This window comes from Sciurus vulgaris (assembly GCF_902686455.1).
Source record: "Sciurus vulgaris genome assembly, chromosome: 4".
In the NCBI taxonomy this organism is placed as follows: domain Eukaryota; kingdom Metazoa; phylum Chordata; class Mammalia; order Rodentia; family Sciuridae; genus Sciurus; species Sciurus vulgaris.
Genome location: NC_136464.1, coordinates 133901468 through 134045646, shown reverse-complemented (window position 1 = coordinate 134045646; position 144179 = coordinate 133901468). Strand labels below are relative to the sequence as shown.

The following is a 144179-nucleotide window of genomic DNA, read 5'->3' as shown; positions in this document are numbered from 1 at the left end:
CGAAGAAAGAGCCTACAGAGTGGGAGAATATCTTTGCCAATCATACTTCAGATAGAGTACTAATCTCCAGAGTCTATAAAGAACTCAAAAAACTCTACTCCATGAATTCAAATAATCCAGTCAACAAATGGGCTAAGGAAATGAATAGACACTTCACAGAAGAAGATCTATAAGCAATCAACAAACACATGGAAAAATGTTCAACATCTCCTGTAATAAGAGAAATGCAAATCAAAACCACCCTAAGATTCCATCTCATCCCAATTAGAATGGCGATTATCAAGAATACAAGCAACAACAGGTGTTGGCAAGGATGTGGGGAGAAAGGTATACTCATACGTTGCTGGTGGGGCTGCAAATTAGTGCAGCCACTCTGGAAAGCAGTGTGGAGATTCCTTAGAAAACTTGGAATGGACCCTCCATTTGACCCAGCTATCCCACTCCTTGGCCTATACCCAAGGGACTTAAAATCAGCATACTACAGAGATACAGCCACATCAATGTTCATAGCTGCTCAATTCACAATCGCCAGACTGTGGAACCAACCTAGATGCCCTTCAATTGATGAGTGGATAAAGAAACTGTGGTATATATATACTATGGAATATTACTCAGCCATAAAGAATGATAAAATTATGGCATTTGCAGGCAAATGGATGAAATTGGAGAATATCATGCTAAGTGAGATAAGCCAATCTCAAAAAGCCAAAGGACAAATGATATCGCTAATAAGTGGATGATGACACATAATGGGGGGAGGGAAGGGTTAGTGTTAGGGTTAGAGTTAGGGTTAGGGAGGGGGGCAAGTATGGAGGAAGGAAGCACTGTATAGAGGGAAAAGAGGGGTGGGAGGGGTGGGGGGGAATGGAAAAAATAACAGAATGAATCAAACAACATTACTCTATGTATATTTATGATTACACAAAAGGTATGCCTTTACGTCATGTACAAACAGAGGAACAACATGTATCCCATTTGTTTACAATAAAATAAAAAAAAATAAATAAAATGGCTCATAATGGCTCGTACACATAGTGGTTTTGTAAGATTTACTTACAAATATTTTAAGGTGCAGGTCATAAGATTTCCTTTCTTACTATCTACCTAAATGTCTTCATTATCATTACACAGTTAGAGTTGCTTCATACACCCTTAGGGTCACCATTGTATCATTTATATGAAACTTAATTATGTCTTATCTCTCCAATTAGAATGCACTTCTTTTGTGGGTAGAAGTTACAACTTATTCATCTTTGTTTCTCCAGTTCTTAATATGCCACTGAAGACTGCTAAGTAAAGTAGATAGTTTCATGAAATGTATGCAATAAGCTCTCCACCTTATACTACAGAACCTATTGCTTTTTGTGGAAAAGGTATCAGTAGTAGAAAACTGGGTCAAACCCCTATTTTACTACTTAAAGACTGTGAAACTTTGGCCTAACTAGTGCCCATAAAACAGGGTTAAAAATTTTGTATACCTCAGAGTGTTTGTGATCAAATTATTCATGATATGTAGACCACATTGCAAGTGCTGAATAATTGTAATCCATTATTTTTATCCAGGTATGCCAGTAAAATAGTACACAGCATTCCAAAGGGCAGCATTAACATTTGTAGAATAACTTTGTAGTGAGTTGTCATCAATGCAGAATTTAATATTTTGCTTGTTGGTGACCCAATTCTAGTAATTAACATTAAGTGGAGTTTATAAAAAGATCAGTGGTAGATTTATATGACACAGCCATAAGGAAGATTTGAAACTCCTAGTGCTTTGTAGTGCTAAAATGCAATAGCTCATTAAAGCATATTAACACGTCCACATGTTTCCAAAAGAACATCGTGATCTGGGTGTCTATTACTCTATCAATGTTTACAACTCTATTTAGTGCATCTCTCTAGGCTATCATTTTATCTTTAAATCTCCCATACTGGGTACAATGTTGTCAGATAGACACTCAATAACTTCATTTAGGGTAAACAAAACCAAAAAAACACTTCTGCAAAATAATGGTCTGCTAATCAGAAACTCAAATTATTAACGGGAAACTGTATTTATGCGTTAAAATATCTGGTTTTAATACTACTTGGTCTCCATCACATTTATTACAATAGACATAAATTTCTCAAATTGCAGTATTTTTTCCCTTAACTTGTCATTTCCTAATTGTTCCTTTGTATTTCATGAGGAATACTGTAGTGAGAACAAAAATGAGAAAGGATGTCTGACCAATGTAAGCTTCACATTTTACCAAAACTAATTTTTAATTATTTAAAAATCTATTGTTAAAATTTAGTGGAAATAGTTTTAATAAAAAGAACTAGGAGGTGAGTAAATGTTGAATTTCAGTATTATAAAAATATACAATCATCACTAAAGTCCCTTAAAATAGTTTCAAGAATATTAGTGTTCATGTGAAAATTACAGATTGTTTTAAATGTTAATGAATATAGTTATTAAAGAACAGAGTATGATTGGACAAAAGATAAATTATAATATTGTCTTTGTTCTTAATTGCTTATCTTCTCTCAGTAACAAAGTTTTATATTTTTTTATTTTTATTTTTTGGTACCAAGGATTGAACCCAGGGTCACTCAACCACTGAATCACATTCCCAGGGTCTTGCTGAGTTGCTTAGGGCCTCACTAAATTGCTAATGCTGGCTTTGAACTCCAGATACTCCTGCCTCAGCCTCCTGAGCCTCTGGGATTACAGGCGTGTTCCACCCCACCTGCCAGTAACATTTATTGAATTACAAATTAACCCCAGTAAAAAGATGATGATGTGCATGTATACTCTATTGTATTATATGCCTAGGACATATGAGAGGATCTATTTTAAGACTCATATGTAATTATGCATGAGTAAAATTAAATTTTTATGGAGAAAACAATTATTTAATAAATTTATCTTTTGCATTTATTTGAATCATAAACAGATCTAAATCATCGTAAATAAATTCTACTCTAGTTTGTTGAGGAGTGGAGAATTGGACATTAAATTCATTTCCAGAAAGGTAATTGACTTTGTGTTTGCAATAACATTTTTGATTAATGTATCTGAATTGGTCTGCTAGTGCTACCATAACAGAATACCACAGACTTGGTGACTTAAACAACAGAAAATAATTTTTCACAGTTCTGGAGGTTGGAACCCAAGATCAAGGTACTGATAGCATTGATTTCTGATGGGACCTCTCTCCTTGTCTTGAAGATAGGCACCTTCCCTTTGCACTCACTCTTACAACATCTTTTCTGTGTGAGTGCACATCCCTGGTATCCCTTCCTCTTCCAAAAAGAACACCAGTCATATTGCATCAGGGAACAATTTTTATGATCTTATCTAACCTTAGTTACCATTGTAAAGGCTCTGTCACTAAATATCATCACTTTGGGTATTTTACTTCAACAAATACATTTTAGGGAATAGAATACATTAGAAGACTTAACATCATATTTCACTTTCTGAACAATTCAGGAATATGGACAGGTAGATGAGATACAGATCATTCAGAAGATTCATAGGGAAAATCAACAGCAGAACAGATGAAAATTAAAATATTAAGGTATTTTATTTCAAATTAAATACTTGTGAATTATAATATTGACCATAATTGAATATAAGAATGATAGAAAAGATAAACTTTTGGCTAGGATATTCTTAGAATTTGCTTTCAAAATTCATATATATTTTGTGGATATTTAAATAGTAGACTGAATAGAACCTTGCAGTTGAAAGAATTTATTATAAGGGAAATTTCATAACACAAAATAATGTTATCAAAGCTTGTTAAGGGTAGGGCTTACATTTAAAAAATATATCAGTCTTCATTAGATCCCTACAATTTGGTATAATGTTTGACATTAAACAGACATTTTATACATATTTGCTAAATGAATTATTTATTAACACAGTGTTGAGAATATAAACCAAATTTGTTTTCATAAATAAATTCAACTATATAATGACAACTCTTATTATTAATTGATTATTTAAATTAATATAAGTTTATTCTGTGCTCCAAAGGCCAAGGTATACCAATAAATGAAAAGATTAATTAGACCAGGTCTAGTTTTCTAGGTGGTCTTAGTAGAGAGGGAGATACATTATTAATAAATGATAAAAGTGCTGTGATAAGTCATCAGTGATGTCCCTGAGGAAAATAAAAGCATAGAAGAATGAGCAACTAACTAAATCTGGAAGTTTCTAAGGAACTTTACAGAAGCCAGTGACAAATAGACTTCAAAGTATAAACAGATAAGAAATTGCTAGACAAAAAGAGTTCTCATTCTCATATCTAGTATCCATTATACTGCTAGTATTTGCAGTTTGTGAAACAGCTATCATAGTGATATACAAAAATATAGTGTGTTAGAAATGTTTTATGAAAAGTATTTTTAGTGATATGGAAAAAAGATGGTTGTAGGTTGACAGTATAGAGTTAGGCTACAAAAGACTGAATTTTAGCCTCTAGTACAAGATCAACAAAATTTTTGTTAAGGGCAGGACAGCAAACACCATAGGCCTTATGAGACATGTGATCTCCATCACACCTTGTTCAAATGCACGTTGCAGTGTGAAGCAATGTGTAATTTCACAATATGTAAATAAGTAGATGTGGCTGTATTCCCATAAAACTTTATAAAAACAGGAAATGAGCTACTTTCTTAACTCCTGTTCTAGTCTATGGGTTAAGAAAGACCATCAACTTTTATTGAGTATCATGGGAAAAACAATTTAAAAATATTAATCTTTTAATTTCTCCTTCAAATGATGTTTCTTTGCAAGCTTCCATTGCCAAGGCCAAGTCATGAAATTTATTATCTCAAAGAAGAGGAGGTCATTATCTTATGTAACAACAAACCTAATAAGCCAAATTTCATTATTCCTTTTATCAAATCAAGACTGGAACTGAAAAACTTGAAAACAGATGCTTAGATAAAGAAGAACCTGACCAGACAAGAAATAGAAAATAGAAAAGTTAGCCCTTCCAGTCCTAGAGGATTGTATTAAGAATAAGTGACAGAAGAGCTGAAGAACAAAGTGCTCAGAATGTGTCCACCACACTTCTTCAGGATCCAATATTATATTAAAAGGGGTGTGCTAAGGACAGGGGTTACTTTGTGCCAATTTTATTAGAGATCACACACACACACACACACACACACACACACACACACACATACGCACACACAAATCTGGAGGATAGGCCCAAAAGAGCACACAGTGCTGGTGTATTATAGTTAGGGGAGGCCAGATTGCATTTCTCTAGGGGCTTTGATTCCCAGGACTAGTGGATAGTCTGCAGAATCACCTGGTGCTCTATAGAGGAGACCAAGAAGATAGGTGACAAATAGGTAACAGCTTGCATGATACCTGCTATTTTGAAGGAAAGTCAAGGCTGCAGTACCTCAAGGTGGTGATTATAGTTAAACAATATGTTGAATACTTTAAAATTGCTAAGGCAATAGATCTTAAATATTCCTACCACACACACACACACACACAAAAATACTAATAACGAGTATGTAATGTAATACTTATATTAAATAGCTTGAGTTAGCTACTTCACAATGTATAAATATACCAAAATATCATGCCATTTGCCATAAATATATTCATTATTAGCTTACTAATTTAAAAGAAAGAAAGAAAAAAAAAGAGTCAAGAGTGTGTGACCAGAGAAGTCCAGAATTCAGATGGAAGACATGGTAGAAGTCTTGAGAAATCTGGGTCAACTCATATAATATTCAGTCAGCAAGAACCACTGTAGCTGGATGAGCTGTGTGGTACCAGATAAGAGGGAATTAGAGTCAACACAGCAGAAGCCACTAGCAAGGATAAATGACATCTGCCTCTATGTCCTGAAACACCTACATGTCCAGGTTAAACAGAGGTGGTAGAATACTACTAACTACAATTAAAAGACTGATCATTTCTCTCTATGATTAAGTAAATAAATCTGTGTATTAAATTACTATTTAAATTACTACAATGTGCTGGGCAAGGTGCTGCACGCCTGTAATCCTAGGAACTAAGTTCAAAGTCAGTCTCGGCAATTTATCTAGGCCCCCAGTGACTTAGCGACACCCTTTCTCAAAATAAAAAATAAAAAGTACTGAGGATGTGTCTCAGGGGTTAAGCATTCCCGAGTTCAATCTCTGGTACCAAAAAATAAGTACATACATACATACATACAAAATCTAAATTTTCAGAAGCAAATTAAAACCTAGTTTGTTCTTGAATTTTTGGTACCAAATATTGAATCAGGGGCAATTTACCACTAAGCCACAACCCTAGTCCATTTCAATTTTTGAGATAGGATCTCACTAATTTGCTTACACCTCACTAAGTTTCTGAGGCTGGCTTTGAACTTGCAATCCTCCTGCCTCAATCTCCTGAATCACTAGAATTGCAGGCGTGCATGTACCACCACTCCCAGAAGATATTTTGAAATAATTAGTTATTAATAAAGGAGCTTGAAAGATTGAATTAGTTATACACCAAATACAAAAACTCAAATTTCTTTATACTTCTGAGTAGTTTCAGTACACTAATTGATACGCAATTCTTCTTTAAAAGGTATCTAAAAATTGCCTTTTAGGAAGTCAAACAAATGAAGTAAAAATAAAAATCAGGAAAAAGAAAGCAGAGAGAAAAATTTTTATGATGGAAGATAGGTGCATTTTGATGAAAAACAACTGAAAAAAACAAAATAGTGTACATGGTTTTATGATTTAATAAATAAAGTGTGATCACTATTTAAATATTTTAATGTCATACTCATTTTTAAAAGGAAAATACATTATTACACTATTACCTTTTTTCTTATCTTTTGTTGACTTACATGATCTAAAATCTGAATTGAAGTCAATGTCCAAATAAAAATTTAAGCTATATTCCAGAATCTATTTAATTGAGAAAATATTAAGATACATTGATGAATTTGATTGTGGAACAGGTAGTACAGGGAAAGGGAGCAGCTGAGGTTGACACTGATATTTCGTTTGTAAAATTAAGTAAATGAAGACATCATTAAGCAAAACAGTTAAGTACAGAAAAAGCAAAATTTAGAAGTTGAATAAGATTTAGATTGAGCCATGTCAACTTAAATTTGTCTGGGAGCTACCAGACTGCAAAGGATCTCAGAATAAAGGAAGAATAGAGATTTGGCAATCATTCATAGGCCAGTAATCATTACAATGGATGAATCCCAGGATGAAATCACTCAGAGACAGTATCAAGAGTAAGAGATCGGCCAGCGAATGAACAGAAAGCAACCATAATTTTTCAATGTGAAGAACAAGAGTAAACTGTTAATCCTAAAAAGAGCAAAAGAGCACTTATAGTAATGATAGAAAAACATTTCACATGAACTGTGAAATGCAGAGAAAGAAGAATTTCACAAATAAAGTAGCTGGGTATCAATGTCAAATACTTAGATTAGGTCAAGTTAAATGAAAACTTACGTCTTTGCATAGGTTACTTCAGGAGCAATGGAATTTGGGAGTGGATGTCAATGGCAGTGACTGAGATATGAATTAGTTTGAGGAACTGGAAATATTTGGGGTTTTGTAGTTGTTAATACTTTTAGAGAGTCTGAATAGGAAGGGAAATCAAAGAAGAAAATCATAGAATAGGAATGAGGCCAACACAAGAGGATTCAGATATATATGTTTGATTTTAGTGCAGAAAATGTTCCACTAAAATTTTAGTGGAAATATTAAAAAAAAAAAAAGATGGACAAGATGCAAGTAAATATTGGAGAGAATTCAGAATGGCCTTGGAATTGTAAGTGATGTTTAGAAGTCACCAAGTTATCATTGTCATTAAATCCTATTATTGTATTACATTCAGTACACAGTACTTCCACAGGCTAACAGAAGGAAATTCCCTCTTCAGGAAAATATTCTTTGGAATTTCTCAATTTATCTCATTTGCTTGTGAGTGGAAAAGTTCAGCAAGCTATTTATTAGCAAACAGAAAAGAAACTAGGTTTTTTTTTTAAGGATATGTTAGATAGAGTAAGAAGTATGTCAAAGACCTGACAAGCTAGTAAACTAGTATAAAAACAGTTTTATTGTTAAGTAAACTTTTAGTTCAAAATTTCTTAGACTTAATAACCAGTTTATTTTTAACTTTTATAAAACTGCAAGTGGTGTATTCACCACCTGCAGAGGCAGATCTCTTACAATAGTAACCATAGTAAAGAATAGGACGACTTTAATTTAGAAATCTTACAGGGGAAACTAAAATTTAATGGTATGCAACAATAGCTACAATAGTGTACTTTATTTTTCTTTATGTTATAGAATATCTGCATGGTATAGTTCTTAAAGTCAGTTAGCCTGGGAATATTGCAAATCTTCAAATTTGTAAATTATGGTTCCTCAAAACATCTATTTTATTTGCAGTCACATCAACCATTAGAATTGACAGTTTGCTTGGTTCTGTCCTCTTTAGACCATAACTGAGAGAGTCCGGTTTTGTTTTGTGTTATTTTTGTATTCCTATCTGTATTTGAATGTGTTATAGTTTGAAGGAATAGGCAAAGTATTAGAAATATAAATGGTACTAATAATCACTTATTACCTTTTGTATTAATTTTTCTAGTGCACGTTTTACTATAAAGTCTGTATCTCTCATGCTTTAAACATAGAGAGAGCTTGGTTCCTACAAAGTTATCCATAGGTGTGTGAGTGTGTGTGTGTATGTGTGTGTGTGTACAAATTTCCCTTTACTACTCTAAATTGATTTATGCAATAGTTCATATATTGTGTTTTTAAGATCAACCAATATGAAAATATATGAATGTACTCTTGTGAAAACCAAGATATTTGGTTTTCAGCTAGGAGGAAAAGATAATTAAATGTTATAAAAACAAGAAAAATGTAAAATTGAAAATGCGTGTGATAACAGAAATTTCACATCTTTAGCAAATGCTTCAAATACTTTCCAAACTATTATACACAACTTTTATTTCCTCAGATTAAAAAATTAAGTGAAAAAGCAAATTCAAACAAACTTTTACTTTTCACATGGAGTTGGTATAACTAATAAGGAATTTATTATAATATTTGTGAAACTCTTTGACAAACTTTCTTCTTGAGGTGATAGTTTATGATGATTTTTAACTTGATTGTCTTACATGTAAGAACAATCAGATGCCTACACAATATCATTTCTGTGTTATTTTGAAAGGTAAAATAATGCACACGTGTACGCACACACAAACCACATTAGAGCTGCATTTATTAAATTTCATTTCTGGCACACAATATAGTTGAAAGCTCTGTTAAAGTAATATTACACTTTACAATCTGTGTTCAAACCACAACAGGGAATTATAATTCTCAAATAAGTGATTATATGGCTGATACTGCAGATTTTATCCTCTAGTTAGTGGTTCTCCCTAAAGCTAGAGGATATTCTCCCTCCATTAAAAAAAAAAAAAAAAAAAGAGCAAAAGCTTTATCAAAAACTGCATTAGAAAATCATGTTAATTTCATTTATTTGTAAATAAAATAGTTCCTTTTAGTAGATTGTTTATTGCTGAAATTTTAAGAAGCTCTGTTGCTACCTGTATTGTAAAATCAATGTATCAATTCAAAGCAAGTCTTTGCTGATTTTGCATTGTTGTATATGAAATGGCTAGTATAAACACCATGTAAGCCTAGCAATATTTTAGAAGACATAGTATTAATCAACCACCAGGGAGCTCACCCTATATTAGACCCCCTAAGGATTCTGAAAGTATTTTCTGTAGAACTATTCTAATGCCTCTGGCAGTCAAGGGTTTTTGGTATGTTAAACTCAACTGCAATTTTCACTGAGTGAGGGGAGGGATGCTTTGGAATACTTAATGTGGTACTATGTAGCTGTTAGAAAGGTGTAGATTCTGTTGTTCAGGCCTACATTTATTTTACTTGACAGAATCCTACTTATGTCTTAGAATTTTAAGTCATGAAATCCAAAAGGCATAGGTTTTTGACAGTTAAGGAGAGCACATATTTACAAATAGAAATGAAAAGACAAGACAACCAAAAGATGTCACAGTTTTCAAGTTGTGTGGTAAATTGGTCTTGAACTTGATGTAATGCAACTATTGTTATTTTTTTTTCTATCACCTAACCCTTTTGGATTTCTGGAAAAACCACCTCCCGTTTTAATAACATTAGCCATTTCCATTCCTACAAATGATCCCTTAACTAGCAATGCTTCTTTTTCAAAACACACTGGTAAACTGCTCTCAACTGAAGTAGAATGAGAACTGCATAAATGTCAATATCTGCACTGAATTTATAGCATTAAAAGTAATTAAGATAATTTACCTGAGATAATTTACCAAATAAATAAAACCAAATATTCCCTCCCAACTTTTCCTTATGTTTCACTTTCCTTTCTTCATTTTAACCTAATTTAGTGTATGGAGATAGGATGAATAGAAAGAAAGAGAGGTAAAGCAAAAACAAAGAGAAGTTGTTTCTCATTTATACAGATGGCAATTACAAGCAAATGAAAATACGCCACAGTGAAATTGCCTACCAATTTAGTTCTTTTCATTCCCTGCTCTTTAAAAATGCTTTATCATCAAGATGTTGAAAAATAAAGGAATGTTATGGTCACAGAATATGTAACAAAGAGAATATACATGATAAATATTTATTATGTGATATTGTGTCTGAATATACACAAAAGTAGAAGCAAAATTCATGGAATTTTATATGAACATTTAGAAAACAAAATACTTTCAAAGTTAACACCTGATTTAAATAAAATAATGGCAGAAATTTGTGTTTTATTGTAGGATATGAAATGATTTTGTTATGTTTATATTGTCTATCCATACTGACTTCAACTCTATAGCTATAGCTCAAGTAAATAATATTTTACAGATTATATAATTCTAAAATTATAAAGCAAATAAATAGATTTTGTGGCATTAGGTTTTTATGTGCTATTGTAGATCCAGGTGGTGTGATCGGTCCTAAAGAAGAAGTGATTAAACTGTCTTCATACTACAGAGAATATCTCAAATTATTCTTTTAACTTTTATCAATTTATCTATAATAAATTCTAATCTGAATTTATAATTTTAGACTTTGTTGGATACTCTGTTGCTTTTCATTTTAAATTGAGTGCTCATTATTTCCATACATATTGCTGTTTGTACCCTTAAAATAAATTTTACTCTTATAGTTATTGCTAAATTCCATTCAGTTGTTCTTAAAGATATTAGTAAATTTAAGTTTCTTCTTACTGAATGGTTATTTTAAGAGATTAATTTCTATAGGTTTAGATGCATTCTTCCCCCTTAGCAAGACAAGTACAAACATAGTTGCTTTTACACTCATTTTACTGACAAATGTCAAACATTTGTATTAGTCAGAGTTCTCTAGAGGATCAGAATCAACAGTAAGTAAGATTATTAAAAGGAGATTTATTAGGTGGGCTTACACGACCAACAGCTGGATAGTCCACAAGGGCCATCTGCAGATTGGAGAGCTGGAGGGACCAGTAGCTGCACAGTCCAAGAGGTTGAAGCCTCAGAACAGAGAGATCAATAGTGCTAACGAAGTCTTAAGAACAAAGGCTTCTGGAAACTCCTTGGAGAGTCACTGACAGAATTCACTTTGGCAGAGTGAAGGAGCAAGAGTCTCATATCCTCAAGATCACAGCAATCACAGCAGCAATCAAGAACCCATTCATGAAGAACCAACCTTGCATCTGCTACTACTTCCTTTTTCTTCCAACTTTTATTCCATCTGAGCCACCATCCTATTGGATGGTGCTGCCCAAGCTTAGTGAGGGTCTTCACTCCAGTCAGCTATGCCACATGCCAATCATTCCTAGACACACCTTCATTGACACACCCAGAAGCTGCTTAATCATTGGCATTTCTTAATCTAATCAAGCTGAAAATTCAAATTAACCATTACATGTCCACCCCTTGTCAACTTGGTATCAAAATATGACTCTTCACATCATACTTAATCTCCAAATAAACACAATAACAAGGTCATAATTCTGCCTAACATAACTATCCTTCATACAATAGAAAATAAACTATTTTCCCCCAAAAATAGAAAGAAAAAAAAAATATTAAGTACTGATGTTTTCGATCAATATTACATTACATGATGAATAACAGGAGAGTAACAAGCAATTCCTCTTACTGCATGTGTAAGTATGCACAAACATACTCTTAATAGAATAGGTCAGAAATATCAATGGCAATTACAATCCTAGTTTCTATAACTGGTCACATGGCCATAGTTTGTATTTATGACTATCCTCTTCTACTACCTATTCTGTATTCCCTCTACCTTCAGAAGCACCTCAGCAGGTCTTGGCTCTTTACCTGGAGGTGTGACCCACACCTTCATTTCTGAAGGATCTGAGACATTTGTCATTTTGCACAAACTGGGTTGTTGTGATTTCCCATTGGCCTTAATAACAGAACAGGGTAATATCAAGAGATGCCCTAAGGGATCTTATGCACCTCAGGAGTATGCTTCCTTATCTCCATTGTGGAGTAATAGTCCAATCTCCCTTGGCAATCTGGATCAATCACTCCAACCAGCACCATAACTCCCTTCTTAGTCCTGTTGACTCAAAGGCATGAGGAAACCAAAGTAGCCAGAGGAAACTCTTAAATTCCAGTTAATAAAAATCATTGTTTTATCTCCCATCAGAAGCATTCCTCTTTCTGGAACTAAGACTTCTAGGCCAGCAGAGCATAAGGTTGCAGGGACAGGAATCAAAAACTTTCCTAGTAAGTAACTAGGTATAACAGTGAGTGGTATCATTCTTGCCTCTACCCCTTGATTCTTAGATCCATGAATTCTAGCAATAGGAAGACAGTACTATAATAGGGGATAGAGTAAAGACAGTCTTCTGGAAAACCTGTCCCAGCCCTTCATGGTATTGCCACCTAGGTGGTGCTGTAACTGCATCTTCAAAAGTCCATTCCATTGTTCTATCAAACCAGCTGCTTCAGGATGTTGAGGAACATGATAAGACCAGTGAACTCCATGAGCATGAACTCATTACCTTACTTCTTTGACTGTAAAATGAGTTCCTTGGTCTGAAGCAATGCTGTGCTGAATACCATGATGATTGATAAGTCATTCTGCAAGTAAACAGCTGAAGCACTAGTTTCAGGGAAGGCAAATCTATACCCAAAATAAGTGTCTATTTCAGTAAGGACAAATCACTGTCCCTTCCATCATGGAAGTGGTCCAATATAATCAACGTGCCACCAAGTTGCTGGCTGATTTCCCCAGGGAATGATGCCATATCAGGGGCTTAGGGCCAGTCTCTGCTGCTGGAAAATTGAGCACTTAGCAGTGACTGTAGCCAGGTCAGCCTTGGTGAGTGGAAGCCCATGCTGCTGAGCCAATGCATAACTGCCATCCCTGCCACCACGACCACTTTGTTCTTGATCCCATTGGGCAATGACAGGGATAGATGGGGAAAGAGGTTGATTGCTATCCACAGAGTGGGTCATCCTATCTACTTGATTATTAAAGTCTTCCTCTCCTGTGCTCGCCTTTTGGTGGGCATTTACATGACACACAAATATCTTCACATCCCTTTGCCCATTCAGAGAGGCCTATGCACATATCTCTTCCCCAAATGTCCTTGTCAGTAATTTTCCATTTATGTCTTTCAAGTTCCCTGATTAGCCAACCAAACCATTGGCTATCACCCATGAATCAGTATACAATAGCACATCTGGCCTTTTTTCCTTCAAGGCAGAATGTACAACCAGATGCACTGACTGAAGTTCTGTTAAGATTTCCCTTCACCACTGTTCTTCAGGGTTGTTCCATAAAGGACTTCCTGGTGGTACCTGCATCATGTACCGAACTGTCCATAAACCAGGCCCTCGTCATCTCTTCCTCTGTTAAATGATCATAAGGTACACCCCATGAATCCATAGGTTCATGCTGAGGCACAGAAGGTACTGCAGCAGGAGTAGGAACCATGAGCATTTGGACCACTTCTTCATGCAACCTACTTGTGCCTTCAGGTCCTGACCATGCCTGATCACATATGTATCACTTCCACTTTATCATAGAGTGCTGTTGTGTATGTCCAACTTTATGGCTTGGTGGGTCAGATAACACCCACTTCATGGTGGGCAACTCAGGTCACTTAGTAACTTGATGGCACATGGTCATGTATTCAGTATCTAGTAAGGCCCAGTAGCAGGCCAAGAGCTATTTATCAAAGTGAGAAGAGTTTTCTGAAGATGATGGCAGTTTCTTGCTCCAGAATCCCAATGGCCTTCTCTATGATTCACCTATGAGGGCCTGCCAATGGCTCCAGACAGTGTCCCTATCTGCCATTAATACCTCATGTACCATTGGGTCTGTAAGGTCATATGATACAATTGGGATAGTAGCCTGCACAGCAGCCTGGACCTATTGTAGAGCCTTCTCCTGTTCTGGACCCTACTCAAATCAAGGAGCTGTTCTTGTCACTAGGTAAATGGGCCAAAGTGAAACACTCAAATGAGGAATGTGCTGCCTCCAAAATCCAAATAGGCCCACCAGGCATTGTGCTTCTTTCTTATTTGTAGACAGGGCCAGATGCAACAATTTATCCTTTACTGTAGAAAGGGTATCTTGGCAAGCCCCACAGCACTGGAGTCCTAGAAACTTTACTAAAGTTGAAAGCCCTTGAATTTTAGTGGGATTTTTTCTCATATTCTGATTGCAAATGAACCACTAGCAAGTTCAGAGTGCTTACTACCTCTTGCTAAGTTGGTCTAGTTAACATAATGTCATTGATATAATGGTTCAGTGCAATAACTTGTGGAAGAGAAAGATGATCAAGATCTCTGCAAACTAAGCTGTGATACAGTACTGGAGGTTGACATACCCCTGAGGAAGGACAGTGAAGGTATATTGCTGGCCTTGCCAGCTGAAAGCAAATTGCTTTTGGTGGTCTTTATGCACAGGGATGGAGAATTAATTTTTCTCCATTTGCCAGATCAATAGCTGCATATCAGGTACCAGGAGATGAATTAATCTGCTCAAGCAAAGAAGCCACATCTGGTACAGCAGGTGCAATTGGAGTCACCACCTGATTAAGCTTAGATAATCAACCATCATTCTCCAAGACCCATCCATCTTCTGCACAGGCCAAATAGGAGAGTTAAATGGGGATGTTGCAGAAATCACCATCCTTGCATTTTTCATGTCCTTAATGATGTCACTGATCTCTGTAATCCCTCCAGGGATGCAGCATTGCTTTTGACTCACTATTTTCCCAGGTATAGGCAACTCCAGAGGCTTCCATTTAGCCTTTTCCACCATAATAGCCCTCATTCCACAGGTTAGAGAACCAACGTGGAAGTTTTGCCAACTGTTAAGTATACCTATCCTGATTACATACTCCGAGACTGGGGAAATAACCACAGGATGACTTTGGGGCCCACTGGACCCACTGTGATTCGAACCTTGGCCAAAACTCCATTGATTACCTGAACTCCATAAGCCCCTTCTTTTACTGGAGTGCCACAAAGATATTTTGGGTTTCTTGGAATCAATGTGAATTCAGAGCCTATGTCTAATAATCTGCAGAAGATCTGATAATTGCCTTTTCCCCAATGCACAGTTACCCTGGTAAAAGACCTTAGGTCCCTTTGGGGAAGGATGGGTGAAAGATTAACAGTAAGTATGTTTGGTACTATACCAAAAATCCCTTTCTCAAGGAGACCTGGCCTTCCTTTCATCCAAGGAGTCCTGGATCAATATATTGACTCAAATCTGAAAAGTGGTTGAGGGGCCATGATTCTCTACTGTTATGATCTAAAGCAGACTTTTGTACATTTGTCCTGCAATTTTTCTGCTTATATAAGTCAGAATTGGGTGAGTTCCCCATCTATTTGGCTTCCAGAAATATCATGATTAATGAGCCAACACCAGAAATCTACACAAGTAGAATATTTTGTCCATATCTTCCCCTTTGCTGTCCATTATGGTAACTACAGCTACCCTGTCTTTGGCGATTGAAGGCTGCCACTTGGCCCTTTCCTCCCAGAGTTCCAATTATTCCTATTGCATTTAAGTCTCATAATTGATTGACCGAAGATCCCACAGTAAGGTCTGGCATGCAAAGAAGAGCAACGACAGAGTTCTTCAAGGATGTGAATGTTCCCCTCACATATTTGTTTCTAATAGTTTTGGTAAAGAGCACATCTTCAGGACCCTCCCAGTAGGAAGGTCATATATGACAGTTCCACTCCAGCATTCCAATCTTTCTGAGCCTCTGAATTTCTTCATCAACAGTAAACCAAAGGATGTCAGGCATTTCCATCTTATTCATAGTAGGCTATCTTTGATCCATACCTCAGTCAACCATCCAAACTATTAGTACCATTTTTAACAATGTGTGCTATTATATTAAATCTATAATCTCTGCTCATTGGGCCAATATCAGTAAATTCAACCTGATCTAATTTTAGATTCTTTTCACCATTATCCCACATCCTTAAAATCCATTCTTAAACACATTTCCCAGACCTCTGTTTGTATGAATTAGAAAAAACTCAAGAAGTTCCTTTAGAGTTTAGTGTACCTCCTCATGGGTCACACCCTGTGACCACTCAGGCTCTAGGGTCCTGATTAAATTTGGACCTAGTTATAGGCCTGGAGGCAAAAGTGGGTGGTGAGGGTGGGTCATCAGGAATATCAACATTTTCATGCTGAGCATGAATCTTGTAAGGTTATTACTGTTTCTGTAACCAAAGCAGGATTAGATCCCTTCCTGGGGGTAGAGAAGCCAATGCCATCAGAGGGTGGGGTTAGGGGTGCCTCAGTCATGGCTAAGGGTGGGGACTCAACAGCTTCTGACAAAAGAAACTCATCAGAATATGGGAGTTCAATGTCCCCAGCCCCTACAGTTTCCTTCCATACGTTGCTATAGCAATTTACAGGATTCCATTCTTTTCCAAGCAGCACCCTCACTTTAACCTCAGACACCTTTCAAGGCTGAGTTAAATTTGTGTCTTAATTCAGCCAATTGCAAGATGAGGTTTTGTGTTTGGTTTTCAGTAAACCCAACCCTACAACTATCGGAAATAAGATTTTCCTTCAGAGCACACTTAGCAGCTTCCAGATCAGCTATGCACTGTGCAACTGAGAAACTGAATTTATGAGCTCATCACTCTCCTTTCTTACTTTGTCAACTGAAGCCAGAAGCAACCAACCAACATCATCATACTTCTTAGTCTTCCAGAACTCTTCAAAGATATCATCTATAGAGTCACTAAACTCCTTTCTTTTTTTTTACAAGCAATGAATAAGGAGCATCAAATGCATTTACTTTATGAATCTCTCTAAAGAGCTCACACCACAGATTATCAGTGCTGTCCATACTACCAGTGGGAAAGACTTTAGCACATTTAGGCCTACCAAATTTAGACAGGCGACTCCAGAAACCACAAAAACAACTAAGGAAATTCATCCTTAAAATTCTGTTTCTTTAGAACCACTCCTGGTACCAACTTCTCTATTAGTCAGGGTTCTCTAGAGGAACAGAATCAACAGTAAGTATGATTATGAAAATGAGGTTTATTAGATGAGCTTACATGACCAGAAGCTGGATAGTCTACAAGGGCCATCTGCAGATTGGAGAGCTGGAGGGACCAGTAGCTGCACAGTTCAAGAGGTTGAAGCCTCAGAACAGAGAGATCAATAGTGCTAACCAAGTCCCAAGACCAAAGGCTTCTGGAAACTCCTTGGAGAGTCACTAACAGAATCCACTTTGGCAGAGTGAAGGAGCAAGGGTCTCATATCCTCTGGCAATCACAGCAGAAATCAAGAACCCATTCATGAAGAACCAACCTTGCATCTGCTACTGCTTCCTTATTCTTCCATCTTTTATTCCATCCAAACCACCATCCTATTGGACAGTGTTGCCCAAGCTTAGTGAGTGTCTTCACTCCAGTTAGCTATGCCACATGCCAATCATTCTTAGGCACACACTCATTGACACACCCAAAAGCCACTTAATCATCAGCATCTCTTAATCCAATCAAGTTGACAATTCAAATTAACCATTACACTATTCCAATCAACCAAAGTTCTTTTGCCTGATTTGGAGAGAAATCATGAATAAACAAAGTGCAGCTCCCTTACTGTTAGAAGCTCCAGCAATTCGGTTAATAGTCCTGAGATCTAGGTGCCAGAGGTTCTCCACTATTGGTCTTTGTAGTTCTCCCCATTGCTCTTCAAGCAGTTGGAGCTAGTAGCTCCTGCTGCACCTGTAGCTAGCAGCTCTCCCTGCAGCTTATCCTGAGGATATGGCAGCTCTCCACAGTTCTCTGGATCCAGCTGATCTCAGGGATAGGAGCCCTAAATGTTGTCAACTTTGGCTGCTACAACTCTCAGTGCCAGATGCTGTGAGTGTTACTATCTATTAATACAACCAACTTAGCCTGCTCTACTTGATATCATAAGTAGAAACATCACTCAAAAAATACTTTATTAGGACTTAGACTGCAGCATAGGGGGTGTGGTACATGGAATGGAGACTTACCCAGAAGACCCAATGAACACGAAAAGAATGCTGTTTACATAGACAAAAGGGGCAATCCTATATGTGTGCACAGTCTCCTACCTGTCCAATACAGATTGTCTGCATAATCATGTCAACCAGCACAGGTATTGGGTCATTCTGCCCTGGTTGTCAGTAGTGGGGAAGGGGGTCTTCAAAGATTAGAGGGGGAATATCTAAAAGTGGGTGCAGAGGGGTGGAGTCATCCAAAGAAGCTGTGTGACAGAGTTATTTGGAATAGTCACAGTATATCTGAAGCTGCCGTGGCTGAAGCAAACTCTGTTGGAGCCATCATGGAGTGTCTCATGTAGTGATGACAGGAATAGAGTCTCCTAGCGGCGGTACCTCAGAGCATTTCAGGTTGCTAGAGGAAAGAAAAAAAAAATTAATTTAAAAGTTAAAAAAATAAATTAGTAGTACCTCCTGGGGGTATTGTGCCTTTCTCTTCTGCATCAAAACATTGATATACATTTTTATCTTCCTTATGTATGCTTCAGAAACATACAAAATCCTATGCATTTGTCATTATTCACATTAGCACATCATATAAGTTTTTACATGTCCACAGAGATTTTATTTTATGCCAGCTGCAACTTTTGCTAATGTAAAATCTAATTGGTCACTGAATTTTGTAGTATTGAAGATGACCTAGCTTTGCTGCAGAGTGTATTTTATGGTTTGTATATGAGGTATTTTCCCAAAGATTCCTGTGTCTAATACAGATAGGCTCAGAGGTAAAATTATTAGATTACAAAAACTGTAAACTAATCAGTGGATTAATCCATTTGATGGATGAATAATTTGAAAAAAACTACTAAACTGGGTGATAACTGTAGGCAGGCAGGGTATGGGTAGAGGAGGTGAGTCACTGAAGGTGTGACCATAGGAATTATATCTTGTCCATTTGACTCTGCTTCCTGACTGTCATGTCCTAAATAGTGTCCCACAGTCATCACTTTCACCATGATGTTCTGCCTGACCTTGGGACCAGAGCAATGGAGTGACCTGACAATGGACTAAACATCTGAAAACATGAACTAAGTAAACTTTTCCTCCTCTAAGTTTTTCCTGTCAGGTGTTGTGGTCACACAAATGAAATGCTAACTAGAACAGTATTTAAAAAATATTTTCAACCTCTTTGACTTTTGAAGATTTGACTTTGCTATTGTTAAGAGTGTATTTTCACAGTTCTGCTGTTGCTTTCTTTCAGGAGAAATTTTCCATATAAATACCCACCTTTATTTTTTTCATTCAGGAAAATCTTCTTCCAGTGTAGTTGTAATCGAATCAATGATGCAACTGATCATTCTCCATGTTGTCTTTTTAAGCTCTCCACAGCTTTTACTCTAAATAGGAATGATAAGAGGATGAAACTCATGGATTTCTTGTGAGAACTGGATGAATTAATACCAAGTTTGCAGAACAATACCTTATATAGCCACTAAAGAACTATTCACTGTGTCATCAAGGAGTTGGGTTTTAGCTCTCCTAGTATGTTATTTGGTTTATTCATGGATTTTTTTTTTCCTATTTCAAAAATGAAGTGGTTTTACTTGTTGTTTGTGCTACTTACCTTGTTGTAATAAAATCTGTTTCCCAATGTATATTTTTGCCACCAAAACTCTGGGCAGAAATTCAACAGGACATGCTGTTATTTTTGCTGGTTCTTTTCATAAATAATACACTAAATTGTTTGAGATCAATGTAGTATCTTTTTTCATGTATTTGATATTACTTATTTTCCTGGGAAACATTGTTTTATATTCATTTTTACAAAAAGAAAAAGAAAGAAAGAAAACAGACCAACTTGTTTAATATAAGAAGTTGATAGAGGTTTATTTTCAATTCTGTGAGTCTGTTTGTCCAAGTGGTCTCAGTTTCTTGCATGGACATGATCGATTGTTTCCTTGAGGAATACCTGAGCATATAAATGTAATACCATTACCAAAGTAAGGACTTACCTGTTTGAATACATTACCCTAGAAAACTTCAGTACTTGGCAAAATAGTCTCCTTTCCTTTTTTTTTTTTTTTTTTTTTTTTTTTTTAAATAAAGTTACTTTTAGAACCTGTGGCTTCTTTCTTTCTTTTGGATCCTAACTTTGCACATTGGGAATTACTCATGGCAAATCTATCATTAATTTTTAAGAGTGAGCTTTAGGTTGAAATTCAGCTACTAGACTTATTGCCTATGCTTTGAATGTATGGCCAGAGACGGTAAGAAAAGACACTCAGGATGGCTCAGATGTTTTAATTAATGTTCTGTAATAAATTACCTAGGCAGTTTCTTCTCATCTTTTTTTTGGATTTTATTGACCCTGAACTTAGAGTTTTCTGAGGTCATTTGGGAAGGAAACTTATCTCAGTTGTTGGTTGCTTTCTTTTTCATCTGTAAGTCCAAATTCAATTTATTTTGCATATTAAAGGAAGTTCTGATCAACTGCTATATCCTTTAGTTTGTTTTTTAACTTGATCTGATTCCATCTTTTTTTATATATATAGGAATTCTTCATTATCTAAGAATAATAATTTCCAGTTCCAGGAAAGAAAACATCACTTAGAGTAAACCCACTTAAAGCGAAGACTAAATTTTTTTATGAAAAGAGGGTGCAAGAAGGTTTGTTTGGGAGATAATCTTTGAGAAATTAAAAATTCAAAAATCTCATCAAGATCCTTGGGAGACTTTTCATCAGTGATTAATTGTTTTAATACTGACATGTTTATACTAGCTTCACAGTTGATTCCAGCAGTACAGATCTTTAAAGTCACTTTCTTTGCTTTCATGAAATATAGTATATTTCTTTGGTATTTCAATTTTATTGTTGAAAATATGCATTATTTTTATATTGTATTATGGGTTGTTTGCAATACAGTATTGAAAAAAGGAAAAAAATAGATGACAAAATTTTATGATGTGATATACCAGAGAACAGCTAACATGAATGGGAAGCAGTATTATGGTCTATAAATTGACCCTTTGGTTAGATCTTTGGCTTCTCCATAAAGACTTAAAAGGGATTCAATGAAGTCTCTGAGAATAAGAATACCTATGTATTCATTCTATAAAGCCAATAAAAAGAAATGACTTTTTAAAAACTTACCTTATTTTTCTATTTTTATGCTTTTCAATTATTTTGTGAACATTTTCTTTCTGTATCACAAATTGTACTTTCTAAACAAAATAAAAATCAGTAATCTCAAATAGCTACTACTAGTTAAGTGGCTAATAATCATTAACTTGTTTTGAATATTTTTTAATGATTCTTTTGTAAAGCTGGGACACAGTCATGCAAAAATCTGTCAAAATCTTTTCAGCTCTTTGACCTGATTGAAGTTCATATTGCCCCTATTTACAGACATTCTCTGCTTATACATTGCAAAATTTCAGCAAGCATTTTAGTTAAGTTATGACACTTTAATAACCTGATTTTACATACACGGATCTATTCTATCCATAGTTTAGGGGATTTTTCATAGTATGAAACCATTTTCATGCAGTAACAGAAAATCTTGCATGATGTGAAAACCCATAAAATTTCCCTGATATTTCTAATATTTGCTAAAATGCAAAAGCTAACCTATAACTTAATGCTATTAGTCCTGAAAGAAAACTTTTCCTGTTAATAAAAAATATGCAAATAATATAAACTAAATGTGTTGCTTATGCTAATGATCAAATGATTATCACCAAAGACTAAGTAAAAGCTAAAATAAATTTTTAAGTTTGAATCTTCACTAATATATTTAATATTATTTCTAAATAATTATAGTGTATGCAAACCTATGTGAACATGAAATATAAATGGAAACTTGCTTCATTTTCTAGAAAATTCCAATTTGATTATGTTCCTTCTTTCAGTAAAAAGAAAAAAAATGCATAGTTTTATTCATTAACCAGGATAAGAGAATGATTGATTGATTGCTTAATATTTAAATTGTTCTTCCATGTGCATTGAATTAACTCCTCTGATGATAGGGTAACTGTCATGAATAATGCTTAGACAGTTTAAATAACAAATTATTTCATTAAAAGAACTGCAGTATCATCATTGTTATTTGTTATTCCTACAAATTATGTTAATGATTACCATGTCATATTTGAAGAAGCTTAAATGAAGTCTTGTAAAATTAAGCAATAGTTTTAGGACAGTATTGTAATATACTAGAATATATCATTTACAAAATAAAAGTTATAGTATATGATCTGTGATTTTAGAACATGATTTTTAATTCAAGGCTCCATCACTTATATTTTAGGTATGCAATATATATACGTATGTGTGTGTGCATATATATATTTTATGCCATTCACTTATGAAGTTTTATGAATGATCAAGTTGACATTTTTTCTCTTAATTTGTTGTACACAACTATTAAACCTTTCCTCACTAGCCCATTGTTGACCTGTTGTATCAGGAATGTCCTTACCTGATAGCAGGACTAGCTGAAGTCAGTTGAGAGGCCATAATCGTATAACTCTTCCCTTCCATTTATTGTAAGCTAAGGTAACTGAAGAGCCATATTCCCGAATTCTCAAATGTTCAACTAAGCATTCTGAGAGTGGCTATGTAAAAATGCTAAAGAAACTCACATGCAGAAAAGTATTCACTCTATTTTTAACAAGAGGATGCTATTTTCAAAATATTGTGCTAGACACTACAGGGTACCCAGAGATACAACAACCATCTTTTTTCTCTATGTCTTTAACTCTGGGAATGATAAAATGTGAAACAACAAAATGATAATGGAAAACAAAATAAAATGTGTGTCCTAAGAAATTATGAATAAATTGTCCTGGCTTTCTAGGAAAAGATAAATCACATTTAACAATATAAGGAATCAGAGTAGGATTTACAGAGCGAGAGATTTTTTGAGTGGACTTTAAAGATATCTTAAAGAATGACCCCAAGGAATGTTAATATAAATGGAGTAATGTGATTTCAACACACAGAGATGAGGTGCTAGAGATATGCTAATTAAAATGGAAAACATTCAGGAAAACATAAGGCATGCTTAAGAAATATTAGTGTGTAATTCAGAGTGAAAAAGCCATGTAAAGTTCAGTATGTTTTATCTGATCACTACTTTATCTCACCCTCTGATTCTTTATCACTGTTACCTCTAGAGAAAGAAAATTTCATTCCACTGTTAATCCTAGAAAAGCAAAATCTGGGCAAGACAGAGCAGGCATGTTTATTCTTCCCTCAATGCTGTGACAACAATCTTCTTGATTTTCTTCATACAAGGAAAATCCTTATTATAATACCAACACAAAATGCAAGGTCCATATACCTGAAGTAATTAAAAAGGCAATATTTTAGTAAAATTTCCAAGCTCAATAATAATATGATGCATCTATATACTTACTCTACTCACAAATTCTCTAAAAAGGTAAAAAATAAAATATATAAATGGAGAAGTAGCAACTATTTGACAACTACTTTCTAGAAACTTCCATGAGTATCTGCTTGAGAGTGAACAATTGCATTGACTCATTTCTCACTCCCTGGAGATTCCTGAATTTTTTCATTGATTGTGACTTGAGTAGCTTGCTCTAAAATATCTCAAATATTACATATTTTGTTAGGATCAAAATTTAATATCACTTGAATATGAGCTAATATACATATTTCTTGCAATGATATTATATATATATTTTATTAGGAACAATAATTTTTTTCATCATTACCACTAATAATATGTTTAATGCTTCTTAAGTGTCAATTACACAGTTAAAAATATAATTATTTCTATCCATGCTTACTGGTACAATGTAAAAGAGACAATAATATTATTTCTATTTTATAATTCTAGACCAAGAGAGTAAGTGCCTGGCCCACAGATCTGTTTTAAATAAAAGAATCAGAACCCAGGTACCTGAGAATCCTTCATCACTGTGTTCTATGGAAACAAAAAGAATAGAAGTCCTGCAATGTGTTTAGGACATTCCCTGTAATTACAATGCATAGCCCTGCTGCTCAGTGTGCAGAGAGGACACAGTCACCCTCCCCACAATTATGTACAGCGGTCCAGTAGGCCTACATGCTTTGAATACGCTATCCTTACATATTTTCCACCTCATGTGGCTAATTCATACCTGAAGATTAGAACATAGTGAATGAGAGTCAGCCTACATTTATTTGAGAAAGTACCACCCTGGGAAAGTATGACCACCTAGTTGGCATAGAGATAATATGTTGATGAACACACTTCTTGAACTGATACCCACACTCGTGTGCGCACTCACACACGTAATTTCATAACTGTCTATATCTTTGTGTTTCGTATGTTGTATCCTTATAATACTTTGGTGTTTATATACAATGTTATCACATGACATTTTAAACAGCAAAATTCTGGGAATTTCTGATTAAGTGATATTATTTCCCAATTTTGGAATGTAGTGGTAGAAGAATTCTTCAAAACTAAAGTAGCCAAAGATCATTTAGTTAAATGATAAATGAATTATTCATCTCAAAAAAAATGGTTATACTTATGGGATGAAGATTGCCCAAGTACGCTGGGGACATATACCTCTAGAACATATGGAACATACACATTTACGATGTAAGTAAAACTTTGACATCTACATTTTTAATATTACTCTGACATGACAAAGGAAATTATTTAAAAAATTGTAAGTATTCAGCATATTCGAGTCAAAGGATATACTGATCACAGCTTAAGAGGAAAAATGGAACAATCTGTCCAGGCAGAGATGTTGAATGTGTAGAATTTCTTGTTGGGTAACCACAGGTAAAAGTACAAAATAAAATATGAATTTTAAAACAGAGGAGTGAAAAACTGCCCATGACTTCCTGAAGCTAAACAACACTTTAGCTTCTGCTTAGATCCCCCTCTCTCTCCCATTGCTTTTTTTTTTTTTTTTTAATACACAAAATGTCCATCTGATTTATTTAGATATGTACTTTTTTTGATTAATGTAGCTTATTTTGATTAATTTTTTTATTTAGCTTTTAGTTTTTTACAGACTGCATTTTGATTCATTATACACAAATGGGGTACATAATTTCATTTCTATGGTTGTACATAATGCAGATTCATACCATTCATGTAATCATACATGTACAGAGGGCAATGATGTCTAGAATTTTATTGAAGATTTTATAATCATTTGTAAAATTAACAAACATAGTTCAGTAATAATGAAAAGAGTCTGTTTTCAAATCCTGATTTTGCCACTTGCTGGAAAATGACCATATCATTTTGAACTTGTGCTCTGATTTCACTATATCACCTATTTAAAATGTGGCATTCCCCCTTCATAAATTAGGTAATACTAATCATTATTTATAGTATTATTAATATTATCATATGTATTTGGAGATAGCAATTCAAATCATTAAAAATGATTTAATTTTAAAGCAAGAAGAAGACCTAGATTTTGATTTAGACAGTGTCTTCAGAGTCTATGCTTATATCACTGTCAATGGGAGAACAAGCAATTGAAAATAGGAAGAAATAGGAAGAAATATCATCAAAATAAAATTCTTAGTATTTTATATTTAAGTCAGAATATTGAAAATTTATAAACTACTATTGAAGTTTTAGAACTTATATCAGCACACTGTATTTATGGATCAATAGTCTTTAATTGCCATAGTGAGGTGAGGAAAATTGATAGTATTGGTAGTTTGGTTTTGTCTCAAAAAAATACCGTATTAGAAATAATCAAATCAAACATCACAAAAATTATAGGGCAAATATTTTGAAGGTTATATTTCTCCCTTTATTCCTAAGTGACAACCTACTTAGATTGGAAGCTACTGGAAAAAGTCATATGGATAAACTCCAACCACTAGGTTCTACTTATATCCTTTGTAGGAAACTAATCTGGTACTAAGAGTGGTACTTTCCCCTAGATGAGTCAACATTTTCCAAGCAATGTCTTTTAGTGCATGTCACTGTAAAGAGTGACAAGAACTTGTTCTTCTTAATTACAGCTCATTGTGCATATTTTTAGATCATTAATGTTCAGAACATTCTGATTTCACTAATTATTTCTGAAAATAACGCTGTTTAATATATAACATAATGCTGTACTTTCCTCAAGAGTCACACAACACTAAAAATTTTTTTCAAGTAAACTGACTTTGCTCAGTAGTTTTTCAAATCATCATTTTGAAAAGGACAAAATTGGAACTTAGAGCAAAAGAATATTTTATACAGGACATTTTTGATCCATTATTATTTCAATTCTTGACCCTACTATTCTTAGATATCATGACCTTATTTTCTATCCACAACATTCATTGAACTGAATATAATGTATTATGACTTAATTCAAATCCCTTTAACTACACAATTGGTTGAATATTTAAATGTTGTTTCCTTGATTTTTTTCCAAAATGATTCTCAGAAATTTACACATTAAAAGTAAATGAAATGTCCTTGAGGGAGGCTCAGTAACTGGGCCTTAGTAAATATTATAAAAACAATAATTTCTTCATCAGTATGGGGAACTAGTTTCAAAAAGCCTGAAGAATATGAATTAAATGTTCTCTGGGAGAAATGGAAAAGGTTAAAATTCATCATTTTAACTGATAGGCTTTCTCCAGGAAAATAAGCAATGCAAAGAATACTAAATACAGTTTTAATTTTAAAGTCTTCCAAATGCACTTTCAAAGGGAAAATATAGTTTAATTATTTTGTTGAAAATAAGCTTTTTATGATATTTATTGATTTTGCATTTAATTATCTTTAATGAGATACATTTCTGAGTTTAAAGAACATTGAATAAAACAAGTTAGCACCATTCTTAATTTAAATACAGGGCAACTTGTGAATACTAATTTTAACTCCTTCGTGTTTGATATGCTAAATCTCATGCTTAGATTAGATCTGAACCCTGCTTCATGGGTCCAAGGAAATAACATTAATTTTGTTCTCAAAAGTATATAATCGGATTTTTTAAAAGTCAAATTATTTCTATTTTTAGTTGTCTTAATTTTCAAGGGAACAAAACAAGAAAAAATGCAAGGTCATTAGTATTCTTCTGGTTTGAGTAGGAAAACAGGAAAAAAATATAATCATAAAGTTTGACACCAAGATGAGGAATTTTTCTTTGTTTCCATCCTTGGTCTGATTAATGCCATGCCAAGCATCATTGCCATCATGGAGAACTCTGAAATCATTCCCTTTTCTTAGAAGAAGAATGAGATAGGTCCTCAGCCCAGAACTAAATGTCAAACTACAGATTATATATAGACCAAAAGAGTCAGAGAATGTGTATACAGCATAGACATTTTTGTTGAGAATTTGCATTTATCTAATTTTTTAATATAGAGGAAAAGGGATCTTTGAGGAAACTTATAAACCATTTTCCTGGCACACAGTAGGAATACCATTCCTGAGAATATTTATAGAAAGGGATAAGGGCATATAACCTCAATGGACATTAATGGCAAGTTTTGATTTTGTTTTTAAAAAGAGACCTTGTATACATGGCTCCAGATAGAGCTTTTGAGAACTGGAAGAGAAGACTTAGACAGCAGGATGCATATGGGGACTCAAAGGCAGAGGATTTCTTTCTTATTGGGGGGTCTATACTGAACCAAATGAAATTGTGGAATTCCTTTGTAAAAAAGTGAAGACTCGGAGGTTTGATTTCTCCAAAAGCATTAACAGTTAGTTATGTCATTGAGAGAACACCAGAGATTGAGCACATCATTGATTCCAATACCAGATAAAAAGTCGAAGGGGAGTCCACAATTTAGAGGAAGAAAAGTTTACTTAAGGCTTACAATTTCAGAGGTTTCAGTCCATAGATGTCTGATTCAATTTCTCTGGGCTCAATTGAGGCAGTAGATCATAAGGGAAAGGTCCAGGGGAAGAAAGCTGCTCACCTCACAGTGGGGTCAGGAAGCAGAGAGAGAGCAGAGGGGGAAGGGGTCACAGGGAAGATGCACCCTCCTACAGCATGACTCCAATGATCCACCTCTTCCAGCTATGTCCCACCTGCTTCAAGTACTACCCAGTCGTTCAAACTAAGATGAACTAATTAGGTTACAGCTCTCATTATCATCAATTAACTTCTGAACATTCTTGCATAAACAAGATTTTGAGGGGGACATGTCATATAAAATTATGAAACCTTGCAGGATATGCCAACATTTAAAAGAAATGGAATCTACTTGTTAAAATACTAAATTGAGAAATTAATCTTCTTCTAATTTTATTTTTTAATATTAATATTGCTCTCCAAATATGACCTACATCTAAATATTAATAAGACTGTAGCTAATGGTACCATCTCAGAAAGTTTGTTAACCTCTTTTAATTTTCTTAAATGTAAACCGTATAATTATATTTCAGAGGGTTGTTGGAAGGATTAAATGACAAGATATGTGCAAATTGTCTAGTAAAAGTTAATTATAAATACATGACAATTACTGTCCTATATTATAATTTTCTGTCTAATCTCTTAATTTTACACTCCTTTCTGCAGCTTGCTGAATAGAAAGTCCATTTAGTGATATTTTGGGCATATTAATGTGGCACAGCCCATTCTCCTTGTTATTATCTTGGAAAATTTGGTATGTAGCTTTTCTTTGCTACCATTACAACTGTTTAATACAAAGGCTATAGAAAACAGGAACAAGGTCAAGGAAGTCTCCTCAAACCCTCAAGCTATTTGCCAACATAATGAGCAATTAATGTCCTCTTTTGGAAGTTTTCATTTAACATCTTCATTGGACATGAGAATACTGCAAAATATCAGCTTGAGATGTTTGCCAGTAAAAATATAAATACATATACGTCTAGAGGCACCATAGTTTACCTCATCTTATAAATTTGTATTTAGAATTTTTATTTTAGTAAAGATTGAAGTGGTCTCAGTTACTGATAAGTAGTTTTTGCTGTTATATTATTTTAAGATAGTTCAGTGCAATTATATCCAACACATTTTAGAAAACTAGATTTCATACATGGCATAATAAAGGCAAACTTGATGACAACATGTTCCATTCTTGATACTATATATTCATTGTTCATACAACCATGCATTTTTAAAGTTCTATTTTCTTACTATCATGTCTATGTATTTAACTCAGATGGTTAGTAGATGCTGCTAATGAAGCCAAGGGCATGGGTGACATCCTTTTCCAGGCCAATTAGTTCTACTCTGTCCACAGACCATAGCCCTAACCTAAGGCAAATTGTACTAAAATTGAGTGCCCTCTATTACAAGGCAGCCAAGCCTGAAAAAATATGTGATTCTTTTGTCACATCTGCAAAAAAATCTCAGTGACCACATCTGTACCGCTCAAGTCACTGTAATCTTATGCAAATACAGTGCATTATTATTAATTTTAATTTTATATTTATCTGTGTAAGTCCTTACCTTTTTATCTTGGATTCCTTTGAGAAAAATAAGTTCATTAATATTTAAATCTTTTTAGTTTGAATCGTTTTAATTTCTTCAATCCTTTTAATTTGAATAACCCTTACATATTTAATTCAAATCACAAAGTTTGAATGGTAGTTTTACTATGAATATTCTATCTAGATTTAGAACTCTTACAGTTTCCACTTTAATCTCCACAATTCCACAATGAAATATTATTTGAACTTACAGGTCAGTTTCTGTTGTAGCATTAAGTTTGATGGATGATCTCTAGTACAGCAGTGGTGTGAGTTAGGTTTATGATTCCCACAGGGGTGGTGAGCCTTTAGAACTGCACGTATACCTCTCACCATTAGTTAGCCCCTAAAAGTGTGACTGAACATTTCAAAACAGCTTATAAATCATTACAATTAACAACTTTCAAACTGCCCATCCAAAGCAACTGACTTGACACGCCATCTGTTATTTTTTTTCTTTAAAACCTTCCACTCTGTTTATCGAAGGCAACCATTTAAACATTTTAAATGATGTTCCTTTTTAAGGTGTGTGATGGGCTGATGAAGAAGCTTTTGTTTTAATTATCAACAAGTTCTGTGATGCAATATAATTTTTTCAGTGCTCAGGGCCCTTTACAAATCAAAAGGAATCCAACTAAAACAGTAATTAATGTCAAATGACTTGTCACAAAAGGCCCTATTTAATTAAAAAGTTCTAATCTTTGATTAAACCTCATCACACATTCTCCTGATTGCAAACTGTTGTCTGAAAAAAGGAATGTGATTGGATATATAGTCTATTGTCTCTCTAAAATGACACCTGCAGATTATGTAACATGAATATGGCTTGCTTAAAAGTTGAAAATCATTGTTAAGTTACATCTTTTTAAGAGTTTTCATTTTTACTCTATAATTGGAAACTTATTTTTTATTAAACAGTATATAAGCTATAAATGAAAAGATGCAATAAATTGCATTGAATTTAAAATATGTTAATAAAGATATTTTATATCAACAATATTTCTTAGAGTTGAATTTAAAGAATAATTTTACCTTATAAAATCAATAGAAAAGCTGTGAGAAGCATGCAACATTGAACCAATTAATTATGGTGTATTTATTTTATACTTATAATTTAAAATATTTCAAAATCTAAGTCATTTTTAAATTCATATATTTTCTTTAAATCTTATATTTTAATATATATTATTTCTATTGCATGTTTAAGTAAATGGTAATTCAGTTTGCTTCTGTACATTGCTCCCCATCAAATTTATTTTATGTTATGATCATAGTGTTAGATTTAATTATAGGAGTGCTAAGTTTGAACATCAATAAGGTTTCATTTTATTTAGATTTTTTAAAAAGATTTCATTCTAAATTGACATAGAAACAGAAGCTTGCTGGCATATTCCTGGAGTTTCGTACTGCTGTATGTTTTCTCCATTTTGAGGGCAAAGATCTAGACCACGTGTATCCCAATAACATGGTACTCATTGAAGTTTAAATACTATTGATTGACAAGTTGGTCTTCAATTCAGTGAGTGGTTAATTGTTATAGTCCAATCTATGCTGACATTATTTTTATTTATTGCTAACCAATTTTATAATGATCTTAGGTATCATTCTAGACCAACCTCTGTTATTCTAATCATTTCTATTGTATCCAAAGAAAAGAAGAGGGATGTAAGAAAAGCTGGAGAGGAAGATTAAAAGCACTCATTGAGTATTTCATGTATATTATTTCATTTAACCTATCAACCAAATCATTCACCATATATGCCTTAAATAGAAATGTATATTTATCACATGGAATGTCTATAATAGTAAAATACATAAATATTATTTTCATTATATTGACTAAAACCCTTATGAATTTTAACTAAACCTTTTTAACAGAAAATACTTTTTCTTATGATAATTGATATAAATTATTTTTAGTTTTAAGATCAAGCTAATGACTAAAGAAATAAAATTCTTTCTTGAGTCTTTCTATTAAAATAAAACTAATACTATATTAATTAATATAACACATCCTCAACGGTAGTATCAAGTCATTCATTTGTATGACTTATATGCATGAAGCAGTGTGCTAAAATTTGTGGAACTGACACTTCAGTAAAAAATGGAATTAACTTCATAAGAATAATTGAAACAATAAAACTAGTTAAAAGACATATCATAAAATGATTCCAGAGTTAATACTGTCAAGTATTTAACATATGATATCAAGATTGATAGCCATCGACCTAAAGTAAAAATACAAATATAAATTCTTATTGAAATTTGATGACTCTATTCCTTTAAAATTTTACAGACTGCTATAATATTTTTATACATAGTAATTTAATTAATTCTCTAATTCTGGAGACAATGTCTATGATAACTGTGTAAAAGAAAATCTCCAACAGACGAGTTAAACCAACAACGAAGACTATTCAATATTATTATGACAGAGAGGAGAGATTGAAGTGAGTTTAAGTGCTAGAGTGAGCAAGTGCAAAGGTGTGTGCTACACACACACACACACACACACACACACACACGCAGTTATTTATTTCTGCATCTATGCTGATATCTACGTCTATATGTTGTTAGCCATGGGTACATACCAGTACTTCCAACTCCACTACAAAACTACAGACTTCACCATACCTTCGCCACGTCCATATTTCTTCTTCCCTTTTTGGAGTGTGAAATATGACTCCCACCAGCTCACACTGATGCATGCAGTCAATCTTCAAATGCTGTCAGACAGCTAACCGTATACACAGGGCACTACATTGATTGGGCATGCCTAATTAGGGATTTGAGTTTGCCTAATGGATTGTTGACAGTTGAAGAGAGGATGAGGAGTAGAGAGAGAGAGAGAGGAAAGTTAGTCAATACTTGTATATATATGAAAAAAAGAGGTTTAAAAAATTAGTTGTATTCTCTGAGATCAATTTGGAAATATCTTCATTTTCATAACTTTGTACTTAAAAATCATTTCAACTTACAGAAAATTTGCAACAATAAGAGTAAGTCTACCTGTAGGAACACCTGTAAACTCTTCACTACATTTCTTTTTGTAAAACTTTTGCCACAGTTGCTTTTTCATTCTTTGTCTTCTCTGTAAGGCATATATGTTTAAACATGTATCTGTAGAAATCTACATGCAAATATATACGCAGCTGTGTATATACACATGCATTGTTTTTGGAATTATTTGAATATGTTTATATATCATGGTTATATATTGTGGTTATATTTATTCATAAATATGTCAATGTTTATTTCCTGAAAATATGGATATTGCCTTAAATAACACCAGTATAGTTATTGGTATCAAAACGTAACAATGAAAGTTATTTCGTTTAAGTATATGTATTCCAATTTTGCTAATTGGTCTAATGTCCTTTGTAGCATTTTTCTAAATTCAGCAAAGAGTTCTACTGAGAATCAGACATTACAGTTGATTGTCATAAATCTTTGGTCTCCACTTATCTGAAATATTTTCATGCTGTTTTCTTATCTTTATGTTACCAACATTATTTTTTTAAATGTAGCTCCTCCAACTTACTGTTAGATATATCTATTATAAATATGTATTTTTGACATAGCTAATTTCTTTCAAATTAATTTCATGTGAAAAATATTTCCACAAATATATAAAATGTGTGAATATTTATAACAGTTAAAAAACAGTATATATGTTATAGTTATTAAAAAGAATGAAATAATTATATAAATGATAATGCAACTACACAATGAAATCCTAAATACCTACTCAAAAGCACAAAGTTCTGGTATAGAAAAAAGTGCATGATATCTCATTATTGGGAGAAAAATAAACTATATGGAAATTTAATTGGTATGATCTATTTTATCTATTTGGTGGGGTATTGCTTCTTTTACACAAACTATGAGTGAAACACATTTTGAAAAATTTACAGTAATATTGTGTCAAAAATTTAAATTTAAAATATTAAAATTATATTTAAGACTAATCTAGTTAAACTTCTTATTCTAAAAACATTAGAAATTTTACTATTCAAGTTTTCTGACATTAAATATTTATAGCAATTCTAGTGACATCTAAAAATATTATAACCTCAAAAATTTTATTCAATGTGAGGCTCTAATAGCAGATTGTCTTTATAAATTCTGAAAAGTAATATCCATTAGTATTTTAGGATATGTAGAATTACTAGTAATTAATTTAACAGAAAATTTTTAGTAACATGTCAGTATATAGTCAAATAAATTAGGTGCCAAAGCTAACTATCAAAATAAAGTGTAGAAGTTATCTTTGAATCAACTTGGAAACATTCAACAGAGCAAGTCACATATAGAAATGTCCTCTCTATAATGAAAAAGCATGTCAATTTTTCCCTGCCAAAATCATGCAATGGGCAGCAGAATATTGCTACTAATTGGTATGTATTTTCTTTTAGAAGTGAAAATTCTAACCTTTTACTTGACAGATACTTGGGTAAAATGCCATGTAACATTTGAAAGGTATCTGTGCTCTTTACAGTTGTTTATGCTGCCACACATTTAGGAGCAAACAAATGAAAAAGTAAACAAAAGTAAAAATATTACCTAAATAGCTATTCACAGAGAAAAAAAAAAAAAAAACATAAACCAAAACAAAGTGGATTTCAAATAAGTAAAATATAAAATGAATTAATAGGACAAAATATCAACCCAGAAAGCACATTTCTAAATATTTACAATGTTTGATAACAAATGATGGTATCTGGGGTGGTTAAGAGAATAGTAATTATAAGTAAATATAATAACTCATTAATACAAATTTAAAATTCTTAAGTGTTGACTATATTCATTGTTGTTATAATATAGATAAGTATGACTAACATCATAGGAATGGTGACAATTATATTTTAAAGTTAGCAAAATTTGTCCCAAATAGCAGCTGTTCACCACAAATGTGGAAGGGAGCTCTCTTAGAGGTAGAATTAGTATTTTTGAGGTGTGAAAATTAAGTCTCTGTAAAGTTAACTGACTTGCTTTCTGAGCTACATTAAAGCCAAGGTTTTCTGATAGCTCTTTCAACATCACTGATGAAATAATACTATCCTAAACAGCCCACATACACACTCTACCTCAAGATTGTTAGAAAAATTTAGGCACAGTTCAGACTGTCAGTGCCCCCGTGAACTTCATGTTTCTTTCTGTGTGGGAGCTGAGGGGTACATGGAATTGAACCCAGGGGCACTTAACCATGGAGCCTCATCCTCAGTCCTTTTTTATATTTTATTTTGAGATAGGGTCTCTCTAAGTTACTTAGGGCCTTGGTAAGTTGCTGGGACTGGCTTTAAACTTGGTGATCCTTCTGCCTCAGCCTCCTGAACTGTTGAGATTACAGGCCTTCATGCCTGGCTCATGTCCTTTATTATGTAGTACAATTTTATTTACGAGGCATTGTAAAATGAATTTATTCATTAATACTTGGGTGAGAATGTTAAGTTTACATAAGTCAATTAAATTGTCTAGTTATCATGTCATAGATATCTTAAACCTATCAAAATAAATGTTAAACATATTCAATGGGACAAAATTGAAGACAAACTTGGGTTTCTAAGAAATAATCCACACTTTCATAAGAAAAATAGTATTGTGGTATTAATGTAATTTATTCACTATGAAATTCTTCAGATACTGGACCATATAAATATATTGAAACAACAATTTGTTATACCTAAAGACAATACAGAAATAAAAGTGGAAAGAACTAAAAATATTTTTACTTTTGGGCACCCAGGATTTAACTCAGCCACATCCCCTATTTTGTTTTTTATTTAGACACAGGGTCTCACTGAGTTGCTTAGTGCCTTACCATTGCTGAGACTGGCTTAGAAATTGGGATCCTCCTGCGTCAGCTTCCCCAGCCACTGGGATTACAGACATGAGTCACTGCACCGGCCTAAAAATAATATTTCATTTGACACAATAAATTACAGTACACCAAGTCAATGGTTTCTAATTTATTTATAAATCATTTCCTCCCTTATCCATTTCTGGATAATACACATACACACACACATACACACAGAGGAATGTTAGTTATGGGCCTATACCAAGGAATGCCTTTATTCTTAATTACTGGGGGATAAGTTATTTACTACAAATTTCTCAGTGGAAAACTAGAGAAAGTAGTAAAAGTAATTAGTTGCTTGTGGTGGAACTCTAGGATTTTGGAGACCTGAGAGATTTCTGTGGAAAAAAAGAAAAGACTTGGCTGGCAATAAGAAGAAAGAAAAACAAACCTGGAAATTAAGATCGCTTATAGGAAAAGTAGTGAAATGATAAAAGTATTAATGAAGGAAAACTACATTATTGGTTTATTTACATTTTCTTTAAAATTAATTATTATGTGTTCATAATACAAAATGTATAAAATATATTGAAATGTCATCATCACTTACCATTCATTCATGAATTTTTATTGTATATCTTATAAATTCTTGATGTTTATCTCTCCACTGTTTTTTCCACAAACAAACGTGTATACACGACTTTTTTTTAAAGTCCACATATTACATACTCTGTATTGTTTTAATGTGAATTTTAGTTTTTTTAATTTTATTAACTTTATATTCATATGTCAATAGAATTCTGTTATGCAACTCTTCTGTAAGTTATCAAATTCTTTTCTGATTAGACAAAATGCTTTCCCAGAAATAGCCAAATCCTAACTTCAGGAATCTGCTAATGGTCATTACTTTGAAAAAGAGTCTTTTAAAGTGTAACTAAGGTTATAGACTTTAATTTAGGAAGATAGCCCTGTATTTGAGTGGACCAAATCTAATAAAATGAGCCATTAAAACCACAGAAGTTACCCCTGTTGGAGTTCAAAGAGATATTTCAGAAGTCAGACTGATTTTCATCTTGAGGAAGAACAGGCTTCCATGACTTGAACATGAAGGGGCAAGAAGACATGAATGCAGACCTCTGGGAAATTCTCCTGGCTGACAGCCAGCAGGGAAATGGAGACCTGACTCCTACAATAACACAGAATGGATTAAGATGCAACCTTGGATCTTTCAAGAAGGACCTTCCTGTCTGACTTGTTCACTGGTATGATTCTAGGCCCTAAAATTCACACCCTCATTTGCTAAGTCAAAGAAAAAGCTAATTATATTTCTCTTTTGATAGTTTGCCTTTAATGTCACTTGTGATTTATTTTTTCTTTTCTGTGAGAGATAATCCAACATTTCTAGGTGATTTATAAGAGCTTAAAGTTTAATATTAATTACTTAGTATCGTTAGGATAAGAAATTTAGAAAAGGAACCTATTTAACAGGAGATAAAGTCATCAAAGTGAGGTTAATAAAAATAATTGTTCAGAAAATTTTATAGAAAGAGATAAAAAACCAGTAAATATATGGAAATGTCCATTATTTTGGTACATGAATGGAGAAAACCATGAATGCAAAAAGACTTAAGTGTGCGAATCAAAGTCTTTAAAAAGCCTTCATCACCACTGGTTCTGGGGGGAAAGGAAGGTATTAAATGAGTTTGTAGAATCAGTGATGGGGGTAAAAATATGTAATATCTATTTTAATGTTTAAATCAAGTCCAAATGCTAAAGAACTGCTAGAAGACTGTAAAGCTTTGGTTTCTTCTATGCTGTAGCCATAATGATTTGCCTACAAGTCCGTAAGCAGTGAGATTTTATGCCATCTTGCTCTTTTGCTCATCAACCTTGATGCCAGTAAATGTCACTTGTGCTGGGAGAACTAGAAGACTTTCTTGTGTTCATCAATCAGTTTTTACTTGAACAAGTATAGTAGACTCCTGCTTACCTTGCTCCCTGCCCACAGGGTGGAGACCATCTGTTATGGTTTAGATATAAAGTGTCTCCCAAAAACTCACCTATGAGGAAATGCAGAAATGTTCAGAGGTGATATGTTAGATTATATAACCCAGTCAGTGGATTGTTCCACTTGATGGAGTAATAATTTGAAAGAACTACTATACTGAGTTGTGACTACAGGGAGGTAGGGCGTGGCTGAGGAAGTAGATGACTGGGGTTGTGAGCTTTTGGGGTTTATATTTTGTCCCTGACAAGTAAGTGGTGTGTTTCTCTCTCTCTCTCTCTCTCTCTCTCTCTCTCTCTCTGTCTTTCTCACTCTCACTCTCTCTCTCTCCCCTCCCTCCGTTCCTCCCTTCCTCCAACCCTCTTTCATGAATGTCATGAATTGAGCAGCTTTCCTCTGCTGTATCCTTTGGCCATGATGTTCCATCTCTAATCAAAACTATGGAGTCAGTTGACAGGGAACTGAACCTTTGAAACTGTGAGCCCAAAATAAAATTCTCCTCTCAATTGTTCTCGTCAGGTGTTCTGGTCACAATGACACTAGTGCTGACTAAATTCCACTTAAAACAGCTCTAGAAAGCAAACCTAGGGCTGGGGTTGAGGCTCAGTGGTAGAGCATTTGTTTAACAAGTGTGAGGCACTGCCTTAGAGTCTCAGTATTGAATATGAATAAGTTTTAAAAAATAAATATCCACCTAGAGTTAGCACTTAATAATATTTTATTTTTTCATCTTCCTTGAAATTCAAAGATCAAATGAATATGTCTGTGTTGGGTTTTGCATTTTGCATGATAGCCAATGGGCTAATCTAATTTACAAACTTGAACCATTTTCATCTCCCCCCAAAACATTTTTCCTCATATTTTTGTGGTTATATATTTCTTCCTCACTCTACTTTTTCTTGTTTTAGAATTTCTGTCATTTATGTTTATGTTCTAGTAATGAATATCCTTCACCTGTCCTCATACTTATTTTTGTCTGATTTTATTTTTCCCTTCATCCACATGATTGCTCTGGGTTACAGAAAAATATCTAATCCTTTTCATGCATCTGTCTGTTTTCTCCAATATTCTTTCTACTCTTGATTGCCTCTGCTGTAGTTTTTCATTTTACAGTCAGGATGTTTTAAATTTTATATTAATTTAACTTTCTTTTCATGTGTGTACACATTTAAAACAAAGCAATTAGGTTTCCTTTTCTTTAAAGTTTTCATTCTAAACCTTAACTTACTTGGGGTAAAATACTCTTGTACCCAAGTGTTTTAAATTCTTCAAACTTGGAGTCCATGGATTACAAGGAATTCCATGGATTGCTTCTTCATGTATGACCCCTAAAACTAGGCAGCATTTTAAGTGTATGTTTTTAATATAGAAACATACTGGAAATATATTTGGAATTCTAATGCATTCAGCAGATTCCTCAAAGAGTCTATGACTCAGTCTCATAAATCAGGAGGCACTGGGTAGTGAAATCCATCAAAATATGGTGTATGCATGTATGGATATGATACCATGAAACCTACTATTCTGTATAATTAATATGCATAAATAAAAAGAATCTGGTTACTACTTTCAAAATATTGTTAATTTATATTTGTTGAAATGACTGAGACATAAAATAAACTGCTAAATCCTCAGCAATTTTTATACCTTTCTCTGACTGCTTTTGCCTGTTCACATCAGCAGTGTCTTTTAACTAGACAGAATTACACAGTTCATCTTCCACCAATCTGAGTGAGGAAGATCCCTGCATCTCAAAGGACATGTTAGAGCTAAACCTAAATAGAAAAGTGAAAAGCCTGCATACTGAACTGTCTTCTACTTCTCTGCTGGTTGCATGATCACTTGTATTATAATGGTTATGTTTATTAATTTTTCCACAGTAAATAAAGTTTCTGGTCATAAGTAGAGGAAAGGTTTTTTTTTTTCCTTTAAAAATTGAATTTTTCAATTATTAAAATATGCTTATATAATGTGCAAATTTGTCTCGCGTTTCTTAAAATTTCAATGTTGACAAAGCAAAGCTGCTTTTTGATAATTTTTCCAAACATTGGCACTTTAATGTTTGTACACAATGGGTATATGCTAATTATGTATAAATAATTCTTACACATGCTCATAAAAACATTAGTATAAACTAAAATTATAGAACAACATCAAATTTATTGAGAAGGGGTGTTTCAGGAGTCAGCAGATTCCTAAGTAGATCCATGTCACGAAGGGGCTTAATTACAATAGTTCCTTACTGACATACTTTCAGAATATTGCTAATTTATATTTGTATAAGTGGATGAGCACTGCAATAACTTTTAATGCCTTTATTTTTAATGCCTTTTTTTTAATTGCTGTACAGTGATCTCGTCCTTTAGAAAGAACAAAATAGAATACCTAGACTCATCTAATTATTATAGCCAATATGTTTCTAAATTTAATCTGTATTGTTCTCAGAAGAGTTGGCCAATATTTAAAAAGTATTCAAGCATCTAAATTGATGGTTGAGTACTATATTTGTGATTGTCACATATCAAAATTATACTATGAAAACTACTTTTGATGAAAATAAAGATGTTTTATTTACTATCAAAGTTAAACTTAAGTCCTTCAATGTTCAGTTAAAGTAAATCCAGAAGAATGTAATTAACCAAATTATGTGCATGTATGAATATTTCAGAATGAATCTCACTACTATGTATAAGTTAAATGCACTAGCAAAATTTAATTAAAAATAAAATACATAATTATATTTTTATTTCAATATTAGTAGTTTGTAAATAGCCAGGACCTTTTTTCTACATATTCTTCTCTCATCTTTTGTAGAAACAGTGGACATTGAGTCAGAAATCTGAACAATCTTCACATATCTGAATTCAGAAGCTCCAAAAATCAACTCATCCATGGTGAGTTTTAATGATGCTTAATTACAAGTGATTTATTTAACATAATTTCAAAAACATCAAATAAGCATAGAAACTATTTTATTAAATGTGTGCATGTTTGTGCACTTTTAGTGGAATAGATAGGAAAAATAAAAGTGTTTTACCTAAAACAAAAGTATGCTATTTCAAGGATGATAGACAATAGCTGTTTAACAGTGCTTCGTTTTCAACTGAACTGCTGGGAGAATTTTTTAAAAATAAGAGAAAATAATAAGCCTAGCTCACTGAAAAGAGGAATTTACATAAGGAGATCATAATTATCCAAGTAAGACCTTGTCACTGAAACTTGGGAGGGTTAATGATTATGATGATAATTAAAATGCACAGGATCTGTAGAGTACTTATTTGTTTTCTGAAGAGCTCAGCATACTTTTCGCATATTCTTCTCATTGATCTCTGTGTGATAGCTATATAACAGGCTGTTTAAATGCCTTAGAATAATGGAAAGAAATGCTGGCCTTGTTATAAACATAAGTGATCATAAGCTTTTGGTTTTTGCCTCACCTGAAAGGCAGGACCTCCTGTGACACAGCTTTTTGAAACATCAGTTCAGGCCATCATTATAAAACTGACTCTGAGGAAAGAGTGCCACCTACTGAATCAAATTTCCTGGGTGCCCTCTAAGGGCTGGGCTCCCAGCTTCAGCATTGTCCTAACTTGCCTAACTACAAAAAATAGTGGTATTGTGGCACTGTGCAAGAAATCATGACATTATCTTTGTTCCTAGTTTCAACCACTATAACGATTTGCAGGCACATCTATAAATTAACTATTTCATTCGTAATCTTTTCATTTGTTTTAAAATGTACATGCAAAGATTAAGCGAACCTAATTTTTCGGTGTAGAATTTCCCAAGCAAATACCTGAATGCCTGTATTGTCAAAATGACCACAAGGGGGCGCCAGCGCGTAACTTCTTATGGGGCAGGAGGGTTGAGATTAATTAATTGAACTCTTTATTTCTAGCTGACAGGTCGGGAAAGAATATAACCATTCCGTTAGAAAAGTCTCAGAGCTACACTTTACACAAATGTAATCTAACTTTCCCTTTTAATATATAGTAACTGATGCATCTGATGTATTGTAATTTTTCGGTCTGACCATACCTTTTTCTGTGTGGTCTTCTCTACCTATAAATACATAAATGTTGTGAATTTAGTTTACTTATCCGATTAATTATGAATTAATTCCTTGAAGATATAACTTGAATATTTTTGTTGAGTTACTATTGTGACTTTAATTTTTCATTGGCAACATTTACTATACTAAGAAGGCACATATATCCGAATATGAGATCATATTGTAACACATAATAGAATATACATGATATAGAAGAAAATGAAAATATAGTATTTCCTGACTTGAATATGTTTTCTAATGGCAACATTTCATAATTTTAATAAAAATTTAAAAATATTTAATTTGATTTTAAATACCTGTAAAGAGATTACACTTAAATATTTGCTATGTAGAAGAAATTGAATTCTCACCATTTTTTAAATTAGAAAATATTTCTCCTGAAGTTTAAAAATTATAGTTCATTTGAATTGCTTATTATAATTTGCTTATTAAGGAAAAAACAGACATTTTAGTAGTGTGAATTCTTATTTGTTAGAAGGTAAAGCTTTCATTAAAATTCAGCAATTGTCAATGACTGTGTTTTTTGAGGTGAGTCACAAATATCTCTATAAGACAACAGCAAGTAGAAGAATTAGCTAAGAATGTAATACTAGCACTTCAGGGTATTTAAATATGACATGGAAACTTTGATACTTCTCATATCTACATGTCGAGCTATTAAATTTAATTTTGAAGATTCTTTGTTCACAAATAAAAAATGTATGAAACCAGTTAATGAAATGTTTGTAAAAATATATAAGGAAGGAATATATATACATAGAGAGAGCATCTTTCTTCCATATAAATAGTGGCTGGGTTGAAAACATCCACATCAAAAATGTCTCCTAAGAGCCATATTTTATTGAATTCAAGATCACAGCAAGCAGGACAAGTTACAGAAGAATGTTATAACATGGGCACAACACAGAGTACACTCTTCTAGATTCCTGAACTTGATGTCATATGTTTATAGTCTTCTACAGCACAGAAATCAGTCTATGGTATAAAAACCAAGAGGATTTTTGAAGATACATTTATATCATCTCTTTCTTTTTCACTTGACTTTAATATTTTAAGCATAGTTTAAAACACCATTTTAAAATTACTACATGTAAACATAAAATCTATTTGGGGAATAGGACATAGGAGATGATTAAGTATGGTCATCATATCTGCTTAAAGAGAAGCAAATAATTGGAAAATTGGAAGTGAGATATCAGTTGATTTCATTTCCTTTAAAAATAAAATCAGTGTGGAACATAAAGGAAAAAATTAAGTACTTTGGGTACTTGTCATTCCTCAACAACAAAATCCAATATTACAAGGTATGTATAATATAAGAAATATTTGCTATATATATATCTTTTGCTCTCTGGAAGATGCCCTGTGGTATTCACCATGTGGTGGTTCTTTTTCCATACACTAGGGGGAGGTGTGACATAATTACTCTGGAGGGGCTTTCAGCATATTTTTGTCCTTGAGGATATGTTTTCATATCACTGGATTTTTTTTTAGACATTGTGTTTCCAATATCCCCAACTGCAAAAAGCACATCCAATTAAGACTAATCAATAAAACATAATAAGTGGAACAAGTTATAATATATTCATTTATGAATATGAAGAAATAAACTCCATTATGTATAACTAAAATGCACACATAAAAACAGTTGTTTTAGAAAAAAACATAATACTCTTCCTTGGAATTATTTTATTCTTTCACTTTTGCATTATGGTAAATTTTATGTAAGTATATTTTGTGACTTTCCCCTGAATTAGTACGTAATGCAAAAAGTTTTAAATTTATCATATTAAAAAGTACTTATTAATGAGTGAATGTGTAATCACTAATCTTTAATCTAGTTGCTGCTTTTACAGACTCAAAGCCTCAACTTCCAAGGTACGTGACAGAGGTACTAATCCCAAAGAGATACAAAGCTGTAGTTTCACATGTCAGCGTGGTTAAGCACCCCTCAGACAAACAACCCCAAATTTCTAGGAGGTTCTATGACCCCTCTTCATCAACAGTATATATATATATAACAAACTACCCTTTTTGAAAAAAAACAAAGACACTCTGGGATTTGAAGGTCTATCTTTGACTTTTTAAACTATTAGAGTTTCCTAAAGGAGTGGTAAATTTGGATACAAATCAGGCTGCAAATTCTCACTCTAAGTTATCTCATTGAAGCCTCAGGGAAATAAATAGCTCCTTCACCTGAATCTTGAAGCAATTATCCCAACAAAAATCTTCAGAACTTTCTTGTAATTGGTCTGGATTTGATTTTCTTTGAATCCTGAATGATTCATGTTACAGATCTGTACGTTAGTCATTCACAATTTATAAATGGCAACTTAACTTCAGTATTTATGAATTGCAATCAATACTCTAGCAATCAAAACACTCACCTTTTCTATTTCAATACTTCAATTTTCTTTTTTGTCTAAACTCTTTCCCAGAACAGATCAGGAGCAATCCAGTCTTCACTTGTGGCTGTGTTTGATAATAGTTTAGGAAAAAATAACCTTTGAGACTGAAATTGGGGGGAGAATTTGGAGCCAGGGTTTGTGTGTGTGTGCTGTTACTTATAAAACAGAAATCTCAAAAGATCTACTGATCTACCTTTATGTTTTTACAATTCAGCTTCTATGCATAGGACAATTGCATGGCAAATGTGGTTGGTTATCAATGGCTATTTGGTATTAAAAAGATAAAATTCAATTGCCTTGTGGAACTTTAATAATAAGGATGGAGGTGAACAAAACACTAAAACTATCTGTGTTGAGGGGGATGTTCAATTGCCTTGAACCTTGAGATGAGAGGAGGGATGTGACCATTAGGGCAGAACCCCAAGTATTATTTAGCCAGGTTGGAGTTTCTACAGAGACTTTTCTCCTCAGGAGAGGTTATTTTCCTCTAAGGACACATGGCCTCTTTCAACTGGCGTCTGCTTTTCTTCTGAAACACTTTCATAATCAAGGGACTTTACTTGCATGGGCGCCTGGGGAGAGCTGATTTTTCTCTGAGGATGAAGAAAGTTACATATTGATTGCTGTTGCTCTCGGCATGTTTGCTCCAGCGCCGGCAGAAGCTGGCTCGGGCGCACCCTCGAATTCACACACTCATTGAAATACACGTCGCGCCACTCAGAAACGCATTCACACACACACACACACACACACACACACACACACACACACACACACACACACACACACACACACCCCTGCGCACCTCATTCTGATGGGTCCACCTGGAGTCAGGAAATCTGCATCTCCCTTGGCATGGGCGTGTGTAAGATGAAAGCTTGTGTGAGTGTGTGTATGCGTGTGTACAGAAATCCATTAGAAAACCGCAGCTACCTTATTCTGGAAAGAATGCTGTGAATCCCATTCCAGTGTATGTAGAATAACAACAAAAAAAAAATCAAATCGCTATCTGGCTTTTTTTTTTTTTTTTTTTTTTTTATTCTCTTTTCCGGAGGAAAACTGTGAAGGAGCTTCTCCCGGTAGTTAAAGACCCGGGAGACCCGGCAGCGAGGCCCTGGGCGCCGCCGCCAAAGCGTAAAGCTGGCTCGGCTGGCGGCGTTGGTTTCCCATCTAACTGATCTAATCAATGACTCTAAAGCGCTGGGGCTCCTAGCTCCGCCCCCGACAGCCTCTTCTCCGCCTTCTATTGGGCGTGGGCCGAGGAGGCAGGGCCTTGCTCCTCACGCGGATTGGCTGGCAGGGAATCAGTATCAATGTTTAAGCGGCGGCGTGAGGTGAATAGAGTCAGTCAGCAAGAGACGCTAGGGAGAGAACTGGGACTGCGAGTCCGGCGGATGCGGCAGCGGCGGAGGGCGACTGGGGAGACGCTACTCCAACTGTTGAATTGAATTTTCACCTTTCATTTCCTCCGTTGCTTTGCTTGCGGAGATGGATTTATTTGGTTTGAAATCCGCACGTCTTTCTCAGGCTTTGGGGTGATCCTGACGGGCAACAGATTGAAAGAGACCACCCGTGACAGAAAAGGAAGAATTAAAAAAATAAAAATAAAAGCCCTCCACAACAGACTGCACAATTAGCTATGCACACCGATGCTGGACTTTGAATAGAGAACATTGAGAGAAAAATCTTGAACTATGATACTGGGGCAAAGCTGAGAATAATTTCTGGAAACGTGATTTTTTTTTCCCCCTAAGACTCTGAAAGATTTTGGGTTATCTCACGCCTAACCAAGATAAAGGGGTTTTTTAAAAAAATAAAATAACATAACATAAATACACCTAGCAAAGCAGACGACTTGTTTTCCAGAGCCTCGGACTCCGGCAGAAAGAGGTAGAGTAAAAGTGCTCCTGGATTCAGCTTCACCTTCCTCCCCCACTCCCTTTCTCTCTCTCTTTTTTTCTTTTTCTTTTTTTTTTTCCTCCAAAACATGAATCTGGTTTTTCTTTCTATAGAGTGAGTCAGAGAAAGCGGTAGGAAGAAGCCGCAACTAATGTCTGTGAAGGGAGGACCATGAGGCGAGAGTGAATACGATTCGTTCCGCTGCTTCTGACTCATCCGGCAGATCAGAACACCTGCATTTCTAGATGTGTCATTACCGTATATCGAGGCGCCTCGAGAACCCGAAATAACGTGTAGACCAACCTGTGCCTAACCTCTCCTTGGAAGTGGGCTCTCTCCCGGGGTGGGCTCCTCTGGCAGGACCGCCGCGGCCCGCAGCTTCTCACCCCCTGCCCTCCCGGAGTCGCCCAGAGAGACTCTGATAGCGAGACTGCAGAATGCATCACGCCAAACCTTGATGTGTTTCTTTCATCCAACCCATTGCTCCTACTATTAATTTTTTTTTTTTTTTTTTTTTTTTTTTAGGAAAAGAAAAAAAAAAAAAAACCCGCACCTTATTCTCTTCAAATATTCACCACTTTTATTCCTCGCCAAGGTTTTCTTTTCTAGATGAAGAGGACTGGGAGACTGGGCCATTGGAAGGAGGTGCTGAATAGAAAGAAAAGAGAGGCACTTGACAGCCCAGCCCTGTGAATGCAGAGACTGTTTCCCTTCTAGCGAGAGACAGGGAGAGTGTGTGTTGGAGGACTGGGAGGGTGGCTCCCCCTTCCTTTTTATTCTGCCTCCCCCCTCCCCCTTCAAATCTGCACGTCCAACCATGAGTTGCCTGTTGATTTCCTTTTGCCTGGGAAGAAAAGCAAACTGGAATTAAACTGCATGGAGAGAAGTCCTTGCTCACAGGAAGAGAATGGGATGGTAGCGGCGGCTACTGGCTTTGCGTAGATACCAGAGTGTGTTCTACGATCAGAGGCGGAGATATATCTATATATTTTCCCCTCCCAATAGACTCACACCGCAAATGCTGATTAGGCTGTGGCTTTCTTGATTTCGGGGGAGAGCCTTTTCCGAGGAAGAGAGGGAGGAGCCTGGTAGGGGGAGGAAACTACAAATCGGGACACTAGTTCTTTGCGCTGCATTTCCTCCCCTCCCTTTGGCTGCTCGGAAAGGAGAGAGGAAAAAAAAAAAAAAAAAAAATACGCTTGGCTGGGAGATGCAGTCCGCCGCCGCCGCTGCCTCAGCCAGCAATGCAAGATTAGATCTCTAAATGCAGCAAAACACTGCCTGAAAACAGACCAGCCTGCGCAGCAAGCAGACATTTCACAGTGCACCGGAGAAGCTTCAAAAATATATCTGTGACTCTCTGTTCGTGCTTCTCATTTCCATCAATTTCATCACGGGAGACGAGTAACAAGTAAGGATTTCACTTTCTGATCTGCCTGGAGACACACCTCCCCGAACCCTCCCCCACCCGATGTGAAGAGTATTCTGTAGGCTACCGGCTGGAGTGGATTTGCAGCGCCCTAGCGGGAGCCAGGAAAACCTACCGATTCTTTAGCTCATTACCATCCCTCCCAGACTCGATTTCCTTCTTATCGCCGGCCTCATCACTCAAGTTTGAGCCTCCTGAAGTCCAGGCGGGAGAGACAAAGCCCCGGGCTCGCCCTTAGCCGCAGGGAGCCGCCGCCTTGCTCCAAGCCGCTGCAGCTCCGCTGCGCCGCTGCTTCTCCCCCAGTGCGGATGCTGTAGATCAACAGGTTCGGGGAACTTGAGCGGAATAAGGAGAGACCGCCTGGTGCCGCAGCCCGGGTGCGGAAGGAAGGAAGGACCTACAGACTTGTGGCTTGCGTCGCGCGCGCGCGATCCTCCCGGGCCCCAGGCTGGCGCGCACCCACAGGCTTGCCCCTCCAGTCCGGCTGCTCCTGCCCCCACCCCACCGGTCTGGGATGTACCTTTCCATCTGTTGCTGCTTCCTTCTATGGGCCCCTGCCCTGACGCTCAAAAACCTCAACTACTCAGTGCCTGAGGAACAAGGGGCCGGCACCGTGATCGGCAACATCGGCAAAGATGCTAGACTGCAGCCAGGGCTTCCGCCCGCTGAGCGTGGTGGCAGCGGCGGGCGAGGCAAGTCGGGCAGCTACCGGGTGCTGGAGAACTCAGCACCGCACCTGCTGGACGTGGATGCCGATAGTGGGCTCCTGTACACCAAGCAGCGCATCGACCGTGAGTCCTTGTGTCGCCACAATGCCAAGTGTCAGCTGTCCCTCGAGGTGTTCGCCAACGACAAGGAAATCTGCATGATCAAAGTAGAGATCCAGGACATCAACGACAACGCTCCCTCCTTCCCCTCGGATCAGATCGAAATGGACATCTCTGAAAATGCTGCCCCCGGAACCCGCTTTCCCCTTACCAGCGCACATGACCCAGACGCGGGTGAGAACGGGCTCCGCACCTATCTGCTCACGCGCGATGACCACGGTCTCTTTGCACTGGACGTCAAGTCCCGCGGCGACGGCACCAAGTTCCCAGAGCTGGTCATACAGAAGGCGTTGGACCGTGAACAACAGAACCACCATACACTTGTGCTGACTGCCCTGGATGGCGGCGAGCCGCCGCGCTCCGCTACCGTGCAGATCAACGTGAAGGTGATAGACTCTAATGACAACAGCCCGGTCTTCGAGGCGCCTTCCTACTTGGTAGAACTGCCCGAGAACGCCCCGCTGGGCACGGTAGTCATTGATCTGAACGCCACCGACGCTGATGAGGGTCCCAATGGCGAAGTGCTCTACTCCTTCAGTAGCTACGTGCCCGACCGCGTGCGGGAGCTGTTTTCCATTGACCCAAAGACCGGCTTGATTCGTGTTAAGGGCAACCTGGACTATGAAGAGAATGGGATGCTGGAGATCGACGTTCAGGCCAGAGACTTGGGTCCTAACCCAATCCCGGCCCACTGCAAGGTCACGGTCAAGCTCATCGACCGCAATGACAACGCGCCGTCCATTGGTTTCGTTTCGGTGCGCCAGGGGGCGCTGAGCGAGGCCGCCCCGCCTGGCACAGTCATCGCCCTAGTTCGGGTCACTGACCGAGACTCGGGCAAAAACGGGCAGCTGCAGTGTCGAGTCCTAGGTGGAGGAGGGACAGGCGGCGGCGGAGGCCTCGGCGGTCCCGGGGGTTCTGTTCCCTTCAAGCTTGAGGAGAATTACGATAACTTCTACACAGTGGTGACTGACCGCCCGCTAGACCGCGAGACACAGGACGAGTACAACGTGACAATCGTGGCGAGGGACGGAGGCTCACCTCCACTCAACTCCACCAAGTCGTTCGCGGTCAAGATTCTAGACGAGAACGACAACCCTCCTCGTTTCACCAAAGGGCTCTACGTGTTGCAAGTGCATGAGAACAATATTCCAGGAGAGTACCTGGGTTCAGTGCTCGCCCAGGATCCCGATCTGGGCCAAAACGGCACAGTGTCCTATTCCATTCTGCCCTCGCACATTGGCGACGTGTCCATCTACACCTATGTGTCTGTGAACCCCACTAACGGGGCCATATACGCCCTGCGCTCCTTTAACTACGAGCAGACCAAGGCTTTTGAGTTCAAGGTACTTGCTAAGGACTCTGGAGCACCCTCGCACTTGGAGAGTAACGCCACGGTGAGGGTGACGGTGTTAGACGTGAATGACAACGCGCCAGTCATCGTGCTGCCCACGCTGCAGAACGACACCGCTGAGCTTCAGGTCCCGCGCAATGCTGGCCTGGGCTACCTGGTAAGCACCGTGCGCGCCTTAGATAGTGACTTTGGCGAGAGCGGGCGCCTCACTTACGAGATCGTGGATGGCAATGACGACCACCTGTTTGAGATTGATCCATCCAGCGGCGAGATTCGCACGCTGCACCCTTTCTGGGAGGACGTGACACCCGTGGTGGAGCTGGTGGTGAAGGTGACAGACCATGGCAAGCCCACCTTATCCGCTGTGGCCAAGCTCATTATCCGGTCTGTGAGCGGCTCGCTGCCTGAAGGGGTACCCCGGGTGAACGGCGAACAACACCACTGGGACATGTCTTTGCCGCTCATCGTGACTCTGAGCACTATCTCCATCATCCTCCTAGCGGCCATGATCACCATAGCTGTCAAATGCAAGCGCGAGAACAAGGAGATCCGCACTTACAACTGCCGCATCGCGGAGTACAGCCACCCGCAGCTGGGCGGGGGCAAGGGCAAGAAGAAGAAGATCAACAAAAATGATATCATGCTGGTGCAGAGCGAAGTGGAAGAGAGGAACGCCATGAACGTCATGAACGTGGTGAGCAGTCCCTCCCTGGCCACCTCCCCCATGTACTTCGACTACCAAACCCGCCTGCCCCTCAGCTCGCCCCGGTCAGAGGTGATGTATCTCAAACCAGCCTCCAACAACCTAACTGTCCCTCAGGGGCACGCAGGCTGCCACACCAGCTTCACCGGACAAGGGAATAACGCGAGCGAGACCCCTGCCACTCGGATGTCCATAATTCAGGTAGGAGACTTTTAGCATAACTGGGACTGAATTCACTTTATTGCTGGTTTTGGAGCTGTCCTGAAACCTTTGAAACAGGACAAGCCACACTGCCAGCAGCAGTAAGGGGGATTTTAAAAATGAAAATGGTTTACACTTTGACACTGTGTGTGCATCATATTTTACACATAAACCCTCACATATAATCGTCTAAAATCTACAAGATGTAAATGTCTTAGTTCTGTTGCTTTTTTTAAAGTTTATTTTTATAGACTTAAAAATGTTAGCAGTGTACAGTATTAATAGTTTATTTTATTTGTTGGTCTACATTTCTTTCTGAAACAGGAATTCCAGAGTAGAAAAAAAAGTAATTCTCCTTAAAAGCTTTTGATTTATTTAAAAATTTTTGATGCCAAAATGAAAGAAAATTTCACCCAAATATTAGCTTTCAAATTACAGAATAGGAACTGGTCAGAATTTTAGAGCATGAGTAAGTTTAACTAAGTTGCCACTCCCCCCAAAAGTTAGTTTTATATTTTAAAAGTGTTTTAAAGGACAGAGATCTTATTTATTCTTCAGCTGAAGCTGCAGCAATAATGCATTAGTGTAACTTATGCTTTTGAATTGTGAGTTAACACTTGGAGTTACTCCAGAAATTTGAATAAATACAGTCTGGGGATAGTGATCTGTAAATATCTAGGAAAACCATTGATTTGTTGTATCCTGTGTTTTTTGTGATGCTTCCTGAAGTCACTGAGGAATGAAGAGTTACAGGATCATTATGCAAGAGAGTCAGAGGATTATTTTGTGCTATTGAAAATGGAAGGCAAATTTGCACAGGATTTAGGTTGCATTTAGTTTACATAGTATGCACTTTCAGGATTTCTAGGTGATGTTTATTGTATATTATATAGTATGACTCAAAGCTATTAATATACGACAAAAACTAAATGACTGACATAGACATATTTTGCAAAAAGGTGACCGTATTGTGACTACTTTGTTTAGTTCTGTAGTTTTCTTTTATTCATTATTGAGTCGTATCACAGAAAAACTTAATTTTTGCTTATTATGAATGTGTGTTATTACAAATTACTCTGGATGAGCAGTGCTTGGAGTTCAAAATTGAGCTTAACTAAAAGTGACACTTTGGGAGGAAAATTAGAGTGAGGTAAATGAAAAATAACGTGCTCACATTATTATGCTTTGAAAAGAAAATAGCATTCTTTTAATGACACTTGACTCAGTAATGTTTTTATTTTAAAACTGAATAGCAAAATTTCATAGTCCTATTCTTTCACACAACAAGTGTTCCATATGCTAACTTTCATCAAAACATATTTTTCTACAATAGCATAATATCTTGGTTACTGAATACTAATGGATCAATTGTAGTATTAAATCCTACTTTTGTAGTGTTCACTCTATATCAGTAATCATGATTTTAGGACATTGTCTATAAACTTCAAAGGAATTCCCCATTTTCATGTTTGTGCAAGTCTTTCTGTGACTATAAAATTGGTATATGTGATAATCAAATCTGTATAGGGGGAGATAATGCTGAAATATATATATGTGTGTGTGTGTGTGTGTGTGTGTGTGTGTGTGTGTGTGTGTGTGTAGATTTTTTTTTTTCAGTGTTGGGGATCAAACCCAGAGCACATGCTAGGCAAGCACTCAACCACTGAGCTATATACCCCTTGCCCTAAAATATATATTTGTAAATCTGTTGCAGTCATTTTATAATGATTTTATGTATTGTAACATTTCTTGTAATTATATGATTAACAATGCAGAGATGTCACAAAGAGTTTATGCTTAATCCTCCACTTCAAGTGCTATAAGTTGAATTTTCATTTAGTTTTTAACAAAAAAAAAAAGTAATTGGTGCAAGTAGAATTCTCAGCAAGTCTGATTTCTTGATGAGACTAGTGAGGAACAAGTTTGACTGAAATATTCAGAAGTTTTTAGGAGATAGTGGTGCCTGTCCTGAATTTACAACATGTTGTCCTTGGAGCTGGTCACTGCTTAAGGGTGATGATGATGATGATGATTCTTCTCATTACCAGTAAAATTCAAGAAAAAGCAAATTGCAAATGCACACAGAAATACACAATTTAGACAGAACACTAAAGACAAGGTGTATTGATAGTCTTTTTTTTTTTTTTAGAATCCTAACCCATGCAATAAAAACAAAAGTTAAGTTTTTTCTCAAAGCGACTTCCTAAGTTCTCATATTGTTTATGCCCTGAAAATATTCTCAGCAGAAACTGTTAAAGCAGGCTTTTGTTATATTGATTTTTTGCAATCCGCTAAGGTATTCTTTGTAAATTTCTAATATATGTATTTCCTTTTAAATATATTAGGTTTATTCTCCATAATACATATTATGGAGAACATAGTAAATTAACAAGTGTCTTTTTAAATTTCAAAACTGGCGTGCTGCAAACACATGGTGCTAAAGTGGCATGCTTGAACGAAAGCACTTAGGTATCACATAATCTTGTTTCAAATGCATTTATTAGTGTGTGTATAAAATAAAGTCCAGGAAGGAAACAGTATTAATTTCATGTGTATTTCTGAAGGTAGACTTTTAATCCACAAAGTTCACTTGTACTCACAGCTACTAGGTGTGATTCATCTTTATGTACCAGCATTTTGCATGCTGTTTCAAAGTTTCACAGTATAATTCTACCAAATGAATTGAAAAGAATTTCATAATTGTGTTTCAATATCCTGGCACAATGTAGTGATAGAAATTTTAAGAACTTTGTGACTTATAAAGTTCATGTTACAGCTAAGGCTCGTGTCACAGCAAAGGTTAAGATTTATTTAAGCATGAAAGCATTTGTGTATGTTTCACAGGGTCTAACATGTTAAGGTTAATGTCTGTAGGTTTTCTTGGCACAAGAGTGTTTTTACTGAATTTGAATATAGAATAATCATGTAAACTGGGATAGAAACAAAGGTTTGTGAGAAGTGTTTTTATTAGAATAATTAAAGCTCCTTAAATAAATTAAAGCAGTCTATATAGTGTTTAAACAGTAGATTTTAATAGATTAAAACACCCACAATAGTGTGAATTATAATACAACATAGTTAATAATTAAATATTTTATTCCTTTTAAAACTGTAAGACTGATTTTGAAGCATAAGAGGACAAATTTTGTGATAGATAAGACAGATTGTTACACAAATTTATAAAACCTTTTCCATAGGAGCAATTTCCACATGAATTACTTCATGTGATAACATGAAATCTAAAACCAAGTAGAGATCATTAATAATTCTTAAGAATAACTACTAATTTTACCTTATCAAGAATTATTTATTGTGTCTCAGGGTAACTTCTCAACAGGTGTTTTCAATGAAAGTCTCCCAAGATGAGGTGAGGAAGCTGGAGACTTCTCACTGATAGGATTTCCAGTTTTGTTTGAAGATCTGTTTTCGTATTTTTTTAAGCACTACTACCAATAATTTTAACATAAACTCATAAAAGAAAATGTATTGAGCCAGCAAAATAAGATTTACTAAAATAATTTTTTTTAAAAAACACATTCTTATTTGGTGTTTGCAGATCAATTTAAAATGATTCACAGCCTTTATGACAGGATGCTAGAATTCTTTAGAAATACATTCATGACCTTTTCAATAAAAAGGAATTAAGCACATGGTAAATACCTAGATTCAATCCAAACATATAAAAATGAGATTGACATGTAGAGAACGACAGTATCATAGCATAAATAATAAACTCAGTATCTCAAAATGAAAAGGTGAAATTAAAGGTCTTTCTTTAAATAATAACATTATCCATTACCCATCTTATTCCTACTTCTCTAATGCAAGAGGTTCTTAACTATAGAGACTCATTAAAATGAGTTTCCAAACTCTTGATCCTTCAAACTTTGTATCTCTAGGGTATTATTGATATTAGCAACAAATATACAATGTGAACAATTTCACTTGTCATTTAGAATTTTGCAGATATTATGCTGCAACTTTTATTCTAAGGAGGCACACTTTGATTAGTTACATGCTTTAATTTCTATAAACTAAATATAATCTCTATTAATTGAGGTTGTGGTGGTCTGAGTGGGAAAGAGATGTCCCTTTCCAACTGCATCATTCCTGTACTTTTTTTTCCCTTCCGACAGGTTTTTGAAAACATAAGAGGAGTAATTTCTAGTTAAGAGTAACAAATCACAGTCATTAAATATTTTTCTTTTATTATACATTAAAAATAGTACAAAGTAGTGAACTTAATTTAAAATATAAATCAGCCATTAGGTATTTGAAGTTTCTTTGGAGAAGAGTTTTAAATTATTTTAAAATTTCAAACTTAGTGTCATTATTCATATTATATTGTCACTTTTATTCATAGTTATATGTGCATCTGAGAAAACTTCAGCTCCAATATAAACCTGTGGGCATTCTTCTATTTCACAATAAAGGAAAACAGTAGAATCTAATTTTTTTTTAATAATAGCTGATAACACATCATAGGGTAATAATTTCTTTATTCATTAGCTTTTAGTTTTCAATAAAATTTTCAAAATGTCAACTACATGATATTTTATCATATTAACACAGATAATAATTCACCAGGCCTTTAAAAGTGTAGGAGAAATATAAGTTTTAATTTTACTTGAGTTGTATGAGTGAGTCCTATCCTTTCAATATATATTATCACATGTAAATCTGCACCAAAGCCTTGGGATTTCATTTTTGGCATCCCCATGTTATTTAACGCTCCATGTGATAACAAAAAGTGTGCCTTAAAATTCTTATCTCAACTAGTTGAACATACATTTTAGTTATAAAAAGTTACATTTCCTAAAACAGATAGCAACTATTGACTATATTTTTCAAGGCATGCATAAAAACACACAAAGTAATATTTTTCAGAGAGTTTTTCCATAAAGTTGATACAATAATATATATTACTCACTTCTTTATAATACAGTTTTTATATATGAGGTTAAAGAATTTATTCCTAAAATAATCCCAAATATCATCTCTATTAAAAATTATGAATTTTAGATATTTTAAGAAGAAAAACCTTCACGCTCTTTAGATAAGCATTTAATACTTTATAAAATGTAACATTTATATTTTATCGTGTTTCTGCACTACTGTTAAGTTTCAGATTTCAAATTTTTCTGTTAGTGCTGCTTATGTAATTTAATGCAACAAAAAAATCTGTAAGGATAGTAGGTGTAAATTAAGAAAAATATTGTTTTTAAAAATTTATAAAAATCTATATGAATTTATTGCAGTAAGTTTAGGCTCTGTATTCATTGAATAAAATATGAAAAAATTGGCAAAATTAAATATGTATTTACATGTATACATGTCTTTATGTGTTCAGTATGGTATATGTAAATATTCAAAATATTGGCCTATTCTTACATGTTTCTTAGAGTTCAAAGAAATTCTCCTTTTTAAGGAGAAACTCAAACCTTTGTTTTCTTGATAGTATGTTAGACCTTGTTGATTTTACCATTTTAAAGTTTCCAAAATTTGAAATTCCATAAAACAGACATCCTAGAGTGGAGGAGCTAAGAAACAACTGTCCTTCAGCAATTGGATTTTATATAGGTTAAAAGAGGAAAAAGCCTATTGTCATGTAATTTTCTATTGTTTGGAGGATGACTGGAAGTGTTGTGAAAATACATGGTGTGAGCCTGATGATGAAAGAACTACAGAAGGAAGAAGTCACTATAATTGGGCTCATGCCAGTTAGGAAGTAAAACTTAACTCCCTGATGGTGAGAAGTCTTGCAATACACTCAATAGTGGGTAAATTCTTACAAATGCACCTGCTAATTATGATATTAGTCACTGCTCTAGAATGTATTCCCCTCAGTGATACTTCTGTTTAATAAATCCCACAGGGTATTATCTTGAAGTCATCTTTTAGTAAAATCATTAGGGAAGAGATTTTTTTTTTCACATTAAATTCCTTCAACCAATGATGGTATAGTTGTTAGAGAACAGCATGAAGTTCAGTTTGCCTATCATTTTGAAGATAGTGTGACTTTTGCCACCCACCTAAAAAACATTTTCAAAGTTCATCAGACCTACACTAATCTATTGTCAACCTACTTTAGTAAAGGAGACTTTGACAAGAATTTCCTTCAATAGCATACAGTATTTTACAGTTAGTCATGGCTTTCACCACTAGCTTTGACAGTGATGTATTGCTATCCTTTGGTCTCTTGAAATAAATCATCTATGATAAAGAAGTCCTTAATGGCATCAACATCCTTGCTGTGACTAAGCAGAAGCAGACTCCTGCTTCCTTGCTACTGCAGAAGTTTAAGTTCAATATTTTTAAGGTAAAGCATTTTTAAAAAATCTAACAAAATACAAATGCAAAATTATGGCTCTGTGGGTGGCATCTTTTACTTGTATTCACCAAATTCCTCCAGCAATAGAATAAAAAAATTGGTTTCAGACAATATTTCAGAGAATCTATTGATATATATGTAACACACTTTTGTTTGCTCTGGTCCTAGTGACATTCTGATTACTGGTATTTGTAGACTTTGCCCTGGATCTATTCCAGATAGTTTTATTATAGTGAAATGGTTCTTATGGTTCATTGAGCGTCTACCATAACTCTGCTGAATGTGATTGGTGCATTTGCATATATTTATTCAAAAAAATAAGGCAGTTAAACAGTATAATTATGGGAAAATGAATCATAACAATAAAAGACTATTTAAGTTAACAAGCTTTGTGATCAAAGGATAAATACAGGTTGGATAAATGAAACTTTATATGTAACTAATCTACATAGACAGACTTTGGTCTGATTAGAGGAGTGGAATATATTAAAATAATTTAATGATATTAGAAATATGTTTTATCTCAGTTATTTTAAAACATTTAAAGCTTATATTACCTTTATATTTTCTTTATATTTCTATTTAATAGAACAGTCTCATGAACCATATTTTAATTGTAAGAAAAATGAACACAGTGAAGATAATTTTATAAACTTCTGTTTGGTTCTGAGATATACCATCTAAATAATATTTAATACTTTTCAAACTTGTAATGTTTCTGATTTTTAATTAGTGGAACGCATTAAAGCAACCATTTAAAGGACAATTTCTTGTTTACTGTCTTTATCAGCTAAAAGCAGCCTTTGTAGAGTTTGAAAGCTAAAGCATTAAAAATCAATTTCAAGTTTCAAAGCTTTACATTCATAATTATTATGCAGATATTTATTACTTTTATGAAACATTGGTTACATGTTTATGAATTATATTAATACATGATGTAGGTGATGACTTTCTATTCTGAAAAATTGTAATGTGGTTTCAATTCATGCTTTCAAATAACATATTTAACTTACAACATAACTAAATAAACTTCCATTGACTATGGTACTTTATATATATGTTATCTTTGGTAATAACATTTTAAGAATATAATTTAGACATAAGTCATTAATTTATATACATCTTCATAGTATTCCTAAATGAATCTTTAATAATTATGTGTATACATAATTTTGAGGTCCTCCAATTCAATAAAACACAAATTGAAATCTATACATATAAAAGTTCAGATATATCCTAAATTCCAATAGTTTCTTTGTATAAAATGTAAATGCAACAGGTATTTTTTTATAGACAAAAATAGTTTCAGTAGTTAAAAATGTCTTTTATGTTATAGTTCAATTTTAGGCAATTCATTTCTTAGAATAATTCTTAAATTTATACTTGCATTATGAACATTTCCATCAGTTTTAGAAGCCTAACACTATAGTTTTCACCCTGAAGATGGAACATTGTTTTTCTCATCACAGAGGGAAAAGACTCACCATAAATACCTTTGCAAAAAGTAATCTATTTCATTTTTTGCATAACATAGTTTATCAGATTATACTGAGATTATTCTATGACTCAATATTTTATGTATTTTTTGTATTCTTTCACAATAGCAGAGCAAATTGTATATGCAGAATTGAATTTATAAAAGCAATTCACCTATGGTTATCATGAGAAGAATTATCTAAGCACATTTGAAAAGTAGCAGTATATGTTTTCTACTGATGTCTCGGTCTGGTATGTTTGCAAAATAATATGCTTCACATCTTCATAAAACTTTCTAGAAAAAGGTTTTCCTTTCAGTATTCTGGAACAAGGGTGAGTTAGCTTTAAAAGAAATTATTTTCTAACTCAAATTTGATAATTACCTAATGACACATCATTATATAAATATTAGTCATAAAAACTTCACAACTTTAAAAATAGTTTATTTTGATTTCATAGCTCTATCACAAAGATAAGCAGTATGTTATCCAAGTTTGGTGAATTCTATTGTAGTATTTTCTGGGCACACACATTTCTTGTTTTCTATTTTGCTTCTGCAGTTTTTCATCTATTCTAAAAAGAATATCATAAATCAATTTTTTGTATTAAAATGTGATTATGAGAAGTTATAAGTCATGCAAAAATGATAAATCAGTTGTCCATCTTTATTATTGTTTTCATTATGGTAGAATTAAAAATTACATAGAAACTTACCTTCACATGCCTTCAAGGCAAGATATTTGAACATTTGCTGTATTTTCTCTACTGTTTTATCTTTGTATGATCTAATGTTACATTAATTACTATTTTTTCTTCTTGTTTCAAGTCAATGTCTTATTTCATATTATAATCTTGACTCAGTAAATCAGAAATTCCTGAATTAAAAATAAATTTAAGTTTGAAGGTATACATTGACTTTTACTTTTCATGACATCCATGGAATGCCTTAATTAAGGAAACAGTGAAAACATCTACTGTAGCATAAACCTAAGTGTGGACTAAGGTATAAGATTATTGATATATTGATGTCATCTATCTATTTAGTCATCTCTTTCTCTGTTTATGTGTGTGTGTATATGTATATTATATATTACATATGTATGTATGTATATATATATATATAAACAGCAACCATTTTAATATCAACTCATAAATTAAAGAAAATAACTCTAACCTTGCACTTTTACTGTTGGCAGAAGCATGGGTAGTAATTATTAGCTAAGTTTCCAGGCCCTGACCTTCTTAGGAAAGCTACTATTTATCCCTAGATATAATAAGGATGGAAATAAGAAAAATATCCTATTTAAAAAAAAAGAAAAAAAGACTACTCAAAGAATTTTAAGGGTTACTGCCAAAAGTCTATTTTACACTCTGGCCCTGATAGAAGATGTGCCAATACTAACAAGTGAAGGAATATGCCTAAGTGAAGAGAAATAAAAAAGATGAGAAATACTTTTAAATAGACATTTTTCTTATGATTTTGAGCAATAGACTTTCCACAATTTTTTATAATCAAGACAATTACATAGTAATTTGGGTTAGAATGCATGCCCAGTTCCCCATCTCGAAACCCAATTTGTTACCACCTGTGGCTATTTCTATTAAAAAAAAAAAGAAACATAATTACTATGAGTCTCAGCAGTCTTAGAGTAAATTTTTGCAATTACAATACCTCCCTTGGGCAGATGTGTGAAAATGGTAGATTAATTCCTGCCAGGATCTTTCTGTTCCTTGTGCATTTGTAGGTTTGGTGTCTCCTGCTTATTAGAGTGGCTCTGTTTGCTCTGGTTAAAGGTTATGTCAGTGTTTCTGTAGTAAATCTCTAGAAATAAAGATTCACAAATCAGCCATTAAGTTTTGCCCTAGGTGAAAAGTTGGCATGTAACATAGTAAAGGAGTAGATACTATTTCCCATTACACCTCTGTGGTCCAGTTAAACTGGAAGTAAATGGGAGTAAGACCATTTAACAATGTTGAGAAAGCATGACTCAAACTATTAGGGAAAAAGAGAAGTATGGCAAAGTAATGTGTAAATCAGTAAAGGCCATGGAAGTAATTTCCTTCTATGTTGATCCCAAAGCTACTTGAGGTCTCAGGATTTAAGAGGGATAATCAAGATACAAAGACTGAATGGATAACAGGAGGTGTGACATCTTACTACTTGCCATTCCCTCCTTTTAGTTGCAGTGGTGATGGTGCAACCCCATTCCCAATTGATCTACATGCAAAATAGTGGATGATATTAAGTAAGAACATTATTGAACCTCCGGATCAGTGTTTTAATTCTCTATTTGCAAGATTAAGTTATTTTATCTTAAAGAAGTCTATACAGCAGAATATTTGAAGACAGAAGCCATATCTGTCAATGTAGTTGACAGAATCTAATATATAATGGGCATATTAGAAAATATGAACTCTTGGTAAGGAAATCAAAAGTGTAGTTAAGTGATTTCCAATCATCACAAATCCCATCTATGCTGAAGTATGGACTCAGGCCAAAGTCTTAGATAGATAGATAGATAGATAGATAGATAGATAGATAGATAGATAGATAGATAGATAGATAGAACCATTTGGTAAATAATTTATTTTAAAGTGGCATATTTTGATAATTTTCATTTATACTCATTGCCTTTTAAATAACTACAATACAAATTCTTATATAATTATATTGATCCATTACAAGTTCATGGAGAAAAACAGGTGAATAAGATTTTTCAATTATGAGCATCAACTTTCACAGTACCTCTTTATATTATATATGCAAGCATATATATAATATAACATATACACACATAAATATTCATACTTGTATTTTTTATGACAAGAGATGATTGTGTTGACTATAGAATATCATTTTTCACATTCTTTATTATAGTTTATACAACACTAAAATTATGCAATTCAAATGTTATATTGAATTGCTTTAATTCTTACCCAGGTCTACTAAATTAATCTATTTTGATAATTTTGTTTGTATTAAATATTTTTTCAGATATTTTTGTTTATAGAGATACTGTGTAAAGTATAAATACTTCTGTTTTTTTTAAATAAAATGAGATTATAGCTAAATCATAAACAGTTCTTTTAAAGTTACATGTGTTTTTATTGGTTAATATACAATATTATGATTTTATTACTTTGATACCTACCATCTGCCATTTGAGAATAAGAAAATAACATTGACAATTATCAAATATATATATAATAATTAGCTAATTTACATAATTTTCCCCAGATTTCAAAATCTATCTTATGTAGATGGTAATGAGATTTGCATATACTTATTGAGGAAAAATAAACCAAGTATTCAAATAAACATCATGTCACCTGTTTCAATACTGTTATTTAAAATACATCCCCAACCTGTGGAGTGGTCTAATCCATAATAACTTATGCAATTGATAAATAATGAAATAATGTTTTAAAAAATTCATTGAAAGTTTGCCACTTTTAAGCTATTTTTGACTTGGTTATTACTTATCTGAATTTTTAATTTAAAATTTAAATTAATTTAAATATTAATTTTAATTGTAAGATCCATATAAGTAATACATTGGTTTGTTAGAATAAAGCCTTCAAACAAAATGAGTTTTCAAACCATATTAAAAATTCATTTAGGGCTAAACATGTAGCTCAGTGGTAAAACATTTGCATAACATGCAGAAGACCTTAGGTTTGATTCTCGGCACCACAAAAAGAAGAAAAAAGAAAGAGAGAGAGGAAGAGACAGAGAGAGGGAGAAAGAGGAAGGAAGGAAGGAAGGAAGGAAGGAAGGAAGGAAGGAAGGAAGGAAGGAAGGAAGGAAGGAAGGAAGGAAGGAAGGAAGGAAGGAAGGAATCATGTATCTTGCCAGAGTAACTGGGAAATGAGGAAAAACAATAATAAAAAAGAGCATTGAAATGTAATTTTAAAAGGTTTAGGGATTATTTTAAACATCTGTACACAAGACAAAGACCTTATGAAAGATTCAATTAATGTTAAATATTATGTAAAATTACATAATGTTTGATGGATTCTCAGTGTAGACATTATATATATACTTACCTAATCATTATAATACAAATCTATCTGTAAATTCACTCTGAGATACTTGGAAGTTTTTTTAAAGGCACACCAGCAATCTGTGTTGCTTATCCACATGGGGAGGTTGCCAGATAGGTATTGGCTTTGTGTTCTTGGAAAAGGCCTTGTACAGAGCAGATGTGCTCTTATAGGATCAACCAGAAACTGGGCCTGTCATACTAAGTCTGAATTTTACTCATTTCTCTCAAACTGGGCCTGTCATACTAAGTCTGAATTTTACTCATTTCTCTCAATGTGGGACTTTTTCTTAAACTATTGTATATATATATATATATATATATGCCTTCTTTCAAAGAATACAGCTTACACATTTATTGGAAATGCAACTTCCAAATAATGTTGATAACAATGTGAACATCTTACAAAATCACCAGTTTTTAGGTATTGTTAGTTTTATATCAAACCACGTAATCTGAAAACATATGTTGTCTGCTTAAAAACTTTGAAAAGTTCTCAAATATTTGAAAAGTATTATTTAAAACACATAATGTTGAGAGAAGCAAAAGGAAAAGGATTATTATTTCTATCTCGTACTGACCTGTTCTAACTCTATTCTGCTCTTTTTCATCTGGTCTCTTATCTGTGACATCCTAGCAGAAGATGTGTTTTTTACAGGGATATTTAATATATTATGTATTTATATTTATGGTACATATTATTAAATTCAGTATATATGTTTATGAGACAGGGCGGTGATGCTCACTGGATTTATGTTTAACTATATGCACATGTTCTCCTGGAATTCATATAGTTGAATTGCCATAGTAGAGACATACAAGTACGGGTTGGATTAAATAATATCACATTTGACATTTTTTAAAATGTAGTTGATAGACAAACATTTGTGTAGTAGTTAAAATTTTAAAAATTCTTTATTTTCCTTTAATCCAGGCTTGATGATATATTTTAAGAGTTAAATGTTTATCTTCTTTTATATGAAAGAAAAATAAAACTAAGCAGTAAAATAAACTTCCCAACACAGTTCCCTCTTGTTGTTGTTCAGGTAGAACTGTGTACTAGTAAGATGTAATGAAGATAAAAATCTTCCATCTGCCACTCCTGAAAAACAGAATGCTAATTTCTTTGCTTGGTAAATTTCTTAGTAAATTTTTGCTTCTTACATTTATGACAATTCACGTTTGAGGAGTTTATCATATAATGAGTAAAACTTTATAGCTCAATTTATTCAATAAATTCCTTAAATTGTTTTAGTTGAAATTTCCCATTGAGTCTCAGTGAACGTGAACTTGATATTTGTGTTAGTTACTTATTAATTCACTAAAGAAATCTAATCTCTAAGGAAGCATCTGTTACTGAATGATGTTATTGTTTGGGTTTTTGAGGTGCAAGCACACATTTGGTGGTGAAAGTGCTTTAGGAGTGAGAGAAGGAAAGGGACTCTGGTTGAATATCCCCAGGTAATATAAATAATTGGAAAGTGGATATATCATTTCACTTGGTTAATTGTAATAAACCTATTATCTTGTTATACCATTAAGGTAGAATCAACATGTTGAGAAACAGATAAAAGGTGCATGAAAGCATTTAAAATTCAATCATTAAGTTTCATTGCACCCATCTGCTCCCAGGAAATATTAGAAATTTGATTCCATGACCTTTAGCTGCCATTTTTGGGCCACAGTTTTAAAATCTGTGTTTTTAAGTTGAACATTTTAAGTTAATTTGATAAGAACTATACCCAATGCATTTCTAACCTAACTACTTTTTTCACAGAAAACTTGAAAAACTAAAATCATGCTTAATGTACTGGTGTAGATTTGACAGTCAATATACTTATTTAAACTTGAATCTGGTTAAAAGCAACTAACGTTCACCTTGATTAAAGTTTCTATTAACTAGAGCAACTGCTCAAGATTTTACTGTTATTTTATGCACAAACTCCTACCTCTCATTAATTATTCTATGGGTTCATGTTACATGAAAATTACACTTACAACATCTAATTATGCTACAATTACATACCATAACAAAAGAAAAACATCAGTGCAACTATTTAGAATTTCCAGTGATTATCCTAAATTTCAAATTGTGGATACCCCATGCTTTTTTGCCAAGATAAGTATGATATTATGGAACCTCTCTGGAATATTTCTTATGTATTCACTTAGAATGGTGAGATACGATATATTATGTGTCTTGCATAAGAAGTGCATTATGCAAATTGATCAAGATTTCTTGTCAGCATTTATGTACTGCTTCTCTCACTGAAGTTCGTGTAACTTGGAAAAGAGACATGATTAGACAGGTGTTTCTTTGGCCCATGAGATCAAATTTCTGAAATATTTATACAGTGACAAGCCAGATGTACACAGTTTAACCTTATAATCCCATTTCACAGCTTTTCCAAATACTTAGAAACTTATTAAGTGTGAAGCTGATTATTTTGGCAGCGTATCTCCATTAAAAGGATTCAGATACTCCTTATTTACAAGCCAGTGCTGCTAATATAATCTAGTATATTAAAGCAACAGGGAAACTGAAAGAGGAGAATTCATCCAAGGGCTAATTGACAGGGAAGCTTCTTCTAAAGCTTTCTAATTTGGTTTTTATTGACTCCATAATATCAGAAAACACATAACACAAGTGAATGATAGATACTATGCTACTACCATTTGGGTCTTAAGTAGTTATTGCACAGATCCCTTATACTTCTACCATAATCTCAATATAAGCCACATAAGACCATGCCTTTGCTCTCTCTATGCACATATTCCTTTCAGCATCATCTCAATTGCAAAGCTAACATTCATTTGACATGTGGAATTATTTTAAATGCATTCATCTGGATTTTTTAATGAATAGAGGCAATACAGAATAATGTAATAATGTGTCATGGTTTTCATTATGCTTATTTATTGGTTCTGCAATAATGGAAAGAGCTTATTGCTGTGCTTTCATCTTGAGCTATTTATGCACTATGGTACTGGGTTCACCATTTTATATTGGTGATGTTCTGTCCTCTCAAGGAAAAGGGAATCAACATTCTTAAATCAAATTAGACTAGAAAAAGAGTTCCATATTTGTCTTTTTTATAATAAGTGTATAGCTTTTATAAACTACCTTACTCTACATGAATAAACTCATGTACTTTCAGAAAGAGAGAGAGAAAAAAAACTAGTTTTCAAGCAATGTATGACAACTCGTTTCCCTATTTTGAAAAAAATAAAGAATGAGAAAGCTGGTTATCAGAGAAAATAGCAACTCTTTCACTTTTTCATTTCTTTTAGGGAAAATTCCATGCTTCATGTTTTGGATTTAAATAACAATGTGTTTAAAGCATCAATAATAAGGTAACACATGTAGGGTAAAATATGGAATTAAGGAAATTGTAAAGAAAGGATCTCCCTGTACAACTGACATGTAAATATTTGCAATTTTTGGACCCAGGATTTTTGTACTGTTTCAGATATTCTAGAAATGAAGCTATGCCACTGAGACTCAGACACTGTTAGTCTGGTGTATTTAGATTCAACTACTTTATCATCAAAATGGGAGTACGTAGTTAGTCTCCAAGGATGAATCGCCTGCATTTGACTGCAGGGCCAGATACTCCTCTCCAGTTTGATTTTTTAACATTTTTTTCCTTGTTTCCCTACGTAAATAGATTTTACTCTTGGTGGGGAAAAAGATAACTATCACAAAACACCACTATGTAAAAATCTATGTTTTTGTATTAAAATAATTGTAAATTGTTTTCTAGTTTTGTGTATTTGAGGGTTTTTTCCCTTCTTTTTTTCCCCAAATTTTGAATACATTTTTTCCATAATTTTAATAGGGATTTTTGCTTACTGGAAAAGTTCTACTTAAAAATTCACACCTAAAACAGTGTCTGGGGTATAGTAAGAACTTATTATATTATTGTGGACTGATAATATAAAGTTGCCTTTATCGAGTTTAACTGTCTATAATTTACTACAGATACTGATAACCTTTTTAGTGTTAATCTACAATTTCTTCTCCCCAACTACAGAATCCAGAGGACTTACACCTGACTATTCATATTTTTTATTTACTCTATTTAATATGAGTATTAACTTTTTTACTGTGGGGATATTAATATGTTCATTATTGAGATGTTGTCAGTTCTTGCTGAGATAGTAACTAATACTGAACAGGTACTCAAAATATTCTATAACAGGAAAGAGGGCTTACAAAATATGTCTAATTTCAAGGTGTTTGGAAAAGAGATCATGAACAAGTATATATTTCTACTTCATATATGAGCACAGATGCATATGAAGCTAGATTTTTCACAAAAAGTTTCATTTTCTAAACATAATACAGTAAGCTGCATTTTACTAAAAAATATACAGTCATGGATGTATTTCTATGTCAACAATGTAGTTTCATATTATCTTAAAATGGTGGAATTCTGGGCCAATCAAAGAATATGATTCATTTAAGTCACTTACTCTCTGTTTACACTGAGATTCTACTCACAAGATTCCTCATTGAAAAAGAAATAAGCTCTTCGATCCAGGGCAAGTTGTTTCACCATTTATTTTTTTGTTTGTTGTTTTCTTATCAGATACTTGCTACTCACCAGGTTGTTATAAGAATTAAAATTGAGATGTGATTTTTCACATAAGAAATATGTTTAAGGCTAAATATTGAATAAATATTAATACATATCACTATTATGATGGTTAGGAACAAATATCATAAACTGAAGCACTTAAACTTTAGAGTACTGATAGGCAGATATCTTTGTTAAATGAGATTTCAGTTGACCTAAATTAGTAGTTGTTAAAGAATAGAATTTTATTTTAGAACAATGATGATTATTAAGAAGTAATTTTACCAGAATACTAATTTGTTTGATTTCAAATTACCATTTTGTACTCTCTAAACCAGGTTTGTCTCTTTTAATTTTAAATAGACAATTTAAAAAGGTAACGAATTTTTGGTACCTTACAAAAACTACCTTACAAAACTTTGTTTCCAGATATCTTAAACTTCTTAAACTAAGTCAGGTGCACATGCCTGTAATCCCGGTTTCTCAGGGTTGAAGCAGGAGAATCACAAGTTCCAGGCCAACCTGGGCAGTAGAGCAAAACCCCTTCTAAAAAAAAAAAAAAAAAAAAAAAAAAAAAAAAGTCTGGTTGGATGAAAAGCTAACACTAGGCATCAAATAAAGAGATATCTGTAAAAAAGAATTGTTGTAGGACAATGAATATTAGCAATACAGATACATAAGACTGGACCTGTAATCAGGCATACTTTTCTCATAAACAAATAGAAGTACACAAATTTTATACCTGCATACAGACAGCTAGGAACTAATATGATCTGACTCAGAGCTGAGGGTTCTTGCTCCTACACCACTTGAAATCTCATGATTAGCATGCATTTCTCATAATAAGGAGTATATAGAGGGCAAGAACATCATATAGTATAATAATTGCTTCTCTGAAATACTGAAACTTTGTTCCTAGACTGTTCCATTTGGAGGAGAACTCTTCAAAGATTCCACATGTTGAATGTTAAAAACTTGCCAAGCAGATTGGCACACACCTCTTACCCTAGCAACTCAGGAGCCTGAGGCAGGAGGATTGCAAGTTCACAGCCAACCTCAGCAACTGTTGACACCTTCAGTAATATCTTAGAACTTGTTTCAGAAAAAAAAAAAAAGGACTGGGGATATAACTCAGTGGTAAAGCATAACTGGGTTCAATTCCCAGTACAAACAACCAACCAACCAAAAGACCAACAACAAAACTCTGCCAGAACCTACTGTATAATACAGTGCTACAGGGGTTTTCAGATTGGGAGCTAGTTATCATTTAAGAGGTTCTCTACATTGGTCCTATATAGTAGAAATATTTTCACATGTTGGAGACTCCAGGTGTCACCCAGGATTCTCAGATTTAATCTTAGAACTGACTTTGCTTCTTTCATTCGAATCAAAATTGTCTAATAGTCTCCATTGCTTTTCTTTTGTGTTTAATTCAAAGCCTAACCATTATAGGAACAAAGCCACTCCAGGGGATGTGACCTGGAGAAAATCTATAGGGCTCATTTACTAAACATTATTGGAATGAGGCTAATAAATCCATAAAGTACATACGATGATGATAAACAGAAGTAGAAAAGAATAGAAAACACAATACACACGAAAGCTAGGTAAATCATCTAATACTTAAAGGTACAAAAATTTTGATTCAAAGAAAGCTTGTTTATATTATTTACTTATATTGGGACTTCCAGCTGGCCTTTCATGAGTTCCACAGTTATCTCTTCTCAGTTATCCCTTCCATTAAAATAATAATGATAATTACATTGGCCCCATAGGTGAGGTTGAAAGAAAAGAATAAGGAATGTGTTGTAATGCCAAATAGATAAGGAAGCACTGAATCAAAAGAGCATGTCCTAAGAAGAAGTGTGAGATTTTAGAAGTAAACAAGGACTGAAGATGTTTCTGGGAAAGAATGGGTCTTTACTCCTGTCCTAAATACACTTTAGAGGAATTTGTAATATACTTCAGGAAACTTCATGTGTCTAAGTGCAATTTGTTTTTAGATGTTCCTGTGCTGGTACTGTTTCTACAGTTTTAAGTAGTTTGGAATGGAATATAAACATGCTCTAAATCACCAAACACAGAGAACCACTTAAAAAAATATGAACAGTGTTTCAATCAGGTACTTTAAAATGTACACTCTGAAGGGAGTCTGTGTCCTATAAAGAAAAATGACTTGTGTTTTCTTTTTTTTCTTAGCTATGCCCTAATTAAGCATACTGTATGTATAAAAATTATTTATAATGTTTTATCTTCAGGAGGCAAGAGAATAAAACATTGAATTAAATGCTTAAGAACAGAGTTTTAGTTTTTCTCAACCAAGAGTCAACAACTCTTTTTGATAAGGACCAGATGGCAAATATTTGAGGGTTTGTAGGCTGTCATAGTGTCTATTACAACTACTTATATCTTTGAAGCATGAACATAGCCAGAGAGGACGTGTAAATGACTGGGAATGGCTGAATTCTGATAGAATTTCATTTTCCAAAAACAGAAAATGGACTATGGGCCAAACACTTTGGAAGACATTACTGACTGTTAACAATATTTCTTAAATTTTTTAAAATTTTTATTTGTTTGCAAAAAATTTCTACCAAGTAGATTGTAAAATTTTTCTAACAAAATCAAAATGGTAGTCTATAGTTTTAAAAATAGATATGAAGAATGTAGGCCTATTGCCTCATGAAATGATTGTCATGAAATAACATTACTTCTTTCACTAGAGAAGTATTCTTGGAATTAAAACCTTAAAGCAAAGTAGAAACTGTAGATCTTTGAATTAGATATGCAGTGACACTCTGATAAAGAGTAGAGGTATTTAATTTAATTTGGTGCTAATGTTTAATTAAAAATATTAACCTTAGTGGCAACACTTTGCTTTATTTTGATTGCAGGTAGGAATGCCTACCTTTAAAAAGAACATTTCCAATGAATCATATATTTAAAATATGATACCTATTCTTATATTTCAGAGAGGAAATGATAAATATTCTAGTAATCTAATACTAATTTGATTAATAATTAACTTTTTTCCTCAAATTTGGGTATACCTTTTCTTTTGTAATAGTAATTTCTGAGGATGTATACCATTATTAATCATTTATTATAGTCTAAGTTTAAATTTACATAATTTTTTTCTCAAATTACTGTTTTGTTTGGAAACTAGAAATTCAAAGTCATTGGGTAAATTTTTAGAAATTTAAAATTTTATATCTTTTTTTTTTTTTAAAAGTAAGCAAATTAACTTTGAAGCTCATATGAAAGTTTAGAAGCTTCAAAATGACCCCTAAAGCATTTATTAGTTATTTTAAAACATTTTGGTTGATTGGCTGGTTGATTTATTGATTTATAAAGAATTAATAATTCTCTATTCCTATCAAGAGTTAGAAGAAGGAAAAGAATAATAGGTTGTATCTTTAGATTGATGACAATATTTTGAGGCACAAGACTTGTGAAATGTGTTTACCAAAATCATTGCATATCTGAAGTTGTTGATTTCTTTACGTTGTGAAAAAATAAACTAATGAAATATATAACAGAACTATGCTCTCTTACACATTTGGTTTACTTGAAACAATTTTTTTGCTTGGGAATTTTACATAATGATTGACTAAAGGTAATTCCTTAAATTTCTTTTGTATTTATAAGGTAAGTGTTCAAAAGTGCTTATTATGACAATTTATATGAGTATAATGAGGGTAAGTAATCATATGGTTAATCATACTGCATGCATTAGAATATTTGAAAATAAGTGGCCATTATTAGCTTTTATGTTATTATTCAGAGAAAAAAATATAGTTACTAGAATTATATATACTGTTCAACATAGTAAGATAATTTAATATGAACATATAGAAAGACAAAAGGACAGACCCTTTAAAGACTTTATTAGAAAAAAATTTTATTAGAGATGATAATAGTACCAATTTTGCTTAGTATGTAACAATAATTTTAAAAAGTACTTTTAAGGCAAGTTACATTAATTTCTCATCAACTCATTTCCAAAAATGTAGGAATTGCTCATAATTTTTCTCCATTCTCTTAGAGAGGCAGTACAGCAACTGAATGGTGCTGAAAGTATCTGGCAATTATCATTATTTTATAATGAGTTGAGTATATGGCAGGTGACTCTATGAAAATTACTTAGCTGTAGTTTTTCTGTTTCAAACAAAATTTGAACAGTAACCACTGTGTCACCTCTCAGGCAATTGAAAGAGTGAATAATAAACATCAGTAATATTGTTTTGTAATCCCAATATAAGTCAGTATTCCAAAACTCCCTGGGCAGAAAGTATACAATGGAGGCATCAGAAACATATTTTGATTCAGCATAGTATAGTTTCAAATCTTGTCCATAATTGCTAAATGAATAAGTCTAAACACTGCTCTGAATAAATATCTCCAATTATAAAATTTTCCTTTTGCTTATTAGCAAGTTCTTTAAAACTAATAAAAGAACATTTTAAGGAAATGTTTCTACCAAAAGACTCATCATTCATAGGGATAATGAGTAAAATAATGCCACTAATTTATCTCTCTCCCTTCTCTCTTTCTCTTTCTATGTTGAGACCATTAGAAGAAGCAATTCCCGTATTGTAATGAATTTCTTATTGGTCACCTATAACCTTTGAGTTTCCAGTCCTGGAAGCCCAGTTGTAGAGAATCCAGTTTTAGATATTCCTTCCAGTGGGAAAACCCTTCAGTATTCTTAATAGAGATGGAAAGAGCATGGGAGGAAGAAAGCAGAGCAGTCTCCAGAGACAAAAAGTTTGGCTAAGAGATGACAAAGAAGTGAAAAGAATTCTGATCTTCTGTTATTGCAACTGGAATTAGAAGGGAAGACATGGTGCTGGATGGGGCTGACGTGGATAGGCTGACTGCACTGATGAGGGGACTGAGGACTTTAGAAGAACAGTCTTTAAGTGTGCTTTGATTTCTTTCTGGATGGCATATATACTATACAATTGCCAACAGAAAGCGCGTCTGGCATTCAGTGGCAACTTGGGGGCTCCTGGGATTCAAGATTCAATACACAATGAGGATGAATAGTATTCTGTTTTGTGTTCTGTTGATGACAAAATAGCATTCATCTTAACATTTGATTATCTCAATTTTCTTTGCTCTTGCCAAGGATGATTCCTCAGGATTTATAAATTACACAACTAAATTTTGGCACATAAGTTATTAAAGTTATCAGTGACATTTATAAGAGGTAACAGTTGCAAGAGATTTTAAGATCACCTTAACGATCTAAGTTATATTCATTGAGCAGTAATCACAAAATTTTTGTTTACAGGATGTTCCCTTTTTAATTTAAAAGAATACTGGTTTTTGCTCAATGTGGTAAGACTATCCCATGTTTTTATTATGACTTTAGTAACCCAACACAAATATCTACTACACTATACTTGTATAAAATGTATTATTTTGAAAACCACTGATAAATACAGTTATTGCCATACTTCATGCACTTTAAAAATTCCAAAGCCATAGGTGCTGTCAGATAACTTTATAAGTAGTGGCTTAAAATGCTCTTGCCTACTTCAGCGATGTAGGAAGAACCACACCATATATTCTGTTGAAGGCAAAGCTATCAGAAGCAATGTCGGTATGAAAAGGCTTAAAATGAGTTATTTGCCTCTTAACACTCCCTTGTGTTTAGCCTGCTGCAAAAGGAATGCTTGTTATCAGTGTGAAAAGCAGTGCCTTTGAATTAAGGGAAAAGTTCAACTTGTGTTGTTTTCAACCCAATGGCATCCATGTATGTAATCAACCTTATGTCCCCAGTTCAAAGGGATTTTTCAAACTTACACTCCCCGTGCCTGAACCCTGAACACCCAAATTTAACTCAACCCATAATGATAAGATTTAACCTTGTGTCTAGAGTCATTTACTTTTAGACAAAGCTGTTTTAGTTTGTGAGGTAAGCTGATCTCTTAATGATGACTTCAAAGAGTAAGACTTTTTATTTCTTCTTAATCTTAATAAGTTCTCTTCTAGATCAGTATATCTACAATTAAAACCACCTTCATTTTTATGTTGCAACCAGTGGAGATCCATTTTATTATTTCATAGACATGCCTTCACTCCCTAGTATATTACAAATTTGTAAGGACGATGTTGACACAAACATATAAAACTTATACAGATAAACATAAAATGCAATCATATATAATTTTAAGGCAAATGCTTCTAGAATCTGGTTACATCTTTGTTTCTTCAGAGTCTAACAGACTTTTTTAACCTAAAGCAGTTTTCATTTTCAAAAGTTTCCTTTGAATCTTTTTAACATCTTCTATTTCTCCTCTTCAGGATTGAAATTTAGGTGAGGCAAGGGAAGTATTTAAGATAGAAAATTTAAGGACCATATACACCTGTATCCTGCTTTCACATTCCTAAGCACATTTTTAACATTTCAAATAGGTTTTTAAGTTCCTTATTAAGTTCCATCATTTCTCTCTTAGTACTTTTCTCTCTCTTTTTTTTTTTTTTCTTCCCACATATGGGTTATATTTGCCTGGTCCATGTAATTCCTGACAGGATTTCAGATATTAAGAATTTTATATTGTTGTTTTATAGCCTTTGTACACTTTGTTCGTGACGTGAATTTACCTATCTGTCTGGGGAATGATGTCAGTCCTTCAGCCTCCTCTCTGGTGCAGAAGCAGAGAAAGGCACAAGACATCCTAAATACCAGTTTCTAGTCCACTGCCTCCCATGTTCCTCTGACGGTCATTCTGGAAATGCCAGAGCTGCTATGTGTGTCAAAATTGTTTCCTTCATAGGAAGTTTTCCGATTGTCTCAAGACTCTCTAAAGGATAGAGTAAGATAATCCTGGATAATTAAACATCAAGGTTATTTTTTAATAATTTAATTTTCATGGTGTGATCACACTAATCACAGTTTGGATTCTCCAGTGTTTACTTAAATAATATATATGAAAGTAAAAACTGACCACAGAATGCAGCTTCCAAATGCTCATATTCTTCTCTCTTCCTTTTGCAGGGACATGTTTGAAGACTAGATATTTCTTTCTTAGACTTCATTAAAAATGAGATTCAAAATGATGAGGTCTTTACTTTTTTTCAATCCCACAGGTATTTCATTTTGTAGAAATCCAAGAATCATTTTTAAATTTCCCACACTTTTGTCTGATTATTATTTCATGATCATTATTGTGCTGCACATAGGATTTAAAAAATTTAAAAAGTTCTAATGGAAATTGTATTATTTAACTGAGCAATTTTCATACATTATCTCATATAAAATATACAACCATGTATTTTGGATAATATTATCCTGATTTTATCACCAATTCTATAAATTATTTTGATAGTAATTTGCATACATAGTACCTCACAAATGCTGGTCATTTTACATTTCCTGTCCTTTGAGTTTTTGCAAAAGTATGCTATGATATTACTCCCAAATGCAGAGTCAGTCTTTCAAGGTATTTTCTACATTTAAAAGCTTATCCTTTCTGAAGATGGATCCCAGTTCTCCATGATCAGCTGTTTGTTTCTTGTATTAAAAGGGAAGCTGGTTACTCCTTTGCCATAAATGCAGTTAAAATGTTAATTTAAAACATTTATTTTATGGGCTAAGTAAATAGGGAGATGCATACAAGAAAAAATAATCTTTAAAAGAAATAAAAGTTGGGTTAAATAATTTATATTTAAGGTGGCTATTTTATAAAGTGGTTGCTTGGTTTTACTGGAGGGGTTAAATAAATCTTTATATCCCAAATCCATTTGTATTATTTTCGAATGAAGATGAACTTTTCACATAGGTTTTAGATGTTGACCTGGTATCATTTCAAAGAACAAGTTCAGAAACACACTTTATTGAGAATATTTAAGAAAATGTATTATTTTACTTTTTCTTTTTTGTTTGTTTGTTTACTTTTTTTATTAGAACTTTATGCTTATATGTAGTAGTTGGGTTTATCCCAACAAATTCATATATGCTTGCAAATCTATTTCAGTTCATGAGCGCCCCTTTTTCATCCCCCTTTCCTGTCTCCTCCCTCCCCTTCCACTGATTTTTTGTTGTTGTTTTTATTAGTTATATGTGGCTGTAAAATGTATTTTGACATGTTATACATATATGGAGTATAACTTCCCATTCCTCTGGTTGTACGTGTTTTGGAATTACATTGGTTGTATATTCATATGTGAATATAGGAAAGTAATGTCTGATTCATTCTACTGTCTTTCCTATTCCCATTCCCCCTCCCTTCCCTTCATCCCCCTTTGGCATTGATTCTTGAATAAACTTTCTTGTCAAATGCCTAAACAATGCATCATACATATTTATCTTAACATTCTAGCCGAAGAGTTAGCATTATTCTTAATAATGTTTAGGGTGTCATTTTTTACCACTCCCCACTTCATATAATATATAGTATATATTTCATACAATATTTGATACACATTGGGGAGTTCTCATTTTTGTTCAACATTTAACAATATCTCATATTTATACTGTGTAAAAGACTAGATTGGAAATGACTTTTTCAGAATATACCATAATGCTAAACATGGTTTTAGGCACATAATAAATGTTAAAAAATGTTTTAGCAAGTATTAATCATAAAAATGACAAATAAAAATAAGAAAATGTATTATTTTCTATGAGGTAGACAAATCCTCAGCATATATGAGATACAAATAATCATGTTACATGTATTTTGGGTATCATTTATGTTTTAAATTAGCATACAATAGAGTGAATCTTTTTGGGGATGTATAGTTCTGTGAATTTTTTTATATGTGTCATGCCATGAAACAGGCAGATACTAAAGAGTCATATCACTCTAAAAAGTTTCCTTATGCTCTCATACTTTTCCTCAACTTTAACCCTTGGTAATGACTAATCTGTTCTCTGATATAATTGTTTTGCTTTTTTGTAAAGTCTTATAAATGTAATCATGTAGTATACATTTTGGGGGGACTGGCTTTGTTCACAGAGCATAACACTTTTGAGATTCATTCAAGTTTTTGCATCAAGAGTGTATTTTTTTCATTGCTAAATAGTATTTCATTTTACATATGTATGTATGTTTACTTACCTGTTGAATGAGATCTGGACTGACTCCAGTTTTTAGCAAAGAAAATTCCTGTAAATATGTACATACAAGATGTTTTTGTGAGCATAATTTTAATTTTATAGGATAAATCCCTGGAAGTAGAATTACTGAGTTATATGATATATTTATTTTTGCCTTTATAAGACACTGCCCCAATTTTTTTCCACCATAGCTGCATTATTTTGCATTTCCACCTAAATACTGAGAATTCCAATTATTCCACTTTCTTGTCAGTACTTAGTATTATTAATTTTTAAATTATCAAATCTCATAGATACATACTAACATTACATTTAAATTACAATTTATATTTCTCGAATAGCTAATTACTACAAATATTTTTTAATGTGCCACCAATTTATTCTAGATGATAAAGTGCCAGTTCAAGATTTTCTTTTCTCCTTACTAGTTTTGAGAGTTCTTTATATGCTTTGCATTTATATCTCTGATCCATGTTTGAATGTGTGTGTGTGTGTGTGTAAATTGTAAAGCATAGGTTGTTATTCATTTCCACTGGATTATCTATTGAATTGTTTTTGCACCTTTGTTAAAAATCAATTGACCACATTTGTGTGGGTTGACTTCTGTATAGTCTCCTCTGTTCTATTGATCTGCGTTTCGTTTCCATTCTTTAGGCAATACTAGACTGACTTAATTGTTTCACTTCAATTGTAAGTTTCAAAATAGAGTGATGTGATTTCTTCATCTGCATACTTCTTTCTCAAAACTATTTTGGCTATTATAATTCATTTGCACTTACAAGTTTCTTTTAATGTATGTTTATTCACTAAGTATTTGATTTGGGGAACTATTATAAATGTATTGCTTGAAATTTTGGTTTCCCATAGTCCATTCTAGAATTTAGACATATGATTGATTTTTTTGTGATGTTCTTGAATGTATCAATCTTGCTTAATTAATTTATTAGATCCAGGAAGTTTTGTTTGTTTTGACTCCTACTACTTTCCACCTAAATGATAATATTACCTGTAAATATAGTTACACTACCTGTGGACATTTTGTTCTTCCTTTCCAATTAGTTTGAGCATTATTAATTTTTCTTGCCTTATTTTATTTAGTAGGGCGTTCAGCACAATGATGAATAGGAGTGGTGAGAGTGGACCTCCTTGCCTGGGTGAAAGCATTCAGTCTTTCACTATTAAGTATGACACTAGCTGTGTTTGTTTGCAGATGTCCTTTATATAGTTGGGAAATATTTCTTTTATTTGCTGAGAATTGTATTATTAATAGATGTTGAATTTTACCGAAGGCTTGATACATTTTTTAAAATTTCTATGTTTCATATTTTAATAGTAAAATTTCTTTTCAATCCATCTACCCTCTACTTTCAGATCAACTTTTAAGGCACATTAAAGTGTTCATATGAATTAATATACTTTCATGATTAGTTTTCTCCATTTCTGTCAACATGGTTTAGTTTTAAAAGTGCACTTTTTTTTTTTTTGGTTCCAGGATTGAGCCCATGGTCTCTTAACCATTGAGCCACATTCCGATTCCTTTTTTATTTTTATATTTTTTAGACAGGGCCTTACTAGTTTGCTTAGGGTCTTGCTCTAATGCACTTTTTTTTTAACCTTTCTGAGAGATATTTGTTTTTGAAATTATGATTAGTGTTTCAGAATTCTAGTAGAATGAGCAAATTATAGACAATATCATATTTTAGGAATAGTGTATTATTGATTACTGCTAATAAAAATTCTGATTTGAATATCACTTATAAATGTACTACAATTTGCTGAGTACTGCTAGAGAAATGTGTATAGGCAATAATCAAAGGAACGTCAATTCCTACAGACCTTATTCAATTTAAGTGTTTGCTTGCTTGCTTACATTTGTTTTGTGCAAAAGGAAAGAATCTCTAAATTTTTATTGTCTTTAACTAACAAACAACAACAAAGCCAGAGGGCACAAGTTTATGCTACTTCATAACATTGTTATAAGCAAAAATCATGTTTTTTTTTTTTAATATTAACTTTTGTCTCATTGATTCCTGACTTTCAGATTGATTTAATAGGTTATCAAATCCAAAAGTTTTAAAAAATATATACTTGAGAACATTTCTGTATCTACCCACCAGTTCAATTTACACAATTTTTATGACAAATATTGTGTTTTTGAAATAAGATTTAAACATCACTGTGTCCAAGCAGAGTTTGAGAAGAAAACATTGTAGTGATTAATTATTATAAACTACTATAAAGTTTTCAAGTTTTATAAATATGCATATTAAAATACTCATTTGAGACCTAAAGAGTTACAAGTGTCTCATCTCATATTTTATTTTCTTCTAAGACTTAAAATTCAAGACTTAAGAATTATAAATGTACAAGCTAGCACTCAATTTTTAGAGTACAGTGTTGTTAAATATCTGAAAGTGCTTCTATTTCTAAATTAAATGATGCTGTGATACATATGGCTTTTTCCCTTTTTCATTTTTCTATGTAAATGCTGTTATTTCATATTCAGATTATTTTAAATGAGTTTTCAGACACCCTTGGAGCCTAGGTAATGAAAATGTTACTCTTTATATTAAATCAGTGTGATTTTTTTAGTGAATTGGTTGTATGTTTGTTAAGAGCCAAATGGTTATTTCATTATGCTAATTATATACACACTTGCACACTCGCTCACATTCCCGTGTACTTTAATGGATGAGTGCAGACATTATTAAACTTCTAATACTCTGGTACTTACCAGTTTGTAAATTTTTGAACTGTACTCTGCAATATTCTCTGATCATAAACCAGCTTAGATCTTTCTAGATTCCTATTTTCCTCCCTCCACACTCCTTCCTCCTCTTTCATAAATCTTTTTGCAAACATTTTTAGATATTGTCCCTGTTAGAACAACAGAAGTTTTCCCAGTCTCTAACTGAATATAGACCCTCATCCTACTAGACTTCACCTAACTGACTCTATTAAAATCACAAGACTATTTGTAAGAATGCCTGTTTTCTAATGAGAGTTTCCATTTTCACATGACATTCTTTTTAAAAAAAGCTTTTTTTTTTTGGTACCAGGGACTGAACCCAGGGCTCTTAACCACTGAGCCACATTCCCAGCCTTGTTTTTTTGTTTTGTTTGTTTGTTTGATTTTAAATTTGAGACAAGATCTTGCTAAGTTCTTAGGGCTTCTCTACATTGCTGAGGCTGGTATGAACTCGCAATCCTCGTTTCTCAGACTCCTGAGCTGCTTACAGGCATACACTACTGTGCTTGGCTAAAATTTTATTTTCTCCTTACTCCCCAGGATTTTGTCTTCCTGAAGTGTTGTTCTAAGACACTAAGGCCTAGCTTTTAACTAACAGCAACGATGGGCTGTATACATGTTTTTGACCAATTCAAAGGATAAACTAGTATTACGTACACATAAAATTTCTAAATAATTATGAGTCAAAAAATTGGCTAGATTCTCTAGCAAACATTTTTGCCGCCTGTGTAGGTTAGCACTACTAATTTTACTAGATGACCAAGTTATCATTAAAAGTTAAGAGCTTGTCAATATAAAAGCAAAAGTTAAAACATTTCACTGAATCCAGAATCTAGTTCACATGTTAATGAAAAACGTCTGCTACAAATACTAATTAAAGTGGTTAAGAGTGAGAAATGGATCCCACTTTTTACCTTCATCATTGCATGTAGTTTGATAAAGGTCATTTGGCCTTAAAATAAAGGAAGAAGAAGAAAAAAATCGCAAAATAAAAAAAAAAATTTGTAGGGATATTTCTACCACTAACCTTCTAGAGAATAATGAAATTTACATAATAGTTCGAGTAATTTTTCTTAATGTGTTTTCTTTTCCAGTAGTAGTTCACAGAGTCAAATAAGTTAAATTGTCATATGGAAAGAAAAAACGCAGAGTCATATTTTAAGTTAGACTTATTTATAAAGAAAGCACATGTTGCGTTGCATTAATCCTTACCTTGGACCCTCTGCTTCATAAATTGCGTGGTCCGTGCCACTGATCCTTCCATGCTGGATGGTCTTGTATGAACCATAGCTGCTTCAGGGCATAATGGTGTGATATGAAGTGATGGAGAAAACAAGAGAAGCTTTGTCACTGTGTCAGCTGCAAGGAGAAGTAACGTGTATGAATGTACAGTATAGGGAGATCTATGAAAGATCCAGTCTCTTTCTCCCAAAAGACTCTGTTCCATGATACAAGGAGAATTCAGTTCTTTTTGGCAGACCTCCACATCAGTTTGGAAGCAGTAGAAACAACCACAAAAACAAGCCTGGTTTCTCAGTGTCTTCACTCTCGATATTTTAAATGTTTTTTTTTTTTTTTTCTTGTTTTAATTTACTTTGTTTTTAAGAACCAGAAAGTGATACCTATTTCCATTTAATTGATTAATATAATTTCCATAGTTGGAATGTAGCTGAGAATGAATTAGAGATGAGTTCAACCACATGTGACATGGTTGTATATGTTTCTGGCAAAATTTGAAGTAAAGACCCTGTATTTTTTAATAGAAGAGTGGATGACTTTAAATGATATTACATGGAGAAGGTCAGAGAATCCCAGCAGATGATGTAATTATGTTTAAAAATGAGTTGATTAAATAATTCACACTTTTAATATGGAGAAATTAGGTCATTTTCCCACTCCTCCCACAAATATTCAATCTTAATATCTAAGCAATGAAACAACATAGACAGTGTTATCCATCCTGGTACTAACAGAGAATGCCAGTTATGACAGGCTCTTTGTTTACTTTAACAGGTAATTTGTGGACCGGAATCATTTAATTGTTCTGAGTACATAATTACATGTCAGCAATTTCCAATTTAATTAAAATGTACAAATCTGAAGATTAAGGGAATTTTTAAATTATTAATCATTTTTCCACTAGGAAATCTTGTTGCTCTGCAGGAGATTTGTCCAGTGTACAACTATACGTATTTTTTTCCTTCTTTTTCACAGACAGACAATTTTCCCGCAGAGCCCAATTACATGGGCAGCAGGCAGCAGTTTGTTCAAAGGTAAGGCCTATTAAATAACTTTCTCAGCTTCCCCATTTGCATTCGTGTCAAAATTGCTTTGCAAGAGACTACACTTCAGATTTAAACTAGTAGAGACAACACTTTCTCTTCTTTTTCTTTATATGTATTTCAGTAGCTCCACGTTTAAGGACCCAGAAAGAGCCAGCCTGAGAGACAGTGGGCACGGGGACAGTGATCAGGCTGACAGTGACCAAGACACTAACAAAGGCTCCTGCTGTGACATGTCTGTTAGGGAGGCACTCAAGATGAAAACTACTTCAACTAAAAGCCAACCACTTGAACAAGGTGAGTGAAGTCTTCCAATGCTTACAAAGTGTAAAGCTTAAGCAATCATTATAAACCTATTAGACCTAGAGTTGCAGTTTATCACGGTGGAATAGACCATTGATAATAGATCAAAGAAACAGCAAATCCTACGATTACCTCAGATAAAAAGCAACTATTCAATATCACAGTCACAGCTGATAAAGAAGGGCCATGGATAATCTTCTTAATATGGGAACTTGACCAAAGTTAAGTAGATCATTCTTATTTCATAGACAGCTCCTAACCTTTCCTATTTGGGGTTTTGCTAGCAAGGAAATTATGGTGTATATTAATTAGATATGTACATTATAATAAACTAATTTATAATATTAAAATCACTAAATTGAATGATTTTTAGTTGAAATGAAAACTCAGAATTTTGAATCTCTTATCAGTGTTGATTTATTTTTAGTTCAGAGTTTAGCTTCATATAAGTGTTTCAAGAGTCAAATAGTAACTAACCCAGAGTTGGGGTTCTTTTGTTTTGCTTTACATCTATAAATCTTCACAGATATCAAATAAACAGGAACTGGCCTACATTGAAATATAAAGAAATATAACAATAAATACATATTTTCTAAAAGCCTATCTTTAATTTGTTCATTTAATATTATTTATTAATGTTTATGTTTTTATTATTTCAAACAAATAAAATACTTGCTAATGATTCATCAAAAGAGAATTAAGACATTTCTAATATGTAAAACAGACTACGAACAGGTTTTTATGCTCTAGTGTAAAAAATGAAAAGAATGCTGTATAAATCAGATGTTATTATTTCAAATGCATTTGTTAGAATAGTAGATATAATATTAAATATACTTAATATTTATTATTTCATGGTTTTGGGAGTAAGAAACTACATGTGAGCATAGCTTCTAAATTATTAATTGATTGATGATTCATAAAAAGCAAACTTTTGTCTGTTGTACATTCTGTACTCATATTTGAGTAGATACAGTCGTTAATTTTTCAATTCATGTTGAAATTTCAGTACAAACATATATAATCCAATATATTAAAAAGTTTATATATAATCATTATATTTATTCAAAACAGAAATAAATGTTTATATTCTATCTTCCACAAATATAATTTTCCTGAATTTATTTGAAGGTTTACCTCACAGAAAGCCTTGTTTGCTAAATAGTGTTAGACTGATGACAATTTCCCTGATTTTTACTATAAAAGCTTTCCATGTAACAATGCAATACTATTTTCAAAATTATTTTTAACAGAAGAAATATGAATACATATCTGATATTTACAGTTCCTGTAAATTTAGTTGTTTACTTGAAATGACTTATATGGTCATAATGAGTTGTGGCTCTGTGACATTGTAATATATAGAGTCCTGTTAGATACATTTTAAATACTGGGTTGTTGGATCTTGATTTGTGAATGCACAGCATGAGATAGACCCAACTATGTGTATGATGCATAAAGTGATTTATAGGTACTATTCAGAAAGCTGCACAGAGTAAGTAAAGAGTTTGCATGTACTATCATATCTTTATAAGGAATTCTGTAAATAAAAGAAACAAAACAAAAGAAAACTTTGCTATTCATATTAACTCTGATTTGCTTTCATTCACTAATATATTTAATAGAAGTATATTTGAGATATTTCCCCTATTAAAAAAAGGGAAAGTCTCATTTCCGAAGATATATTATACTAAAAAGTTATTTTTTAAATTTTAATATAAAAAAATTAATTCTTGGGAAAGTGGCTATCATTCTTTTAAAAAAGGCAAACATTGGTTTATATTTTAATTAATATCATGAATGAAATAATTGGTAGTATAAGAATGAGATGCCAATAGAAATTCTGTAAGGCAAATAATTTCCATAAGTCCCTTTAATAAATATAGGAAATTATTATGCACCTAGAAATTGGATTTAGGTGATCCATCAATTACACAGGAAAGAAAAACTAACCTCCATTTCAAAATATTATTTTTAAAGCTATCTATACTAGTATTTCCTTGATTTATTCTTTGATTTAATTTAAGCACTTTTGATATACATTTATCAAGTGTTTTGAATATATCAAGAAGGATGGAAACTTTTAAGGAATGTCAAAAATAAATTTTACTTGAATCTTGCTTTCAAGTAAACCATATATAGCTAATAGAAAGGAGAAACCTCTGTTTCTGTCTCTAATCTTTCATCTATCTCTGTCATAATCTCCCTATTTACCTCTCATTTATCTATTACTTTATCTCATTTTGTCATCTGTCTCGTCAGTTTTATCTATGTGTGTATCTATATTCTTTGGTCTTCCTATGTAGATTCAGAGGAGACTAGAATTTATGGAGTTCTTAGTACTTTTCATAAACAGGCAAATTTCATTCCAACATTAACTTATTTAACCAGCATATCTAAAAAGTTTTATTTTTATCTTATCTAAAGAAAGTAAAGTTTGTTTCAAATTTACTAATTTGCATAGCAGGTTGAAGTTTAATCCTAGGCCTAAATATGGACAAAGCTTGTGTCTTTTCTGTGTAACTTTGTCTCTAAATGGGAGAATTTGCTCTAATGCCATTTTAATTCATTGCTGTGACAAGAGATCAAGTAAACATTAAAGAGTAAGTTAAAAGCTGAGCTAATACATGTAAGTCACAGGGGACAAAATTAAAATAGCTCATATGTATTGGCTAAAATACTGTCTATCCACTGTACTTTGCTCAGTACTTAAAACCTTATACGGTTCATAGCATTTACAGATAGGTAAATACCATTACTCTCACATTTAATAGACTTAAGTACTTTTTAATTTTTTCTGTAGTTATAAGTAGTAAAGGAAAACTTAAACTTAAAAAAAAATACAGAAGAAGAGCAACAACAAAACACATGCCATTCGAGCCTACCCTTTTAGCCAGTGATTTATGCTATTTTCATAATGAGCAGTTTACTCAGAAATAAATGTAAAATGTTGAAGAAGCATGCAACTATTTTTTTGGTCAATACATTTTGTTAGTTTATTTGAAAAGCATGATGACAAGCAAGGCCACGCTAAATTCAGCGCACACATAAAAAGAACAGCTTCCTTTACAAATAAGAGACTGTGACAGCCATATCCAAATAATTATTTCATGAACATTTCAAATGTTAGATCCTAATTTTTAGTACTTTCAAAAATATCCTAGAAAACAAAAGTAAATTTCCTCCTTAAAAAAAAAAAAAAAAAACGATGAGTTAATTTAAAAGAAACCAGTTTATCACTCTTTCACAATTCAAATAAATTCTAAAAATAATTTTCATGTTATCAAGGTGCTTTCTTTCCTAATAGTAGTTTTTCTCTGGAAATGACTAAGGCCCCTTGAGATTTTTATTTTATTAACTCAAATGTTACTTTTTTTCTTCTCTTTTATTTTTTCACATTTGTTCTGTTCCTCAGAGTTGTGTATTTTTGCTATCACCAGCTTAATAATTCCAGATACACAGCACTGGTGTGTATTACTCATTATTTTAGCAAAAATATTTGAAACGATTCAGCAGCTAACTGAAGGTGCCAAGTGCTGTACTGTAGCAGACGATAGCTTTAAGGATTTTATGTTAATAAAACCTGTAGTAGATAGAGGTTATGTAGGGTTTTCAAGTAGAATGAAAAAAAAATTCTCAAGAATATACTTAGTTTCTCTCTATTTCATTGCATTTTTGTGTACTGTTTTTTTCACCTTCTGTGCATCCTTTATCAAATATTGTAGGTAGGTAGATGAACGGATAGGTGGGTGGATAGATCCGTGACAGACAGATAGATAGAAAATAGATAAACATTCTGGAACTTGAATATCACATTATTTGAAAATAAAGGTAAATATATATTTATGCTTAATATGCCATTGTCCTATCAAAAAAATGGCATACAAAATTGGTCAAACCTGTACTTGCTCTTATTTTACTGATTTTGTATTTTAGAATAAGAAAATCTGATATAAAGAACTAATAAAAGTACATATAATGCTATTTTTGTAAAGAAGAACAACATACAGATTTATAAAGAATAAAACTCGAGGTTTTGAAGCTAACTTACTTTTTATGCTGCAGAATATTATTCACACTTTGACTTCTATAAAGAAGTACTGTACCTTTGAATTCTACCCACTAGATGCCTTGTGAATGATTTTAAATGCTAGCAATAACTTTTTCATTCCAAAAGATTTAATAAGCATTCCCTAAAATCCTATAGTCTCCATTGATTCCCAAATAATAAATGTGCATCTTCATAAATGCTTACCGGTAATTTTCTGATCTTATTGGTGACCAAGTGAAAGTTCTCGCTTTTCCAAGAATGATCAGTCCTTCTAATATCTTTATAAATGACTGAAACCAAGTCCTTAATGACAGAAGCTAGTGAAATAGAACTGTACATTGTAATTTTATTGACAACTTGTACCTGAGTTGGCCATGGGAACATTACCAAGTTTAAGGCCTGTAGTAGCTACTGTCAGTCCCTTTCCCCTGTGACTGAATTCCAGAAATTTTTGCTTCCTAGGTATTATTCCATTCAAATTCTTTCTCATTTCCCATTTTATTTAACTGCCTTACAATTTGAATTTTTTATATTTCATTCTGTGACTTCCATATCCTTTTTCTACTGTTAGAATGTATAACTTCTTAAATTGTATTTTGGGTCAAAAGCATTTCACAGTACAACCCTTGATTAAAATGTAACTTTTAAAAATTCCATGGAAAATTAAGAGCAGAATTCCAAATAACCCTAGTTTGCTATCATTAATTCCAATTTTAAAGCTAAGTTTCTTAATTTCCCTTCTTCCTAGAGTGTCTTATAGAAAACTACAGAATTAAAGCCAGTTGATCTTTTTTATTGCAGTATGTTTTTTTTCCTCTAAGTCAGTATTTAAATTTGGCTTATGAACTCCATAAGTGACAACAGTTATTTGATTCCAGAGTTTGGTAGAGATTCTAAGTTTCATTCCTTCAAATCTCTCCATAGTTCACTGTGTAATGACTACAATTTCACCATATTTCTACTTGTATATGGAAAGGAAACTGTTTAAGAAGATTTCCACAGTCTGAACTTGACCAGAAAGAGCTGTTGACGAAACCCATAGTAGGGAAGTTAGAGAATAGGAGTTAGAATCTTGTGTACTGGGTGAGTCTAAAACCACACATGCAGATTTGGGGAGGAAGTACTGAGCCAGAGTACTAAAGGGGCTGAACGCACACTTGACATTCTTTGCAATTTTCTCTAGAACTAACTTGGAATAATAGGATAATATTTGCATGTTCTCAAGCTTTTCTGCTCTGTGTTATATTTCCTCATTATGGTCCGGGCAGTTTGGACCCTTCCTATCAAGGCTTCCTTTTTCAATACCTCCCAGAGCAGGCAGCAGCAAAAGCACTTCCATATGAGCAAGAAGAAGAAGGTGATGACTACATGCATCCTCTTAGTAGTCACTGGCCAATCTCTGATACAAATTTTTAAAAGAAATGTTGTGATAAATTTGTGAATAACAAATAGGTCTCATGAAAGAAATTGAACATTACAAGTAGAAATATGTTGAAATCGTAGTCATTACACAGTGAACTATGGAGAGATTTGAAGGAAAAAAGCTTAGAATCTCTACCAAACTCTGGAATCATGTAACTATTGTCACTTATGGAGTTCACAAGCCACATTACTGTCATATACAGGGAATTAAAAAAAAATTATTGAATATGTAATGTAAGAGAAAATACTTTACAAATGTTTGAAGGTATTGATACTTTATAATTCATATAAGTAACATCTGAGGAATTATATTATTTGCCAAGAATTTGTATTATTTCAAACACAGTATATTTTTATTAGACTGGATTTACCTAACAACACTTAAATATCAACATTCCCACATTCCTGTGCTATCTTTTAGGAATTTCAGAATTCAGTCAGCCATACACTTTACTGGATAAAGTATTCTCCAAACAAAGCAGCATTAGTTTATTTTTGCTTATTAAACTTCACAACTATCCCCTTAGTTCACTTTAATAGTTTCAGTGACATCTCTTTTTTCATGTGCAAACATCTGCTTCTAGAGTCTAGCTGCTGGTATAATGAAGAAAGAGATATTATCACTCTCAAATCTTCTGTTCATTGTAAAACCACTGAAAAGGTGTTGAATGATTTACTACAGAGTTGATGGAATTTGGGAAACTTTCTTCCTTTAATAGACATATCAATAAATTTTGTTAAACATTCCAATTAGGAATGTTGGGACATTATTTCTCAGAGTATCAAAGAGCACCCTCCCCTTCCTTAAAGGTATTGTACCTCTCAAATATCCCAATACAACCCAAATAACTTTAACTTCTGTAATGAAAATACTTTTAAATAAATTTTTTTTTACTAATATTAAGTGCACACTTAAGAAATTAAAAGGGTGCCTATAAATTACAAATATTTGGTATAATAATCAACCCATCTATTAAGAACTGTGTGAAAATAATTTTATTAATTTAAAGGTCTAAAGCTTCCCCAAGAAATTATATATTTATTTCACTTTGATAGCATGCTTCAATATTGGAAGTTCTCTGTTCTTTTGAAAGCTGTATTACAGAATATTCAGTTAAGAAGGAACTTTGAGTCTTTCATTTTGCAGGTAAGAAAACAGATTCCAGAGTCTTAAGTTAGTGGCAGAGGTAAGGTTGGTTCTGGGTTTATAAATGTCTAGTCTAAATCTCCTTCTATCCTACCATGCCTTTCCTATAGCACACAATTGAGACCTCCAGGTCTCTAAACAGGCACATCAGATCTGTACAGCACCTTTGTTTCCTTATGAATCTGACTATGTAAGTAGTCATGATGAAGAGCTTAATTCTTGATTCTATAACAAATATTGAATAAAATCTCTAAGAGTACAATAAAATATATAATTCCAGATGTAGTTATTGATACTACTGTGCTATTTATCACCAAACAGGAGGATAGTATTATTTGTTCAATCTGTGCACATTATCTGTACTTCTACTTGTTGGTCCTTGAACGTTTAGCACATTGAGAATGGGGTGGCAGAAGAGATTTTCGATCACTTAATATTTATTTATTTACTTATTCAAACATTCTTTTAACAAATAACTGTGCTCATGGGTATAGACATGAGCTAAGGCACAGACAGGGTCAAGGAACTCACCATGTAGTAAGAGAATTTGACATGTAAACTGTGAGGTCAGTGCAGTGAAACAAGTCCACACGAATAATAGAGTCACGAAAAAGAAAATCCAGCCCAGAGTTAGGGTATTGAATAATATTTTTGGCTTAGGAGATATCTGAGCAGATCCTTTTGCTCACTTGATCAAATGAAGTTGGAGAAAAGAAGATGACAGGGCGTTCTCAGAAACACAGAGGAAATGAAGCAATGTGGGGCAAGTTGCTTGTAGGAGCAGATGAGTACTGCTACATGAGACTAGGAATGACAGATGTGGGACTAGGGACACGACTGGAAGCCCAGTGATGTGAAGTGTGATAGGGAATTGCTGGAGGAGTTAGGGAGGTAATAGTTCAAGCTTTGATCTTAAAGAGATGATTTTTCTGACAACACCTAGGCAGACAGTAATACCATTAGAAAGCAGGGGAAAGTAGTCCCAGGCAGGGAAAAATGAGACCCAGAGTCATGATGAGGTAGCAGGAATAAACTAAGTAAAGAATTTGAAATGCATTTGGGTATATACCACTACTGATAGTTATAATGAATTGGTTAGTATTTTACTTGAAACTGATTTCGGAATGAGGAATTCTAAGAGGGAAAAATGACTTGATGTTCATAAATGAAATAACACTTGAATTATTTAACATCTTACATTTTAGATGCTGTATATAAAATGAAAGATAAAATTTTCATTCATGTGTTAATTTTTCTTAAATGATCAATACTTACTTTATACTTGACATGAATCAGTAATATGGATCACTTGAACTGTTATCATTCAGAGATACTAGGAAAACAACAGCAAATAAAAAACATTTTCAGATCTTTGAAAATATTTGGAAACAGTATAAAATGATGTGTTATCAATTCTTAGGAGCGTGAATTCTTTGAGTAGATAGTGGTTCACTTTATTAATGTGGTGAAGACATGGTGAGGTCACTGCAGGGAGAATACAATTAGAAAATACTTGGTCGTTAATAGAAGAATTTAGAATTAAACTTGTTAATTAGATCTGTCTGAGGCACCCATGTGGAAGTATCAGAAGAGGCACCTGTCATTTACACTTTGATTACCAGAAAGGTTGGATGTCTACCTTAAAATCACTGACATAAATTTTACTTTGATCCAAAAAATTGATAAGAAAGAACACAAAGAATAAATAAATAAGGACCAGGACAAAATCCTACAGAACACAATAGTTGGAAGTTGGGAAGAAAAGTTTAATATTTCAACCTGTTTAAAAAACATTCTTAGTATGTTCTGTGTGAATCCAAAATCTGAAAACCTCTAAATGAGTTATTTGACTAAAAGAGACAGTTTTTTTTTTTTTCACTGTCAGCCAAATACAATTGATAGTCAAATTAAATCAATATATTAGCAGGATAATTTTGTCTGAAACAAAATGATACTATACTGGTTTTACTTAATGACTGACAAATTCTGAGGATAATTTCTAATGTGCAACCAGACATTAGTAGTATAGGTGTGTAATTCACTATTTTTAAGAAAGAAGCCTTCACTTGGAACAATATGTTTTAGATTTTTAACTAACTCCTTGTTAAATATTTATTACGAACATGGGACCATCTTATTGACTATAATGAATATTTCTCAACACTTATTGGGTTCTAGCTATTTGTCAGAGGCACTATTCCAAATGTTAAGGGTGGAATACTAAGTGTAATAAATATTCCTGCTCTCAGGGAACCTACATTCTAGTGAGGATTCAATTGCATGGTAAACCCTCCCTGGAATCATGAAAACTTTTTTCAAGGAACTTATAGTATAGTAAGGCAAATAAAGCATTAAGTATATAAAAAAAAGTAGAAATGATGTGTCATTATTTAAATTTAGGTAAAGAAATCTGATGCTTTCATAGGAGGGATAGAATACTGATACTTTTCAATGAAGCTCTCTTAAGAAATGAAATTTGAGGTATGACATAATAGATGAACAGGATTTGTACTCTGAAAGAAGAAACTGAATAGCCTAAACACAATCATAGATATAAAAAGTACATATGAAATTGAGGGATAATGAATAGTTCCATATATCCAGGAGAGAATGGCCAATAAGAAGAAGAAAGAAGGAAGAAGAGTTATCAAAACCAGGAAAGGAATGGTCAATAAGGAAGGGGAGGGCTCAAAAAACTGTTTTGTCACAGGGTCAAAGACAGCCAAGAAGAAGCAATGTTGCCTCTTTAGAGAACACCAAGGAAATGAGGCTCAAGGGATGTTATGCAGTCAGATGCTAACACATCACTTGATTTCAATGAGAGGAGTTAAGAGCGAGGAATAAAATATTTAAAAAGAAAATAATTTTCCAAATGATATATCCTAGAATTTTGTTTAGAATTAGAGATAGATTCCCTGCCCTTTCAACACTGTCAAATAATGAAGAAGAGAAAGGAGGTTGGGGAAAACAGCTAAGAAGATGGTGTTATGGATTGCTCTGATTATTTAAAGCACCTGAACATCAATATACTAAAGCAAGTGACCCAAATGGAAGGAAATATTGAAGGATTGAACTAGACAAAGCATACTTATCTTAGCATTATGAGGATGATAGCTTTAAAGTAAACTTTCTCTGTAAGGGATAGATAAGAGAAATAAATTTGAAAGGATAAATAGCAATGTGGAGATAAGGGGAAAATAATTATCAGGAGTTTCTAATAGGTGTCTCCAACTCTTCTTTATAAAGTGCAAGGCGAAGATCATCATTCTCTTATTGCATATAAACACTTTTTATGCAAATGACACTCAGATATGTAAAAAGCCAGAGAAGCTCAGTAAATTACCACCATAGTTTACCATGAGGCATATGTCTATCAAAAACAGATGTAGCCATCATTTCTTATTTATAGCTGGTAAAAAGTTAAGAAAATATAATAAAACAAACCAAATATATTAACATATTTAAATCAGTTCTTCCTTTTCAATCTCATAGGCCTCATGAATTTTTGAAAGCTGATGTTATGATATATAGAGTTACAATTCTTAGAATAGAATATCTCCCAGAATTAATTATTTTTCCTATCTTAGGTTATGTGGTGCATCTACATGTATCATGTAGTATCCCTTCTGGAATCAGTGGTTGTATCCCAATTCAAACCCATCAACAGTTAGTCAACAGCTTATGTCACTTCAGGTCACTTTTGTGACTGCTCTTTAAAAAGTTTTAAATTTAGGGAAAAGGAATAAGTTGATTTGTTCTTAATTTGCACATTATACTATTTTGTTCCTTAAATTCCTGACAATAAGTTGTAATGATGACTCAAGGAGTACTATAATGAAAATGTTGTCTACCACCAAGTGAAAAAGTAAAATTATTTAATCTGGTAGCCTATGAAATTTTGCTTCATACTGAATATAGAAAAAGTAATCTATCACCCTGTAATAGTTTCAATATAATAAATACTGACTTTGGAAGCTGAAATGTTTTCTTGACAATTTGAAATGTTATTCACAGCATAGGATCATTTTGAGTAGCAGTTTCAGGATTTGTAGGCTAATAAGAAAGGCACCCCCATCCTGATACAGAGTTTATTTTTGAAACCAAATATATGTTTTATGGAAATTGATTTGTCTCTTCTGGATTTTATTTCCCTTGAGGTTTTGAAATTCATATTGCAAGATGAAAACTGTTCCACTTTTTTTGTCCTCAGTCATTTCCTTCTTAATTTTAATTACTATATTTATTACTTAATTCCTTTATATAGACATTTGACCTGTTACCCTTAAAAGCTAGCAGTACCTTAAGATTTCAGGTAAGAAGCAAGAAGTCCTTAAAACTTTTAATGTGTAAAAAAAACCACTTAATGATTTCTGTAAAGATTACTCTTCACAGTTAGAAAACAGTAGACAATAGATGGAATCTTAAGTAAACATGCATCTGGAATTTTTGTTTACTGATGAGGAAATATTGTGACTTTTGCTCAGGGGTAGATCTTATTACTATGAATTAATACATGAATAAATTAATTCAGTGCATATTACTTTAGCACTCATGTATATGACACTCTGTGCCTGCAAGGTGTTTCATCTGCGTTGTCAACCCTCTGTTTAGCTGTAATTCCATTAGATAAATACTGTCTTATGTTCATAAACAAAACAAATTCAACAAGAGAAATCAATAGAAAATAACTTCACAAATCAGATAAGATTTTTAATAGAGCCTTGAGAGTAAAGTAGAATTTCTAGATGAAGGTGAATTGAATATTCAAAGATGGGATAATCACATCACCAGAGAACTAGGGATGTGGCAAGTCATAGCATAACTCAGGAATGGCAAACAAATAAAGCTATTTTTATTGGAATCAGAAGGGAGAATGGAGTTATAATGGAAATAAATTGGAATGAAGCAATTCGTTGGGTCAGATTATGAAAGTCCTTGAATGCAGTACTAAAAGTTTTAATGTTATTCTATAGGTAGCTAAAAAACTACGGATTAATGATAGCCCATCAGAAACATGGAAATAAAAAGAGCTCAATGGCCAAAATACCCATCCATATCAAATAATTCAAAAGGGCAGTGATATGCTTAATGCTTTTTAATTTTTATATATCATAATTGCTGTTATAAATTTTATTGAAATTCTTCTGAGCTATAAAGAATAACTCAGAAGAAAGATTGTGCAGTTCCAAACACTATTTATTTCTCTTTGTTGATAATGATTAAAGTTGATTTTTTCCATTTAATTCTCATTTACAACAGAGATAGCAGTCCTACATTAAAAGCAGTATGGATGAAACCCTTAAAAGATTGTAAATATGTGGAAAACTGTGTGAATCTTTTCAATTAGAGAACAAAATATCAGCCAGTAGTAAGAGAGAATTTAAAGGAAGAAACAACAAACTGGGTGTGGTGGTGCAACTCCAGGAGACAGGCAGGAGGATCACAAGTTAGAGGCCAAAATTAGGGACCTCCTTGCCAAAACAAAAACAAATAAAGCTGGGATATAGCACAGTGGTAGAGTGTCCCTGGCTTCAATCCCCAGTAGCACAAATAAAACAAAAATGTTTATTGAACAACTACTGTGTTTCCAGCACTGCACAATTATTTTTAAACATACTTATCCTCAGCTGAACATATGATGACTGTTTTCACCTTTGGTAGATGAAAAACTAGAGCATTCGAGGTCTGATGTAACTTGCTTAAGTTGATGTCCTCAGCAGTGCATTAGTTACCTGTCTGATGTCATGTACTCTTTCCATTCTTGTCCCTTTGCTTATTTACAGTCTTCAATAATAATGTGCAAAGGAGAGTTTGCAGGGCAGTTATACTTAGTTGAAAAGAATTTCAAAATTGAAAATAAGGTATGTTACTTTTTTAAAAAAAATTTTTAAGATGTTGATAGACCTTTATTTTTATTCATTTATGTATATGTAGTGCTGAGACTCAAACCCAGTGCCTCACACATGCTAGGCAAGCCCTCTACCACTGAACCACAACCCCAACCCTGGTATGTTACTTTGAAAGAATTAAATTCGATACTTTATTCCTAAGTATCTAGATTTATGAAGAGTGCTTCAGGACCACATAGAGTTATCTGACTAATTCTTATTATTATTTTTATTATTATTTTATAGTATCTTGCTTAGTACTTAATAATGAGATTCATATCTTGAATTTTTTTGTTTGTTGGTTCACTGTTTGACTTTTTTTGTTTGATATTTGTATGGTCTACTGACCTTCACTCAGAAGGTTGCTTTTCTGTTAACTCTAGACAGTCTTATAAAAAATGAGCAGAATGCACCAAATAACTCCATGTTAACGCATTAAAATAGTTTAATTTCTATATACTCCTAAGCATCAGATTCATTTAAGAGACCTTAACTTATTAACGTGTAACCACTGGTAAAACAGGATATAACAAGATAATTTTAAATTTATGTTCTATCTTTTCATTCAGTGCCTCTTGAATTTGTCACAGTGGTAGTTCTGCTAATTTGGAACAATATGTAAAATTACTTTTGTTTATATTTAAGTTCTAGCATTAATGGTACAATTAGAACTATTCTAGACTATTCAGAGATATTTATGTTATATAAACAAAGTTCATTCTACTATATTGAGAATCTATAATATGCAAGAGTTCCCCAATAATCTTAAAACATTTCACAGTTCCCTAGGTACTTGATCTAAGTTTTCATGCAATTAAAATGGAGCAAAAAGACTCTTGTTTAAATTCTATTCAATTTATTTTTCCCCACCCAAACTTGCCAGTACTTATCTCCATTTCTTCCCCAAGTTCTCCCAGCCAGCATCCTTCGGATAATCCTGCAATCCACCTAGTCTTCAGTCAGAAACAAAATAATTCCTCCTTTTTTTTTTCCCCCCCTTAATTCCAAAATCTACCCTTAACTCCAATTGTTACTTCTTCCCAATTCCACTTGACAAGTCTTCCCTTCTCTCAGACTACTTCCTCTGCCAAGTCTGGGGCCCTTTCTGGTCACAATATCCTCAGGGTGGTCCTTGTTTTACTATTATCTAAATCACCAACCATTAGCAAGAGAGTCATCTCATACAGATGTAGATTAATCATTCCTCCTCTAATGAAAACCCTAAAGTGACTTCCACAGACATTTATAAAAATAATCTGAACTTTCAGAGTTGGTCTTCTGAGTCACCAGGCTTGCTCACTTCACTACAGCTGTGGAGGCTTTCTTTCCCCTCCTGCCCTCCCTCCACATTCCCTTTGTCTTCATTTTCTGTCCCTTCCCTTCCTTCCTTTCTCCATTTTCTTCTGGTTCTTTTTTTCTTTCTTTCTTTTTTTTTTTAAAGATAGAGACTTCTAGCACTAAGATCTTTTTTGCACTAACTAGCCTTCCCAATAATGTGCAAGTGGCATAGGGGAAAGGTATACTTGCTGTACTATCCAGTGTATCCCCAATGATCTTTTGAAAAAGAGAGAAAATTTTGTCAAAGATTAACACCATGGGATGAGAAGATTTTGGAGAATCTAAGTCATTGAGAAAATGATAAAGGATCTTGATCAGGTAAAAGTCATGGTATTGAACTAATCTTTACCCTTTAGGGAAGCCAGTTCTTAGACATCCAACATGTAATGACATTGCAAGGAACTGAATTATGCACATTTACCTAAATTTTCTCACTTGACATACAGGATTTTAATAAGGTACGTATTAACTATTTCCATTTTAAATAGAGGAACTGATTAGTCTAAGGCCACCAATATTTTTTGTGGCTATGTTAAAATTTTAGCTTAGGATATATAATTCTATTTTCATGGGTCTTATCATTAATTCACAGTGATGTAAGAAAAATGAAGTACTAGCTCTTCTAAGTGATAGATACAAGGGAGCCATGGAGCTCATCACATTTGGGGAAGAAAGGCCTTAACCTTCTAATAGACAGTATGAAAGGGTTGTCATAATTTTTCAGTATTCAGAACTTCCAAGAGGTTTTTAACAACACTACTGGGCTATGGAATAGTATTGGCAGGCAAAAATGGCATGCAGAGAAAGCAAATGATTATACAGGAAGAGGTGAAAAGAGAAATGAGACAGTGTGAAAGTGTGTATAATCCATTTTTGAAACATGTGACTGCTCCACTTGAAATGTGAGACTAGATGCTCAAGAATATAGTGTGATATCAAGGGAGAGATGAATAAATTTGAGTTAGATTTTGAGTGTCTATAACTAATATTGGATTTTATAAGTATGTACACAAAAAAGCAAGTAATAAACTGACACATTCAGGAAAATAGTGAATCAAGTTGACAATATGATGAAACACAGGAGACAAATAAGCAAAATAAAAGCTTATCCTGCGAGTAAATGCAGTGAAGAACCTGAGGTGAAGCTGGTAAAGATGCCACAGGACTCAGAAGTGGCACTTCATATTACTGGACCCAGAAGACGTATTTGCAATGAAATAATTAAATTTGAATAGCCAGATAGTAGTATTCACTTATTTGTGAAATACTCATGTTACTGAAAGCTTGGTCCTTGTCCCCAGTGCCCATTCAATAATGAAGACATGGTTTTGAGAAAAAAGGAAAAAGCAGTTTTATTGCTTTTCTAGCAAAGGGGAATCAGGGTGCTCCTGTCTCAGAGGCTGTGATTCTCTGAGAACAGAGAGTTTTTAAAGATGGGAATCAAAGGCTACATTCCAAGTGTTTTCTGTCCAGAGTTTTAATTCACTTGTTAATTTGGGAGATAGTCATTTTTTAGCTCTTCTGGGAACATTCCCAAGTTTGAATATTACTTAGTTCCTGTGGTGGGTGAGTGCTCGACAGGTAGCTCTGCCTGGATGAGAAAGAAAGGTAATCCTGTTTCCAGGGATTAAGGCGAGGGAGAGATTAGGGAGAAGGAGGGAGAGAAGTAGAGAAAGAAACGTACTTTAAGAAAAAAGTAAGTCCTAGTGGCAGAAAAGCAAGGGATATATTCAAAGCATAAAGTGGACCACTGTTAGACTGATATAGGCAACCACATTAATACTGATTTTATAAAACATCAGTTTATGTAAGTCCATCTAAAGCAACAGGGATGTGGTGGGGAAAAAAATGGTAGAAATTAAAGATTTGCCAAAAGGGCTAATAAAATATCACTAAGAAAAGAAATAAAGAAAAGTACTCATTTATTAAAAAGTTTCTAAAGAGAGAGGGGTAAGTGTACCTTTCAGGACACAATGTGAGATCCCTTGGAGAACATCTATTTAAAATAAAAATGTTAAAGTAGAAACTCTCCAGGGTCCAGAATTTTCCAGTTTTCTTCCTTTTATTTTACAGAGGACACCAACACTATATTTTTGCACAAATTTTCCTTATGTAAAGCCCCAAAAGTTAGGAAATAAATGTTCTCTTAGACTTGTTTTAATGAGATGTAACTTCAACTTTTTATGTTTGATTTTTAAACCCTATTTTCTATATTATACTCACACACACATTTATATAATATATGTGATGTTTTGTATACACACGTACACACACATAACTTTAAAGTCTGCATGGCAAAGCTTTTTAAAAATTTTTAAATTACATTTAGCCTACATTTACCAGATACATTACTTTTCAAATGTATTGTAATTGTGCATGGAAATTACACCAGGTTGCTAGAGATTTGGTTTTGAAATTGAAAAATATATAAACAATATGTAGTAATGGATTGGCACATAAATTTATTAGGACAAGTGTATTCAAAAACCATTATTTATCAACTTGCTTATTTTTGTGTTCACATGATAATATTTTATTAAACCACATTTAAAAAATACTGAATACTGAAAAGAGTGAAGAAAAAAAAGTTTTAAAAAGTCATATTATTTGCTTGATATTGAGTATATATTATGCTTTTTAAAATAGAGGTTAAGTATTACATATCTCATTAGTTTTAGAATTATGGAGTTGGAAATATAAATATGTACATTCATATGAGTATGTTTGTTACTTATGTATTATCTCTTCACTTAAAAACTTGACATATTTGCTAGTGCTATCATTATTTCCTGGATTGTTATTACTTTCTTTAGATGTAACAAGTTTTTCTCTGATGTCAGTTCAATAATGTCAAACTACTCAAATTCACTTTAATAATACAACATAGTCTTTAATTCTACCTTAGGGGGAATTTAGCTGCATCATGAATAACTTTAAAAAGAAGTCAGATTTTTACTTGCTTTGATTCAACGTCATGCTGAAATTCAAATTGAGTCAATAGTATGTTGCCATATAAATCCTTATTGCAACCTGCAAAGATGAATAGATACGATAGATAGTAATTAATATGTTATCTAAAATTTCTTTCTAATTTATTTGAGGGAGATTAGAAGTAATTTGTTTCCTTGGTACTGTAAATATCCCCTTATAATTATGCTTATGTGCTTAATGCATTATCTATTTAAAATATTGGACAAGGTAAAAAATCTATCCAGTAATAATTGTGTTTACTTATGAAGCATTGCTGATTCTTCAATGTGGTGTACATTCTTTTCTGCATTCTCAAATTTAGCTTGCATTAACTGATTGAACAGTTATTTGTGCTTGACACACAATAAGGCACAAAATGATGAAATTGTGCCCCAAACCAACTTAATTCCTGATTTCTTGCTTATGCCACTCCAATACATGTGTTATTCAAAACTGTTGGAACAATATCTAGTTTGATGTTTTACCAATGATAAACACATGCCTAAAAAAATACTTAGATTTGCCCTGTGAATTTCAGTGATAATACATGAGATTTGGCTATAAAAATTAAGTAGGTTAAAAATACATTGTATCTGTAGATATTGGGGATTGTAAGATCACATTTTATTCCATTCATATAGATTAAAAAAATTGAGGAATGAGACCCTGGATGGGTCTTCAAACAGAAAAAAAATCTGTTAATAAATATAGTACTCTGAATAAAGTAGGAACTGTAGTTAATAATGAGGAATCAGTACTGTCATTATTGTGATGAATGTAAAGATGTTAATAATAGGGCTAACCAAGGTGTGAGGTACTTAGAACTTTCTGTAGTATCTTTTCAATTTTTATGCACAATTGCAAGTATTCTAAATTTATTTTAAAAATCATTAACCTTAGCAGAAAATACATTGAAGCCAAAGTGTGCAGAATGTTAGATGTTAACCGAAGCATTTGGCATTTTTAATGATCGGTAAGAAACCATTGAAAATGTACAAAAAGGAGCATAATTAGTGCAGTCATTTAAGAAACCCTTTCTCTGACTGCACACGTAAGTTGTGGGAAGGAAAAGGTGATATCAAGGAGGCCAGTGTAAGTCAATAACCCCCATGTAAAATGATAAACACCAGAATTTATGCGGTGATTCATATGAATTGACAGATCAAAATTTGATAGTTTGCAAATAATTAATGGTGTTTAACAGTTATGTGACTATAAAGTCTGTAGGACAAACAAAATGCTGATGATTTAGAGATGTTTATGACACAATAACTAGATTTGGAATAGGATAACAATATATGATTTAAACTTAGAATCTACACTTGCTGATGGTGTTAAATCTGGTAGGGTAAAAGATGTATTTGAGTTCCCAAAGCTCAATAAAAGTTTTATCATTTCCTCCAGGAATGTTCTGTGATTAAATAATTTGAAACCTTTGAGCAGTGAACAAAGAATGCTTGAAATTTTTGAGTCTAGAATGTTGTGGTGGTCTGTCTCACTAATCTTTTTGCCATGATGATTGTATTCATATTTGAAATATTAGCATTTTCTCATGAACACACAGTAAGCTATATCCTTTTAACACATAAACTAAGGGTTCAAAGTAAAATAAGATTTTCTAGCTGCCAGACTATCACTCAATCAGTAATCTCTAACATGTATCCAGAATATTTATTCATGATTATGATTGTCTAAAAATGGAACATTATTATAATTCCAAATTCATTTGATAAAATGAAATATTAAGTAGTTAACTTTTATTGTATTCTCATTTACATTTCTACTTTTTATTTAAAAAAAATAATTTTTTTGTTCCCTATATTACAAGTAGAAAATAAATTAACTTCTGAAACTTTAAAAGAAAGAGAAATAGATGGACTTTTAGAATTCGAAGATGACCCAGAAAACATCAATATGAGTTAGAGCTGAAACTTGTTCCAAGGTGTGTGGAACAGTCCCCCTGATGTCAGTGGAGGTTCCTGGAAAGTTTGTGCAGGTGATTTGACATGTGCAAATTAGAAGTTATTATTAGGTGAAGCACTATCAGAGATAGATTTAAATTTGCATTTCATAGACTTGATGGGGGTCTTTGGGATCATTCTTTTTAATTTTTTCTTTAACTGACATAAAAATTGTGCATAATTATGGAGTATCATGTGGTGTTTTGGTACATGTATACATTATATAATGTTCAAATCAGAGTAAGCATATCATTTCTTTGTGGTGAAAACATTCAAAATCCTTCCTTCTAAACTTTTGAAATATACAGTACATTATCATTATTTATAGCCACTATACTGTGCAATACCATGCCAGAACTGTCTCCTACCTCATTTCAAACCCATCATCTAATCTTTCCTCATCCTTCTCTCCCTCTCTCATCCCAGTCTCTGGTAACTATCATTCCTCTCTCTCTCTCTCTCTCTCTCTCTCTTTTTTTTTTTTAAATTAAATAAGCCAAGTCTTCATTTAAAAAAAAATCTCCCCGACCCAGTCCCAGTTATTCTGAGACCTCTAGAGGTGTTAGGCAACTCTCTTTGGATTGTTATGTAGGTAAGGCATTAAATTAGGCAGGGGTAGATTGTGCTCATTTACAATAAGTAAAATAAAATTTCCCTTTTGGTGCTAATCAACATGCATTTTTAAAAAGTATGCATTAGGGAGAAAAAGGGAGGTTAGTTATTGTATTCATTAAGGCAAATCATTCTCCATTTAAGTTTTGTTTTTATTTTTCAAATGGCTACTTACCATTGAAGTGTCAGAGTTGGATGGGTGTTTGTATAAATGCTATGTATTATATTGAAGCAATTTATTATATTATTAAATACACAACAGAAGACGTGGTACGTTCTGTATCAATATAGGGAACACTAGATCAGTAATTAGTGGACTGAGTTCTTGTATTGACCACTCAGTTATAATAACAGTGCTTATCTGTCTTTGTCTTGGGCCTTTCCCAGCTTGAATATGTCTTAAATGCTTTGCCCATAAATGAGAGGACCAAACTAGATTACCTTTACTTTGTCTGGCCACTTCATCATGTTGCATATATGGAAACTGAAAAGTTTCACCTCTGTAATGCTGATTTGACAATCTCTACTCACACTCATCAATTATTTTCTTAGTATGATTAATTCCATATAGTAATATTAATAACTAAAAATTCTTAGAAAATTCATTTGTGCTTTTCTAAATTTTCAGTTGATGATAGAAATGATTGATAATGTGATGATGAAAAATATTTCTTCAAAATAAGACTCAGTCATTTAATGAATTTTCATGAGATACTGTAATAAGCCAGATATATTGTAAAACAGGTAGACAGGAGTCCTCATGGAGACTATGTCATTCTTTCAACACATGAAGGTAGTGAGGGAGGACAGCTGTGAAAGTAATGAGGAGGAACATCCAGTACCTCTGGGGAAGAGAGTTTCAAGCAGAGAGAATGACCAGTGCTATTCCTACTTGTCTGGCATGTTGAATAAAAAGCACAAAGTTCTGAACAGCTGGGGCAGAGAAGGTGAGTTTGAGGTAGCAGGACATGTTAGTTGGGGAAAGGAGAAAATGCAAGTGGATATAGTACCTTATAGAAAATGGGAAGGACACAATTCCTGGTGAATTACCCTACTGATGATGTTTGAAACATTTATTTTTTATTTTTATTTTTTAAGAATCATCCAGGTGAGGTCCTCTTACAGTAAGATGCCAAATTTTTTATAAGAATTATAGACTATAACTGAATTTACCTAGGCCATTGTATATTTGCACATCTCCTCAATGTGTTCTTTTGAATGCATGTATATTAAGAAACATATAACAGTATTACATATATAATGTTATTGTTATATGTTATATAATATGTATATATTATATGAATATGTTTACACACATATAACACATTGTATTTGTTGTGTTGGGGTTTGTATATTTTTGAGAGGTGAGGTCTCTATGTGGCCTAGGCTGGTTATGAACTCCTGGGCTCAAATGATCCTCCTGCCTCATTCTCCCTTGTAGCTGGGATTGCAGGCATTCACCACTCAGCCTGACTCTAACGCAATGTATTTTTATGTATGCATATTTGGAGTCATTTGAAATATATAATTTGTGAATTTCCTTTAATATCAGGAGTAAAACCCCAATCCCTGATTTCTTCAAGGTCATTAGTCTTATTCAACTCAGTATTCAAAATTGCAGTTGAGCAAATTTTTGTTGATGTAGTCTTCTATTTGAAGAATATGCATGTACACATTTTATGATTACTTTTACAAATAATGAGCTATTCTAACTACACTTGCAAATAATATACTGTTAAAGATATCTCTTAAAATAATATCTCTAATTATTTCCTTAAGATGTGATACTAGAAACAGAATTACTATTTCAAAGAATATGACTATTTTAAAAGTTCTTGATAAAAACTTAGACTCCATAGTAAATTATAATACCATTAAAAAGGTAAACATTAATGTTTAGAGTCTAAACATTTTCACATTGAAAACCAGTCCAGTGTCCCAAAGGAAAATATTAAGACAGGAATATATTTAGATTTTTATTTTTCATGTTTATTGGATTTCAGAAATCTTATATAAAAAAAACATTTCTTTGACTAGCATCCTAAACATAATCATACTGGATCTTTATTGTACTATTTCCATTTATTGACCCAAACACTTGACAAATTATTTTTGAAAATTATTAGAATATTTTAACATAATAAAAAGTAGGAGATTACATTCAAAAGTATAATCTAATTAGAATATAAAGAGATCACTTGATTTGTACAAGAAATCAGCTTTTAGATACAGCAGTTTAGAAAACTTAAAATTACTACTATATCATTTGCAAATGATAATACCTTGTTTTCCAAAATATGCAAACGGAAACTCAATAGAAAAGGGAAATTGAGCAAAGTCATGACTTTCTAGTAGGTGGAAGAATATATATTTAGTATGCACCTATGATCATAGAACATGACTACTGAATGAAACTGAAAAAAAACTCATGGATAGGAAAGAAAGATGCAATGCCTGATCCATAATACAGGTCCTGTATTGTGTCATATATATTTTTGATATAAATCTTGTAGTCTTTACCTTGTGCCAGGTATAATATTCATAATAATCTAACCACAGCTTGTTCACTAATTGCATTATTCTAACTAGCTGTGTTGTATGCCCTTCATTTGACAGTATAACTGTGTAACCTTTGAATATAGTATCCCTTGTGGTTTTTAAATGCAGCATCAACATTTTGGCAGAAGCATTTTGCAGATATTTAAGTTACATGCATTTGAGTTAAAAATCACACCTTTAGAAAAAAGTCTGCATTATTCCTTTTTTACCCACCTATTCTTGCTTATAGAAGTGTAATAAACTGATAATTCTTCAGTAGATTACCAGTTTACTCAAAACTGCTTGAAGTAATTATGGCCAAATATTTAATTATTTTAACCAAAAAAATTATATATTATTTAATGAAAAAATAGAGTGAAAGTGAAGCCAACCTTTTGTTCATTTTCGATGAACTTCATTCACTCATTAGTTCAAGTTGTTTTGTAGCACATAATGAGATATTCGGTAGGACAATCATTTATAGCTTATTGCCCAAAATAACTATTTTTTTTTAAGGAGAAAGGAACACTTGTAGTACATTTACTGGGCCAGACTTTTCAGGGCATGTTGGAACTTAAAATTAACATAATACAGAAAAAAATTTAAATAATAAGTAAAGATGAACTTAAATAAAAAAAAAAAATAGAATAAAGAGCAATTGCCAGGGAAAGCAAAAGGTAAGTGTAATGGAAAAATAGTGAGAAGTAAAACCAAATATTGCTCTATTTGACTTTCTTGTGATTATTTTTTAATGTTAAGCTTTTACATCTACATTTAATATTTAAACAAAATACAAAGTATTTTTTAACACATAGCTTTATGTATTTCCCTTGTGTATTTAAAAGTAGAAATGAGTAAGTTAATAGGGAAACTTTGAGAAAATCATTTAAATTTTAATACATAGATAAAATGGCCTATCTAGAATAATTTTAGTTACTCCCATTAGGGAAGTAGATTGTCTTTACATAGTTTGACTTTACCTAATTAATAAACATATTAACATTATAACAACTGATAAAGTTACTTCATTTTTGAATTAAAAGCAAACCTGTGTTTGAGTACATATAATACTGGGTCTTTCTATTTTGAAAGTATAGTTGTGCTTATTAAATTTTAATACCAGTAAACCAATTTAAGGTGACTTATGGTTTAATAAATGCCAGTGAGAACAGGAAGTTAAAAGGCTTATAAAATTCAGGAAGATAATTTTAACTTGATAATGTTTCATGGTGCCGGCTGATAACATTTTCTCTTAGTATTTCTTTTGATTCTCTACTTTTCTGGTATCTAGACATCGATATTTATCATTTCATGCTTTGACTAACAGTTTCATGCTTATTACTAAATTGTCTGCAATTTTATGGAGAAATAAATGATAAATTCACTATTTCTTAGACATGCTCAGGAAGCACACCACCAGTTTTTATTTCTGTACATCAATTAATGTACAGCTAAAGTATTAGCTGATCTGTAAGTTTGTCAAATAGTTAATTATATTTGTGTTAATTTAATGTTTTAAATTTTTACTTTTTGTGTTACAATATGTTTCATGGTTAACTAAACACACATTTGGTGATCTTATTCACATTAAAGTAAATTTTTAAACATTTTGCATTAAAATGAACTTAAATATATTAGCTACTTCTATAGTAATTTAGATATTTTAATATATAAGAGCTATATCTAGAAATTTAAAATGTTTTAAAATGTTATCTGTATTTCATATCTCTGTAGTGGAACACATCTCTAAAAGTGGCAATATGAAAAGACACAATATCATATGAACTAATAGAAAACAGAGCAGAAAGAAAAAAACACAAATTAACTTTCACTTAGCATTCATTCATTTGAAGTATTATTTTTCTTTCTTACTCTTTTTAGTCTCTTTTTCACTACTTTTAAAGGGAAAGGAAAAATGCTTGTTTAGTTTTCTAAACTCAGCTATTGAAAGTAAATCTCATTTCTAAAACTATTTCAATTAAAAACAGATTATACATGGACACATGTACATTTAGTACAAAGGTAATATATATGGTAACATCTTCAAATTTATATTTATTTGAACTCGTTTTATAATCCATTATTTTATGTCCTTTTGTCTTATAAACACACAGATATACTTGTAGAAAGTTTAAGAATTTCTTCAATTGAAAAGGCACTGAAATTTCTCAACTTACCCATAGCCAAAAACCAGTTCCATGACACAGCCAGAAATGGCAGTTAGTTTATGGCTATTCACCTCAAGGGATGTACCTCTTAAAGTACTTCCATTTTCACATTTCCAGTTTTCAAATACCAAGGAAGTTAGTGTTCATCAAACAATGTGACACCTACATGCAAGATCAACATTTTTTTCCACATCTATATGATAGCCCCTTGTGAATTGAAATAGCATTTTTAGTAAAAAAGTTTAAAAGCAAGTTTGATGTTTCACTTAAGTTCATAGGTATTTCAAGAAGTTAGGACTCAAAGTATCATCTGTAAAGTAATTCTCAAATTTCGAGATTCAGATCTATTAAAAATTGTACACTGCTCTTTCAAATTTTATTTTTTAAAGTTTCGACATATTACTATGGGAATACAGGTAGCTCAAAGTGGATATGGAGTCTATATATAATATTTGTCAATAGTGAAAGGAATCACATTGCTTAAAATCACTTGGATCTTATTTCAAATGTTGTGGGGGGATACAATTATTGAACAGTAAATTTTCTTTTTTATTTTTAAATTTTCAGTTCACAAAATATCTCATAGAAGTTATTATAAAGCATTTCTTTCCAATCTTAATTAGATAGTGCTTGTTTAATGGTATTTCCTTATATTTTATAAGGTTATTATCTTTTTAAAGTGTGTATATTGCTAGGAAAAAAACTGCTATATAAATCGCTAATTTTATTCTTAAATTTTCCAAATTAATACGTTTTTACAGTGTCGTTTTCCCCACTTATAACAATTTATGTTATGTCTTTAGAGACCAATTAAAGTAAAAGTATTTTGTAAGGATTGTAGATTCATAAATCTCAGAAATCATAGTGCTTCATTTAGGGAAATATTTTTCAGGCAAACCACATTAAAGAATAACAAATAAGAGAAATCTAAGCAACACATCTTGGACATTTCATAGCCATAGTTAGGTAGGTAGGTAGGTAGATAGATAGATAGATAGATAGATAGATAGATAGATAGATAGATAGATAAATAGTAAGTATAGCTATATACATTATGCATATATGTACTTATATATGAGAGAAAAAAATGTGTGTGTGTGTGTGTATTTATATATCTACCTATCTACTATTTTATTTTTAAAATGGGATCCTCCCATGTTGCCTAGGCTGCCCCAGAATTCCTAGGCTCAAGGAATCCTCCTGCTTTCATTTCCCAAGTAGCTGGGACTAAAAGCATGTGATACCACACCTGAAATTGAGTTTTATATTTCTATATAGATCGAGTTAGATGAAAAATGGAATCAGTCCTTCCTTAATCTAGCAAAATCTGCACATTGACTTAGTTGTCAAGATGTGAATCTGGAAGTAAGCAAGTTAGTCTAAGTGTATTAGTTTTAACTTGTTTCCTCAGCCAAAGATATTTTTTGTTAAAAATGCTCAGTATGTCCCATGGTGATGACGTGCTTGTAATCCCAGCAGCTCAGGAATTCGAAGCAGGAGGATTACAAGTTCAAAGTCAGCCTCAGCAATTCAGTGAGGCCCTAAGTAACTTAATGAGACCCTGTTTCTAAATAAAAAATAAAAAGTGCTGGAGATGTGGCTCAGTGATTAAGTGCCCCTGGGCTCAATAACTGGTAGCTCCATGCCCAGAAAAATGCTCAGTAGAGGGAAGTTATCTCTGAAACAGTTTTTAGAGCATAATATAATTGCTATTTTATTATATCTACTTTTTAATGTGTAAAAATTGCATAAGCAATCATATATAACTTATACAGCAATTGTTAGAATCTAGTGAGTAATGAACATGAAAATATTTTGATGAGAGTGAGACTATTGTGTGTGTGCGTGTGTGTGAGCATGTGTATTCTTGTATGTAGTAGTTTCTTCTAAGAAAAGTGCATGTCTAGAAACGTGTTAAGACACTTTAGATAATTCAGAAGTTCAAAAAAAATTTTAACCTTCGAAATATAGTATGTGTGAATTTATTCATTGTTGAATAAATATACCTAAAACTAGTTTTGGTCTTTAAAGTGAACTTTATAATGGTAAATTTTATCTATTTTATAATCATTATTATTTTACATTTTTCAAAAGTGAAGTCTCTTCTCCTGAGCTTTGATTATTTCAAAAATTTTAACTTTTCTTTCTTTTGTTGTGCTGCAAACTGCAAAAACAGTGTATGATAGAATAATTGTTTCATTTTAATAGTTTATTTTCCCCCCACTCCTCAGAGAGCTCCTATATGGGTCATTGCCACATGTATCATTCTAGAGTATATTAATCAAGCTTCTGAATTGGGATGGCAACTCCTGTGTGTCCAAAGAGCTGGGTCAGGATGTTTCTATAATTCCCTCTTGAGGAATAGAAATATGTTGGCCTTTTTTACTATATAGACTATAGTGTTTTGTATGCCATTAACCACTTGATTGCTGCTCAGCAGACTTTTGTTACAGTAAGTGAAAATCTTGATTATACAATTGACTAGAATTTTAGAAAACTTTCTCGCTATCTGAAACAAATTATGTCTTTCTTTGTAAATAAATTAAAATCAAGCATATACAGAAGGGAAGATTGAGTTTCCTTCTAACAATGGCTACAAGTGTGTTGATAATTTATATTTTAAAAAAATTAATCATCAGAAAGGAGGGGCACCATTTTATTTGTAAATATTGCCTCTCATTTAGCAACTCTAGCTTAACTACTTGGTTTTTAAATACTTCCAAAGTTGGGTTTCGTATAAAGATATATAAGGTAATACTGCAATTATAAATGAAATGGAAGGTAAAGGAAGGAAGGAAGGAAGGAAGGAAGGAAGGAAGGAAGGAAGGAAGGAGGGAGGGAGGGAGGGAGGGAGGGAAGGAAGGAAGGAAGGAAGGAAGGAGGGAAGGAAGACAGGGAGGGAGGAAGGAAGAAAAGAAGAAAGGAGGAAGACAGGGAGGGAGGCAAGAAGAAAGGAATAGAGAGAGAAGATTGATTACTAGAGGTAAATGATGTCTTCTGTGGAAAAAAACCTGCATTTTATCCAACAACTTCAAAGGAAAACAATCAATTTTTAACTTATATAACTAATATCATCCTTCCCTCAAAAAACTAACTTTTCTAATTAAACATCAATTTGGAGTTGGAAAATTGGAATAAATTTAAACTTTATGGACCAACACAATGTAATATACTCCTGCTCTTTACTATGCCTCTACTTTGTATCTAGCTCTTTACATATATTGTTTCTGTCTTTATAGATTAAAAAACCTCTGTAATTTAGATGTTACTCCCATACTAGTAAAAGGATATTACAGATCAGAGAATATTTTATATAAGCTAAGGTCTATGCTTTACTTAGGGTAACTTGTTGTTTCATGCAGAAGTAGACAATGAATCAAAAACTTGTTCTAATTAGTTTTGTCAGCTTCTAATGCAGAATAAGTTCCTTTAATTCTTTGGATTCAGGTTCCTCCTTTGAAATTCAGAATGAACAACATTTGCTTCCTCTTTAAAGAAATTTTTGTGAATACAATGTGCATATTATATACAGATGTTATTATTATTATAACAGCTGTTCTTAACAGAAAATAGGAATAAATGGTTGATCTTTGTATTTTATTTGGAACTATTACCCTGGTTTTCCAAACCGGTTACTTTTAACTTTTAATAGACAGTATTTGAGTTTCAATAGATAGTATTTCCAAAACATTACTTTTAACTTTCATTAGACAGCCAGCTCTCTTGATTTCAGAGAGCAAAACCTGTGGATGGCATAACATTATTTAAACATTTATTTTTAGATAGCTAAATTCTTCTGATTTTCTAAATATTCAAAAAAAAAGATTTATTCACTATTTCATATGAATAATTGTATTTTAATCCTAAATTTTAAGAAAGAAAACCATATTAGTTGAATAGAGAAGCATAATAAAATAGAATATGGACATAAAATGACATTACTTCAAATGGAAAACAAATACATACTTTTACCAAGTAAAAATGATTTGAAGAAATGTCTTAGAATCCTTTGCAGCCTATCTTAAGCTATACCCAGGAAAATATATTACCTATTTTAAAGCAATAAGAGTGAAAATAAATTTATTTTTATCATTTACACTGAGTAAAGATGTTAGTGATTCACTTTTTTCAAACAAAATACAAGATTTTACACATTTTGATTATTAACAATAGAGATTAGAAAGGAATTATACATTGAATTTCACAATGAGAAAAAAAGCCTTTTTTTCCCCTTTTAAATGGCAGGAAAGCTACTGAAGTTTTTGTCTGTTAGTAGAAGAAAGGAGTCAAATATGAAGGTTAACAGTTCTTCCATCTACTTAAATTCCTCCCACATCTACAATTGATTGACAGTCTCAACAAACTGATAATTGCCCACTTGGTTTATTTTAAACAATTCTTATAATTTTTATTTTTTTTTTATTTTTAAGTAGACTTGAAGAAATCATTAGGAAATTTCTTTTTCAAGTGGAATAATTTGCTTTTATTAAGGTAGAGCATTCATCTTTTATGGAGACAATCTGTTGTGACATCTCAGAGTCCCCTCTCTTCATTGAGATATGTGGACTTGTTTTCATTAAGTAAAAAGCCCATAATTTCAGGCTACCTTTCCACTCATCCTTCATGGCTATAGAAAGTAGTATTTACTTATTTATGAAATAAATGGTTTTTATGTAGTTAGACATATTGCACAACAGTGAGTCAGCAAACTTTAGCTTGAGAGTATTCCATGCTAGAAATCTAAGATGACCTTCTTTTTTCCTGAAGAGATATTAGAGGGTTTCTTAAAAGTCGAACTTTTAGATTTATGGTAATATGTCTAATATCTAATGTTAAGCAATGCAGTGATCTTTCCACATAAGCAAAACTGGTTAAATAATATTAAGATATTAACTCTTTTTTTATATCTATCATGAATAGCTCTCCTACTATGTTATGGGCTACTTAGACATAAAAAAATTACAAATTTTACTGTGAACCACCTGATATCAAGTTATACTTCCCGGATAAGAACAGACTGTCTTTATGTAAAGTCAAAAGTCAGATATTCAATAACATTTTTTTTCAAAAATTAAAAAAAAAATAGCACAGTGTATGTTTGAAATCCTACAGCTCAAAACAAAAATGACTGTGTATTTGGTACAAAGAATATTAGAAGGGGATTAAAAACATAACCCCTAGACTAGGACAAAACATATTACATAAATTTGAATTATTTTCACTGTGCAAAATCAAATACATCATAATTCTACTTTGAGGTTCTATTATTCCTTCAAATATATTAAAGCATATTTTAGTGTCGCAGATATTTTTTAACTGCTTTCATATATAACCACCTCACACAGTGAAGCACCTGAATTCAAGGACATTGAACATCTGCTGTGGAAAAGCAGTGGAATGTGCATTTTGGTGTAACAATGTACACAGACATTTTATCAAGAAAGGTTTTTAACTTGGTGCATTTTGTGGTGTTATCAACCTATAAAATGTTCTGAGTTGATTAACTGACTGCATTTCTATATAAAATATGAACAGAGAATATATAGAGTATAAAGAGTATATATATTAAGTATTTTTAGTTACTCCAGATCCTTCTTTCATATGTTTATTTTAAGTATCATTCCTGGAAGATATTTGTAGAAGCAAACTTTCCTTGTTGACTGGATAGGAAAATTGGGGCTAAGGAATTTATCATGTATGAATTCATAGTTTTAAAATTCAGAGTTCACATATTGGTCTTCAATTGTTTATAAAAATCATGCTGCTATCTCTTGATCTTCCTGGAAAGCAGAGATTGATTGTAGTATTTGGATATTTATTCCTGTTCATGTTTCTGAAAAATACCTAATAACATAGTGCAGCTTTCAAAATTTCAATTACTAATTTTGAGAACTACACAATGAAATGAATTTACCTATTACACAGAAATAATTGAATCCTGTTACCCATTCAAAGACTATTTCAACATACTGTCTTTCACTCTGTAACTGATTCATTCGGGTCATAGAAATACATGAAAATCAGAGATGACGTCTTGTTAAGCCTTGCACACTGCCAAAACTGGCTTTCAGAGCTAAGGAACTCAAATGAGCAGTCACCTTCCGGTAAGTAGCATATTTTTAGAAAGGGGGGGAAAAAGAACGTTAGTACCATGTAGAAAATTAGGAAATTAGACTAAAATACCAGCTGACTATTCCATGTCAAGAATTGAATAAAAAAAAAAAAAAAAAGTAATTAGAATGATCTTGACATCTTTTTTCCCCTGACTCTGATTCAGTTATATGTAAACAGAACTCCATTCTGACAACTGTTTAGCTCAAGGCACAGATTTGAAGTATTAGAGATAATGGCAGATTTATTAGATTAACTATTGCCAGGATCTTTTAGTGTCCTAGATAATTACTAGCTGTGGTACATCTGAATGGTTTTAGCTTGTATTATTGCAGTGTGTGTGAATTACCTTTTAGGCTTTGATGTTTCATCAAAAGAGATATTAGAAAGTTTGTGCTTAGTTATGGTTCATTGATTTGTATTTTTAAAGTTTGTGTGTATGAAAAAATTCATGTATCTTTTTTCTTCCTCAAATTAGACAATAAGGTGGAGATGTCTAGTAATTTCCTGAATTTTTAAGTAATTTTTCTCTTGGCTATGTTTATAATTTTAATTACTGATCTGTCCTTCTCTGATTACTCTGTGAGTGCCAAAAGAATCCTTTCATCAAATTTGCACAATATATTTTCTTTTCCGTTTTGTATGATTAATTTGTACAGTCTCTTTGCATACTTACATTCTCATGTAGGATCTACTGCCTTTTTATTCTTTTTTATGTGATGTTAGATTTCTTTCAAAGCATTTTTATTGCTGTATTTTATAATTCTTAATTGGGCTTAAATTTTCTTGATTAGCTTAATATTTTATATGACTCTCCCTACCATTACCTTAATTTGTGTTTACAGCAGTATCTTTTGTTTCCCAGAAAAGGAATAATGAACTTTTTACCACATTTTTCTTTGTGCATAGGTGAAAGCTTCTTTTCAGTCAGTCAATAAATTTGCTATTGTTTTTCAGTTTTAGGAGATTAAAAATTTATGCTATTTTCCAGAAAAAAATCTGTTAAGATTATTGCACTCAAATAAAATTTTTATTTGTTTATTTTTAAAAATGACCTTTTCAGAACAACACAAAGGATGCCAACTAAGCTTGGTCTTTCTTTGCCTTACAGATAGGGCTGTCATACATCATGGTCTATCCCAGTGCGGAGGGGAGTGTCTCTGTTTGTGCATGTTGTCCAGTCATGGTTTTTAATAGCAGCCTCATCACTTTCAGAAATGTCCTGTTCAGGACAATATATTATGTGGCCAACCTGATATAGGTGCATACAGCAAAGCAACATAAAAGGAAAAATATATAGGTTTTTGAAGTGTCGGGGAAAGGTCAGATTTGGCATCAGGAGAATAATTATTGTTTTGCCACTGTTTTGAACTTCAGTTTTCTTATTTGAAAAGCAGACATTTTATTTCAGGCTATTTAAAATTGCTCTCATCCTTGAAATATAAACTATCATACCATATTATTCCTCCTTTGAGATTCAAATTACATAATAGCTTCAAGGAAAGGATTTTAGATGGATATGTTTGTTTTAAGAGATTAAAGAAGGTGGATTGAGGGAATTAGTATTTTCTTTCTTTCATTTGGACTTACATAGATATTGTCCAAATGCCTTTGAAAAAATATAGAGTTTTATATTTTTATATATAAATGACAGTTATAACTATCCTTATAACTGTTATTTTGTATGTGAGCAGTCATGTACATGAAAGCCTGACTAGACAGACTAGTAAAGTTCAGAACACTGATCCTGTTCTGGAAATAGGATTATTTCTACAATGTTCCATTAAAAGGTAAATAAGATGTGTTTTTTGTGCATTTTGCAATTGTTTCTGAGTGTCAATAAATAATACATGAATAATGAACAGAAGGTCCAACTAAAAATAAACCTCCCTCATTATTCTTTTTCTGTATTAAGATCGGCTATAAAAGAATTTTTAAAAGTGGAATTTAGTTTACTAAAAAACAAACAAAAAAAAATCAGAGAAAGACAACAGCTATCATCACCTTTCTGGTTAATTGAATTACTTTGACACAGTGTCACTTTATGTCTTCCACTTCCTTGTTTTTTGTTACATAAGTTTTAGAAGGCAGGTAGGAAAATGACCCCTAGAGTAGGTATAGACTTTGATTCTAAATACCTGTTTCTAATTTGTATGTGAGCCTGATAAATTTCTTTACCTTTCTGGCTTATCTCAATTTTTTTTTTTTTTAAAGTGTGCCTAAAGCCAGAGAACCGTAAATGAGTACTTAAGGGCTTTGCAATAACTGCTACAGGTATTACAGGTATTTATTTGATTCTCATGCTTTAAGTTGCAAATACCACAATTTTGCTTTCCATGTCAAAGTTTTGATATTTATTTAGTAGAGATTAAATGTTTTAACTATTTTTCATCTAGGAATTTTATTCTTCAAGAAAATGTTCCATGTTTGTTTTTGGTTTGATCTATCCTGAAAAGAGTCCCTATTTGAGAAGCATAGACCCAGCAGATCAATAGCTCTCAAATTCTGAGATCATTTGTTACAAAAATGACCTAGAGGTAAAGAACAGGATATTTATGACCTTTCTACTTCAATTGTAAATTAACACCACACCCAAAAGACCATGTGTATTGCTCATTATATACTTACATTTTAAGTATGAAATATTATATTAAGCACGTTGCAAACAAAAATAACAACTGCATAATTTGCTCTGTACTTTTAAAATTTGAGTCCCAAATGAATGACTTTTGCTTGTAAAAGGTCTACATCCAAATGGAATTTTTGTCTGAATTGTATTGTATTTACCTTGACTTATAAATCTCCGCATAGCATCTTAATCAGTGAATGCTTTTCATGAACCGGTCTGAATGCTTTTCAAACAGGTATTCTATTAATCCCTACAACCACCCTATGAAAGTGTCACCAATTTACAGATGAGAAGGTGAAAGAATAGAGAAATTGAGAGATTTCATCTAGAAAATGTAGTGAATTTTTAGATCCAGCTATGGGAGCTTGCAAAATTCAACCTTGCCCTTCCCCAATACTGTAACTGTCGAACATTATTTGTTTAGTGTCTGTAAAATTCTTACTCTCAAGGTTGAAAGTTTCAACTCATACACAGCTGATAGCTAGAGTCCAGAAATGGTCTATTTTTTAAATCACCTCCTTTGTTCTGAGTACTGTAGGAAGTCAGCAATGTATAATGCAGGTGCATGTGACAGACAAGGGGTTTCTACTTATAAATGACTCACATGGATGGACTCACAAATGACCCAGATGAACCTATATGAGAAAACTCTCATGGCCCTATTGTTTTTGTTATACTCCAAACTCTTGATGCTGATGCTGAGTTCAAATAAAAGGAAGAATGAAACGGCTACTAGAAATGGCATAGCAAGGAATGCCAGCAGACTCCCACCTGATGCTGGGTTTTCTGCCTCTCTGCCAAAGTCTGTATTTGTGTATGTGTGTGTGTGTGTGTGTGTGTGTGTGTGTGTGTGTGTGGCGTTATGTGCATTTGTGCTTCTGTGTGTTCTTTTTTTCCATTTTCATATCACCAGTTTGCTTCTATTAAGATTTTCTCAAAAGAGTGAACTAATTTGCTTTTGCAAATGTTTACCCTTTGTTAAGGACACACTCTTCTTGACAAAGAAGTTAATTTTAAAGTTCATAGAAAAAAATTAATTTTAAAGTTCATAGAAAGTGCCTTCTTTTCCTCTAAATTTGAAAGGGCCATCAGTTTTTTTTTTTTTTTAAGTCACATTGGATATCATTCAATCAGCTTGCTTTTAGGACCAATATTAAGTATGAACTCTTGTTTTAAAAAGTTTTGTTAAAAGTAGAAAAGCCTATAGATAATTTAGGGAGCACAGAGTAATTCTAGGGGTGTTAAATAAGCCTAGGAGATATTTCCCAGGAGGATTGTAGAGAAAATGTAATAAATGTAGGGTACAGGAGAGAATGTCAATTGGAGAAAAGATAAGGAGGAGAAAGAAAAGGGTATTGGAGGGAAACAAATTTATTTCATACCTCTTCAGAGAATCACTTCTATATCTATGGAGGGAAGTAGTTCTTCTCCCCCTGAACTTCCTATAGTGCTTTATTGTTTTCTGCTGCTAAGATTCCCAATTAATTAGCTTGAGTTAGTATTAGTACTGCATGGTGCGGTATTAGTACTGTATTTAGTACTACAGTTTAGCCACCTTGAGTTTAGCATGTTTTTGCACACTAAACTCAAAGTCTATGTAACTCTGAATGTTTTATGCAGTAATCTACCTTTCTATCATGTAGTAAAATACATTTTGAATTGCAAAAGCTGAAAAATGAATAAACTTTCAGAAAATAACTCATTTGAAATTGTGGAATACAAATAAGCTCAGTGTTTTAGGTTACTTAATCCCACAATGATGTTTGCTTTCAGTCATGAGAATGTTGTCTTCTCTTTTTCATTTTATAGTCATTCCAATTGTGGTTGAGTTTGAGAAATTCACAGAGTAATTTTCAGATAGGATTTATTTCTTAGTTTGTTGAATAGTTTTGTATTTTTAGGTACCAGTACTCTGATTTAAGGAATCAGTGAATGAGAATTCAGTTATATAGGTTTGTAGTCTGAAATTTAATCACAACCCAGTCTGTACCTGTCAGTGTACCATTTTGTTTTGACATCAAATTGAAAGGGTTCAAAGTGATCACTCTCTTCCATTTAGCCATTGTCAAGGATAATGATGATTACATGGCTTATTATATCTTCATGACATTTTGGTAGGCACTACAGATAACAAGATCTGCTCACTAAAGCAGTTCAGTAGGCAGCAGAAATTTTGTAGAAAACCAAACATTTCTCAAGCATTTTCTCCTTTTATAGTTCTAGTAATAGAAAGCATTTTAAATCTAGTTTTCCACTCTATTTCTGGGTCATCATAATGATTGAGAGAAAAAAAAATGAAGGAATAATTTTAATTTAATAGCTATTTCCTATTGTAAAGCCTGGCTTGGTGACTCAAATTCCTATCCCCAAAACTACTGAAACCTAATATGTGGGCACAGTACCTGGAAGGCATTATTTGAAACAAAGTGACAGGGGGCAATTTGCAGTGCTATAATAACGTATCCATTGATTTTTCATTTAAAGAAACTGAATTGACATGACAGAAACATTCTACTATGAATAATATCACAAAACAATAGGTGATATTGTCTGGCATTTATATGTTAGATACCGTTGTCACTTTTTAAACACCATTAGGTTCAGTCACTTTGAGGAATACTGTATAACTTGAATAGATCAATTATTAGATTCTGTACTTGTTAAGGACGTGTGAATACTGCATCTATATTTAAAATAATGTATTTTTTTTTTTTAGTCAGAAATGAATTTGTTGTGAGATTTGACTCAATTTCTTTTTTAAAGTTATTTGACATTTAGTCTTCCTTCCCATGGCATTGATTTTCTTTCCTTAAATACAATATCTCAGAGAAGAAAATTATGATATACTTAGGGATAAATTCTGAAAGAAACACAATATGTGTAATAAATTAACTTAAAAAGGAAATGCTTTTGCAAATAATGTATGTAACTCTTTTCTAATGTTTAGTATATTTTGTTGAAATTTAGCATCAAATTTCTTAAGTAAAACGTATTTCTACCTTATTTTTTCCAGTTAGACTAATGGGAATGTATAAATATGAAACATTTTAAATGTTTATTTCTTAAATAAAAGCAAAAGTTATTAATATATGCTTTGAGATAAAGCTGAGTATCATCAGTATTGATGATAATCCTATACATATTGTTTTTGACTAATAAAGTGCATGTGTGTGAAGTCATATTTACAAATATAGAGCATGTTTTCTTCCTATAAGTGATTGTAATTTTTTGGTTGTTAACTCCAATGTCTGTGCATGTATTTGTACATACCTTTTATCACAATTTTTTTTAATAACCCACTAGTGGATATGGAACTTCTAAGCAAGTTGCCCATTCACAAGATGCTACAAATGTAATGGTACCATACCTAAAAATCAAACAGTAAAGATTGAAGAGAGAAGCCTCACCAATCTTAGAAAATAAGCAAAAGGATCCACCAATCTTACGGAATAAGCAAAAGGATCTATTAATTTGCAGGTGTTTTAAAGAAAATATCCTGCATATCCCTTCCAACTTACAATGGGTTTAAATACCAATAAATTGATCATAAAGTTTAAAATATCGCGAGTAGAACAAATTCATTTAACTCACCTAACCTACTGAACATCATAGCTCAGCAACACAGTAGACTGTACGTTATTGATGGTTTACCCTCATGATCAGGTGTTTGCCTGGAAGTTGTTGCACAGTGAGAAAATATACCATATGTGACTAGCAGCTGGGTCCAGTGGTGCTCACATGTAATTACAGCTATTTGGGAGGCTGAGGCAGAAAGATTGCAAGTTCAAGGCCCACTGAGGCAATTTGGCCGAATCTTGTCTTAAAATAAAATACTAATAAAAAGATTTGGGGTATAGCTCAATGGTAGAGCCCTTCCATAGCATACATGAGACCCTGGGTTCAATCCCATGCAAAATAAAAACAAACAAAAAATATCATTAGCCTAGGAAAGAACAAAATTTAAAGTACAGATTCTACTGAATGTTGTTTTCTCGCCACCATGAAGTTAAAAAAAATAATTTGAAGTATAGTAGTGTGGGGAGTCCCTGAACTTCAAAGCATTTAGTATGATTTCTAATAATTGTACTTGTTTCCTAGGTGATTTCAATCAAGTCTTATAGTTAGTAACATCAATTTTATTGACATATATTCTTGTCTTTTTTATCAAATAGTTTATCTGTGAATCATTATGAAGGGGACATTATTTTAATTTTAATTTTTCCATTTCATTCTTGTTTTTACCTACTAGAAACAGCTTTTTAATTTGTCCCATTGTTGTTCTGCCTTTCTCAACAGTTTCTCTCTCTCTCTCTTTATTTCTCTATTTTATTTTATATTTCAAACTTTATATTTATGCCTGCTTATATTATTTCCCTGGGACTGCTGTAACAAAGTATTGCTGCCTGGGTGGTTTAAAACAGCAGAAGTTTATTCCTTCACAGTTCTGAAAACTAGAAGTACAAAATCAAGGCATTCTCTAATAACTCTAAGGGAGGACCCTTCCTTTCCTTCTGCTGGTGGTCAGCAATCTCAGAAACCCTTTCCAATCTCTGCTTCCATAGCCCTATTGTGTTTTCTTCATGACTGTCTATATCTTTCTTTTCTCTTCTTACAAGTACTCCTTTTTTGGATTAGGTCCAATTCTAATGCAGGATGAACTCACTTTAAGTAATTACATCTGCAAAAACCCTATTTCCAAATAAGGTAATATTCTGATGTCTTGGGTGGACATGAATTTTGGGAGCAAAGTATCCAACTTGCACATACCTATAGCTCCTTTTTCACTAATATGGATGAAGTATATGATTGATTAAAGTAGTTCTATGTGACTTATGTTTAAAAACATGGCATTTGAAATATATCTAAAATATGTTAGACACTGAATAGTGAGTTTGGATTATTATCAAGTGAATGGAAAATGGTCATTGGGTAGAATAAAGTCCATCTGCTGGTAGGATTTAAAATGAAGAGCTATGTCATGTGTGGAGAAGACAAATGATTCTGGTAGCAAGATGAGAATAAATGAAGGTCAAAGACTATACGTTTTTCCTTTCAGAACTATAAATTTAGCATAATAATAAGGTGACTCATACATTATTTGTCCTTCTCCTAAACAGCTATTCTTTATATTCTGTGTTCTCTTTACTGTGTTAAATAGCACAAGTGACATACTCTACACATGTGCATGTGGCAGACTTATTTTCAGGTGCTCCCATCTGTCCTGTGAGTGTACTTTAAAAATAGGAGAGAAATATACACAAATTAAACATGAAGCCAGGGAAAAAATAGAAAAAAAAAGAAAGAAACATCTGCAGGGCAACAGTGACAGAAGTGTTTGAGGTGCCTGTTATTAACTATTCAACCTGTTTTACATTGCAATCCTGCATAATAGCATTTCAGGGGAGGGGCAAATAACAGATGTGGAAAAAGGTTGAAACTAAGTCTTATTTTAAAAGTGAACTTACTTTTGCATACCAACAGGCTTTTTTGGAAGGGAAACAAAAATTTTAGGTAACAATTGATTTCTTAAATTTCTGTATATTTTAATAGCACTAATGCAAAATGAAATTTTTTTTTGTCTTTTCTCTAAGAAGTAAATCAGTTTTATGTATCCATAATATATATGTTAGAGGCTTATAAAAGGCAAAACAAAGAATAAAACATTCGTTGCATTTCCTTAATTTTGTATTAAATAAATGTTTCAAGTAAATAAAGAGAAGTTGCTACAAAAATGTATCTATATCTGTATCCATCTATATCTCTATCTATATATGTATTTGGGCTTATGTGTGTGTGTGTGTGTGTGTGTGTGTGTGTGTGTGTGTATGTGTGTGTTGTTATTACTAAAGTCAATAATAGGTGACTGAGTAATGAGCTAAATTATACTTTGTCTATTGTTTTAAGTTGTAGACCACATAAATTGTGTAAAACTTTAAGATGTAGTCAACATTTTTATGAAAGCGTTCTTTTCTGGAGATATTATAGAATTGACAGTTTCTGACAATATTTTTGGTGTCCTTCTTGCTTACATCTTCTACCCATTCGTGTAGAAAATTATTTATTTTAGTGTAGATAATTGGGTGCCTCATCATCATGAGAGTATTTTTACCATTGATCTAGGAATTCATGTAGTTACTTTGCACTGTTTACATCTCATTTAAACTGAAATGCCCCCTAAAAGTAATTTTTTTCTTTAAGACCAAGTCTTATATATTTGGGGAGATATCAATGACCATAACTTTTAGGGATGGAGCAATCTAAGGAATTTTAATATAAAATTAAAATCAATAGAGAAGGATTCATAATTCATTTGGCCCTTTTTTCCCACTTGATTTTTCTATTTGTTAACTAAAAATATTTTATTTTTCAAGCATTCCCGACTTTGCTTTCCTTTGCTATCCTCACCCTACACACCATCACAACTAGACTTCAGTCTGTTGATCTGCTTCCTCCAGGTGAGCAATTTCTTCATCTGCTAGCTTTCTTCTCTGTAATCCAAATTTGACTTGTTAGATTATGGCACTCATAAGACTATGCATTTGCCATGCAGAACTTGTAGACTTTATTTCTTAAAGGAAAAATATTAACTCATTGATCCTGTTACTTTTGTGTTGGTGCTATTAATACTTCAGGACAAACTATGGAATGTTAATGATTGAAACAAAGAATCTAAATATTGATTTAAATCAGGGTGTTTCATATTTATTTTCTTAAGCAAATTTAAGTAGTCCAATTCTCAATCATTTCCTTTAAAGAAAGTCTACCACTTATATTAATTTCACACTGAAGATAATATAGGCAATGCTAAGTGAAGAAATGGATGCAATGGAGAGTAGGCTGAATCAGGAATGAGGGGCTGATTACTTTCCTTTGGTATAAATTATGGGTGCAGAACAAACTGTTTCACTGTCACAGCCTGAAGAACTGCATTTTACCCGAGAAACTGGGTGTCCAAATTCTCCTCTCCTTTTTGATGGATAATTACATATCATATTAAACAAGTTTTATTTTATGGAAATATATTAAAGAGTACTTTATGCATTAGTTTTTAAAATCTTTACACATCTCCTTAATATAGATTACTAAAGTCAGGACAGAACCAAATTCATAAAAAGTACAATAGTTGGTAAAGCTCAATAATAAAACCCTCTGAACTCCATAAATTTTGTCAATGTATTCTAATCTCTAAGTATGCTCTGGTTATGATGTAGATAATTTCGGAAAGCACATTAACATTTGAAATAACTGGATGAATTAAGTGAAGAGCAGGAAGGAGTTTCTCTATTTTAGGTGAAATTTTAGCTCACCATATTATATTTTTCTTTGTAGGAATATATATAGTCTAAGTCTCTGAATTATTTGAATGCATTCAAGAGATCTGATTATGTTCCTGTTCAATCACTACATAAGAGAAAGTCAAACCATAGGAGAAAATGCTTATATCATAATGTTGCTGTACTTGAAAAATATACATGTGTATTACAGCAATCTAAGAATCCCTGTTATTTTTATTTGTGTTGCTTTACTCATGCCATAAAAAGCAAAGAGATTGCCTTGTTTCCTGTATGGAAATGAATGGAAATTTGAGAGAACATACAAGAAAAGCCCTTAAATAGAAAACGTCATAGTGTGGAAAGTTATACTTGTCTCTGAATTTTAGGTGGTGATGTCAAAGTGTGAAAATGTATGCACGTCCCCCCAATCTACATAAAATCTTCTTTGTTATACTTAAATTGCAATAATTTCATATTGATTAAATTTTCATCAGTTGGGAAGAAGAGTTTTTCAATTCTGTGAAAATTAAATTCAGGAGTAATATGTGTACCAATAAATAACGTTAGCTTCTGGGATGCAAATTTCTGTACATAATTCCATGTACTCTAAAATGTATCTCTCTCTTGTTCTGACATCTACTCTCTGCTCAAATGTACATGCATGATCATAGGTTCATGTACACACATGCATGTGCACACCTGTGTTTTACTGTTTCCACTTACCATGTTAAAACATGAACAAGCTGATTGAGCACCAGGAAAAGAAGAGTAGTTGTTCTTAAGTGAAGTAAGTGGATTTTTATGTCCACTATACAGTTCTAGGAAGTTTTGACCTTTAGGGAAGACCCCTTCTGTTCATTTCCATCTGGAATATGATTTTTTAATTCATCAAGTGCTCAAAGGGTGCATGCATAAATACATACGTGCTTTTTTTTAGTTGCATTTCTTTGGTGATAATTATTTGAAATATGTTAAATGATCTTGTTATTTCAAACCTTTTTATTTTCTCACTATAAGTATCAGATAATCAAGATAGTGAAGCTTGAAAGTATTTTCTATTAAGAAATATAATAAAACCCTTTTATTTAGAACAGAATTGCTGAGGTTTACTGAATGCAATTTTTTAATTTAATTTGGTTATCGTAATAGAATTATTATGTAAAATATAACTGTTTTGTGTTATAAAATAATCAGAATAGCAATATGTTTTTATTTTGTTTTAATCACAATTATCTTACAAACAAATGCTTAATATAGATACAGTTGGCCCTCTCTATCCTTGGATTCTGCATCCATGGATTTGATCAAACTCAGATCAAAAGTATTCTGAAAAATATTGCATCTGTACTGAAAAATTACAAATTTTTTCTTGTCATTATTACCAAACAATACTGGTATTTATATGACTTTTTATTATATTAGTTATTATAATTAATCTAGAGCTGCCTTAAGGTATATAAGAAGTTATACATAGGGATTTTATGCAAATACTACCTCATTTAATATAAGGGACTAAGAATTCACAAGTTTCGGTGTCTGCAGGGGCTCCTGGACCCAATTCCCCATGGATTCCAAGGGACAACCGTACAACCCTTGAACTTTATGCATAATAAGTAGATCATTGGACTATATATGTTAAAATATATAATTTTAAATAAATGCTGAATTTACCAATGCATTTCTTTTTGGAATTTTATGGAAAAGCATATGCAGATATATTTGTTTTTATAAAACAACTATACTTGATAAGAAAAAAGACTAAGAGAGGAAATTCAAGTACTACTAACCTAATAATTTTTCTATTTTGCAATATTACTTTACTACAGATAGCTAGATATTTTTCCTTTGTGATCATAACTATTTTATCCATTCAGGGAATGAACGTTAAATATCTTACTAGAAATTTGCCAAATCAAGTAGTCATATTGTATTCTATTTATGGTTGAACCTTGAATTTTAATACTGGGTAATTTTAGGTTAAGGAATAAACTCATCTGGAGTTGTAAATTGAGTCACCAATAAATTTAAGATTAGAATGACCCTTAAATTCAAGTTATCTCCTTTGCACAGAAAATTGGTGATTTCAATTATGTGTCCAGTAAGTTTCCACATTCTCTAATTGATGTAGGTAATTATGTTTCTAAAGGCATTTAAGATTTAGTTAGATTACTGCCATTTCCCTAAACATTCTCAAAGAGATTTGCTTTCATGCAAACCTACAAATTCAACTTGTTAGAATTTGTGTTGTTGTTTTTTTTTTATCTGTTTCTAAAGAATTTATTTGTGCCAGATTACAGAGGGCTTTGAACACCAAATTTAGTAGTTCATATTCCGTTCTTTTTTTCCATAATGACCATAATTATAAAAGCAACAACTTGAAAATAACTTTGGAAATAACAAAAGATCACTTATTCCTAAGATGGAGCATATATTTTCTTAAAGGGAAAACTTCAAATTTTAGCATGCTTGAATTAACAAAGATCTTAATTCTCCGTGATATATCAATACAAACTCTTTTTTTGATGAGATTTCGATTACAAGTCTGCAAATACAGTAAGTGCTCATATATTTGTATTTGTTTGCCCATTACTGTTATTCCCAGGGAATGTACTTAAGTCTTGTCATCTGTTCTTTGTTCTGAATATGGTAGATTATCAAATAAAATGCAGAAAATACTTTTCAATAGAAGGAAGCATTTAAAATTCCTCTGTAGGTTCCTATCATCTCAGAGTGGATCCACTCTCTCCCTTGAGAGTGTCCGTTTTTTCCTGTTCCTTTTAGCAAACTCATTCCTGTTTAAAAATAAATAAATAAATAAATAAATAAATAAATAAATAAAAAGATACCACTTTCTGATGTACATAATGCATTACATACGGAATCACTTTCATATGCTTTAAAAACACATCTTTGCTATCCTTGATGTGCTTGAGAGCCCTCTCCAATCACTTTTTTGACACTTGGTTTGAATATATAGCAGGGGAATCCAGAGGAACATATCTCTTTTCTTTCAATATGTGAGTTTCCTGACTGCTTTTGCAATTTCTTATTGTTTCAGTATGTTTTAAGGATTACAAAATATTAAATCCATTACTAGAAAAATGGCTTGTCATTGCCAGTAAAATCCATTACAAGAAACATTTCTGTGTATTTACTCTAGAACATGGATATTGAATGCATTGATTTTGCTTAAATTTTCATTCTTGGGATGACCCAATCTGCAGGATGAAAACATCAGCTTCCAATAAACTTACTGCACACTTACAGGTATAAGAACAGAATAATTTTAGTGAAGTAATTCCAAGAACAGCCTTTATATAAAATGTCAATTATCTTCAGCTAGTATCAGCAGTTTGGTGGTGTAGGGTTCTTTGTCTTGGTTAGATCAAAGCCAAATTATTAAGGTTCAAACTTCCTCTATTTAATTCTGTGGTAAACTTTGGACTGTGTCAGTTTCATTAGATCTTTCAAAAATATCTAATTTCACAGGAGTGAAAATAGTAAAAATGCATGATTATCATGTGTGTACGGACATGCCTTTGTGTACATTCACATGGAAAACATTTATTTTTAAACTTTTGCAATGTAAGTGATTTTTGTAAGAATTAATTTATTGATAAGTATATCATTTATGTATATCTCTCACTGTTTTGTATTTCTTCTTTCTTTAAAAAATTATATTTTGAATACTAATCTGAACAGAGCACCTATCTGTTCATTTGGAGTCATGTCCATCTAATTTAAGGCAATAATTTAAACTTTAACTCTACCTTTAGAGTTGATTTTTTTGAGTTTAGGTAGTTTTGGGGACCTAGGATGTCATTGAGAATATTAAAATACAAAATTTTTCTCAAAAATCCATCTTCTGGAATTTCCACATTCTGCTGACAGGAATTGATTACTAAATAATAAGCAGAAGAGGATTATCTCTCACTCTGAATTAATTGTTTTCAGAGAATGCTAAAAATGACATCAATTCTGTTTGCTTGTTTCTAGAACCTGAAAGCAAAGAAGTGCTAGAAATAAGATGAACAATAGGATTTAAATTGGTAAATAGATATACCTCCCCAAAGCAATCAGTAAGCAGGCATGAAAAGAAAAAAAAAAAAAAAAAAGCACTAATAAGACTATCTTGCTTGCTACTTACAAGAGTTTGGCTTAATAGGCATGTTTTTATTGACCTTCCTTACAGGATTACCACTCTGCTAGGAGGATGATTTGAATCTTAAATGTATTCATCCATGTCATCAAAAATGGTGTCATTATCAGAGATGGGGTTAGCTTACAGAGGCAATAAAAGCATAAGGAAAACATCCTCTCTAAAGATGAAGAATGGTAGCATATTTGCATAGTCTTAGGTCTGAAATTCACAGAATTATTTAAGTTGCTCGAATTTTATATTTGTCCTTGTAAACTAAACAGCTTTTACTAACTATTGCATACCACAGCATAGGTTTCTCACTGCATATAAATCAGGTTCTTTTGGAAACTGCATTAACTCTTTCAAGACTCTAAAATTACAAAAACTTATGAATTAATTTATATGTTGATGGTAGCTTTCAGATGAAGTGTAAGATACAAAGGCAATAAATGTAAAACTAAACAGAAGTTGACTCACTTTACTCAATGCCTTAGAAGGAAGAAAAGGAGAAATCTAGGAGAGAATAAAGAAACCTATTTGTGCTACGGTGTAGATATTCAGGATACTCACTGTTTTCCATGACTTAAAATTATAAAAGGGCAATTATTTACATAGAGGTTTATATGTCAATAACAGTGTCCCTGGTTTAAAAAATTTTGTGAAGAAAAATAAGCTGACCTCCAAGTTTGAGTGGAATGAACTTCAGGTAGATTTGTTTATATCATGTTTCAAAAAGGCATAGTCAATAATACACAAAGAGTTTGGGAAATTTATATAAACATGGATTTAACAGACAAATATAAATCTTATTTTAAACAATGTGTATGTCATAGCAGAAGAGAGTTAGGTAACTTCTCCTAAGTTCTGGCATCCTTCTGAAAACTGACTTTACAGATTCACACATGAGCAATTTGACAATGAGTAGTCCTATAAGTAATAGTTCCTATTTTTGATTATCAATCATATTTGATACCTTTTTAATTTAATTATGCTTTATATCAGATACAGCATTGTGTTCAGATTCAGAAGTGTTTATCAAGTGTGTTGTGTACATTCAAGGAATGGTTCCCCAAAGAACATACCAGGGCATGAGGGTCTCAATGAGGAAAACTGATTAAAAAAATCAAGAAAGAACATGTAATTTACTGGGGAAATTATAACATTTTTTTCATCCAAAATAGCAATGTTTACTCTGAAGAAAAAAAATCAGTCATTTCATTTCATTAGTTATTTTTATTGATATAGACTATCAATATTCCTGAAATATTCCTGGGATTAAAAGTTCTAACTTATTTGTTGTCATCCTAATTGCTTAGTTGAAGTATTTGTTATTTCTTTCCTAAGTATCTAAAAGATCCTTTTTCTTTCCAACTCTTCTAGTCTTCTAAAATAATCCTTCAGTTTTTCAGATATGTGATCATATGTGATCATTGTAGTTGATAATAATAACAGAAATTTAGGGAGCAAAGAGAAATAATGTAGATGTAGGAATAAAATGCTCTTCTAATGTAAAGTTATAAAGTTCTGGATTTATATTGATAATATAAAATATCAGTTGAATCAACAAACATGAAGACTTTCTTTAGTTTAGGTCCAAGCTGAAAAGGCAAGATTTGGGACCAGAATGATTATCCAGTAATTGTTTGGAGGTCAATGAATCATGCCGGTTTCTATTTTATCTGTTGGAGATATCAAAACTCTTGCTATCAGTTTCTACAAATAATGCTGATTTGAATATTATTCACTCTCTAGTTCATCCCAGTTCTATAGGTTCACAAATGTTGTCTAGTATCTTTTCAATTAAACACTCAATTCAAGAATCTTCTGAGATGTATGCTCAACTGAGCAAATATCTAAAATTGTGTTCCATTGCCTGCTGCATTAAATTTGGTCTTTTATTTAGAATGTTTCTTCTTGCAGATCTTAGCTAATTTCACCTGCATTACTATTTAATTTTTTAGTATTGCAGCATAAATTCTTTGACTTATGAAGCTAATCTCTGTCTTGTGAAATGTGTGGCAATTGCTTCTCTTATCAATGCCTTTCTTGAAACACCCTCTTCCTACTTTCCACTCCCTGTTGAAACTCTGATAATCCTTGAATCGCAGATCAAGCAACATCTCCTGTGCAAAGCCTTTCACAATATTGCAATCTACATTTGTCTCTGGATATTGTTATATGACATTCTTACAACATAGTTCAAAATGTAGTGGTATATGAAATATTTCCCCTATGTTGGTTTCAAATCCAGTTTTCTAGTTTACACTCAAAGTTTAAACTCCTTTGTGAAGAGCTGCAGTTATACAAACTTGAGAATGTAAAAGTGGATAGATTCAGGTTCACTTACCATAAACTTCTACCTGAGGCAACACTTGTCCCGTAACAACCTATTCAAGAATGCCCCTGTTGAAACTTCTAGCACCTGGGCACAAAATAGATGTTTAATGCATTTTTACCTTATGAATTATTGAGTACACTACTTTAAAGTAACTGCTGAGCTACTCATATCTAATGCACCCAAAGAGTCTAAGTCTGTTGGGACATTTGCATTTTATTGTTTTTCTTTGAGAGGTATCACAAACTTCTCAAAGAAAATACTAACCTTCTTCCATTAGTATAACATTGAACTTCAGAGCCAGTTCTCCTCAGGGTACCTGTTAGGAAAGAGATGGCCCCATTTAGCTGAGCCTTCCCTTCCAAGCATCTGCTGCTGCCTGGGGTAATAACTGTGCTTACAGGATAGGATTGGGGCAACTAAATTTTAAATGTTAATTTCAGAGTAGTGTGCCATGGGACACAATTATATTTGTGTCATAAATTTCCAATGCCTGGCTTAGATTTTCACTGTTTTATATATCTAGTGCTTCCATATCAAATTTCCTTAGACTGTTTTGCATTTTTTCCACAACATAAACTTCATTTTAACTTGTCTTAAATTTTCTTCATCTCAGAACATTATCTAGATATCATCAATATATGCCCAAAAAGGTCATTCTGGTAGATATTTTGCTATGTCCGAAGGGTCACAAACACTTATAACCATCCCTGAAGGTGTGCAGGTGCATGCAATAGGAAGTTCAAATGCTCCAAGCAGCTTCAGATACCCAGCTGCGATTGGATTCACTTGAATATGATATAGGCCAGTGGTTTCTGGTGTCTGAATGCAGCCATGGCAATACATTCAGAAGCATTGTGCAACGCAGGTGCACACTAGAGGATTGGTACTTCAAAGCTGCCACGGTTTGACTATTTGATGGCATTATAATAACTTCCCCTTCAAAATGTGCTCTCTGCCTATCAAAAGCAGATAGAATGGCATTTCACAACTAAAGTAAAATCTGTGAGCCAAGCTTGGCAGTGCATCCACCTAAAAATATGTATGTTTCTTTCGCAATATTTTTATTATGTGAACTATATATCTAAATTCTTATTCCTTATGGGTGATTACTTTGAAATAATTTAAGTTCCTGGTGTTCTATACACAGTGTTTTTTAAGATACCGCCACTGTGTGAACAGACATCCTTATGGAATGAGCATATTGTAACTAGATATATTTTCCCCATTACATTAAAAAATAAAAGTAACAAAAACACATCTCACACCTGTGTATCTGTTTATCAGTTATGACACTTGATTAGTAAAACAACATAGATCTTTATGCATAAGGGAAAAGCATGAGAAATATAATGCAATAGAAGATCATTTATTTAAATAAGTGATTAATTCTCCTATGTCACTTTTTTTCTTACTCATCCTTGTTCTTCTGTGCATAGGATATAAACCAAGCTTATTCAAAGTAATGCTAAAATAAGGGCAGTCAGTCACATGAGCACTTGTAGGGAAAAAAAAACTACATATAATAAAATTGTAATATTAGAATACTTTTTATTGGCACAGGAAAAAATTGTTTTGAAATAACTTTGCTGCTCTGTCTTTAGAAATAATATTGAAAGTGTAAGTTTTACTCCTGTTGTCAGCAGAGTGAAACCAGGCAGTTCATTTTGAAATAATATACTAGTAAATGGAACACAGAAATCACAAGAGAAAATAATTTGATGACTAAATTGTTCAGGTATCATTTATATGGAATGACTTTATCATTGAAACAAAACATAAGGATTTTATTGGCTGGTCAAGAGAAGCAAGCGAATAATAATCAACATAGTCAAAAAAAAGAAAGAACAGTTTATGTCAGAGAAGTGTCAGTTCACAGGATGTTGCAAAGTATGCCAACTTAGTGAAAGAGAAACCTATTTTATTAGTTTTGTTGGACTGTATTCTGACAAGATTTCTATTTTAACATTGATAGTTCTCTGACATGTTAGAATATATTTAGATAAATTGTAATTTGTGGTGTTTATATAGAAGTATGTATACAGACACATGAGATATTGTGTGTTTGCATCAAATAAAGAGAATGAAAATGAGCTTTTGTTACACCATTAAATCCTTTCAGTAGAAACAAGTGCCCATGAATTGCCAGTCTAAGGTCTTGGCTTGACATGGTTTGCAAGAAGATGGAGAATTCATGATAGGTGCTTGACTATAGCAATTAATTGTACAATTAATATACAGAATTCTTCTATCAGCCATAAGTAGAGACTTGTATATGTTTTGCCTTTCCAAACAGCTAATTAGGTGTTAAGAAAGCTTATGTTAGTGAAAGAAGGTAAATTAGAAATAAAAAAGAAAAATGAGAACAAATAAAAAATGAACTTCCATTTATAGAGTTGTATGGAAACAACCCTAATTTTAAGAAACTGTTAGAAACAGTACCAACTACTACAGTAATTGAGGTGCACTACTCCTATTTAAAGCTGTTTACAAAACACAAATAAAACCATTTTGTTGACAGTCATAAAGCACAAAAAACTCCCTCTTAAATACCCATCTTCCATGGTCATAGCACTGTAGAACTTCCTCACCGATGCCTTGATTTAGGAATTTCAGTTTCCAAACATCTATGACAGACATTTATTTCTTCAGAATGAAAAAGTAAATCTTAGGCAGGTACCAGATGCATGTGTGAGAGACTCTTATGCTGGAAACTATATACATATTTTCAGATGTATGTGTATGCGCGCTTTGAGGCAGCAGGTAAATTTTAAACTAAGGAAAGGGAATACTTTTACATTCTCTAACATCTCCCTACATGGTAACAAATTCGTGGCCGGATAGTTCTCCCTGGGAGTGTTGTATAGTACTTTGAAGATGGCAAATAAGTTTAGTCTTCTGATTTGAGATACATTCCTGTCTGAAAGCAAGACAGAAAAAGAATAAAGTTTGTTTTGCTGTGCAGTGAGAAATTTTTTGGCTGGTTCCTGGACATGTTTCCTTTGTAGTGGGCACCACAGAGTCATAGCACATGCAGGTTTTACCATGCGTTTTCCACAATACCTATGCTAGATAAGTTCTACTCGATCTCTGTTAATTCTTGCTGATTTAAATAGAGATCTGACTTCAAATTTTAATTGTATGCATGCTAATTGTTGGCACCTTTCACCCATCATTGAAATGGCTATGTGCTTCCAGTGATACAGTGACATTACAAAATTAAAATCAAAATGTAGAAGTTAGTAACCTGTGTGGAGGACTGCTGAACTCCAATGATGAAAGTGTGAATTATTTGGTGCTTTCATTGTACAAAATTCTGATTTTAGAGGTAGTTAAGTTGTTGACCTAATCATAGATTTCACCTTCTTGGGTGTAGAGCAAAAGGAAAAATTAAAATGCCATTTTTGGGATGTTTTAATTCAAGATATTAATTCACATGTGTGCATTTATATATAAGAATTTTGTTAATATATAAACAAATATATAACAGATTTAATTAAAAACAAAATATTTCATTTATGGTATCTCTTATATTATGAATTTAGAACTTTCTTATGATTTGCGTGTGGCAGTTACTAAATCTTAATGTTCAGGAATACAATGGCTATGAATTTTAGATTTTAGATTTTTAAAAGATTTTTGGATTATGTTCTGGAGAATGTTTATCAGATACATACAAATGAAGATGTATACACGTTTGTGTATGTTGTGCGTGGGATTTATGATTCAGCTGAAAAGCAATAACTACAGTCATTTGATAGTTATTTGAGTCATGATATCTTTTGCAAAAATATTGTATAAATTAAGATGCAAAATTGAACCAACTAAAGTTACTGCATTTCAATAATTCCCTCTCAGAGCATGTGTAATAAATATGGTGATGAAAGTATAGAAAATGATTCTGAATACTGAACAAGTGTTTAAAGTGATTTGATTTTCATATGGTCTGTCAGGAATTAGATCTTTAACCAGATTAAACACTGCAAAGTTTGTCCAGGCAAAACTGCCCAGAGTTCCAGCTGCTGGACTTCAGAATTGTTTTGTCATGCTCTTCCCTCTTTGTTGGCGAGGGGAGCATTCTCTGAAAAGGTGACCATGTTGTATTTAGGAAAGGATGAAAATAAAGGTAAATAATTTCTTGAGACTTCTACACTAGATCAGAAGAAAAATGTGACTATTGGATCAATTATTTTTGTTTTTGTTTCTTCTATTTACTGAATTCGTTTTCTGGTACAAATACCAAATCTATGCAAATAGTGGTTACCTAGATATTTGCTTCCTTTTTCATTTGTATAGTTGATAATTCTACGTATTTATTCTGGGATTCATTCTTTCCAAAGTACAGAGAACAATTTAATTATCTACCTTTAGAGCCACAAGTCTTAAAAAGTATTCCACACTATTATTCTTTATTATACTCATTTAGCTTATTAAGGGAATTTAAAAATATATAGCAGAAGGTGCACATGGCAGAAATTTTACTGGTATAACTCACCTTGTCTTAAATGCTTGCTTCTGTGGCATCCCTCCCTCCCTCATCTATGTCCCCTTCATCTCTCCTCCACCCTTTCCTCCCTACCTTCCTTCTTCCCTCTCTTCCATCCTCCATTGCTCTCTCCTTTTCTCCTTTCCTCATTTCTCTTTGCATTATTTCTTCCCTATTTTCTCCGCCTTTTTTTCATTTTATTTATTATCCTTATGTCTAGATTGTCATTTATTGTAGATTACCTGTGTCCCTTTTGGTACCTAGCTATTCATCTATTTATTTATGTTTTCTCAGAAATGATTCCACTCTCTCATAAACTCTAACTTGACCCAAGGCAGTTGTGGTTCACTTTGTGCTCATGGTCTCTGTTGTTTGTACAGAAGTATCCATTCGATTTTCTTCACTGTCTGTGAACTGCTGGCATCAAAATTACAGTCTAATCACAAGGTGAACAGCTTGTAATGTATCATAATCAATACTCAAAATTTGCTCCCCTGAATGTGACATGAAGGAGTCAGGTAAAAAGCTGCAGATTTTCAGCTGTGAAGTGCAAACAGTCATTTTATGATGGTGGTTTCAAATCCAAGGTCGATTTACACTTTCTTATGACTGCATTAGTCTATGTCTTTCTCCCTCTTCTTAAATTCTTATTGAATTCATTCAGCACTGGCTATCCAAATAGCTGAAATGGAAGGCCAGTCGATATTGGAATATAAAAACTGTGTTGGCATATTTCAAAGACATTGTATTGGTTGTCAATGAATTTAAGGGGAAAAAAATCATGGCTCTAAAAAGATACAAAAGTATGAATTAAAAATACATTGTATTGTTTTCTATTGTGTTTTTGAAGGGTAGAATTGGTCAAATGAAATGATATTGTAGTTTCTAACACCTACTGACAGATACAGATAGAGGTAATATATAATTCCCATTCAGTGTAGATAAAGAAAACAGCTGATATTGAACTTTTCTGACATTTGTTTTTTTTTTTAATCCCAGCTCTAATTTAAATATGTAAGAAGGCTTCCCAGAATGTACTGTGTCTAGCTTCCGCTAAAGCTGTTCAGCCTTCCCAGCCAAGTGTAGCATGTGTAAGTCGATAGGTGTGGATTTCAGTGTAAGACCACTTTCAGCCTTCTTGCCTGCATTACATAATAGCAAATATTTTATTCTCCCCTAGGAAGTCATTTTTAAGTGACAAAAAATAAAGTGGACATAACTACCTCAACGAATTTCTTTAGCATTTCTCCAAGACTGTACATGTTGTAAAATATTTCCATATTTTTGTTCGGTCAAAACACCATTTTGATTCTTTTTCAAAAAATTTACTCTCATAGGAAAATTATTTATTGTTAAAACTGAGATAAAACCAGTTGTGGATTTATGGAATTTGCTCATTTGTTTTTGTTTGTTTGATGAAGAATCATACATGAACTTTAAATATAAACTCATCTCATATGAGACTTTGAACATTATCTGTGAAAATTTAACAATACTATTAAATTTGCTGTTTTCTTATTCAAATATCTTTTCCATAGACTTTCCCCCGTTAAACATGACACTATACATTTGTAGGGTTCATCTAGCATCAATTAAAAGGCAATCCCCAGTGTTACTAAATGTGTAGGGAATTGTATTCCCACCACGTGAAGGTAAATTGTAAATATCCTCTCCTGAAAGTAAAAGTCCCCGATTTAAAAAGGATCATTAAACAGAATGAAAACAACCGTTTGCAGAGTAAAGGGAGAACTGGGAAGATGTACTTCAAAGTTATGGTTTAAAATATTGGGGTCAATAAAAATATGCAGCTGCTGTCATTTTGGAGGAATTTTCCTTTTTATTTCCTTGTTTTGCATCTTTAAAATAGGGATCATTAAAGAATGCTTTACATCGATTCTCCATATCTTTATTGGCAAAGGAGAAAAGTAAAAATTCTCACAGAAAGCATTATTATTTAAAACAGGAAATTGTGATTCATCATTTATTCTGAACTCTACTGATTGAGTAAATCCATTTTCACCTGCTTACACTAAAAACAAAAGGCTGAAGTGCAGAAAACTGATTACATGATCCATAGGCATATCTAATAAAACAGGAATGTGCACTTTTTGACAAGCTAATTCATAATACATTCTGATAGAAAATTCTATTTGCCACTCTCAGTAGGAAAAGTAGGCTTTGAAAGAAAACCTTTTATTTCATGACTGTCACCAAAATAACAATTACAAGTAAAATAGGGATAAGACATTTTTTAAAAAGCAGCTTAGGACTTGGTATGGAAGTTTGCGATCCAGTTTTTGCCCTGCTATTTGATTTGAAAAATTAATCCTGATAATCCTTTTTGAAGTTCTCTGTTTCCAGGATGGGTTATACAGAACAAAGACTAACTGATATCCCCAGGACATTAGATTACGATGATGCTCTGTTCTACTGAGAATGATTCTCCAATGGCCACTTTTTACTTCTTTGCAGGCTATGGGAATTCGTTAATATCTAGAGAATAGACTTAAATAAAACCATTGTCTCAACCAGCAGGTTTATGCAACCATCCTGAAATGTTTTAATTATTGTTTTCTTTTCCTTTTTAATTAAGAGACCAGAGGTCAAGCAAGCCCACTGAGAGCTGATCACAGCCTCTGTAGAAATTTAAAGGAAACCCTAACAATTGGATTTGCTGTCTTCTCTTTTGTTTTGCAGAACCAGAAGAGTGTGTTAATTGCACAGATGAATGCCGAGTGCTTGGTCATTCTGACAGGTGTTGGATGCCACAGTTCCCTGCAGCCAATCAGGCTGAAAACGCAGATTACCGCACAAATCTCTTTGTACCCACAGTTGAAGCTAATGTTGAGACTGAGAATTATGAAACTGTGAATCCCACTGGGAAAAAGACTTTTTGTACATTTGGAAAAGACAAGCGAGAGCACACTATTCTCATTGCCAATGTTAAACCTTATTTAAAAGCCAAACGTGCCCTGAGCCCTCTCCTCCAAGAGGTCCCCTCAGCATCAAGCAGCCCGACCAAGGCGTGCATCGAGCCTTGCACCTCAACAAAAGGCTCCCTAGATGGTTGTGAAGCAAAACCAGGAGCCCTGGCCGAAGCAAGCAGTCAGTACTTGCCCACTGACAGTCAGTATCTGTCGCCCAGTAAGCAACCAAGAGACCCTCCCTTCATGGCTTCTGATCAGATGGCAAGGGTCTTTGCAGATGTGCATTCCAGAGCCAGCCGGGATTCCAGCGAGATGGGTGCTGTTCTGGAGCAACTTGACCACCCCAACAGGGATCTGGGCCGAGAGTCCGTGGATGCAGAGGAAGTTGTGAGAGAAATTGATAAGCTTTTGCAGGACTGCAGGGGGAATGACCCTGTGGCCGTGAGAAAGTGAGAGAGAGAGAGAGAGCGCGAGCGGGAGAGAAAGGCATTGGCATTTTCTTGTCTCTTCTGTTGATTTAAGAATGAGCGCTCCTGGGGACAACCCATCTTACAGGGATGAAGAAAGACCAATGCTGCTCTAAGGCTTTTAGTGAACATCTGAAGTGCCCACAAGTATGTTCTTTTCACTGCTGTTTCTTTTTCAGAGATAACAATGGTTTTGTTCTGACCAAACTTATATTAGGACAAAATTAACGATGCTTAAAGAGAAAAGAAGGAGAGAGAGAGAGAGAGAGACGAAAATGGAGAGAAGAAAAAGGAGGAGGAGGCGTTACCTTTTGACAATCTGTTAGGAAGGTATGCAGTATGGGAAGTGAAGTGTTTCTGATCACTCTAAGACTGTCCTCCGTGATTTATGCTGACTTAACTGTTTACCTATAAACCCCATACAAAGCAGGGTCATCATTTGTGATCTGTGGTGGATTTCTAGCAGTCATCACAGGCTTCTACTGAAAGTCCCGAAAAGACCTTGCAGTAGTCCAAGCTACACCAAACATTAACACATATTTGTGGTAAACATTTCTGTATAAAGTTACCTGCCACACATATAAACACAAAGAACATTCCATTTCATTAGTCAAAAACAAAAACAAAAACAAAAACAAAAAAAAAAAAAGAGAAAAAAAAAAACCTTTGGTCATTTGTAAGACACCTCACGTCGTATAAAAGTTAAATGTAAAAAGATATAGTCCATTTTGTCCTGCACACACGTAGACTAATTCACTTCATTAAAGGAGAAGAAAATTTAAAGATTCAAAATGCCTATTTAGCATTTTAGTGTCCAACAAAGATATAAATAATGATGAGTTTGAAGTTTGACACAGAAAAAGTTCTGGGAAATAGTCACCTTCAAGTGGTAATATTCAGAGCATATTAACATCAATAATATGACTTATTCATTTGTGGACACTAAAATAGCTCAGGAAAGTGAAAAATGTCTTAGACATACACAAATCACACGACCATTTAAATGTGCAAATGTAAGAAGATTCAATGTGTTTACATCAAATGACATATTTTTATTGATTTATTGCAGATTCCGTGCATATGAGCCAAATTGTTGAGTGTATAAGAGCTATATTGTGTATTTTATTAAATTAATATATAGTTGTGTTGCAAAAATATTTGGGCTTATATTGTAAATGGCAAGTGTTGCCTCGGTAGCTGTCGAACTCTATGAGTTTTGTTTTTTCCTGCTTCCTTTTCCCCATGGAGTGTGGGAAGCAGTGCCTCAGAGCAGAGTCTCTTGTTTAATGTATAGTCTACCAAGTACTACAGTACATAATCTGTTCAAAATGTGGTTGAGTGAGCTAATGGAGCTAACTGAAAGGTCAAAAATTACATTCGTCAGTCATGGTTCTGTGCAAGTCCTTGTAGAAGCTTTTATTAAAGTCATGCTAAATCACAAGAATTACATTTGTACCAATACCTGAAACTTCTTCATGTTGTTTTCAATACCATAAAGCTTCTGCCTATGTAGATATCATACCATTGGTTGGTTCTCAAAAGTATCTTAAGTGGTTCAGATGTACGTTTCCATTATATTTCAAAAACATGAAAAATGCTTTAATGCATGTGTGGTACCAGCACTGGTTACTTGCATTGTGTAGTGTTTTTCAAGAGGTCTGGGTCGTAACAAAATCTTTTTTCCTTTGTCTCAGTGCTACTCTGCTTCTTTTTATTGGTGTCCTTCGAAAATAATACACCTTCTATTCCATCCTTGAGTTGCATCTTTTCTTGTGACATTTAGCAAGTTTCAAACTTACTTCCATGTGAGGCTAAGAAACCTCTAATTTCAGGAATTGGGAAAAATAAAATTAGCATTTGCAGAAGTAGTAGCAGATGGGAAAATGCCTTGATTGACATTTTCCTTCAGTATTTAAATTTTTTGGCATTTTACAGCTTCATGGCAAATAGTTTTGAGCCCATACCTTAGAAAATGTGGTGCTGAGTTAAATAAAGGCTGTTTGTGCACTGGAGCAGAAAAATGCATTATTTGCAAACTGGTGGAGAATTCTGTGCCTTCTTTTCTGGCCACCAAGCCAGTGTAGAAACAGCAAAATGTCATAAAACCCTTATATTTAAAACAAAAGTAAAAGCAAAAACAAACATTGAACTAAATTAAGTTTTTGTAATCTTAAACCTTAAAAATTCTACTGAAAATATTTCCATCAAATGACTTCAAGATTTTAGACTGTACCTCATTTGCAAAATTGCTTTGGGAGAAAAGAGTGGACAACTCCCATCAGCCTTATTCTCTTGAGAACTATATTTGTTCCTAGTAACAGCCTTTCCAAAGCTCTACTCTTGGTTTTTATTATTCGTAAATGTTTAAAAAAAAAGAAAAGAAGGGATCTTGTACATGTGAAACCTAATTGACTCTCTATATTTTGGACAATTTATGTATCTCAAATGTGTTGTCTCTGTTACATGATGTTAATTTTGCCAGGAGACTACAGGTTGATTTAGCTTGATAGCTAAAATTTGATGGAAAACTGATTTCCATTTAGTCTTACCAAGTGTTGCCTCTCTCTTACTAGACAGATAACCACTTAGTAAAATCTAAAGCAGTTTGTAAATGAAATCAACAAAGAGAGTAGGATTTATTTTAAAAACATTCTTAACGCTAAGTAGCCAGTTGTTCAATTTATTCTGTGTGTCTGAAGACATTAGGACACCATAAGATCATAAGAATTGGTTGTGCCAATGTGTGAGGGATTTACCTTTAGGCTCTCTGTCACCAGTGATTTACTAGTGTTAGCTGTTTAACACATTATCTGTATTTAGTAGTGATTATTTATTTACAAGTTGGTGGTAATTCAGCAGTCAGGACTCTGAGCTTTTGTAGTTGACAAATCTTGCTTTTATTCATTTCCCTGGCAACTGCCTTTAACACAGACCTCTGGTGCTTGGCTTCTAAGGAAGCCTATGAGATGCCAAAATCACACCTATGGGGAGCAATTGCTCTAATGGTGATGAATAATTACTGAGAATTGAAGGGGTTTTGGTGGAATTTGAAATGTGTAAAAAAATTACATCTTTCAGATACTAACCCCTAAACACACACACACACACACACACACACACACACACACACACATACACGCACGCACGCACACTTTCAGAATGAACTATTTGATACTACTTTGTCATTTAAGTTCTTAAATAACTGAAGTCAAGCACAGAAAAAGAATCCATTTATGGAATTTAGTAAAAACCCTGTTTCTAAAACTTGCTTACTGATGAATTAAAAGATAAATATCAGTAACAAAATGATCTTTTCATTAGATGTTAATGATGACAAATCTTTGTCAAAAGTAAAAAATAGTAAGAATCAGTGTTAGTTACACCTATACCAAAGTAAACATTAAAGAGACATACCATGCAATTTCAAAGAATACTTCACATTGTTTCTCAAACTGATAGGCTTATCCTTACTACAGGCAACATGCAAAAATTGGCCCCTGATTCCATAAATTAATTGAATTCCTGGTTGGGAAATTGACTTATTTTATTTTCCAAAATTAACTGAGATCTTGTAAAACATGACTTCCTTTAAAGGATCTAGACACAGTTTAATTTAAAAAAATGACACCATTAAAAAAAAAAAAGTCATGTAGTAATAGAGCAATATGCTTTATTAGAACCAGGTTAAAGCTGTTTGTTGTCTAATGGAGGAGAAGTTGCTGAGGTCAACAAAGAGACCGAGGTCCGGCCTAATATATGCCCACTCATTATGGTCTAATTATATTCTTTTGACAACAGACAGCATTTATCAGAGCATTAATTCAAATGAGAGTTTTGGCTATCAAGATGTGTTGATTCAAAACATAATTGAATGAGACCTGATTAAAGTCTGACTTTCCTGGCCCCAGTGTTTTGCAGGTTAGCTACTCCCATTTATCAGCCCCATTACTCCATAAGGTTCTTAGCTGCACCAAGTGATTGGTGAACAAGGACAACAACAACAAAAGCAGCATACATTGTATGGATTTATCTCAACGCTATTGTTTAATGGCTGTGTTTAATGTGACCTATCTGGAAAATGAGGACTCCGAATAAAAAGCTATTACTAATAGTGGCGTTGCCTTCCCTTGAATTCATTAACACAGAAGCGATGTATCACACTGTATACCTCAAGGACCCGGATTATAATTATTTTGGAAAAGCAAATGTGGCATCACAACTGTTTTTGCTAATTACCTGTTTGCCAGTAGAATGAGGTTCTTTACAAAATCTGCTTCACAATAATGTCACCAATTTCTCTACAGGAGTGAATTAAAAATCTTTCAGATGTTTTAGATAAGTTGTCTAGTCAAATGGTGATGGAGTCAGGACCTAACAATTCTTGTGTCTCTTAATATTTACCATCAGTGTATCAATAATTTGGTACGAAATCCCAAATGGTTTCAAAAATTCAGTTTATAAATCTTCTCTTAATCTTATGGGACCAATGAAAGCACATATTTATAAAAAGGAATTTGAAGTAAATGTATGGTGTCAAGTTAATTTAAAATGATAAGCCTCTCCTACTAACTCAAAGAGTATCTGTTGGATTTCTACTGTGTGTTTGCCTGGGCCTAAAATGCCTCTGGAGTAAAAGTTAACAAGGAATCAGTGCTGATTATAATCGAATGAAAAAAAAAAAAAATCAGGTAAGTTCTAATATTTGTTACAGTGTGTACATTGGATTTGATTGCGTTTTTCCTCCGTTAATCCATAAACCCTGTATTTCTGCTCTCACAGTGAATGCATCTTCTAAATTCCAAACCTACATAATATTTTTCCTATTAATATTTTGTTTTACATTTTATGACAGCATGACCTATCAATAAGCGTGCACAGGTTTTCCATATTTAAGAAGGTTTTTATTGGTTAGACTTACTGGTATAGGCTAAATAATTTGCCTATTCCTTCTTTGCTGGTCTTTTTCTTTGAGCAACTTCTATCTAGGTGCCACTTTCTATAGAAGGATCTTAAGTTACAGAGAACTAAGCCAATTACATTTTGTTCTCAGAGTTCTTAGAATTTGTACCATGGTGATATATACTGACATACAAATTGACCTTTTCTCACCTTTTATACCATTACCTTTCCATGATGAAAATAATTTCACTATTAAGAATATAAAAATCCATATGCCTACCATGCCATTAACTGCTTTTAAGTTGTGAGGTTTGACCAAGCTGTTAATTGAAACATCTGAAACTGACCAGGGTTGAGAGAGCACAGAATCATTCAGATGAAGAGCCCTATGTTACCATGCCATAACAGAGGAAGTCCTGTATGGAACATATCTTAAAACCATTCATAACCTGCTTTCGAAGATGGTTGTACAAAATTGTGTATGTGTATCACACAGGTTGACTTACTGCTCCTTGATTCAAAATAGATATTTATTCTTCTTTGTCTTAGGATTGGGACATTTCACTGCAAGAGGAACAGTTTATTCGTTTCACTCCCTTTTTCATGTACAAATTAAATTATGACATTTAAAAATAACTAAATTTTGAATATGACATAGTTAAGTCTTACTTCATTAAGTTACATGTCATTTTATTTTATCATATATTTTAAAATTATAAAAAAGTAAAAATAAAAAACCAAAATTTGAACCCGTTTTTGTTCATGTTATATAGATGCCCATATTTTGTTTAAAAAATTGTCATTCAAGGCAGCTTATGTGAAAGTTGTGCTTACTTCCCTAAGGGTTTACAGTGTCACTCTGACCAACTAGTGGAATAATTCCACAAACCTAAATTAATACTGATAAATTTTGGTTGTAGGAAATTTTCCAACTCACAGAGTCCTTTCACAAATTTACAAGGCATTACAGAATTAAGAATTCTGAAGCTCAAAAAGGTAATTGGGCTTATCCAAGGGCAACTAGCTGGGAAGCCTTCCACTTAGACTTGAACTAAGTGTCTAATTCTGCTGCCTGTTCTATATTTTCTGAATTCTGCAATCTTGCCATATTTAAAGTTTCTTCTCTAGCATCTTCCATTTATTATTCGAAAACAATTTTTACATTATGCTACTAGTATGATTTTCTTGATAATCATAGTATCCTTTAGACCGTGCCTATGTTAATGACTCATTATTTAGTGTTAAATAATTTGAGAAGAAGAGTAGAGAATTTATAGTTTCTAAGAAAATGAATAGACATTATATTAATTGGGTCTGTCTTAAGACTGCCTTCATTTTTTCTCATTGTCATCTACAAAATTATTTCACAACATTGATGGTACAATCCCTAAAATCTTTTATGGAGCATCAGAATTTCCCAGTGAACTTGGTATATTCTTACTTGGAAGCAATCACATTGACTTCATTGAATATTATATTATTGTCTTTTTCAGTGATCAAATGAAGACATTTCAATTGCTATCAAAGTCACTATTTAGGATGATTAATCAATAGTGAAGTTGATCTGATTCTGCCTGAATTTAACTCAGTAATAATTTGTTTGCAGTTTCTATCACAACTCACAGAAACCAAATTTTAATCTCAAGCAGTGCAATAATAGATTTTAATGCCCCTTTAACTTAATTAGTTATTGTATATTTTGGAAATTTAAATTAAAATAGATGAGATGTAATATTTATTCATTGTATTGATCAGCTAAATATCTCAGTACTACTTTTTAAATTTTTAAATCACATTTTCATGTTATTCTTTTACCACTGCAGTTTGAAGACTGTCTTAAATATAATAATTTACTTCCAGTAAAATTTTGAACTTTTGTTGCCCTTTCCCTTTAAAACTCTGATTTCCACCTATAACTCTTTGTTTATAGTATTTAACATTCTGGTTCTTTATTATCTACCATGCGATTATCTCCTATTTTCATCTTCATTCTATAATTTCTCTCAATATTAGTTAAATACTATGTTATCTTTTTATCTATTATTAAAATAATCTGTATGTTATAGATTAATTATGGACCTAGGGAGAAGTTACCAGATTAATACAGTAGGTAGAAATTTTCCAAGGCTTTTTTTTTTTTTTTACTGTGGCGGGGAGGTACCAAGGATTGGACTCAGGGGCACTCTACCACTGAGCCACATCCCCAGTCCTATTTATTTATTTATTTATTTATTTTAGAGACAGGGCCTCACTGAGTTGCTTAGCACCTCACTTTTACTGAGGCTGTCTTTGAACTTGAGATACTCTAGACTCAACCTCAGCCTCCAGAGCCACAGGGATTGCAGGCATGCATCACCCGCTGGGCTCTACCACTTTTGTAAAGCTATAGTAAAACTAATATCAATTTTTAGATGTAACCTATAAGAAGGGTTAAAATTGACAAAATGCATAATGATTTCTAGCAGGAGGTATACAAAGTGAAAATAGGTTAGCATGAGGAATTTTAGAAGAAAATCTTTATAAAGGAGTGTTTACCTCCTTCACCGAAAGGTTGCCTAAGTGATTAGAAAGCTAATCATCTTACTATGTTATCCCAATCCTATGCATTAAGAAATTCTCACATTCAAATCTCATCATGTTAAATGTTTGACTTTGATTGAAGATACTGTGAGGTTATTATGTGCTTATGATTTTCAAACTGTACTTCTTCCTTACACATCTCCAACATTTAAATACTACATGTAGTTTGTCATTTCTTTCATTTTGCACGAGTACAAAAATTTATTCTCAGTCCATAATCCAGAGGAGAAAAGGAAGTAAATAAATGGGTGAAATATGGCTTCTCTAGTGCCTTTCTGTCTTGAGGCTGTGGCATCCCTATTCAATTCAAGACTAATCTATGGAGCATGTATTGTATATTTTGACACAATGGAGCATACAAATATGACCTAAATGAAGCTTCCGCCTCTGTATAATTTACAGTATACTAGGAAATGAAGATTTTTTAAAAAATGCAGGCTGCAGTTGGTAGTATGAAAGAAGTAAGTTGCAGTGGATAGACCAATAAAAGAAAAAAGAAATAAAAGTTCCTGCTGAGGAACTTTGAGGTGGGGCGGGAATATCTGTAACATCTTCTAGGAGACAGCAGCATTCCAACTGAATATTTAAGGTGGGGCAGGATTTTGGCTGCAGAGCTGTATAGGAAATGCATTTTGGAGAAAGAGACATTTAAATAAAGCCAGGATGTTTTCTGATTAGAAAGGTACCAGGGTGGTAAAGGTGGGTTAGATCAAGTGTGGGCTGTGCAGAATGTATAGATTAGATGTCTTGAATG

At 33.1% G+C, this 144179-nt stretch overlaps 1 protein-coding gene and 1 long non-coding RNA gene across 5 annotated transcripts; both read left to right on the top strand.

Annotated features, from left to right (window-relative positions):
- The first annotated feature begins 45397 nt into the window (after positions 1-45397).
- On the top strand, positions 45398-136694 carry PCDH17 (protocadherin 17). Of its 4 annotated transcripts, XM_079137349.1 has the most exons (5): positions 45404-46127; positions 46250-50647; positions 81111-81169; positions 81303-81475; positions 135250-136694. In XM_079137349.1, exons 2-5 carry the CDS (start codon positions 48080-48082, stop codon positions 135930-135932), a joined length of 3483 nt encoding a protein of 1160 aa, XP_078993475.1. In that variant the 5' UTR covers positions 45404-46127; positions 46250-48079; the 3' UTR covers positions 135933-136694. The 4 variants fall into 4 exon arrangements, with proteins under 4 accessions (XP_078993477.1, XP_078993476.1, XP_078993475.1 ...); XM_079137351.1 differs by lacking the exon at positions 135250-136694 and adding an exon at positions 88102-90456 and having other exon boundaries at positions 45398-50647; XM_079137350.1 differs by having other exon boundaries at positions 45401-50647; positions 81306-81475.
- Positions 50655-55105, top strand: LOC306659682. Its single transcript, XR_013763384.1, has 2 exons — positions 50655-52207; positions 52250-55105. It is a non-coding gene; the product is annotated as an uncharacterized lncRNA (long non-coding RNA).
- Positions 136695-144179: the final 7485 nt, after the last annotated feature.

Excerpts from the sequence above, each read along its gene's own strand:
- PCDH17 (XM_079137349.1), top strand. The coding sequence starts at position 48,080 with ATGTACCTTTCCATCTGTTGCTGCTTCCTTCTATGGGCCCCTGCCCTG. Across the intron at positions 50,648-81,110 it reads CTCGGATGTCCATAATTCAG|ACAGACAATTTTCCCGCAGA; the intron begins GTAGGAGACTTT and ends TCTTTTTCACAG. Across the intron at positions 81,476-135,249 it reads AAGCCAACCACTTGAACAAG|AACCAGAAGAGTGTGTTAAT; the intron begins GTGAGTGAAGTC and ends TTTGTTTTGCAG.